The 125,755-nt window shown below is 39.7% G+C and overlaps 3 protein-coding genes and 1 long non-coding RNA gene across 7 annotated transcripts; 1 reads left to right on the top strand and 3 right to left on the bottom strand.

The window, feature by feature from the left end:
- Positions 1-5,595: 5,595 nt before the first annotated feature.
- On the bottom strand, positions 5,596-51,817 carry slc38a4 (solute carrier family 38 member 4). The gene is made up of 16 exons (XM_034674079.1): positions 51,512-51,817; positions 30,507-30,722; positions 28,297-28,393; positions 27,459-27,574; positions 25,371-25,444; positions 24,806-24,898; positions 24,576-24,657; positions 24,410-24,492; positions 23,606-23,664; positions 21,869-22,129; positions 20,882-20,961; positions 19,453-19,553; positions 19,168-19,292; positions 10,917-11,061; positions 9,551-9,648; positions 5,596-9,347 (listed from the first exon to the last, which is right to left on the bottom strand). Exons 2-16 carry the CDS (start codon positions 30,629-30,631, stop codon positions 9,243-9,245), a joined length of 1,644 nt encoding a protein of 547 aa, XP_034529970.1. The 5' UTR covers positions 30,632-30,722; positions 51,512-51,817; the 3' UTR covers positions 5,596-9,242.
- Positions 51,818-85,640: 33,823 nt separating this feature from the next.
- Positions 85,641-95,183, top strand: LOC117805321 (CMP-N-acetylneuraminate-beta-galactosamide-alpha-2,3-sialyltransferase 1-like). Its single transcript, XM_034674004.1, has 6 exons — positions 85,641-85,971; positions 90,011-90,207; positions 90,314-90,481; positions 91,383-91,419; positions 91,517-91,636; positions 92,969-95,183. Exons 1-6 carry the CDS (start codon positions 85,741-85,743, stop codon positions 93,134-93,136), a joined length of 921 nt encoding a protein of 306 aa, XP_034529895.1. The 5' UTR covers positions 85,641-85,740; the 3' UTR covers positions 93,137-95,183.
- Positions 95,184-95,256: 73 nt separating this feature from the next.
- On the bottom strand, positions 95,257-118,000 carry LOC117805319 (NXPE family member 3-like). 4 transcript variants are annotated; one of them, XM_034674002.1, is made up of 9 exons: positions 117,739-118,000; positions 114,976-115,084; positions 113,825-113,958; positions 103,350-103,472; positions 100,684-101,118; positions 98,335-98,630; positions 97,992-98,062; positions 97,244-97,450; positions 95,257-97,160 (listed from the first exon to the last, which is right to left on the bottom strand). In XM_034674002.1, exons 4-9 carry the CDS (start codon positions 103,461-103,463, stop codon positions 96,613-96,615), a joined length of 1,671 nt encoding a protein of 556 aa, XP_034529893.1. In that variant the 5' UTR covers positions 103,464-103,472; positions 113,825-113,958; positions 114,976-115,084; positions 117,739-118,000; the 3' UTR covers positions 95,257-96,612. The 4 variants fall into 4 exon arrangements, with proteins under 4 accessions (XP_034529893.1, XP_034529892.1, XP_034529891.1 ...); XM_034674001.1 differs by lacking the exons at positions 113,825-113,958; positions 114,976-115,084; positions 117,739-118,000 and adding an exon at positions 109,596-110,335 and having other exon boundaries at positions 96,520-97,160; XM_034674000.1 differs by lacking the exons at positions 113,825-113,958; positions 114,976-115,084; positions 117,739-118,000 and having other exon boundaries at positions 96,520-97,160; positions 103,350-103,952.
- Positions 118,001-121,546: 3,546 nt separating this feature from the next.
- LOC117805322 lies at positions 121,547-122,182 on the bottom strand. Its single transcript, XR_004629403.1, has 2 exons — positions 122,045-122,182; positions 121,547-121,668 (listed from the first exon to the last, which is right to left on the bottom strand). It is a non-coding gene; the product is annotated as an uncharacterized LOC117805322 (long non-coding RNA).
- Between the last annotated feature and the right edge of the window lie 3,573 nt (positions 122,183-125,755).

The following is a 125,755-nucleotide window of genomic DNA, read 5'->3' as shown; positions in this document are numbered from 1 at the left end:
TTTTAATGTAAAGCACATTGAGTTGCCCTCGTGTATGAAATGCGCTATACAAATAAAGCTGCCTTGCCTTGCCTTACTGTTGTGTGAAGAATTAGGTTAGAAAATTGATGTCACTTACATCTATGCAGTAAAAAATTTGGACACATCTTCTCATTCAATGGTTTTTATTTATTTTAATTATTTTCAACATTGTAGATTAATACTGAAGACATCAAAACTATGAAATAATCTGGTTTTACCATAATCTTGATTACAACAGTAGTTAAATAGGGCTATCCATTGTGTACTAACCCTACCTCTGAACAACAGGACTGATGGTCTCAAACACATTAAGAAGGCAAGTCATTCTACAAATGAACTCTTGACAAGGCTCATGTTAATTAGAAACCATTCCAGGAGACCACTTCATGAAGCAGACTGAGAGAATACCAAGAGTGTGCAAAGCTGTCCTGAAGGAAAAAGGGGGCTACTTTACAGAATCTAAAATATAAAACATATTCTGCTTTGTTTAACACTTTTTTGTTCATTCAATAACTCCATATATGTCCTTTCATAGTTTTGATGTCTTTGGTATTAATCTACAGTGTTTACAATAATTACAATAAATACAAACCCTTAAATGAGAACGTGTTTCCAAACTTTTGACTGGTAGTGTATATCTCTGCAGTAAAAATAAAGCTACTAGCAGCTAGTGGGATAGCTTAACCCAGCTGTGTTAAATTCTTGATTCTGATCAAGACCCAAACAAAGGTAGTTAATTCCCAACCGCACAAACAACGCTGGTGACAACTTGATCAAACACGTCATATCAGATCAATCCACGGAAAGAAGTCCTTCACATTTCACCTCTGCCTGCTGACACTGGCTGTCTCAGACTGGACTTGAGAGTGGGTAAATAATGACGGTTAATGCGAACAGATGTGAGAGGCGGTACTGATAATAGCAGCAGCTCATTTATGTTTAAATGTGTGTCAACTGCAAAGCCCTGAGTGGAAGGATAGCTGAGTGAGGACAAAAATTACATAATAAATATTCTGGCAGATGTCCCGCTCACCTTGTCTAAATTTATCCTCAGTGGAAATGTTCAGCTTAATATGAAGTATAATTATAATAATTATCTAACCTGATCATGAGTTACTGTATACATCTCTTGTAAGAAGCACATATTTCCCAGTGGGGGATCAAGTGAGTATATATTTTCAAACTGACCTTTAAGTAAACCGTTCCTACCGTTCCAAAGCTCTCTTTATTAAATCAACCTTGTAACACGTGACTGACTACATCTGCAGAGTGGTGCTGCTGAGGCTTTTTCCCACACAGATAGTTGGTTATTAACAGAGACCCTATTCCAGGAATTTACTCCACTGTACGGGACAGGACACTTAATCCTCATAAGATGATGATGAAGGGAGGGAAACCGCACAGAGAGGAGGAGGAGGAGGTCGGACAGTTGTAGAGGTAAAAAAAAAGGAAAGTCAGGGAATTTGATGAAGGGGAAAAGTGGAGAGAAGAGCATGTCGACTGAGGGAAAAACAGCAGAGGATTGGGGAACATCAATAATTGAAACAGAAGAAGAAGAGTGCAGGGATGAGGGTTGGTGAGATTTAGTTCCTGCCTTTATACAGTTAACTCAAAAACAAGAAGCAGGTTGGTGTGGACTATTTGGAATGTGACGAGTCCTGAATCATTGTTTTGTGGTTATATTATGGGATTATTTCCTGATTCTGTAGCTCAAAGCTTTATTTTGGGACGTTCAGAAGCAATGAACCTGCTTTCCTGGCCATTTAACCGTGACATGGCCCATTGTTCTCTTACAGAGATTAATTTAATAGCTGCTCTCATTATATTGCAGTTATGTAGCTGGTTTATGCACAGTGAGTAACACCTGGGCTGAACACTTTGGCTTCTGGTGTTATGTTCTTTTGAGTCTATGCTACTGATGAAAGTAAATACCAGACTTCTGGGAAATTAAATCATTAAATGAACTTCTATCAGACTGAGCCACAGATTCTGGTTAGATATTAGACGCTTACATATGCCAGGATAGCGAGAGAGGGAGGCTGTATAAATATGATGATGATGTCCCGGGCACAGAGGAGAGCACGACAGTACCGTGAGGTTAAGTGAGGTTACAGAGCAGGTTTTCATCCCGAGGGCAGAGATACACGGCGTTGTGTAACAAGATTACCAATAAAACTGTGTGGTAGAATGTGGCCTGCATCCTGATATGGTGATGATGCTCTCTCTCTCTTGCGCTTTATGTCCTTCACCCTTGCAAACACACAAACATCAATAAAACAGTTCCACCTGCAGCCTCAGCCATACAAACATCGATATCTAACCATAGTTACACAACACATTTTTGCGTGGTGTGCAAGCGGCAACCTTTGATGTTGTAAAATGACGCCAGTGTGGACGTGACAAAAGCTGCAGTTCCTCGAGTGTCCACTTGAGACTGGATCCAAAAGCTGAGGACTCCCCAACAACACCCTAGTTAAAATGCCTATATTCACAGCAACATTTCATACGTTTACAGCCGGGTTCAGGACATCTGTTTGGGGAAGGAAGCTCATTTATTTATTCCTACACACTGCACAGGGTTTGACCTTTTTTTAAAACACATCTATTATGATATTACAAAGGCTACAAGTTATTCATGAATTTGCATATTTAGGGTCAGCAGATTTATAGCAGGTGGTTGCATCATATGACACAATACGATACGATGTCCCAGCTGAACTTAATATCTAGATGGGCACCTAAATATTTGTAGGAGCCGACCTGACAGATGTTTTTGTTGTGAATATGGACTGAAGTGTGCTCACCCACAGAGCGAGGGTCATACACCATCTCCTGTGTCTTCTTCAAATGTATTAAAATGTGGTTATCATTGCACCACTGAACAAATGTCTGAACTTCTGTGAAGTAGGATGAGAGACCCGAGTCCTGGTACAGCAGCAGCAATCAGATTACCAGGGAGGCTGCTGCTACGTTCATTAGTGTAGAGTGTAAAAAGGACAGGGGAACTCACACAGCCTTGAGGTGCTCCTGTACTAGTAGATCTAATTGTTAGAAAAGAATAAAACCATTAAATAATAAAGGTATTTACAGTCATCTGAGACAACAGATGAGGCTGCGAGGTATTTAAAGCCAAACTAAAATCAGTAAATCAGTAAAAGACATGCATAGGCTTTAGAGTCCTCAATGTGCTTTAAAGTTAAACAAGTGATGCTACTGATTGCATCATCAGTGCCTCATCCTTGTCGGTAAGCAAACTGAAATGGATCAAGTAGACAATTAACCTCAGATTTCAGTATCGACACAATATACTTCTCAAAACATATAATTGAAGTCAAAGCCACCGGTGTGTAATCATTATTCTCAGAGGGACAGTTTTTTAGGCACAGGTATGATTGTGGATTTTTTTCCAGAGGTCAGGTACAGTGTGTGTATCCACAGACAGCTGAAAAATAAACACATGGTTCCTAAAAGCTATTTTTTTTCTGTATATGCAGTCTTTAATCTCCCTGGTGATGTAGGGCTTTTTTTACAGGGGGGTAAAGCCCATCTCAGTCCTAATATTTTAACTGTTTAGTTGGTCGAACATTTCCATCACGACGCCCAACATTGCTCCAAATCCATCTCTCAGAGAACTCTCACAGATTAACTCCATGCTTTATACAATCTATGGTGGCGGGTTTATTTGTATCTGTCTTTATTTAAAATTAGAAGTCACTCAAAAACCATCCTACAAGCTGAAAGTAACACGATAGGGATCATCAGTATTATTATGGAACACTGAATGTTCCTGAACAGATCTTGCTCTCTGAGTCCTGTATCAATGTTTTATTTGGATGCAAATTTTACTCAAGCATCCAAAACACATATGACCTAGTTTCAGATATTATACAACAGTGGGTATCATGTCTGTACTTTTAAAAACCTTGGATAGTCACCTGGTTTAAGTTTTAAATTTCTCCTCTGTCCTGTTTTTTACTCATTATGTCTGCCAAAAGTCTGCCAAAAGATGCACTTGAATAGAGTACTTAAACCTTTACTTACTAGAGCAAAAGATCACCTCAGACCTCTTCTTGAAACAAACATAATCCCAAAAGGAAAGACAAATTAACTTAGGAAATAATACACAGATCCTGTACTACATTTAGTAAGTAAATGGTAAAGAAGTTCTTGATTTGTTCTTTGTATATTTTGGTTTGCAGCCCAGTAAAAATCTGAGACATATAAATCTCTGCCAGGGGAGAGAGAGCGTTTAGATCCCATGACAAGATATCACATGAATCCCACCACTTCAGCAAATGCTTTAGTCGTTATTAGGGCCCCTGCAAGTCATGGGCCCTTGGAGTGTCCTAGTTTTTCTCCCCTATATGGTGCCCCTGATCTAAGTTGACGTGTACACACCTATTTATGTCTTGACTCTTCCATCACTCACGGTCTGTTTCTTTTATAATGATAATGATGGGGCGCTAGTTTGCCTAGCAAATTAAAAAACATGCCCCACGTACTTGAGCCTAGAATCTGTCACTGGCCTCGACCCTTTGCTGCATGTCTTCCCTGATTTTTACCCCTCACATTTCCTCTCTCTTTCTCCAGTTTTTCTTTACAAATGTGCCCCAAAAATATTTGTTTTGCCCAAGACGTAACCTAGAAATAAAACAATAACTTAAAACCCCACAATGATTATGATTTTCTCTACCCTTGTCCAAAAATGTTCAGTGCAAATCACCAAAAGCCAAACATTGACCACTGTGATGGTAAATTAGAAGAGCTCATTCTTGCTCTGGTTTTGTGCATTTGTCTTCAACCTCGGGGAGCAGCTTGATTGAACCCATCAAACTTTATACTACTCATTTTACAATAGATCTGGAGGATGTGAATCACTTTTTTTTCCCACTGATGAATTGATGAACAACAGAAAAACAATTTTGAGTTATTTCTTGCCGCTGATTCAACTTCACTGTTGTTTTTTTTTTTTGTCTTCCGTATGTTTTGCTGAGTTATATTGGTGTCAAGGTTACCTTCTGGAGAGAAACAGAAAGGTTACCTAACTCGGTTCCCCTGCCCGTCTTTGATTGTCTGTTAACATTACAAGCTGGTGTTACATGTCAGTGGTAGCTGCTAGCTGGACAGGAACAGAGGACCTGTTTTATTACCAGAGGCCTAATATCATCTGATCATTATGCCAAAAATATGGCTTTAGTTGTTACATCCTGTGATGCCAGCTGGGACAGAGACGGGTTATGTAAGCCTCGGTTTGACTGAAGAGGGAATTTTGCAGTGTTTGCAGATACACACACACACACACACACACACACACACACACACACACACACACACACCTACACACACACACACACACACACACACACCTACACCTACACACACACACACACACACACACACACACACACACACACACACACACACTCATTATGGGATTTTTTATAAAAGCCCTCCAATTCCTACAGGGTACTTTTACTTTTCTTGGACTTGAAAATGTAATCCCTATTATTAATCAGGCTCAGAGCTTTTAGTAAAGTGCCATGCTTTTAAAATAAATGCAGTTGCAAAAAAATGCAAAATTGCAAGTCTTTTTATTTCACATTTATTGTTCATCATAATGAAACAGCATCACTGATACATACAAAAATCCCCTTTGTTTGGGTACAATTTCAAATCTGAATGTTCAGCCCGATCCACAGGAAGCAGAGACACTGAACAGCAGTAACATTGAGCAAGTGTTATTCCACGGCTGAGGCTCCATAGAAAAATAAGGCAGGTGATTCTGCACAATTCCTTTAAAAAAATACTGTTAAAAAATTTGCTGGTGACAAATCCACAAGATGACTTCTAATGTTGGCCAGCACAATACACAACAGCATTGTATGTTTAGGCTCAATCATGCAAAATGTGAAGATGTGTGAACCAACAGTGAGAAGAGAAATCCATCCACACTGAATACCTGAGAAACTAAAGGTAGAGAAAGTGTGGTTTCGGGAGCATCAGGAGGCTGCGTAAGTGATAGACAAAACATTTGTGAAGAAACTTTAGTAGAGTAAGCCAGACTGAAAACAATAACTTTTTCAACATTCATAGTAAGTATTTCAGAGACCCTTCTTAAGAAGCTCTGTCATGCCGTGGAAAACTTCAGTTCAAGTAACGTCATGTAAGTAAAACCTCAACAAAACCGTGTTTAAAAGGTTTCTCTATGACAGCAGTGATATACATTATGAGCCACAGTAAGGTATGAACTACAACGGTATACGATTGTCCTTGTACAGCTTCAGACCCGGTAAACTCGGAAGGTTCTCGATCATGTCGTTATCCGGTTGTAGAGGTATACAGCTATACGTTAGCACAGGTGTACTACTACATGCTAGTGATTTTCCATGCAATATACAGCAGAAGAACCAAGCTCTGAGAACAGATTCTCATGGAGGTCTGTCCGGAAACCTTCCTGTAGTGTGGTTATGACATATTTCGTATGACCTTGTCCTTACTTTATTCGTTAACTTTTTTTGGAAAATACATTCAAACCAATACAGCTAACTTGTGGTTTTGATTCAGCCCAGTTTTTACCACCATGAACGAAAGTAAGCTAATGAAACTTTTGCCTTGTTGCTGAGACTTTTAAGAACACCTTATAAGGAAGTATGCCGCTGACGAATTCAACCTAATGTGACAAGATAACACTAAAACGCAGGAACAAGTTGAGATATAGAGATAAAAATTTCTACAAATGTACAAGCATCAAGTAACGACACAACTGTCATACAGCAAGAGAAAAAACTAATACACCTAATATATTTATATATACTATAACAAACGCTGGATTGATGAAGATTTGTAAAGCAGAATCCCCCAAACAACCCACTCACAGACGATGAGTGTCAGTGTACCATAACATAAAGATTATTTACATAGCATATACAAATGTCCAAAAAGACCATGTTTGTAATCCAAAAACATGCACATAATACACTATTTCATTTGAAATATCTATTTGTTTCATGTACTGAGATCCGCAAAGGATCTATTAATGTTGTCCACTTTGGCTGGATGTGTCCGCGACACGTAACGGCATCAGAGGAGAGGTGACATGAGGTTTTGATGTTGTCGATTTTACCAAAGGCACCGGTACAACAAGCCAGTTATGATGTTATTAAATCCAAAAGGCACAATTCATAAGGATAATCTTGTTTAAGGTCCATTTGATGATTAATTGAGTGAAAAACAGGGTAAACACTGAGGTTATGTGACTACCTGATGAGTATTGGTCAAGTCAATTAAAGACTGATAAAACTAATTGTCTAAAAATCATGTCAAGATGTTTAAAGATAAAAACCAAATCATTTAGTTCATTAACTCAGTTTCTGAGTTCAGTTTACAACTAGCACTTTAAATCAGCTCCAATCATCTGCGTCTTAATATAGACATGGTTATCAAAGCTAGGTCCTATTCTTGGACAAATGTCATAATTCGTTTGATCACCTCTATAAAGATTATTCAACAATTTTAAGCAATACTTTGATATTTTAATGTTGAATAGAGCTCTCTTGTGTTGCTTAGATTACAGAGAAAGATTGATACCACTGTCAAGTCTGAGGACTGAGGATTAAGTAACGCCCCAAAACCGTTAGCTAGCTTGGCATATGAACTGAGAGTGAAAAAAAGAGAAGTCCTGGTTGGCTCCAAAGTTAAATCAACCAAACAGCACAGAGGTTAAAACATAAAATCTTCATAGTTTAAATTCCATTACAGCTGAAATGTGTGATGTTCAGTATGTTTGTCCAGGATTTAGCTATTTCCTTATGCTAGTTTTTATGCCAAGCTAACTGCTAACACGCCTTGTTTTTGACGTTAAGATTTGGAAAGGTATGAATCTTCTTGTGCTTACTAAAGCATCAAAATATGTCTTTTACTGACGGCTTATGATTACATTCTTTTTTTAATACCATTGAGAGGGAGAGGTCTTTGTTTCAGTGGTGATGGGACTCATGTGGCACATAAAGCATCATTCAAAGGCGCGTCTCACCTTTGGCTCCAACGATTGACTGAAACTCTTTTTCTAAATTGTTAATTGTTTCTAAACTGCACTTACATATTTCATGCATATTTTTAACAACTATTAAGAGAAATAACCTGTGACAGCTGTGTGACCCTTTATCAGGTAGCTAATAAATTATTCAAGGTGAAGATGTGTGGGGAATTCAACTTCATTCAACCTGAAGGTTGGTTCAAGGCCTAGAAGGATATTATGTACAACAACTTCTTTTTAGTACACACACTGCTCTATATACATTTATACCTTGTATGTTTCAATCCCTCTGTAACAGAAATACTGAAGCGTCCCCATGCTTTGTGCACACGGTCAGAATGAACAAACAGCCAGGAAGGAAGCTCTACCTCTCTATTAACCAAATCCCCTTAACTTGTATGCGCATGCAAACTTTGGCAAAGCTCCTGATTGTTAAAGTGAAGCAGAGAGGCAAAATAAACCAAACTTTCCTGCCTTCAAATCCCACATGACTGAATTGTTTTGCTGATTAACCATTGTTTTGAGCCGAAGCAAGATTATTTTTAGGAATTAGTTATGGCTAACAGCTTGAAAATGCTGGTGTAAGTGTGTTTGTGTCTTTGTGGTTTGTGTGTGTGTTAGTTCTACACACAAAATGAAACATAATGCTAGAAGTGCTCCTTGTCTCATGGAGGTTTATACACCCCCAAATGTCTCCTTCAAGTGCACAGAGGACTGGGGGACTTACATTGTCTTTCCAGCCCTGCTCACAGCAGCTCATAGATATGCCTCAAGCTGCATAGTTTGTGTTTGTTCTGTCTCTTCATGGCTGGGAAAAATAATGATAATGATGGTGATTTCAGGTCGTCTTGGCTGCACCTTGAGCCGGAGTCTGTTTCCCCTCATCTCAGGGTTTTGAATCTCTTGTTTCTGTTGTGTCACATCCAAAACTTTAGAGCAAAAACTTTAAAACCGGCAAAAAGCCTTCCATTTTGAGGAAAAACTGAAGATATCTCAACCCTGTGCAGACCATTATGTCCATGTGATGATATTTTACGATCAATGTTGTGGTTTGATGAAGAAGGGAATCGCTGATGGATAGTGTTCCCAGATGTCTGACCAGCTGAGTAATAACAGAAGAGACATTGCAGGGTGGAGGCTGAAGAGGGTTAGCTGCACCCTTGAATCTGAGGGGGGCAGAGGGGACTTAGTGTTCCCCGCCGGAGCCTGGAGGGTTGTGGATCCAGTCCAGGACGATGAGTGACAAGCTGCCAATCATAAAGACGACTCCCACGACCAGAAAAATGAATGCCTGTAGAGAGAGACACAAACCAAGAGACAGTGAAGGGATTAAATGTAGTTGGAGGTGTGATGGTGCACGGTGGGGGTCTGTTGAAATTTGTAATGTGTCACGTTTTGAAAGTTATGCCCCCCCGTATGAAGACAGAGAAAAATGATACAGTGGGAACGATGTTGATAGTGAATGTGTAAGTGAGTGAGTCTCTGCACACTTACCCCGATCTTCTGAGGGGAGCGGAGCGGCACAGATTTGACCAGCCGGAGGTAAAAGGCAGCAGGGAGGATGAAGATGAGCATGGTGGCTGCAGAAGAACCTGCAATAGAAACAAATGGTTGTAGTTTTTAGATATTTAGGACTTTAAATATTTGCATAAATTATCAAAATATGACTGGACTCAATCCTTGCACTTAGTTTTTGTTGCTGCTGCATTTTAAATGAAGACAAATATACTGGCAGGCTGTAAACCTGTAAACAAGGCCTCATGCAAAACAATCTTGTAAAGTATCTGATTTTGTCTCCCACTATATCCTTTACTTCCTCTTCTATTCTGTGCAGAGCAGACCATAATATCCTTTCTACACATGACACGTTACATTCATGCAACCTCATTATTGAATGAAAATCAAACCCCATCATTGCCACAGTTTCTGCTAACCCTCAAAGAGAAGGAGTTGTTTCTAAAGATTAGAAAGTTCATTAAACACTTTTAGCATTGAGGCTCATTTATGCTCTATGCCTGATAAGCATACGGATACAGATTCTGCCTGACTATACATTGTGTCCTGAAAGATTGTGCCAGTTGGTTTGCAACAATAAACATATTCATGACATATGATGTACTTCGCCTGAGCACAAGGACAGACAACTACATCAGTACAGCCGGGCGGAGATCGAACAGGAACTAAATGCCAGGTGGAAGGCAGCGAAGGAGAAACGGAGCTCTGTTTGATAAAGGCTGGTTTGTTCGAGTGCCCTCAAGTGGATGCAGTATTTAATGTACGTCTCAATGTGAAGGACACATGGGAGTGACAGTAATGTTTAAACCGACGTGTCTACTTTCATACACAGTAGGAGCATATATGAGCATTAACTTGTTAACTGGGCCTTGTTTTCACTTCTGTGGGTTCAGTGGTTTTTAGGGTCAATGAAAAAGTCATCACTCATTTTACATTTTGTGTTACGTAAGAAATTTGAATACTTTGTGCTTTGAGATCTTGTGTGTGAAAAACAATCAACAGCAGTGAAATGTCAGGAACATGCTTGTATGCATGTGCTTTGGTTGTGCTTGCAGCAGGAACATGAGTGTTGAGGTCCAGTGGTCAAAGAGAGTTCACGCGACTGCACAGCTGACTCACCTCAACAGCATAAGCTTCTGTGCTACGCACGTCTTTACTTAATAAAATGACCTCTGAACCAGAGGTGTTAATCAGCCTGAGACTGCAGCTCTCCCTGGTTTATTAACTCGTATCTGACCGTGTTGTAGGTCTGTCCATGTTTTTTACAAAACTGGCTTAAATTAAAAAAACAAAGGCTCAGTCTTACATGAGTTATTTCCTTTAAGCATACAGAGACAGGACTCACCAATGAAGCCAAAGATATCTCTGATGGTGGGCACAAAGATGACCAGCATGTTGTTGAAGGCCAGGATGGTGGCGGCGATAAGCATGTGGCGAGTCCAGCTGAACTCTCGCCTGCTGAACAGCAGAGTGTTGATCGAGGAACGGATCTGGAAAAAAAACACAAAGCAGTGAAAAATAAATCTTTTGGATTGATCTGGATTTAGAAAATTAAGCTCATTAATATTCTAAAGAAAACTTGTATAGTATAAAGTTCAATATTCAGTGAGTGAGAAAGGGAGGAATATGTGACAGTCACTGTATGTTGTGTAACTTGTGACTACAAAGATATTCTAAGGTTTTACAAATGAAAAACACCCTAAGGTCACACCCAGACAGTAATCCTTTACTCACTTCTTATGAGCATGCATGTTAATAGCAAAATTATAATGTATTAGTCATTAAAGAATTATAGATGACATATGTTATAAAACCTCTGGGTTGGCTTGTTTAATATGCGCATTATAAAGAGGTAGTACTGTAACACTGAACAAGTAACTCAAGTACAGACGCTCCCAAACAGTTTTTTCTTCCTGTCACAATTCACCTGTTACTTAACGACTTGAGTATTGGCCAACACGCAATATCCCAACTATCGGAGAAACTATGACTATTGATGGATAGATACTGATTAATGAGATCTTGTCAGCTCTGATTAACATTAAACTCAATTTAATGCATATGATAAAATATTATAATATAATAAAAATCTTATATAATATTTTGTTTCATTAAGAAATTATCATTTATCTGATAACAGATAATCTTTTGATATTTTGTCTGATAAATCATGCTATTGGATCTGTGCATTGACAGGCAATTTCCCCTTGAAATACATCTGAACAAAGTGTGTCATTTGTCTCAAATTGTCTCATATTTTGGGTATAGTAATCAAATGCCAATATTCTGTCATTCTGTCCTTAAAGTGATACACCCCCAATGACTGAAGCCAGCCGTTATTCACAACTACACAACCAGTGGAATGAAAGATGGAGCGACACAGAGATCATCAAGAATTAAGTGATTTAAAAGTAGGCCAGTTTTTCATAATCTGAGGCAGAGGTATGATGATAACTTTAATATAATGGTTATCGCTGCTGCAGAGACATCAGTCGGTCACAATACTTTGGAGAGGCCAAGACATATCCGAAGATGATGAGCATAAAAGACTGTTTGCAATGTGTTTAGAGTGCCTGCGTGTTCATGTTGTGATTCTGATGAAAATGAGGTTTATCGTGCCGCTCTAATAGTCAAGCAGAGAAAGATATACGTGATGACTGATGAAGAGCAGATATGCTACTTAAATGCACGCTTATAGGAAACCAATAAATGTTGAATCTATGAACTTTAATATGAAGTGATACCAGATAATAATTTAGAGAAAATGTTAAAGAAACTCATTATGAACATCAGCAGGCTGTACGTCTGCCGGCTTCTTTCTGAGAGTGATTCCCACACTTGGCTGCCGACTGAAGTGTGTCAAGTACTATGAGGCCACTGTGTGTGTATTTGAGAGACTGTGTGTGTGTGTGTGTGTGTGTGTGGAAGAGAGAGAGAGAGGCAGGAGATCCCAGCTAAGACGCCCCGAGCTCCTGAGCCACAGGCAGTCCGTTCAAGCCTCCAGTGGGTGAAAGGTCGTGGCTGTCAGGTGAAACCTGAGGCACCGATAGCTCTCAGGGCCACATAGGGAAAAGGTTACAAGGAGGCGGAGCTCATGGTGTCCATTCAAAACGGCTTTGGATTATCTCCTGCAGAGCAATGCAACCATGGGATTGCATCAGCCGGTAGTGAGAAGAGGGCGGGCTCGCCTGCAGGGGATGGATGTGTCTTAACGTGTAGCTTCTATTGTCACTTTTTTCCTGCCTGTCTTCCTTCCTCTTTTAGTAGCAAGCGCCTCAGTAAGACCTGTCATGGCCACCAGGCGCCATTGGCACATTTCAACACTACTTGTTTTATCGACAGCCTTCTTGGTGAATGAAAGAAAAATCCAAAATTAGAATCAGAGAAAGAAAGTTCTTTGTTCGCTTTAGCCTAAAAACAGATGAAGACTGTGCAAACCTGTACTCTCTTTCAGAGTCACCGTTGGGCCTTCTTTGCATCCTTTCAAGTTGGACTTCAAATTGGCACAAGATTTGTGTCCAGTAAGCATGGCTCAGTGGAAAACAAAGTCATATTAACTGGATTTTCTGCACTGTCAAACTGAACCAAGTGACCTCCATCATGCCTGTCAGGAGGCAAAGGGATGAGTTCTGCGCTTCACTGCCCACTGCCAAGAAAGTGTCTCCCTTAAAGCCAGGACTCTCTTCCACTGGGAGATAATGACAGTAACTTTTAAGAATCCATCCTAAAGTGTACTAGCTTGCCCCCCACCTCCCCCTCCCACCAGCTGTTGCATAATTAGGCCAAGTTGGAAAACTCGAGCCTAGACGCCGCATTTCTCTCCAAGGCTCAAAACTATTCAGCGCCCGGCTGTTACCTGGCGTGAAGCCTTTGGAGTTCACTGTGTGATATTTGCACACTCCTCCTCCTACCTGTCATACACACAAACACACACACACAAAGTATTTGGGTGGTGTAGTTTGAGGCAGCCGGATTAAACCAGCTATATCTGGGTTCAGCCAGGTGGCAACAAACAAAGAAGCAAGATCTTAACTAAAATTATGTAGCTCTTAAAAACTGGACCGAAATATATGTATATATAAAGAGACAATGTGTATAAAGGGTTAAAGTGAAAATTAATGCCCATGCAAAAGTACAAGCATATCCATAAGCTAGAGACAAAGTAAATGACACTGTCTTTAACTGTCAATGTGTTTTTCTTTTTAACATTCACATTTTGACATGAAAACACATTTAAATTTCAACAGCTGCCTTCTGATGGTGAACTGAAACTACATGAAGCAGGGTGAAGTCCCCATAGAGGGTAAAAACATCAACAACAAAGCCACAATCATATTTTGACTGTAGGTGTTGAAGGATGACTTGAACCTACAGCCATTTGAGGGGAAAGAGAAATAAGTTTCACAAACCCTTCAACGAAACCAAAACTCAACAAGATCGTATCCACAAGAACTCTCGCTGTGACAGAGATGATCTGCAGCATTTCTAGTCCCCTCTGTACTCAAAAACAGAGCCAGTGGGTTGCCAGTTTCTGAAAAATAAAAGTGTGACTCCTCCAATATGACACCTTATCTGTCTTTTTGGCACTTTGATGCAACTCTTTTGAGGTCTCAAAAAATGAAGTGCTTTATGGCCCAGAGAAATGACAAGCAATTTATGAACACAGGCAATGCTGCTTCGATTGATTGCAAAAAAGAAAATATTGAGCAAGTTGTTATATTGCAATCTTGTTGGAAAGTCTTAAACCACATCAGTCTTTTAGATAGTAATTGTCATTTCAGAATAGCTGCTTTGAAAAACGTTCCTATTCTTTATAAGGAGGAGTAATAGGGTAAAAAAAATCATTCTGCACGACCCGGCAAACCAAAGCTCTCAGCGTTTCTTTTAAAAATTTTCTTTTTATTAAGTGGATAGGACCAAGCGGCAACCTCCGGTCTAAAAATATGAGTCCAATGCGGAAGTGTTAAAAACTGCAGTTCATTGAGTGTCCACTTGAGGCTGGCTCCGGAAGTAACGGAAACCACATACACACCAATTCAAGAAATCCATTCTTTAAAGCAGAAATAAACATGTTTACAGCCTGGTTCAAAAAACAAGTGTAGTCTGGATAGCTCATTTCTTGATCGGCACACACTGTAGGGGGGTGAATTTTTTTCTGACTTAGCAATTTTGAAGATATTGAGATTACGAGTCTTCTAATGAGAGTCACAGCTGACTTGACTGACAGGCGGAATACTGTAGCTGTTGGCTAGGAGGCTCAAAGCCCGCCTCTTTACGTCACAATTGCTCGACAGCAGCTATATGGCTGCTCCCGCCGATTGGCCTCAAAACAGCACTTCAGAAACAGATGGGTAACGTCACGGATACTACGTCCATATTTTATACAGTCTATGGTTAGGACAGAGGATAGAGGAGGAAAAGGAAGAGAGAGTGGGGAATGATATGTAACAAAGGGCTGACAGTGCGAGTTGCAACTCTCAGCGTGTCTTTAGCATAAACCTGCAACAAATCTGGTCTACTTGTAACATTGCAGAGGCTAATGGATAGAAGTGATTTATGAGTTGTCAGTTAAAGTTGAAACTAATGTTCATCTCTTCTGAAACCACTCCTAAATGTAGTTGTAGCATTAGGGACATCCCTTCAGGCAAAATGCTATTAAGATATTTTTAATTTGACCTACATCTGTCACAAATTTAAAAATGCTTCAGAAGTTAAAGATAATAAGAGAGATAACAAACACATCATACAAAGGGTGAAATAACATCTCAGAAAATTTGCATTTCAAGCTAACAAACTTGTAAAACGTAAATAACTTCTAGCTCAACTTACAATTACAACTGCTGTGAATACATTTGTGTTGAAACCTACAAAAAGTCCACTTTTTATTTAGCAGGATAAGCTAACGCCAAATACTCATGTCTCGAGAACAGTCGCTTAGTCACTTTTATTTCAGCAAAGCAAAAGCAGCTGATTTTGCCTTTGATACAGTTGGACTAAAACAACTGACCTACTTTAAGTAAGCCTGAACTTGAAATATACAAGACTTTGGAGGTAGGTGCTCCAGCTTGTGCGATAGAAATAAAGGTCTTGATGAAGAGAGAGATTTTACTACTGGATAGTGAGACATTAAAGTGATATTAGTGCTGTACATCAGCTCGGTGGCGTCCTGCTCCCATGCTTTCAATCTGCCGCTGGAGCCTGAGAACTGGGGCATGTTTGACTCCCCATAAAGCCTTTTCATTATGTACTGGATCCTGGCAAAGCCCTGTGTGATCTGGCCTCTGTTCGCATCTATCCTTCACGTGACTGCACACCCACACACACACACTACACACGCGTTTTCACGTCTAAACACATGTCTGCCGGCGCACACTCCCACACATACATTCTCTGTTCTCTCATACACTAGCATTTCCCCAGTGGAGCCAAGGACAGTGGCAGACAAAGCTAATGGTAATCTCTGGCTGAAGGTCTGCGGCGTGTCACAAAATGAAGGTCAGGAGGATTCAAGGCAAGATTCTCAAATGTCAACTGGAAACTTGGCTGAGTGAAGAAGCACTTCTTTTAATCTGATGTCTTACATGCATCCAAGTTCGTCAATCTTTCAACCATTTCACAGCGTCCCTGCTTTAATTACAGCAAATTTAGCTAATTAAAACATTCCCTACATACCAAGTAAATCAACCGAGCCATGGCGCCCCAGTTCTGTCTCTCAGGAACTGGTGAAATCAGCATAACTGACTCATGAGAGCAGGTTATGACTCACACTTTTCATAGGTAACCATGCAGGTACATGCAGGCCAAACCCAGTCTTTCACATAACCTCACACAATGAATTTACCGAACATCTATAAAACCTTTGTGGCTCATTCAAAGACTATATGTGCACGCTGTATGATGACTGTGGTTATGTTTTTGTAGCACGTGCCTGCAGTGGAATCCGAACCCCTTACCCCGACTGTGTTACTGCCTTTCACTGAGCTACAAGTCTCCACAGCTGCTTATTGGCATCCCGTTTCAGTCTTGTGTTTTTCCTTTGTAATCTTAGTCTCCCCTTCACTCTCACTCTTTATCAGCATTTATTATTCAAACAGCCCTTTTTTCCGCATGCCAATTACATCCAATGCAACAGTTGTGTTTGTCATAACTGATAAACACGGTTGAAACATGACGGCCGTAAATTATTTTGGTGAGAACAAAAAGTGGTAGATCATTTGCATGAATAGAAATGCATGTTTGTAGTTTGCCAGATCAGATTAGCAGATTTATTTTTTTGGGGTATGAAAATCTACATACAGTAGCTTACCCTGTGGGGCAGAGGACTAATATGACTCAGCTGTTAGTCCTCTGCCCCACAGAGGTAGACAGCAGGAACTACAGAAATAATGCACACAGCATCTTATGCCTCTGTTTACCTTTGTTTAAATCATCAGTGTTGTTAAACATAAAAAATGTAGTATTCCTTATATATTTACAGAATGGGAAATGCATGAACAAACGTTTTATTTTTACAAGTTAAAAAAATTCTGGTCTTATCCCAGTGGCAACCTCTGATGTTAGCAAAGGACACAAACTAAGCTAAGAAACCCCCCTTAGATCCCATGTCAAAATGCCTTTTTGCCCCATTTTGTAGATACCATGTGTTGTGAATTGAGCCTACAGAAATAAAGACTGATACGGATTGATTGATTGACAATAGCTCTTCACAAGCCAGCGGGTGATGTCATTTAGACCATATCCATGTTTTGTAAAGTCTATGATCTTATTAGCTTTCTTGTTATTTGCGATCATTGTGCTCCAGATTAAGAATAGCCTGCATGACTGAACCAGGCACTGATTCATCTTAATGCTCATATTGATGAATCAAATGTTATCTATTCTAATAAGATATACAGATATATGACTCAATATGACACATTTTTCAGTGGCCAGTACAAGACAGTCATTGACTGTTTCCCACTGTTTGATGATGCAGGTTTAAAACCATTTCCTATCATTAACTCAGAACAATACAATGTGCATACAATGTCTATCCGTCTGTCCTCTCTACAAGCCCACCCCCTTTGTCTTACTGACTCCGCCCCTTTATCTCCCTGAAGCTGGCAGTCAGGGTGAGGGTTTTTCCACTGTCCACTGTGAAGCTGTAAACTTCCACTGCAGAGAGAGAGAAAGAGAGCGAGAGAGAGAGAGGGGGATCCTCTCTCACATTCCCCCAGACAGAAAAAACGGCAGTGTCTGCTGAGGGGTGTCAGTGTGTGTGTGTGTGTGTGTGTGTGTGTGTGTGTGTGTGTGTGTGTGTGTGTGTGTGTGTGTGTGTGTTTGTGTGTGTGTTCTTATGTGTGTTGGTTAGAGGTTTTCGAGGGAGAATGTGTGAGCGTGCAGGCATCTACTGAAATACGATGATGCCTGAACATGTTTGTAAAAAAGCAAACAGTCAATAAATAACTGAATTGACAAATATGTTTATTTCTGAATCTATGTACAGAGAGAGTGTGTGTATGTGTTTGTGAGTGCGTATTTCCTTGGTGTGCAGTCACTGCTGCATCATTCTCTGTCAGCACTTTCCTGCTACAAACTGCTGCCCCCTGGTGGCTGACTGCTGTACCTGCAGCCTCTTTGGACATGACTCACAAATTGGCAGTTCCTTTTCTTAACATAAATTGTGTGTGTGTATGTGTGTGTGTGTGTGTGTGTGTGTGTGTGTGCGTTTGTGTGTGTGTGTATGCTTGTGTGTCTGTGTGTCTGTGTGTTAGAGTCCGCATTAAAGTTTAACCGGAGCATGGAACTTCCTCTGGCTAGCAGCCATTTTTGTTCTCCTCATGCCCACTTAGGCAACACTAAAATTAGCTCATGGACATATATGGGGCGGGTAGGCTGGAGAGAGAGTATACGTACGGCTGAATGAATGCGTCTCAGATAAGTTTTGGTTACTGGACGTCAATCAGGGGCTTAACCTTTGACCCCAATTTTGAGAGAGGAAAAGGAAGAGGAAGAGAGGCTTTGCTGTTGAGATCTTTAAGTGTGTGTGTGTGTGTGTGTGTGTGTGTGTGTGTGTGTGTGTGTGTGTGTGTGTGTGTGTGTGTGTGTGTTTGTGTGTGTGTGTGTGTGTATGTGTGTGCCAGCGTAACCAAGAGGTGTGGCACTTTTACAACCTGCGTCTGTGTGCGCTGAGATTTCAGATGACGACACTAGCACAGTACCAAACTGCACACTGTGTTCTTTTTTCCACAAACTGCATCCAAAAACAACAAAAAATTCTGACTCTGCGCAAACACAACACATGGTCTGTATGCAGAGTGACACAAAGTGGCGGCACTGCTCGGCTGAATAAATGGTTTTACAGGCAGCAGGCTGGCGTCAGCAGCGGTACTTTTTGGGAGGTGTTTGTTTGTGTTTGCCTGAAGAGTGTTTGTGTGCTCTGATGTGGTATGTAATATGATGTGTGTCTCTTAACATTACTGCTCCATCATTATAATAATAGAAGCCCTCGAGTGAAGGCTTACAATGAAAAAACATTCAAAACATAACGATTAAACGAGAAAGACAGGGAACAGTTTTAAATAGACAGGCTGTGTTTGTATGTAGGATGTACTTACAGGGAACAGTACGATGGGCACAGTCAGAGTGACGGCGGTGAGCACAGCCAAACGCACCAGCAGCAACATGGTGTCGAACTTATAGACCTTGGTGAAGGTGTGGAGCAACTCTGCCTCCACGTTGTCTGTGATGGAGGAGAAATGTAGAAAAAAATGTTTGAACAAAACTGTAAAAAGTGATAAAGGTGTGAAAGAAATTTGACATTTCAAAGAGAGGAATTTAAACATCAAGTTTATATTTTGATATCTCACAAACGTGTTGCTTTTGTGTGTTTATGTTCTTACTGTAGAAGGTGAGGTAGCCGAACAGCGCCGACAGCATGTACATGACGAGCATCATCAGGATGGACAGGTTGGAGACGTTCTGCATCTTTTTCCTGTTGCGACTGAGAAACAAACAAACATTCACTTTAAGACAGGCCTGGTTGCTTCTTACGGATTAAGTGCTACTCTTGAGACTTGCTGTAAATGCAGTGTTCCTCTGAGCAGATTCAAGCCCCTACACATCCTCTGCACTGCTGGACATGTCCAGTCAACACTCAGAGGAGCAGGGCTAAAAGCTTTTCTGAATCACTGACTCATCTCAACTGGACAGAGACTTTTCCCGAAAATGTTCCCGTACTGACAAGACAAGTGCGGATTCTCCGATGGGAACGTTAAGCAATACAAATAAATTGTGTTCCCCTTAATGTGTTTGGATAGCAGCAGAAGTTAAAGGCTGTCCCAAAATATTTGCATATAAAAAAGATTATCTGCATGATCAGAGTTTAACCCTCCTGTTATGTTGCGGGTCAAATTGACCTTTTTTAAAGTCTATTTTAAGTAATATATGCCTTCAAACCAATTAAATGCAGCATAAAAATCTGGGCAGCATGTGACAGAAGAGGTGTCTCGTGTTAATTTATCAGCATCACTTCATAAAAAGAAAAAAATTCCAAATGTAAAATTAAATAAACAAAAATCTGTCATGTAAAACTATTGTATTTATATTTAGGTATTTCCAATGTTCATTGAAAAAAAATTAACATGAATTTTCATGAAAAACAAGTGAGTTATTCTCATTGAACTATGATCTGTGAGAATTAAAGATCACCAATGCACTAAATATTGATTTAAATGATTAGTAATAGAGGTAAAAATTTGATTAAAAAAAGGTTATTGGGATTTTTTGGGGGTTCTGACGCTTTTGGACAATTGAATATGCTTCGGGTCAAATTGACCCAGGAACATTATTGCTGTAACTGAGAAACGAACATAACAGGAGGGTTAAAAAAAGTTTCAATAAGAATTTTAATGAAAAACGAGTGAGTTATCCCCGTCGAACCATGATCTGTGAGAATTAAAGAATACCAATGGACTAAATCTTGATTTAAATGGTTAGTATTGGAGTTAAAAATTAGATTAAAAAAATTGTACTAGGATTTTTTTGGATTCTGACTCTTTTGGATAATTGAATATGGGTCAAGTTGACCCAGAAACATTATTGCTGTTCCAGAGAAACGAACATAACAGGAGGGTTAAGCAGGTTAGATGACTTTTTGTATCAGGAGTGCGAATGGTATTGTATAGTTACTGTCAGATCAGTTGGTGCCAATTTAGTGGTTGGTATTAATTTTGTGATTTATTGCATACTGCATATCTTTCCCATGCCCTGCAGATGCAGTGTTGATGGGGCTTTATTGCATGATGAACATGAAGGAAGAGAAGAACTTACTCTTTCAGCTCACTGTAGATGGGCAGAATTTCAGGGTGGCACACAAAAGCAAAAGCCAGGATGGGCACGGTGTAGGCGGTCTGCAGAAGAAAGGAACATAACAAGGTAAGAATTTACACATCAATATGACAGTTGGCCATGACACCTGTTGAGCCATCTAATCCAAAACGGTTGCTTTTGATCACAGCCGCTGGCACGCTTTCTTACAGTGACTTATACCAAAAACATTGCCCAACACGTTGATTTACTCTCTTGTTGTGCGTCAGTGTTTATTCCTTGTTGTCAGCAGGCCGCAGGCATTCACAAACTTTCACTGCAGATGTCTTTTTGACACTTGCAGGGTTTTTACTCATTTTTAAACTTTCATTTTCAAAACAACCTTTCCACTGCACCAAAATCCTCGAAGTAAAACTGGCATGTGAAATTAAAAATCAACATAGCAAAAAAAGGGGAAATGCGCAGTGAGGCTTTTTAGATAAAAGTAGCTTTTTGGAAATGCTTCTTTGCGACGGGTCGTAGAGTAATCTTTCTTTCAGGCCCACACACAAAGACCTAAGCACACCCTGAAAACCCCACCCTGATCAAACATGTCATGGCGAATACCTGGCATTCTTTTCTGTTGGACTTATAGTTTCTAGGATACCACGTGTACAAAAGGCAACCCTACATTAATGTGCAAACGTAGCCATTTTTCAGTAAGAGGAAACATCATAGCTCTGTTTTCTGCATTTAACAGTTGAGCTAAGCAAACGGATACTTTCTCATACACTCTTATTTTTATTTATTCGGCCACTGATTGAAATCTTAACTAATGGGACTTAGAGTAAACGACACACCTTTGCAGTCGTAACTGCATCACACCCTTTCCACAGAACCTTTGTTTACAAGTGACACTGAGCTCTGCTAGTGGGACAAAGGCTCAGAGTAAACAGAAGTTTGCACCCTACTGAAAGCCAATGATATAAGCTACCATTCACTCAGTCATACCTGTGAGTTGAAGACAAAGTATTTGGGTGTGCACATCTCCTCGTCATCAGGATGAGGCTCATAGTGGACGCTGGTGGAGTGGTGAGCGTCGTTGTTGGTGGGGACAGCCGGGGTAACGTCGGCCCGAGAGAAATCCATCTGTGCCGAGTTGTTCAGCGGTTGGTACAATCCCGACATGTCCGAGGCGTTCATGCTAAGGTTGGCAGAGTGGTGGTTAAGGAACGGGAGAGGGCAGGGCAGCTGGGTCTTTTTGTAGATCACCTAAAAATAAAGAGTATTACTTGAAATTACATTCCTTCAATTTTATCACATTAAAGTCAGAGCCCCAACCAATGAATAGGTAAACCAAAATATTTACTCAATATCAGCCAAGAGACAGAGATAGAGTTGAGACAGGCCTTCAGCCTCTTTGCTAACAGTGAGCTTGTATCACATTCAAGTCAGCCATGCTTCTAATTATATAAAACATGCACCATTCATATTTCCAAAACTCCTAATTCATGAAAAAGTTCAAACCCTGTACAGTGTGTGCAGATCATGTTATGAGCTGTTATGACCAAAATAGTTTTTTGAAGCAGGCTGTAAACATGTTTATTTCTGCTGTAAAGATGGGCTTGTTAAAATGGGTGTGTTTGAGGCTTCCAGGGCTTTTGCAGGCAGCCTCAAGGGGACACTTGGAGAACTGCATTTTTTGCACTTCTGTATTGGCTTCTTTTCTCAAGATCCGAGGCTACCAGAAACGACTATGTCATGAAGTAAGCACCATTGTATTCACCTATTGCTAAAAACTTGTTTAGCTTAATGGAAGAAAGAGAAGATCTCATTTTATTCTCGACCATATTCTGTAAAGCTGCCTCAATGTAAGCTGAGAATGTTTCCAGTCTGTGGTTGGCTCTCAAATATCCAATATTGGCTAGGCTGTAATAAAACTGCAAAACTCTGAAAGCAACAGAGGACAACAATGTGCAGTTCTTTAGAGATTCACTGTCCAATAAGATATATGTTTCATCTTCACTCTCTGCATGATGTAATCTCTACATGAGTGGAGTGCAGTCACATGCTTCTAAACAGGGCGCTCAGTGTAAGACACACTGTGCAGACCTGAGTGGAGGTCCTGAACTTTTATGCAACATAGGGCAGGATCAAATACCACGCTTATTAGTCAGCTAGACGGCATGTAAACGATCTACTTAGCTGAGCAGCACTGCTATGTGCAAGTGAAACTAGTGATGTTTTTGCCACATGGGGGCAGAAGAGAGAAATACAACTTTGACATATAAGATGTCATGTTTGTTTTCACATCAAACAGACATGCAGCATCATGAGCATTAATTTGAAGATTATGGACAAAGAGTTTAAGCCCAATATTTAAGCTCTCTTTAGCTCTTAAGCTTCTTGAGCTCTATTTCTCTTACTTCTTCTTCCCTAATGTTTCTTTCTGATCTTCAGTGTAAGGCAGACATTGTTTTACTAAATGATCACGCTTTATTGAGGAAGACTTGACACTTCGAGCTTACTGAAGTAACAAATCGACCAATAAGTATGCACGTATTCTCATCTTCTGCCATGAAATCAGACTTAGGTTTTATGATCTTCTGCTGCCCATCAGCAAAAATGCATTTTCAGGGCACTTCCTCATTGGCTTCAGATTTTTAAGCAAAGAAGTTTCATCCACCCCATATTTACAGTCTCTGACCAGTGTTGCATGTTTTTAAGCTGTAAGAAAAGTGAACTTACCACTCCCAGGAAGAAGACCATGCAGGTAAGGGAAAAGCCGCTGGTGTAGCCCAGGTAGCCTGAAGAGAGAAAGTCAGTGATGACATGAGATACTTATGCAATGCTATGTTATAGTTGCTATTCTTACTGTGCAACCCCACACTCTGTTCTGTCTTTTTAATGTTGGGATCATCTCCATCTCCATCTCTATTTGGTGTTTATTCTTAGATGTGGATCACATCGTGTTACAGGTTATGATGACCCAGGTCCTTAAATAGACCAAAGAAATTGAGTAGGGGCAGGAGTTCAGACTCTAGATGAAGAAAGCCTCTTATGTTTGGAAGGAACACTGACCCAATTTAGTACCCATCAAAAAAAAAGGATGACAAATCAAAACTTCTGCTTCATTTATTCAATGAAACTCAGACAGATATTTAAATCTATGTGCTTCTTTGTGTTATTGTCTTAATTACATAATATGAGCAGTGTGTTCGGTGTGCAGCTTTACTGGAGTGAAATCACATGAGGGGGGTCTGACTCATGCCCTCATAAATGGAGTGTTGGAACAGACTAAAGGCCTCATAGCAGTGTTGTGTTACGGTAACTCTTAAGTGCTGGGGCTGACTAAGGGCTTGCCTAGCTTCACATTTCTCTTGGTTTGGTGGAATTCATTAAAGACAGCTGCGAGCGCATGGGAGTAAAACACTGATGCAAAATGCCTTGAGACTGCTAGAACTGGCGTAAACTGGAGAAGTCAGAGGCAATTTCTGAAGCGTGACAGTAAAAACATTGGAGCTATTATCTGAGAAAAAGTCGAGCTCTTACCGAGATTCTTAAGGAGAGACAAAGGCAGAATGATTCCAACAGACACAAACACCACCAGGTAGTTTCCATCCATGTACCATTCACTGCAGAGAGGTTAAACCAAAGTTAGAATCTATACTTTACACACTACATGTAAACATGTACTTTATGAAGCAAAAACACTCACCCGGTGATTTCCTCCAAACCCAAGAAGGCTCTGATTACTTCAGGAAGCTCATACTTGACAATAAAGAGGTAGCTAGACATAGCTGCAAAACAGTAAGAACATGACAGAGAACGCTTTCAATCTCCTGACATTCAAAGAGCTGCTACATTTCATGCACACGTCTTTTCAGGAATCACAATAAACTATATAAACCACTGTGTTTCCAAACCGAGTCAGAGTTTGATGCCTACCTCCAATATTCTGCATGATAATGGATCCGAATGCTGCAATTTTTCCAGGCCAACCAAATGCTCTCTCTCCCAGCTTTTCATAGATGAGGGATCCTGCACGAGAAGACCATGATGGAGTTAGCAAATTAAACAAGTAAGGCATCACAACAAATGCTTAAAAAACAGAGACAATGCAGGGTATTACGGTGTATGAACAGTTTGAAGAAAGATTTATTCCTTCAGTTTCTTCTGTGAATGTTTTTGTCCCTTTCAAATCATGCATTCATTCAGGAGACTCATGGTTACTGTTAAAACTTTTACCAACTGACAACTCAGTACATACAACCTGCTTGGAACAATAACACCAATGACCACAAGATGGAGTTACATTTTTGGGGTATAATTTAGTGCTGTGGTCTTCAACCCCTTTATTGAGAACAATTTCTCATCGAGACCTATACACCATTAATCGTGTACTACTTTAAAGGCCCAAATAGGTCAAATCGGTTAACTTGAAACTCATTCCATAAAAGAAGTAAAGATGGGAGGAGAGGTTTATCCTGCAATCAAATGATTGAACACTCACCTCCTTCTTTGGCTGTCACAAGCAGTAGATGTACTGAATATAAGGAGAGGATGGCCACACCAAATAGGAGGATTCTGCAAAGAGAGAGAAAGCAGAGGTCAATACAAAGATCAATACATGACAGCATTGTTATCAGATACATTAAACAAACCACGTCGTGGACGTCAGCTTTTGTATTTACTAATCCTTTGACCTTAAGCCGAGGAAAGGATGCACAGATGTTAGAGGAAAGATGTCTCTGTGGACATGCACCTTTCATCTAAAACATGTCATCCCAATAACTCTGACATGCTTCCTTTGAATTATTTATATTTCAAAAAGCAGCGACACACTGCAGCTGTCGGACGTGTGCGTCAGAAAAGCTGTTTGTAGTTTTGTAGGGGGGTGTCTGGAGAGATGTGTGACTGTTCTATGGTTCAAGCATGACAAGTACCCTGGCACATCAATGCTTCGTCAATGCATGCGTCCCCTGCATGCTTAAGATAGCCAAGCGTATGTCAACAAAACACTGATACTGAAAGGGAGTTTACAGAGTTTACAGCATGCAGATTTAATTTCATGGTACTCTGTTTTCTTAAAAGAAGTAGAAAATAAAAGTTTTGGGGCTGGGTGTGTTTTAGAGCAAATGTATGTTACTTAGTCTTTCTAATTAAAATGTTCATAAAGTTCCGTTCTAAATTCAGCCTCAGACAAGTGACACCCTGTCATTTTCTTTAACCTCATGAGGTGTCACACAGCATCACAAGTGGACAGCAGGGGGTTGCATGAGGTGGGACTGAAGGGTGTAGGGTGACAGTGGGGGTGCTGGGTGTTGCAAGTTGGCTATGAATGCTGATAATGCCTAAGCAGTGGACACACAGAGCTGGGTGATAGATGCCAGAGGAACTGAGGGCACAGGGGGGAGAGGGTCAAACATTTCCATGAGCTGCTATGTTCCAGGTGGTAATGTGACTATTTCATGAAATGACATTCATGCTGCTGCCTCCGCTTTTAAGCCATGACTTTCAACACTGGGTCAACACTAAGTCCAAATTCTAAGTTGTCATATTCATGACATTTCTGTCAGTCTTTGATGGTCTTCACCTTGTTGAGTGCCAATTATCAAGTTAGCATGCTCTCACACTAAATTCACATGGTTAACATTGTGAACATTTACTCTCTCAGTAAGCAATGTCATTGTAGAAGCATAATGCTAACTTTAGCTTTTAGCTCCGAGCAGTTTTTAGCCAAGAGATGTTTGTGTTTTAGGATCTACTCTTAACACCACAATGAAAATTGAAGGCTGAAAATTTGCACGGTAGCTCTGTCAGTTAGATAAGCATATGGCCTGAAGCGTGTGCAAACTAATGTCCACAGCATGCTGTAGGTTCATATTTGACATGAGATGTAATACTGTGATCAATGCATTTATCAAGACTTAACAGAAGACGTCTCTCTCTCTCTGATCTACTGAGTATGCAGATACTCTTTAGCTAATGAGAGGGGTGCAGAGAAAGTGCACACGATAATTGTAGATAAACTTGGCCCAGCCGCCCAGGTGTTCTCTATGTGTGGGAAATACCGTAGCTGATAAACCTTTAGGGAACACCTAGCAGCCTTTGTTGTGGTAAAGGCTGTCACTCATCACTCACTCTACCTAGTTTACATGTCATGGCATCTTTTCTCACAAATTCCACCTAATATGATTTAACTGTGCCCAGCCTAGTTTTCCATCTGCAGGTATTGTTTGCAGAAAATGTGCTTGCCTCATTTTGACAGCTCATTCTGCTTAACTGTTCTAAATTTAAGATTTGGATAAACAATCATTTGTGGATGATTGCACAAGTGGAACTTGAGTAGAGGTGACAATGCCATTAGTGATGATAGCATGTTAAAAAACCCTTTGAACAAAAAACTGTCTTAATTTTGTTTCCAAAAACAACAAGCGTAAATCAACTTCTGCATCCAAACTTTTCCTCTGTGTCTTAAGTAAAACTGTTGTAGCAGCTCCGTACGTGTCCTGTCACGTCCTGTCCTGCCTGTCTTTCACACACTCCGACATGCATATGGTGTATGTTTGTCTCCTTGTTCTCCTGCAGCTGTACTTACGTAAAGAGAATGATGCCAGTGTTAGCCATGGCGTAGGACAGGCCCAGGATGCCGCTGCCCATTATGGCATTGCTCAAGTTGAAGACGGACATCCCGAAGGAGGTGTGGCCGGGATGCTGCAGGGAGGGAGGAAGGGAGGGAAAGGTAAACGGATGAACAAAGTCTGCTGTTAAAACTGGGAGCTGATCCATATTTCACTATTTAATAGTTTAATCTGCAAAGCAAACATTTGGTAGTGTGCAGCAAACCACAAAAAAACAACGTCAATTCTATTGGTTGATGTTTTATCTCTGAAAAGCTGTTATCAAAGGGTAAACACACCTGACTCCAAACAAAGCATTTGTTTACTGAAAAGTTTTATTTACAAAATCAAGCGGTGCACTGAACCGTTTTAGTTTGACTGAGTGCGTCTATCCTACCTTCTGTTGTCTGTTGTTAACAAGCTCCCTCTGCAGGACTGTCCATAAATGCACACACTTGTAAGTGCTGGGAGTAAAGTAGTGTAACATTTCCCTACAGGGTCTGATTAGAGTCAGAGAGCTCAACAAATCAACTCTTATCAAACAAGAAAGTTGTTCTTTTAACATCTGAGTGTCTTTCAAAGCCTGGATATGATGTGTTATTTCTATCATAAATGATAAGCTTGCACAAGTTGCCACACATCACAGAGTGACCTTTCATAATTCCATCATTTTCTGATTAATTAAATATTGAAAGTATAATCTTAAATTAGTTCCATGCAGCAATTGAGTAAAACTGTTTGAGTATCAGGCTTTAAAACCCTTTCCTCTGACTCACAGGAAAAAAAAATCAGCCCTGTGACTTTAAATCCTCTTACATATTCCTCATGGTATCCCTCGTATTTCTTCTTCTTCATCATCCCGTTTGCCAGGAACTTCTGGCTTTCTCCGTCTTCGTTGTCGTCCAAAAACTGACTGTAAAAACAGGAAAGATAACAATCAACTGTAAAATATATTCAAAGGACAAACACAGTAAAGAGCTGGGACAGTTCACGGTTATAACCAGAAGGGAGAAGGGGTTTGTGAAAAGTGATTTGACTCATAAAGGGTTTCTGCTCTAGACTTAAAAGAAAAGAACAAAAAACCTATTCATGTCTAGTTTAAGATCGTATGAAACATGGCACACTCATTGGCACTATTCAAGCTGAAGGCTCAACCTCCAATTCAACAAAGCAAGTCCATAGGTGAACTGTGTATTAAATGAATCTAGGAGGACTGAGCAGAAAAGGGGCTTTGTCAAGAAATGGGTGAACCTTTGTAGCAACTGGCTACAATTGTTGATGATACACTGCTTGAGCTGAGGCTTGTTTTAAATGCAGACAAGACTAAGCTTATGTTGTTTACCAACTCTAAGGCTGGATCACAAAGTGTCACTGCAGAGGGACAGGAGTAGAGGTTGTTACCTCTTTCAAATACCTCGGTATTCTAATTGATGAGTCCCTAAATTTGAAACAGCATGTGCTGTACCTTGTGAGAAAGCTGAGGCTGAAACTGAGTTTTTACTTTTGAAACAAATCGTGTTTCTCTTTTAATGTAAAAAAGCGTCTTGTTGCTGCAACTTTTATTCCGGTTCTTGACTATGGTGATCTTTTGTACATGCACACCACTGCTCAGTGTCTTCACAAGACTGATGCAGCTCACCATGCTTCCTTGAGGTTCATTACCAACTTTAAAGCTCTGATTCACCATTGTGAGTTGTACTCGCGGGTTGATTGGCCGTCTCTGGCGATCCGTAGGTTGGTACATTGGTACATTTTTATTTATAAGGTAATTCTTGGTCTACTGCCACACTACCTCTGTGTCTTTATCACACAGAACAGTGATGGACTACTCACTGCGTTCCCAGGACTTCTTAATGCTTTCTGTCCCAAAAGCTTGTACAGAAACTGGGAAACGGGCTTTTAGGTATTCTGCAGCCTGGAATGTATTGCAGAATGGCTTGAAACTCAAGGAGCTGGTGTCACTGAATGTTTTTAAATCTAAAATGAAAGACGTTAAGTTGAATCTTGAGGAGGTTGTTTTTTTTAGTGTATGCCTCCGAGGTAACTGCTCTTTCTGTGACAAACGTTGTGCTTGTAAAGTGTACTTCGGTTCTCTGTGTGTCTATGTCTGTAACTTTGTGTTTTTGCAGCTGACTGTCTTGGCCAGGTCTCCCTTGAAAAAGAGATCTTTGATCTCCATGGGACCAACCTGATTGGATAAAAAATAAAAAATAAACTTGCAAAATATGCTGTTTGCTTACAGCAAAGTCTGAGTAAAGTTGTTTCAGTGTGCGGCAGTCTATTTGTTATTTTCCATAATATGATCCTGTGACTGACCGGCACCTGAGTTCACAAGTTGGATGTGGACAAAGAGCCTTGTTTACAAACTGTCTTTTGGTCTTTGCACTAAAAGCATTTCACTACACCTTGTGTTCTGTATAACTCTCTATGTGACCAATAAATGCTAAATTTATGTTCCAGGACAGGATTGATTCACAGTGGGGAACTCTACTTCACTCCAGACCTGTGGATCCCATGTGTTTTGTAAACTTTATTTATGCTGGTTGCTTCTCCTAAATATACTCTATGTTGCTCTCAAGACCAAATATGTAACAGAGGATGGTGATGCCCTGATGCAAACAGTTCCGATCTGCTGACCTGTTGCTGCTTATCTAAGGTCACCTGGGCGTGTCTGTGTCTGAAATGTACCAAGCAAATGCTAAAAGTTTCACCTTGTCAGCTCACATAAGTCAACAGCTCCATGTGAATCAACACAGTTGGATTTATTCCAATATATCTGCTGCTGTGAAGTTTCTCAGTACAGATAAAACCTGATTTGTCCTTTAGACTTACTTGAATTAAGGCTTGGATTAGTTGGATGTCTCTTGTACCATTCATTCACACTTTAATTCTAAGGGATGTCTGATAATGGACGGCACACACAGGGCACACACTTGCAGAAATATGTTTGAAAAGTCCCTGAAACATGAAATGCCTGGCAGAAACAGCTCTTTCTGGGAGAAGTAGTTAAAAAACTTGATCCCTACCTGTCGATGGTGGCCTTCTCAGAGTCAATGGGCTCTGTGAAGCGGTCATCCAGGCTGTCCATGCTGTCGTCGTCAGCCTCTGTGGAGACTTTGCTCAGCTCCATACGATCCACGACTCCTGGCATGGTGATGCACTGCAGAGAAGTCTAGTTCTCGAGATCTCAGGTTTTTATACCTCACAATTAGAGACAACTTCTTCCTTAACGTCTAGAAGACCTGGAAGAGATGGAAACAAAGGAAACATTTAACGATTTCAGTGACTAATCATTTTAAAGGTGCCTATTTCTAATCCTCATAGACCGTGGAAGCTGCTTTCCAAAGTCTTTAATTTCCCTTACAGTAAAGTTTACCACAGGAATGCAACATTCCAGGCAGATACATGTATTGTCTGGCTTTATCGCTGACAAAGGAGCCTTTTGGCCTTGATGGAGAACACTTGGGAGAGAAATGGGGCCCTGTAGCCTGCAAACCAGTCCATCCCATTTCCTGGAACTGAGGAACTATTTGTCATGTTGCCTTGAAGAGGAAAGCTGGGATGTGATGCAACACTGGCGCCCCATGCAGCCTCACCAGCACTGGCAGGGACTTGTTACCTTTATTGCTCTATTTATTTTGACCTAGCTTTGTTCTTTTGTACTAACATCATCTATCCTTTACTATAACTGTTACTTACATACAATATATGATAAACCTATATCTCATTTAAGACAGTTTTATTACCTTTTAAGCCTACATTGACGCACATGGAGGTAACTGACTGTAGTTAAGTCAACAAACCTCGAAACCAGGTCAAGGATGCAATGAGTTCATGGGGCCACCTGATCGCCTCCATCAACAGGCCGCCTTGTTCATGTGCCCCTTCGTTTACTCAGCCTCACCCAGTGACATTAAAGAGAAAACCAGCAGCGCTGCACAGGGACACACTTAGAAATTCCTTCAGTAGCATTCATCATGGAGTTATTTAAGGACAAGAACTAAGACAATGGACAAAGTCAGTAAATGCTACTAACATCCGACTTTAATTGTGTGAAGGAAAAGAGCTCTGAGTAACTCACCGGCAACTCTGGGAAAACACAAACCACACGTAATAAAACCACAACAACACCGTGCTGCACACAAAAAGAGACGTGGAGGAGAAGTGTAGTGCTACACTTGGGCTGAATTATGTCTATGGGTTAAAGCAGGGCTTCCCAAACGTTTAAGCCCAAGACCCGTGATCCCCACTGTCCCTCAAAGTGATTTAATGTGGCTTCATTTAGCTGGTCTACAGAAACTTAGCCTACCTATATGAGCATGTGGCTGTGTTTCCTGTGCTGTTATGAATTAACCAACTGCTACTGATGCTTTTGATAATTAACTGTTCACTAACCCTAAAGTTAGGAGTCATCTGACAAAAAGAAAGGCAGAAAACTCATTACACTTTCTACTTTCAAGGTTTTATTTCAAGTTTAGCTAATATTTCTGTTGATATTGTTTACTATAATTGGTAAAATGTACTAGTTTTAGATAATAAAATAAAAAAACATTCTGGAAGACATCTCACAACCCCCCATTTGTGTCTTGCGACCCCCCAGGGGGTCCCGACCCACACTTTGGGAACCCCTGGGTAAAAGGAAAGTATTTGTGAAAAGATTCCAAAGTTTGTGACAACACCCACAAAACCACTGCCTGATCTACACACAGTGAACAAAATGATTACGTCTTGTTGTGTTTGGGGTTGAGGGTAACAGACAAGTGTGAAGAAGTGTTTGAGTGTTAATTGAAGTTCACTTGATGTAGAGGCACAATCATTTTATCATTAGTTTGTCAGGTTTGAAAGTATTGCATCAGGTATGTTAGCTGATCACGTTGAGATGCTAAAGATGATATGTCAGTAAGAAAGAGGCGACCTGGAGATGTTCCTGTTGGGCAGTTTTGATTTGCCAAACATGTAAGCAAAGACGCAGACTGCGAAACATGAGACATCCAATCCGAATGTCTCTACTCATACTTCTTGGAAAGTAAGGCTGAGAATATTAGACTAAAGCATTTACACAATCTCCACCAAGATTTACTAATCTCATATCCATCAATCAAACAGTCATCAAGCAAGCAAAAGAAAAGGAAATATGGAGAAATAGCGAGCCAAAGATTTGAAAGGGGTTGTGGATACTGGTACATTTGCAGAGCAGGACTAGCTTTTCTCCCGGTTTGCAGTCTTAGCTTTGCTCAGATATGCAGCTACTGGCTGTAGCTTCTTATTTTGCCTGTAGACATGTCAGTTGTCTCAATTTGCTCTTTGAACAAAGCAAGAAATGTTGTTTTATTAATTTGAGTAGTCATGACTTAGGACTGAAACTGTAACATATCCCTTTGCTGATTGTCAGTAGATGTATGTACCTATGTGTCTATATTTGTGTGCGTAATCAGGGATTAAATATGGGCCTGTTAACTGAGCATGTTGGATTTTAATTTCAAAGAATAGAAAAGGAGAACCAAAGTATATTGGGTATGTCTGTATGAAATCAATAAAGTGAAGACTTACATCTGTGTCTTAATTCCATGAATAAGAATTCAAGAAGGAAAAAGCAGAATGACCTACTGTGTGTGGCAAAGAAACCAAAACACAGGGCTGCAAAAATCAAACATGCCCCTAGCATTGTTGTCTATTTACACATCCAACAGTTATGGAGCAGCGATATCTTTTCGCTTGGAGTTGTGTTGAATATTTGCAGTATTTTAGGATCCCTTTTGGTACCTTGGGGTCACATCTGGCTCTAAATGCTTATATATGCTAAGCAGCTAATTGCTAGCCCTTTGTCTGTCACATGTTAGTGTGTTTTATTTAGAAAAGAACTCTATGCTTCCGTGAAGATGTGTTGAGAACAACCGACCCATTGCAGTCTGGAAAAATCCAGAATCAAGACCTTCTTTAACACATGAATTCCTGACATTTTCTAGATGATTTCAGGGAACTCAGGCCAGGATAATTTGAAGGAACTATTTGACACACATTGTTAGGTTTGAGAGGGAAAGTTGGGGAGCACATACAGGATGCGGAGGAGGTATAATGGGGACTGCTTAATCACATCCATAATTCATAAGGAAGTTTCTGCAGGACAAACTACTATGTTACTGACAACAAATGCAATTGGTATGAAGTAAAGAAAATCTGATGTCTTAACTCAGTCCTTTCCCCAAACTTTGCTTACCCTGACCTCCTGTGGAAACTGTACTAGACGCTGGCACGGAAAACATGGGATGAAAAAGTTGGCCATTTGCCCTCAGACATGCTGCCCACATGGATAATGTCAGCAAACATTCAGGAATTTTGTGCATTAGTCAAATGAGCTTGAACTGGACTAAGTAAAACGCCTACACTGAACTATACTGCAAAATAACAAATAAATTCAGAGGGGTAAAATATACATTTCTACAATAATGTAGTGAAGTAAAGGTGCTAGAAAGTAGTATAAACATGATCACAGAAAGGTGATAAAAGGACAATCTGTAAAAAGTGTTTACAGTGAACATGCCACTATCCAGTTACACAAAACTTTTCATCTGCAGCAGTGTTTCAGCAACAAACTCTGTCTAAGGCGTTGAAACTCTCCACCTACGATACTAGTCATCAACAGGCTGCTGTTTTTCAGTATGATCCAGGTCTTCGGAAGTGGTCTCCCCAAAAGCCAGACTTCTTTGAGCCAACAAAGATTAAGCAGCTACGCTACCGTTAACAACGACATCACACACACCAGTACACCCCAGTCTGTCTGTGTCGCTGTCTGCTCTGTGGCGAGAGTGAAATGAAGAACGGTTTTCACTTTCATTGCCAAGGGGATTAACCTGTCTGACTTTGTTAACTTCACGAGCTCCCTGGTTTAATGCTGCAGTTGATACAGCCATAGCACTGAAGCACACGCGTATGGCTGTGTGCCACACAGCACACACACACACCTCTGATGTGGTGTCGAACTTGAAGTGCAGAAACCGACTGTGGCTATAACTTTGGTTTAAACACGATGAGTAGAAAAGCATCTTGAGGACCACATTTGGATGGGATCTCAAAGCTGAGCAAGAAGCCTGCTGAGAGCATATTGACTAATTGCAATGCTAACGAATGCTAATGAAACGGCTTAAAACCAACATCAAAACTCTTTTGAGACATGCATTAATGTGAATACTGTACTCAGATGAATACAGTCCTGACTTAAGTGGCCAGGGCATCTCTGTGCTATTGTGTCCTCAGGGTGTCCCCAGATGTCTTCACGCCTGAGTTTACAGCTTTCTATTTTGATGCTAAGTGTGAGTCAGACCCCAAAGAGGCCAACTTACACAACTCCAAGCTTCCGCGGCTTCTTTATGGTCACACATGTTCTTACCTGTCTCTATCTTCTCTTTCTCTAAGCAACCGTTTGACTTTAAGTGATAGCCAAAAAGCTGCTCTTTAGCAATCCCAAAAAAGTTTGTGTTTGCTGTGTGTTGCCATAAGAACCGGTACCATTCAGGTCTGGAATATACTGTGATTCAACTAAACAAACAACTATAGTGAACAAATATTGACCAGTGGATTAATTGTAGCGCCCTAAATGTTATACATTAATAATTAATTAATCACATAGAGTCATGGTGACTTCATCATTTAGTGAAAGTGAGCACCAGGAATTCAAGTTTCTTCCCACATGAAGTCATGCATCAGAAACTCTTGAGTCATGCTTTGGTTTAAGAATCACTGAGAGGGAAAGTGAGACACTCTTATTTTGTGATGATGGTGACAACCCCCTGTAAACAAAGCTGTGTGTCTGATCCTGTGTTTGTATTCTTGTGTGGTATCTTTAAACACAAAAATGTAGTCATGCTTCTTTCCAACATGCCAACGTAATGCTGGATGGAAACTTTGAAGTGGACAATATCAACAAAAAATATTTTATTTAGCATGCTGGAAATGTCTTCATCGAATACCAACAGCATAGCAACATCGACAGGTTATTAAAATACTTATTTTAGAAATACTATTTGTTCTCAGTAATGATCTGTTAACAGACACCACTATACAATGAAGTCTGTTGCATGACCAGATATAAACGTATTGTTGTATGCTCAAGTCTTTAATTTTTACCCTAATGGTAAAGTTTGCAGCTACATGCAGAGTCTCTTGTTAAATCAGGAACAACAAAGTCCAAACAAATTAGCAAAACTCTTACTCAAAAAATCTAAAATCACAGGACCTGCTGGTTATAGTTTCACTCAGATATCTACAAAAGCATGCAAAATCCTCAGAACTTTGTCATGGTCGAAAAATTATGGACAGAAAGACCAAACATGTCGAAGTTGGTCATGGAAAAAAAAGGGCTTTGCATGCATGTCTCTCTTTGCAAAACACATTTACAGTTAAAATGTTTAACTTTGTATGTACACCGCAATGAAATGACAAAAGAAAGGCTCTTATTTCTCCCAACATCTGCATATTTTCGAAATTCAAGACCCCTTAAAGTATGCTTTCCAACAGATCAGTCCTAAAACTCTCATGTCTCCATTCTACGAAACCCTCCCAACTACTTCCCACATCCTTCATCCAAACAAACTCTTGCATCAGCCACCTGAGAGTGAAATTCCTCTCAGCAAGGCGAAGAGAAAAAAAACTCACTCTACTTGACTTGTGGCTGAATAAGAACCGGTGTGTTCCTCGAACACACCCCTGCAGCAGCAGCAGCAGCTAGAAAAGTAAAGGCAAGGACAAGACTGTTGCTTCAAAAGAAAAAATAAAGAACCTTCAAAAAGGACTTTGCGACATTGCCTATTGCATATTTCTTTTTTTTTTCTGAATGAGCGTCTTATTTTCTTGCATATTACTGCATTTCTTTTTAACTTAGAGAATGCATACTTACTTTATCCAAAGCTCCTCAAACGTGTTCCAGGATTGATCCTTTTTTTATCTCTTTAAATGATTGAATATTAATAGCAAGAGTCAGAAGAAGTAACGTGAGAGGGTGAGAGGCTTCAGCTCTTTTGTAACTCAGGTGAGAAAGCAAGCTTTTAAAAGGGAGGAGGGAGGGCCTCTGTTGACCAATGAGGATGGCTGGAGTTCACTCACACCACACCTTCTTTGAGCTCGGTCGTAAGCACCCTTGAAACTCCCCCAATACACACACACACACACGAATATGCGTCTGAAGCAACACAAATGACCATGAAGGTGAGGAACAGAGGCGATGTAATGTGGAACATTTACAAAAGCAAGAATATCTAAACTCATGAACACTTTGATGACAGAGTTTAACGTTAAACATGTACAGAAATGAGACATAGGTTATCAAATGTGTGGAAATGAATTAAAAAGAAACCAGCAATCCAAACGTCTCCAACATCAGACTGACCACCAAGAGTGCCCGATGCCGTTAAATACCCCTGGTTGCTTTAAGACATGATCACATGACCCGCCACGTGACCATCCATGTCCAATTTTATGCCAATGGAAAACTATACAAGGCAAACTCATGTGGACTAATGAGAGGTCAAGGGTCACATGAGGCTCCTGTGTGACCCTGTGTGCACCAGCGGCCTGATAGCACACACATCTCCCACGTTTATAACAACAAATTCCATTGTCACTGACTGTGCTAACTTGTCTGTACCAACAAAGACACATGCACCATTGTTTGCGCACGCTGCTCTGCACATGCAGATGCCCAGGAGTGTCCGTGGGCAACTGTCAGTGGTTTCAGGGTGGGCTGTGCCACGGGACAACCAATCAAAGGACAGCGCTGGGGATGTCGCTGTGCCCAGGGTCATGCTCACATTAGGGATGGGGTTTAATCTTTGTCTACTTTGTAGTGCGGGAGGAACGCACACTTACAAACACATGCAGCATGTGAGGAACAAAACGCCTTGCCGCCTTAAATTAGCTCAATTAGACAAAGTACTTTGACAGCACATTGTGCAGGTTTTTACTTTCAGACACGACAATATGGCTGGAAGGATTTTTTGGTTTAAATTCTATTGAAATATTTTGAGAACATGTATTTAAATTTCTATGAAACAACAAGATACTTAGGGTCCTTGAGGGCCCTTAGAAGGAACATCATTATCTGCAGTCTTCTCAGTTTTGTCTCAAGATAGGAATGAGTAACAGTTAATCAAAGGATTTTTGCTATAGGTGTACATTTTATCATCTCAACTTATTCCAAATTGGCTAACAACAATAAAAAAAATGTTTTAACTGATTTTGTACTCCACATGTATACAGTCTGTTTACAGTACGACTGCGGGAAACAGCAAAGCCTCCTGAAGCAGAAAAAGCCATACAATTCCCAGAATCCTAAACCTGTAACCATGATCTTCTCTTCAGCTGCAGGGACATTCCCTAAATGGCATCACAGTCATTAAAGTTTGTGCGGGGGCTTAACGCACATACTTGGCCAATAACCTGCGACTTAAAAGCTGTGACTGAGCCAATCCGGCCACACACCGAAAAAGGACAGGGGTTAGCTTGGGGGGATGGGGTTCATAGGGTCACTAACTTTTGAGCAGAGCAGCAGAAGATTTAGAGGAGAGAGAGCTCTCTCTTTGAGGTCAAAGATAACACACACACACAAAAAGAAAGAGAGTCAGTGTCCAGCTGAGGGAAGGAAACACGTCAAACTGATATATCCTTAAACTGCCTTTAAGCTGGAATTAAATCTTGAATGAGTCAAACCAGATTTTAAGCCAAGTCTGTTTTTAGGGCTACTTGAGAGAAAAAATATTCAGCTTTGCTCCTGCATTAAGACTTCCACTGCATTCAGTAATGTGCAGTTTCTAAGCTGATGTGTAGCGCTTTCTAGTATTATTCATACTATCTCCAACCTGTCAAATCCCTGTATGGTAGTAGAGCACAGCCCATGGTAGGGTTGATGGAGAGATACGGCATCCCTCCGCTGGTCACTTCCGTTAAATTCAGAAGCCTCTTCAATCAAACGAGCACTTCACAAGGTTTATTTACTTAATAGTTACCACCGTTTTCTTTAAATGCATTACAATAACCATATTTAAAACAGCAGCAGGTAGGTATCAACTGTTTGTCCAATATACTAAATGTTACGGTGAACATTAGTTATGCTTCATTCCATTTAAAAATGTTTGTAAATCTCTTCTGTTACCATGTAAGCAGCAGCTGCAGAAATTTCCCCAACTGTCTTTTTAACTTCCCATCTTTATATCCAATGACAATGAAACTAACAAAGTGGACAGTCCGTTTGCAAAATCATGGTCTTTTGTTTTTCTTTGCACAAGAAAGAAAGAAAGAACTCCATCTACTTACTTACTACTTACACTAAGTGATAACTGCCTGACAGCAGTTACTTTAGTGTTACAATAATTGCTGTTAGGTAGTTATCATTGAATCAGTGTTCATGTGATGGACAAGTTTGTGCTTGTGCTGGCTATTCCACAGGTTTATATTCTCTTGCCATGTAGGTGGGAGGTTAAAAATAGTAGTCAAAGAGTTGCAGTATGTGCCTTCATGAAAAAAGAAGGATATCATTCAATAAACAGATGACATTTAATTAAATAAGAAGCCCCTGACATCACTTTTTGTGTATAAAGTAACTTAAAATGTGAAGATTTGCTCATATCTTTTGATATGAGTGATAGCTTACTTTGTATGTCTGTCTGTTCATTAGGTTTGGGCTCTAGAAAAGTATTTTTCTAACATTTTCTTCCTTTCCAATACGAAGATTTAGTTTGGCTGAATTTGGGACATGATACCTTGTCAAGCTTCCACCTGTACATATGTGTATAGTCAATGTAAACGTGTATGTAAAGAGTCTTTCTTAAAGATGACTTAAAAACACAACGTTACTAAAAAGTTGGTCAAACTTTTTAAGGTTTGCTTCATTTTCAATGTTCTTCTGAAACGTTCCCGTGGATCATGTTTTCCCTCGTCGTCTGCTCGGTACCCACCTTCTCAGAAAAGTGTTTTGGTAAAACTTTGTCATGTTACTAGCAGAGTCCACATACTGCAGGCGCTTGCCAGGACAGTTGGACTGTTTGTGTGAAGTTCACTTATTGCTTAGCTCAGTCTTCCAAAGTCTGTTTCTTTTAAGTGGAAACTTGCCTGACTTTTTGATTCTGTTTTGACACAGTACGGATAATCAGGGATGATGTAATACAGCTTGCTTATTTCCCATTAACTCAGTGTGCAGCTCCTGATCACCTGATCACTGAACTGGTTCACTGGATCTCTGTGAATGTTTGTTTGAACTTGAATTTGTTTAAATTCTAAAAAAGCGTTGGAGTCGAACATTTTTTAAAAACAGAATACCTCACAAGTTCCTCTGAAGGTGTGTGAATGTGTATTTTTCTGCAGCGGCAGAAAAACACGGTGTTGACATCAGCTTGGTTAGCAGGTCAGGGGGAGTGTTAACGTCACAGATCAAGAGGGTATTAACCTTTTTTTGACCAAAACACCTATCATGTGACATCATCACCTGAGCCTGTACTATTACCCATTCAAGAAGATATAGAGATCCTCCCACATGCCCTTTTCATCCAAAACTGCACTACCTGAAACAGCTGTTTTTGCCTGTATACTGTTTCTTTATGAAAGCAACTTCTGCTATGTTTACACATCGATCCACACTACTCCAGCATGTTACAGCCACTGAAACAGAGAGTTTAAAAAACTCAAGGTATGCATTTTATTGCGAACAGAAACTGGAATGTGCGATATGCTGAGACTAACTAAGAATGCTACCTCGGTCCTGGGTCAACCATGACATCCCCAGCCTTGATTTGTAGCTGTAAACTTTACATGAATTCCTCACAAGGAGGGTGTTGAACTTGTACTTTTGGTTAGCTGCTGTTGTGTTGTTTCATTCAGATTTAATTACGGCTACAGCTATCGTCCAAATGTTGGGGTAATTGGCTTCCATCAAGTTTGTGTCGATGTTGGCGCCCCCTGAGGATAAAGTGATACCTCTTATATCTTCGCTGATCTTGACCAAGCGGCAACCTCCAGTCTAAGAATGAGTCCAATGCGGAAGTGCTAAAAACTGCAGTTCATCGAGTGTCGCTTGAGGCTGGCTCCGTAAGTAACGGAAACCACATACACACCAATCCAAAAAAGACGATCTTTACAGCAGAAACAAACATGTTTACAGCCTGGTTCAAAAGGCGAGTGTAGACTGGATAGCTCAATTCTCTATCGGCACACTCTGTACGGGGGTGAATTTTTTTCTAACGCTCTAATTTTGAAGATATCAAGATTAAGAGTCTTCCAATGAGAGGCACAGCTGACTTGATTGACAGGTGCGAACACTGTTGCTTGACAGCAGCAATATGGCTCCCTCCGAAGATTGGCCTCAAAACAGCTCTTCAGAAACAGATGGGTGACGTCACGGATACTAGGTCCATATTTTATACAGTCTATGATCTTTAACTGGTGTATAAAAGTAGTGTATATGTAACTTGTTTCTTTGTTGTGAAGGCACAGCGGTCGAACAGTCTCTGTGATCATTATGAGCTGGAATATGAAACCTCTAATTTAAGCCTTTACCTTTCAACCCCATGTGACTGACTGCAAATACCACACGGGGTGAGCTGCTGAACGATTGGCCAGATGGCATCCAATATCTGCTCAAAAATCAAGTAAAGTACAAATTATCATCAGACCATTTTAAAACGATAAAGAAAAAGGAGGGTGGTGAAGAAGAACTGCATAGCTGGAATTACTTTTGGAGTTTGTTGAACTCTTTGAAAGTCGTGGCCTCTGAAAGAATTTCACAAGTCCAAGCGAGCAGATATTTCTGTCCTCTGTATGTAAAAGCTACAAGCGCTTTGCATGCAGGCGATTGTTAGATGATATGACATACACCATGTGACGCTTAGTCATTGTTATTTGTAGAAACATGTCAGATGCTTGTTTTTCCTCTGTTTATAGTGAAGCCTCAAGCATTTTCAAAGGACTCTCTAAAAAATTATAAAGACACCAAACACTTAACCTATTCTACAAACATCTAATACATTTGACTTCAGAAAGTTTTGACTTCTGGAGTTGGATGGTCATTTCAGAATTTATTGTGCAATGTCATGAATCAGAAAGTTCTGGAAAGCTCTACAGGCGTGCTGTCTTCATGCTGGCTCAGTTAAAGAAATTTGCACACGTCATGGGAGCAACAATTTGCAGCCCCAGTCTTCCACTAGAGGCCAGAAAGCAAATGTAATGAAGCAGTTCAGAGGCAGTGATGTAACTGCTCGAGGGAGAGTGAAGTCTTGTGATCTATTCTTTAGCATAAAATCAGCCTGCTTTTTAGAAGGACAGATTAAATTTCTGAGTCACAGATAAGATGGAATAAATCAGACTGAAGTAAAAGCAAAAGAAGTCAAAGCACAATGATTTCCATTCATTGCTACACAGACACGGAAAAAGCAAAACAAAGCATTGGAAATGTGTTTATCCGGTTAGTAAAGGAGGCCAGCACAGCTTTGTATGGATGGTGAAGTATCCTTAAAGGTTGTTTTGCTCACTGAATGTGACTCTACTGAGGCTGATTGTACTGTAAGTGGTCCAACCTAACACAACCAATCACAGCTCTAAATAGAGCATGTCGTGTAGGACAGATTTACAGCTGCTGGTTACATTCAGTACTTTGAGTTAAATGGCTTCTGTGCTCGGTCATAATATGTAGCAGTTGAAACCTTTGGGGGGCAAATGTTGGCGCTGCAGTGATACGACCACATCATACAAAGCAGAGAGTCACACACATCTGGTTTAAAGTGAGTGCACGCGCTCCAACAGATGATCTGTCTGTGGATCCACATGGCAGCAGTTTATGACGGCAAAAGAAGATGAAACAGTTTCACTTCCAAAAGATAAATAGGTCAACGATGTACTTCGGTTGGAGGTGAAAAGCGACAACTAATCCTCAAATTTTTATAGTCCTGTTGTATTTGGCAGAACTTTTGACCTAGAAACTTCCAGATATTTGTACAAACCCTGATTTAACAGGAGGCGTCTGATGTTTCTGAAGATGGAAATCACAAAATGGAAATGCCTAAAAACTGAGGTCTACTATTGACTAATATTCAGCTCAGCATATTTCTGATTTTCCAGCTGAACACTTGCACACGTGGAATGTATGCGAATGTTTCAGCCAGGGTCATGATTTTTCTGCTGACAGGTCCTGAAGGCGAGTTTTAACACCTGATACACCATTTTGTGCGACTACTCTGCAGTCACATTATGAAGCCCGGTTTTAATGTAGAGAAAAGTTTGAACTTCACTTTGAGGTCTCTTTATCCCAATGCACCCTTATTTTAAAGAATCCGAAATCTGTCCCATGGACTCTCAAGCCGTCATAGCTGGCTAGGGTCTCTGAGGGTTTGATCCTCAGAGCAGTAATTTGAGCTTATGTCAGCATGCTAAGTGATGACAATGCCAACATCCTGATTAAGCATTTAACTTTAACATTTTCTTCATTTTAGTTTGGTAAGTTAGCATGCTTATGTTAGCCAACTGGCAAATCGTTAGGAGCAGACATATTGGCAAGTCATTAGGATTCCTCCTCTTGGGACCATGAATTGCTGAACTCTGCAGCCAGCTTGGCTGAAAACACAAGGAGGTAGCAGATTAAGAAAGGCAGTCTTGGCTAGACTTGACACATGGAAGTATGAAATAATCATATTAAAGCAACAAACCCACATCCATAAGTACTGTAGCATGTGAACTCTTCTGCACTAGTCTGCACCTTAAGTTGAGCTGATGTCCTAAAAGCTGGACTGATTCAAAGTTTTTCACTATAAGACACTTAAAAGGAGCTCAATGATCCAACACATGCTTTTAGGTTGAACTAGGACAGCTATGATTTATGGAGGTATGAAACATGAGCACAAGTGATAAGACTGCAGAGAAATCCCTCCCAGGACAAACACAAGTTCCAGTTTCTCTCCCACCACAGTTCTGTTAGGATAACTTCTGCAAATGCAGTGTTTCTGACTGTATGTGTCTCAGTGTACTGATTGCCACACTTTGTTTTTCTATAAGAATAATCCATCAATCCTTTCAAGCAGCAGAGCATGAAGTATTTCATTTCAAGTATTAAAACTTTAACTGCACAAATGTATGACCTACAACTTCCACCAGATCCGTGTCAGGTCCGTGTCCGATCCACTGCAGTCCTGCTCCGTACTCTCTCGTCCGTCAACACCCACCAGTTGTGTTTTCGTAACGCAGCACGGAGCAGGACTTCCGCACAGCTCAAGTCATGTGACCAAGTTTCCTCTTACTGAATCAAGGATTCTCCTCCTCTTCTCATCCATGTTGTCTTTCTGGCTCCGTTCATCATGACGGTTTGTTGTTGTAGTTAAGTGAAATACGATCTGGTGATAACACAGAGTGTTTTATTCTGAAAATTAACCGGATGTTTTCATTTTGTTTTGGTGCCTGACTTCCTGTCCCACTCCATCTGCTCTGTTGAGATTGATGCATCGTCCTCTGGCATCCGGCAAAAATAGAAGTCTTGTGTATCTGATCCGTTGCATTCCGACCTGTCTGATCAGAGACGCAGCCGGAACGCAACCGAGTGGATCCAGTGGAAGTTAACACATTGACTAGAATAGAAACCTATCAGATCCGGTGCCGTGATGGATTGGAGACGGATCGGACACGGATCTGGTGGAATTTGGCCAGCGTACCAACATCAGCATCATAAGCTCCATCTGTTTGGTAAATGCAGATCACTAGCTGGTTTCTCCAAGTCAAATGAATAACAGCCCTCCAGCGCAGAGAGGAGTAAGTGAGGGCAAAATGAAATGAAATAATCATACTAAACTTTTATCTCCTGCATTGAGTCACACAATGACAATGAATAGATTATCTGCATAATTGTAGGATGTTTTTTCCCCTTTTTGTGTTTTGTTTTAAGATGTAACCTCTTTATTCATGCTAACAGCACAACCTCACATCAAGGACTATAGGGAATTTCTCAGAATCCATTCACAACCTCATGACTTCTTTACGCACAATTTCAGCACAGTTTTATTTACATAGGCTGTCTGTAACATTTACTTAACCAGTATAAATACAGTTTTGTATGCATAACTTGAATTATTTAGCTTCAATATGTGCAATGAAGGCTATTCGAGCCTGTTCAAGAACTCAGTTTTATTTCAATCATACTTTAAAGCTTGAGCGCAGCTAATTCGTGACCATATGATGGTGACTGATTCAAAACCGGTCCTCAGCACATCGTTTGTGTTTTGCACTACGTCAACTCATGTCTCATTCAGCGGTAAGAAAACACCAAAACATTCTCGAAGTGAAAGTTAAAAACACAAACAAACATGAAATGTACGCTTTGCAGGAGGCGGGCAGAACGGCAGGACAGGATTTGATTGGTTTCATCATTTGGCTCCTGATGGCAGGGATTGGTTGGTGTTTTCCCAGGTTTACAGCAGCTTTTTTTTACCTCTTTTTTAAGAACACATTATGTATTGATTACCATCGGGACATAAAAATCATTTTAACCAGTATAACAAAAAGTGGATCTAAATCTGATTACCAACCCCAGCTTTAACAGGAGTTCCAGATAAATCTGAATACTAGGTTTGCATGGGTTTGGTTATTGATTAATTTTAAAGGCTAATGAAAATACATTTAGAATAAAAACATACTACAGTTGGAACCAAAGACAAACAACATACAGACTAAAACTCTTTGTTGTCATGTGACATAAAGGCCAGTTGGCCTTTGGTAAATATAGTGTTGGCCTCTTGTACATCAGCCTGGTGTCCTAACCTTGTTTGTGAACTTGCTCTGGCAGTCCCTCAGCTTATCGGGGAGTATTGATAAGCCTATTCATGTAAACTAAAGATGGCATCACCATCACACTTTGTAACATTGAATTTTTTCAGGCTAGCATTGGCTCGATGTAGTGAGGTCACCTCCAACTTGACAACCATGAAACTAAAACTGTACAAATACACAATATAATTTACAGTCAAGCTTTAATAGAAACAGAATAATCAGCTGATTTACATAACACATTTCAAACTTATTACTAAGGGGGGGAATGTGGAGATTCATGGAACTGATCAAATTAGATTATTGGTTAGATAGATAAGATATTTAAGGATATCATATGACTGTCATTTTGTCCCAGAGTGAACATGCCCTACTTTGTAATGAGCCTTTATTTCTGAAATAAGCTTTTCCCTTTCAGCAGACAGTAAATTAAATCGTCTCTGTTCATGAAAGTTCAAAACTCGTCCTTCTATTATGTAAGTGTGAATACTTCATTTTAATCAGTGAAATTATGTAAAATAGATGATAAGAACACATTGTGTTCACACAAATGTTTTTCTCTTCTGTTCGGGTGTGTTGACAGGACAGTGTGGGTATAAACACATTCCTGTTGCATCAGTGACCATGAAGCTCTGATCATTCAGAGGCCCGTTTTGGGACATGTTGGCACTGGTCAGGCTTGGCGTGCTCCCATGTTGAAGGAGGACAACGACACATTATAACGACATTATCTTTCCTAATGGATTAGATTTACAGTTTAATGATGGCTCACTTTTCAGTTCTGATTCTTATTAAAGTCTTGCTCAGATTATTGGATGGTAGTAGATAGCAGACATGTTGAAAGCAAAAGCTTGTTTCTGCGTACATTTAGGTCTGCCAAAATTCACAGTGGATTAAAAGCAAATTGAAACCCTTTTTAAAAATAAAACCTTGAATGTTGCCATGCATGTTTCTTTTCGTTTCGTTTTCTTTGATTAACATGGGAGGGAGGGGATCTCAGATGGCAGTATATGATGTAAAAAGACACTGCAGAAGTCACAGAAGTTTACAACAAATGATACGGTAGGCGAAACTGACTCTTGACACTATGAGGCAGTTTATTTTTTTGATATTAATGCTTTGTTTCATTTGACATATTCACAGAAAACAACAGGATTGATTTGACGAAAGAGTTGTGAGCAGAAAAGAGTGTGAAGCAGCTTCATCATGTGCACATAGAGCACATCAGTCATGATATGAGCTTCAAGACCCCCGTCCCCTTGCTTGTAGGGAATTTCCCAACACCCATGCAGCTCACCCTTCAAATTTGCACAAGTTTTTAGGAGTGTAATGTTAAGTATAAATACAGAATTAGTTACCCTTTTGTGGTGAAACTAAAGATGCATTTCAACCAAGAGTTTCGGGGACTTTTAGCCCCCAGAACTACTTTACCCTGAACTAAAAGGTCCCTGTGCCCCCCATTGTTGTCTGCGTTTCGACCGCGGGCTGAAGTCCCGGGTAGATTGTGCAAATCAGACCAGTAATGTATGGAGGGGAAATAAGTAATTGCACTACACCACCAGACCAGTAGAGGGCAGTAAGACAAAGGCGAATGCCATTCATCACAGATGACACCATAGAAGCAGACGGACAGGCAGGTATCATTATGAGCAACACAACAGTTAGCCTGTTAGCATGAAGAGACTCAGCTGGCGCTGTTTTAGATGGTGCTATATTTCATCACAGATGGATTCACTGAATCAACACGTGAGAGGAGATAAGCGCGAGTAGCAAAGACGTTTCAACACGGCTTTAAAATCCTTTTGAACTCAAAAAGCTTTGGCAGAGCTCGGCCGGTGTTTTGGTTTAAACAGCGACCCTGTTGACTGGAGACTTTCAGCCAGATGCATCCCTCATAAACGTCTTTAGACAATCATGAAATATCTGATGAGGATATAACTAGTTTGAATTCCAAGGAACTCCCTCTGTGTTTCAACAGCTGTGTAAACTCCACAAACACTGACACGTTCAGCTGAAGGTCTCCAGTTTAAAGGGTCACTTTTAAAACCGTAACCCCGGGAGAGACACATTCACAGTGGGCTGAGAGAAGACTACTGTTACAAGCTGCTAAATCAAGAGAATCACAACTTCTTCTTTTGAAAAGTACACACACATACAAAAAAGTTAGAACAAATAAAAACAAATGAAAGAAAGAGAAATTAAGTGAATCACAGATATGTGTGATGTTATTGTGGACGGCGGGCGGAATAAAAACACTGCGGTTAATCCACCAATCAGACACATTCAGCATTGCAGGCCCTGCCCCCCAAAAGCCCCAGGACCTTTGAAAAGTACTAGCCCCAGGGGCTTTTTAGGGAGGAGATTATCTACCCCTGAACTAAATATAGACCCTGGGTAACGCACATAGTTCTGGTGTGAAGTCCCTAGTTCCGTGGTAAAGTTCCTCTGGTCGAAAAATGCCTTTAAAAAAGGATACGTTTATATAGAAGTTGACTATTTGACAACTAGTTCCTCTCATTACTAGAAACACTAGCTTTGGTTTTGTACACTTTGGGTTTCTGAGGGGACAGGGAGATCAAAAGTGATTCTAAAAGCAGAAGTTTGACAAATTAGGAAAGATGGTTTCCTTATTTGGGTGTCACATACTTCCACTATGTCTGTAACATAAAAATGAGTCTTTAAATAGGGAACAGTGAGCCTGGTTCTGTGCACAGCTGACAAATGCTGTCTTCCTGGCTCTAAAAGAGACTTTAAGTTCACTTAACAAAATGTATGCTTTTTAAATGCAATTCATCTTACTGAATCAAAATCCTACTGCAACTTAGAGCTCAGGAGGCCTCCAAAGAAATTACTGTTCTTTAAATGTAAGATGTGTTGGACAGCAGTGTTACCTCATGTTTTCTGCAGCAACAACAAGTTGTAAAAAAGTTCAGTATAATGCACAAAGTGGTAAGGCAGCTGTGTCTGCAAACATCCCTCCATGTTTATAGGATCTACAGCAGGACACTGAACCCCTGAGGGGGACCTCTGACCTCTGACCAACATGAGACAAATAAAGGGACTTTCCCCATGAGGACTGACAGTCCACTTCACAAAGTTCCAGTGAATGAGGTGTCCTCCTTTTACATTCCATGTTGTTATATCATGTTATGCTGCAGGTAAAAAATAGTCCTGTAATTAGATTGTACAATTTACTACCTTCTCAGATTTCAGGTGACTGTTTTGACAGCGTTTTGGAAAACTTCCCACAGCGTCTCTCCTTTGTGGTTGAGCCTCACTTTATCTTTGTGTTAGCAATATCCACTCCTTTGAAACTGACTCTGCATCTGTCTTACAGCTCGTTGGCTCATTCGCACTCCAAGTTACATCAGCCGGCTCCCGCAGCGCTCTAACCCTGCAGCTGGTCAGCAGGGTTTGACCTACATGTGTCATTCAGTCTCCTGACAGCCAATGAGGAGTGAGATCCCGCAGCCAAGCCTGGCCCTGCTGACAGGTGTTTCAACCTTTGCTGATGTCGCCTCTCTCCTGCAGCCTCAGAGGGCTACTTTAAAATCTCTGATGGGGAGTAAAAGACGTCCAGGTCAAAAAACGACAGTGTTTTAGTTTTAGACATGACGCGGTAAAAGTAATGGATGGATGGAAGACAACAATCCCTCATCTGGATGATTAAAATACAATGTGTCCATTAAGTCTGTCTATAACACCTTTACGATGTTATAGACAGATCAGGGTGTGTGTGGCTCCATCTCGACACATTCAAGCTGTCCTGTTATGCAGGACAGGAAGTAAGCCGGACATAAAGTGTGAAACTTGTGTCGTATCTCTCATGAATCATCTCCCTCTCCAATGTGAGGAGTTTCCTTCTTCTTCAGCTCATTATATATGCAATTAGGATTTAGTGTTGTACGGATGAGGGTGCACAGTGCTGCTCTGCACAGCAGAGAGTGAAGATGCCAACACCTCATCACAAATCAGATGCAAAGCTTGAGCAAACTGCCCAGAGCTGCAAAACTTGGTGCTAGGGCTTTTCTGTGCCTGAATATCATCTGTGCAATTTGCTTTGTAAAACAGACCTTGAGGAGAAGATAGCAGCTGCAAATGATGCACAATTCTTGGTGCTATTAGCTTCAGCAGTCTGTTCTTAGAGAATTCCCCCTGAGCGGTAATGTAGAAAATATTTCAGTGTCACGTTTTCTATAATAAGGTTAAAGCAGCTGTCTGAGTTATTTTTTAAACCCTTCAACAGTTACTGTATGTAAGTAGGTTCTTTTTTTCATTCCAGCTAAAAAAAAATCATGATTCAATCATCATATCAGGAATCTGGGACTTTTTTTAAGTTCTAAAAATGTTCAATCTTAAAGTTTCACATCAGCTGAGCTCTTCCAATTTACTAACCTTAAATATAATTGCGCATTCCCATCTAACCTGAATTTGCCTGACAGACAAAACCAACTACTGATTCCAAAAAGAGTACAATCAAATTCAAAACACTGCACTGTTGATGGTTGCGTTCGCCTTGTGACACTATCTGAAATCAGTCTCTAGTTTAAAAACAGTATTTCGTTGTGCAATAAGAGCTCCTCCTTAAATAGGCTGTTGCAGTCAAGCAACACACAAGTTCATTGTTTGTTTCTTATGAAGTATATTTCTTAAAGAAAACACAGTTTCTCTGTGTATGTGCAGCGTTTAGTCTTTACTATCACTGAGGTTGACAGACACAGCTGGTTGTTATTACCACTGCAGATACTTAAAAAAAACATTTGCCTGAGATGTAGGCGGAGCTACATTAAGGGAGGACATTACATCAATTTTGACTGTTACATAAGTTAGGTGCAAAGGGGACCCGAGGGGGGGAGGGGTGGGGGCGTTGAAAGTGTTAATGCACAGTCTCTGTGTGGCAACTGGGTATTTTTAGCAGTCAGAAGAGCTCTGGTAGAAACTGAACTCATCGTCTGAATATGCCAAAACTGAGATTTTCTCTGCTGAACCTAGGCTTTGTTTTAGTCGCCCTGCTGTGCATCATTAGGATCAAGGTGTGTTGCCTTTAATGCCAAAGTAAAAGTGGAGTTATGTCAAGGAGGAACATAAAGCATTAGTGCAATGAAAGTGACAACTGAGCAGATGCATGAAAAACATCCAGGCACATATTTGTACATTCCCCATCAAGACTGACTGATACTGTGCTGTACTGTCAAATTCCTCAGATTTTCTTTTTCTAATAGATAACCAAGCACTAACAGAAAGAAAGAGAACAAAAAGTCTGGATTAAATGATAACATGAAACAAAAAAGACACAGCATGGTGTTACAAAGACAAAAGCGTAAAGGTAAAACTGAGAGGAACTACTCAGGGCGTCTTTCAGCTTTAACTACAAGTTTCTGTGAATCAGATCAAGTTTTAAAAAAACAAACATTTGTTTTACATTATTATCTACCCGTCCATGACAACAGTTGGAGCTTGTGATTGCAGTCATAACATATTTATTAGTCCTCCCTGAGCTGTGCAGGCCACCCATTGACGCTGTCTGCTGTTACATAAACCCACGATCTACATTAACCATAGTCCCATCACTGACGTCTTCTTTATAATAAACCCGATTTATTTCTTTCTACTTTCAAGTTGCACACACTTTAAGATGCACATTACCAGGCGGTAAAAATGATGCAACTGGAGGCTTCAACAGTCGCCTTTGTGTTTTCTCTCAGTTAAGGCGGAAAAGCAGCACAGCACAGAAAGTAAGCAAAAAACACAACATGCAAAAGAGTACTTTCAGCACATATGATCAACTGGTGCCTTCAGGGGGAATGTGTATTTTTAAAGCGACAGCCAGACACTTAATTATCACCTTGCACCAAAATAAGCGTAATTCACTTGGATAAATAAAGACGCGTGTTTGGCGCTTTACGCTGCTTCCTATTGACTGCAGGCAACACCCTCCACACACGGCTACTGTTGCTCCATATCTTCAATGTACGAGTTAGTGAATGCAATAAAAAAAAAAAGCAAGCTAATTAAAACCAGAGGCAAGCCTTCAAAACGTACCAAACTCATGCACAAAGTGTGTCTGCTTTATGTTTTGTAAAATGTTGTAAATCGGCTCAAAAACCTCAAAGCAGCTTCATCCAGAAGCATTTTATTAGTCACAATTAAAGTACCCGCTTCCAGAGAGTCAGATATGGTGGTCTGGATTAACCACATAAGCACATGTAGGTAGAGTAGAAATGAAAAGTACATGTAGGGGTCTTACCGGCTGTTGGAGCGTGGTGGACAGCTGCAGCAGGCGGAGGAGGAGACGGACTAGTGAAGACAAGAGTTGGAGACCCTTCCCATTTAACAAGCAAGGACTCAGTGGAAATTTCCATCTGCCATGTGATGATTGCAACTCCACGGGCGTCGTGTTACAACGCTGAGCACTGCTGGGGGGCTCCCAATTCTCTCAATCACTCCACTCCTCCTTTTTTAGTAACCCATTGACAAAATGCTTAAACGTGAGCTTGGAATAAAAAACATTTATTGCCTCTAATTGAGGATTGAAGTGATTCAATTTGTTCGATTTGATTCCATTCCCTCATCTTAGATATATTGTTTCAGTAAATAATAATCAGTGTGCATGTGTATTCGGGCTACATGGTGTTTGTGCAGCGTTTCGGGTAAAAAGGAGGGTTTATTTAATGATTACGCGCGTGTACTGACGGGATCCTTTGTTTACATTCCGCCTGGCCACGTTGTAGGGAAAGAAAGGAGGCTCCACACTCCGCATGCACTTCAATTACTATGTTTTAAAGGGGAAGTGTGGAGGAAAAGCAGCAGTATTTAAAACAGAAGAATTTGTCTCAAAATGCAGACATTCAATAGGAAAATAAATTTAGAGAGGAGATCTCAAAAGTGTTTCATTTATGTCTCCTAGACAACAATGAGATCTGTTTGAAAGCAAAATGAGACTATAGCTTATGTCTCCTGTTTCTCATTCTTGCTCCAGAAAAAGGTTTAAAAATGCCTCAGCTTGGTCTCCCCTTTCAGTTGAAAAGGAGATCTCGTCAAAATCTGAAATGATTCTCAGGTATTTCTCAAGTTTTGTGACTCCTTTTGAGCTCAGTTGGAGAAATCAGGGAGCTCTCTCAATTGTCTCAATCTAACCTCATCCATTTGTTTTTGTCAGACTCAGTTTTTGTGTCTCAAGCTGAGCTCAGATGGAGCAAAGAAAGAGCCTGAGCTCATCTTTTCACGAACATTTATAGTGCCCTGCAAATTACAATTCTCATTAAAACATTTGAACCACTTGCAAGATCAGCTATTTAGATGTCAAATGATCTCTTCTTTGACTTCATAATATGGTCCTTCCTTTACAAGTCTGTTTGAGAACAAAACAACTTCACAAAGATTTAGTGTATTTCAGAGAAATTGCAAAAGATAGCGATTTCATACCAGGTTTGACAGATGATTTATTTAAAATATAGGCTGCAAAAGGGCTGACCAGATTTACACAAATTATTACAATTAAAGGGGTGGATTCTTTTGGGCGCTGGTGGCCTAGCGGTCTAAGTGCACCCACATACAGAGGCTACAGTCCTCGTCACAGGGGTCGCCACTTCAATTCCCGTCCAGTCGACCATTTCCTGCATGTCTTCCCCTGCTCACTACCCCCCATACATTTCCTGTCTCTCTTCAGCTGTCCTGTCAAATAAAGGCAAAAAGGCCAAAAATATATTTTTAAAAAGAGAAGAAAATTAGCCATTAATGAGATCTCTCATTTAAGTCTCAAATAAGACTCATATCATGGTCTAAACTCTTTCTCTTAGTGAATTTTAGGAGAAACTAATGAGAAACCAATGAGAACAATTTGAAACTTGAGTGAGGCTGAAGTGAGAATCTCAATTTTGTCTCCGGAGACTTAGAAGAGAAAGCCTTGAGCAGTAAAATTTTCTTCTAGGATAATACCTCATTAATGATCAGTGTATGTCAGTGACATTTTAACAACGTAAAGTCCTGTGAGGACAAGTATAAGACAATGATAAGGTAAATGTTTTATGTCTGTAACTGCTGTCATTGGGTTGGCAACAAACTGTGAAATCCTTTCTTGATTTTGTAAAGAAAAGAGTAAGCAATGCGTTTGACTGTTAAAAGATAGCAGAAAGAGATTTTTTTATATGTATACAGAACAAGAATAGTAACTTAAATAAACATTTTTTCCCACAGCTGTCACTCATATTGACTAAAACATTAAAGGGATATTTCAGTTTAATAATTCTTAGAATAATCTAATTTTCCCATCCCACCAAAAGAAGAATCTCTTATAAAAGGTTTCCAGTGATCAGAGCATTATTTAATAATTTCCACATCAGCACAATGACAACCAAACGGCACGCCTGTCTTCCTTCTTGTGTTTTTACTCTGCATAAAATGTCCTCTGATATTTCCTCCTCCTGTTTTCAAAGGTGGAAAGAGGAAGCTGATGTTGGCCTGACAACATCCATCCACAGTTTTCACCTCTTTCAATGCCAGCAGGCATCTGGCTGCTACAGTCCCCATATCCTGTTGGATGTATAATAAGATGATACACAGTGCTCTCCACTTCCTACCTTCACAGATTGCAGGGTGAACACACTGCTCAGCAGGCTCTTAATGTGCTTAAACAGCCTCACTCCATTCATCCATTATTTAAACCCACATCATGTGAAGGCTCACTGGCTGGAACACACCCCAGCATGTACGGTGACAGACACACAAGTCAATCTAATACACATCTGCTGAGTTCACTTTGCCTGCAAGTCATTTCTGAGTGTGTGTGGTCCCATGAAAACCACTCCTGTCCATGAGTTTCCTAAAGCTTACTGCTGCTTATCAACAGCTCGTCTCATGTCTTATAAACTAGAACAACCTTTGCATCACCTGTTTCACTGCGTGGCAGCACCTGGCTCAGATCCCAACCGAAGAGGTTTGAGGTACTTCTAATGTTGTCTCCCTCCTGTCTACTCTTTGTTAGTGTTGTACACACTCTCAGATGTATGTCGCTTTGGACAAAAGCATCCGCTAAATGAAAATGTAACATTGTAATGTCTTGTTGCTTCATGAACGCAACAGGAGATGTCTCGTGTTTTGGATAACAGTTCGGAAAACTCAGTAAAGCGTGTCACATGAGGGTGTGCCTCTTTCAGCTGACACTTATTAAAAACTCCAACACTGTGGGCAATCAGGTTTGGTTTAGGGCAGAAGGTAAATAAATAGATCCTGAGAGCAAGTAAGTCCAACATAATGAGTCACCAGTCCTCAGACGGAGGACTGTTGACCACATGAACTCAACATGTGATGATGTGTCTGCACCATGGCAACATTTCTGTTTCATTTATCTGTCATTGTATTTACATATCTGACACTTAAAATTAAAACCCTGAGATGGAAGAAGGAAATGAAATCAGAATGTGTAAAACCGTCCCACCCAAAGTAAATTTGTGAACCAAAATATTTCAAATCAAAGTAACATGTTACACGACAACCAAAGCTTTTCAGAGAGTACGTGACAAATCTTGTGAAGCCTGAAAGTCTGCTGTGGTGGTAGTTTGAGGCGTTTGATTGGTCTAAGAAACAGGACCTGCACCCATGAGACATGAGTGTGAGTCCTGTGTCAGAGCAAAAATCAAATTGTGATCATTTAAAAAAACTTTAAGTTCAGTCTGGCACCTGATGTTGTGTTGGTTGAAACTTTTATTGCAGTATCAGACAATGTTTAAATGTGGTGTCTGGGCTCCAGCCTCACCACTGCTTGCAGATTTATTTTACTTGCAGAGATTGAGTAGTGATGAGATCATACCTAAAAATCCTGAGCTGCAGCCTCCAGGTGGATGCTCGGGTAGTGGTGGAGCGTAAAGTTGAAGTGTTGCACAGGTGCAGGGCAGCGGAGTGATCGGAAATCCTGCAGCTTAAGTAGAACACCAGTTTGGAGGGTAAGTTTGAAAGGTGATTGTGAGAAGGTCATATGTTGTACGGCTGTTGTATTAGTGTAGGCAGCGGACGGGGGAATTTTTTGAACGTTTGGTATGATGCAACCAAGCAGACCAATTGCAGGGCTGTCTGTCTGCGTTATTTCGCAACAGAATTAAATTTTTTAGGAGGTGCACAAAAGCGGCAACCTCCGGTCTGAAAATATGAAGCCCATACAAAGTGTTATAAACTGCAATTCATCGAACATCCACTTGAGGCTGACTGCAGAAACACCGGAAACCACATACACACCCATTCAAAGAAGACAACCTTTGCAGCAGAAATAAAAATGTTTACAGACTGGTTCAAAAAACTGCTTGGGTCCACGTAGCTAATTTTTCTATCGGCACACACTGTACGGGGGGTGATTTTTTTTTCTAACGTGACAGTTCAGAAGATATTAAGATTACGAGTTTTGCCCAAATAAGGACATGACTTACTTGACTGACAGGCGGGAACACATAGCTGTTGACTAGGAGGCTCAAACCCCGCCTCTTTACCTCACACTAAGTTTGGTTGAGTTCAGCATTTCCAATATGGCCCCCACCGACGATTGGCTTCAAAACAGCGCACAGGAACAAATGGGTGACGTTACTGATACTACGTCCATTATTTATACAGTCTATGGGTGCACATCAGGCTACATACTTAGGCTTTGTGTAGGTATAAGGCTATGCAAACCTACAGTGAATGCTGCAGTGCAGATTTGATGCAGAGGTATAAATCCGGCTGGCACAGCATTTGGACCACTTTTTTTCCCATCATCGCACCTTTGGGACATTTGTTACAGTCCATGATGTCAGTCCAGTGACTCTCATTTGGCAGAGGTAAGGCAATTAAAAATGTGTCTAACATAGTTGTGTGATAAAAGTTAGGATTATCTTATTGATTTCATTTTATAATTGGTATCCAGTGCTTCAGATGAGTAATGCTGGACATGGTGTTTAGCAAAGTTTGTATGATGACTTCAGAGTCAGAAAACAGACAGTTCTGTTGTTCGTAGAGGATTGGCCGTTTTTGAATGGCTCTACTAATAATGTTTTTATTTTTTCACAGAACTGATAACCTAGTGACCTTTAACATTTTACTCACAGTAAACCTGAAAAGCTCTTCTTTTGTTAATTACTTCAATTTCAAGGTTATAACTTGAACACATGTTTACAGTTCTCACAGCTCAAAATGCCCTTTTCCCTAACAGCATGGAAAAGTTTCCGATCTGTTGTGTATAAATCTGGACATTTTAATTTAATTGTCTGAATGTAGCTGTATCTGATTACTGACAGAGACATCCTTCAACTGTTTCTCTTCACCCTCCTCACTGATATTATTATTATTATTATTATTATTATTTTCATTTAAAAGGACCATGTATATTAATTTACATTTTTGTAAATACGCCAGAATTAGCCAAAAGGCTAGTTTACATCCATAGACCCTTGCCAGATGTTAAAAAGGCTCCCTAAAAAGATCAAGATTAAAGAACAAAATAAGATAAAGTAAAATTAAAATAAAATAAAAAAGGGAGATGAGAAACCAAAATACCATAAAAAGAAAAGAAAAGAAGAAAAGAAAAAAAAGTAGAAATAACACCATATGATTAAAAATTACTAAAAGCTACACAAGGAGATTACATGACAGTTTTTGAGAAAGTGTCCATGGACACAAAATACACGGAGCAAGACAATCAGGAAGCAGCAACAAGGAAATGTTAAAGAAGACACATGCAGACACAACTTGACAACATTTAACAGTGCTGTTCACATTTGCATCAGACAGTGAATATCAATCATTAAACTAGTGGCATACAATTCAAATGAAGCAACATATTGAGCAACAGATGCACACAACGAATACAACTCAAGCATATGACCTGCAGCCAGTGAGATAGTGACCTCTTAAGTCCTCACGTGCATCACAATCAGCCTTTTCAAGTGTCAGTCTCCTCACTTCAGCCCTCTAACCTCAATAAAGATAATGAAATCAGTAAACTGACAGAAATTAAATTTGACCTACATGACGACAGAAGCATCAGAGGAGGCTAACGGCCACGGGACAGTGGATTATATTGCTGCTTCTTTTTCTTATAGTCACATTTTATATTTTCATCTATGTGTTGCAAAACTCATTTTATTCAGCTTATTTCTACTTTACTTTGTACCAGGCAATTAGAGGCTTGTCATCTTGAACATTATTTAATCCATGGTTGACAAATTTGATAGAAGAGGGAGTCAGGAGACTTTTGATTTAACTTCCAGGGAAACATGAGAACTTGGCACAGAGGTTACTGCTGTTTCTTCACATGATAAGGGGCCTGTGCCTGTCTTTTTTTGTGCTGGCAGTGCCCATGACTTAAATTTCAAAGTGCTTCCTACTGACACTTATTGTTGTGAGGTAATGAGAGTTGACCTGCTTCCCTTGGTAAGTACAATTAAGTGTTTTAAATTCTTTATCTACTTCATATTTGCTTTGATTCTCTTGTATTTTACAAAGAAAATGCAAAAAACGTTGATGGAAATTGTATATTTGCAATATAAGCAAATCTATACCAGGTTATTGTACCCTAAAAAAGCAAGTGCGGTCAGCTTGTCCTCCGTAGAAACCTCTGCCATGTATCTACAAGGTAGATATCAGAAGTCCCAGTGACGAGCACAGCAGTGTTCAAAAATGGGACCATTTTCAACAAAGACCGCTGTGAGTGCAGCAATATAAAACAGCTGACGCTGAGGTTTTTTTTTTTTCCAGATGCCAAAAAGCAGCACTGCGTTGGTTTTCCACAGAAGATAGGTGCTCCCAACTTAAAACGCTGCTAATGGTCATAGGCCCTAAGAATTGAACTCACACAGTGACATACAGCCAAACCAGCGGCAGCTATCCTGCCCACTCTGATCAAACTCTGTTGAACTTGATGGTTTGGACATGAGCAGACACTGCCAAACAGAGATTACATAAACTTCAGACTGGGGAGTACCTGTTACCGGGTGATGACTCCCATTGAGCAAACTAGTCAAACAAAAGCTCTGGTTATGTAAGCAGCACAGAAATGACACAAAAATGCATTGAGAAATCTCTTCTCTAGTTTGAGTGATCACTGAGTAAACTTAAAGTTGATGGACAGGATTCAAACTGAAATTACGCAAGAAACTGAACCTCTTTTTTCGCATTCTATAGCTCACAGTCTGAGAGAAATGCTCTGTGCAATCACCCACTGTTTCCCAGACAATAACCACATCTGTGTTTTTCTGTGGTTTGACGGACAAACGGCACAGGGGGGTAAATGTACAGACGCTGTGTACATGTTTTTGTTCAATCCAACATCTGTCTGCTTGATTTGGAGTATAAAGAAGTTCTCATCGGTCAGAGGGAGAGAACACAGACCCTGAAAAAGACCCTTCACCTCTCACAAATGAATGTTTATCCAGATGGGTGTTATTTTGACCATGAGAGCACAAACAAGCTAAGAATAGCCTGCAGTCTCAAAGACTAATAACAGTACCAACTCAGAGTGAAGTCAAAACAAATTGTAATGAAAGCTTGAATTAAACCAACACGTCAACACAACATGGAAAAAAAACATCATCACAAGAGTCACTTTGGAGTAACTAATCTGGCTGCAGGTATTTCTGGTTCAACAACGTAGTGGTCGAGCGAATGTAATAAGAACATGTGCCATGTTATGATGCATCATTTTGCTTCATGCTAACATCCATGCTATAAAGGCCCTAATGACTGCACATGTCATCGATGCATGAAGTCGACAAGGACTTACTGAGACTTGGGTATGTAAATAACATAACGTATTTAGTTAACATCTTGTACAGTAGGTAATCTCACTTATTTATTATAAAGCTCCTTTAAGTTCTTTTTATTTTGCTGGTTATAAAACAGACTGAGATTATTATTGATGCCTCTACATGTCCAATGAAATCAAACAAGACCATCAGCAAGAAGACTAACTTTTTCAGTCCTGAATTTTGTTTCCCCTTGAGTTTTTATTTGAAGATATTCTGAGTAAATCGATTTGCATCATTAGGGTTATATCTGTGTTAACTGACAGGTGATGTAGCTGTTTGTCAGGAGGCTTGAGGCCTGTCTCAACCAAGCGGCAACCTCCGGACATGAGAATTGAAGCCAATGCAGAAGTGTTAAAAATTGCAGTTCATCGAATGTCTGCTTGAGGCTGGCTCCGGAAGTACTGGAAACAACATACACACCAATTCAAAGAAGACGATCTTTACAGCAGAAATAAACATGTTTACAGCCGGGTACAAAAAACATGTGTAGTCTTGATAACTAATATCTCAATCGGCACACACTGTACGGGGGGTGAATTTAGTCAGAACTGACTTGATTTACAGGCGGGAACACTGTAGTTGTTGGCTAGGAGACTCAAAGCCCGTCACTTTACATTACACTCACTTGACAGCAGTTATGTTGAGTTCAACATTTCCAATATGGCTGCCGCCAACGATTGGCTTCAAAACAGTGCTTCAGAAACAGATGGGTAACATCACGGATACTACGTCCATTATTTATACAGTCTATGGTCTCAACTCCACCTCTTTGTCACTTTTCAGGTTGATTGAAAGATAGGTTGGATCATCTCCAGTATGGTGACCACCATCATTTGACTTCAAAATGCCTCGTCAAAGACCAGTGGGTTACGTCACTGAGGCTATACTTCAATGTTTTGCAGTCTTTGAGGATAACTCAGCATAGCCAGTCTTTGGGAATACCACCTGTACTACCATTTTTATCAACTCAAGGAGGGTTTTTTGTAAATAATGTTGCAAATTGTTTCTTTAGATTGTGTCTGCAAAACATTAATTCCATCTCATGTTATTTATCATTCATAGGAAGGAGTCTGCACTGGGTTTAATATTCAAAACCTGAATTCCTAACACTTACTCAAGAGGTAAGGTTGCGTAAATTGAACTTGAGTGCCTGCTTTATAGGCCAACCATCCACCCTGGCAAATACCATATACTATAGCCCATATATAGCACATTCATTTATGGACTTGACTGCATGTAGAGATTACGTTTGTCACAGCAATCTAGTAACATACAGAAGTCTTTTGTACAATGCAGAGCTGATAGAGAAGTACCCAGGGTTAGTGGAAGAGACAGCATCAACTTGAACATTCCAACAAGTAGGTCAAGAGGTCAGCTGAGGGCCCGACCCTTTTTTGTTACGCAGTTATCTAAGAGTTGTTTCTTCTGTCAATTCCATGTCAGTAACATTTCTTGGAAAGATATATCACCAAAGTCTAAATCAAAATGACCTAAAACAAAGTTATTTCACATGACAGATAGGAGCCTCAGCTACTGCGTATAGTAGGACCTATTTACAAAGCTGACAATCACAGAAATGCAACTATGTTCCAAGCTGTATCTTGGCAGTTCATCAGTTTATCACATCAGCAGCATATGCACATAGTGCCCTGCTTCAGTCTTCTTTCTTTCCCATCCAATCTCTTTGCCTGTGACTCACAGATGTGGAAAGAAATTAGAATATCTTCACTTTTGATGTGTGGCTTATAGCGGATTTATGATTTGACCATTGTCTTCTCCCTTTTTGTTGTGAGCCAAAGCAGCAGCTGTACTTCTCAGAGTGTTGATATCAGGAGTCAGAAATTTAAATTGATTTCACCTGAGCATGAATGTGCAGCACAACATGAGGAAAAACCTGTGGCTTCCTTATCAGAAACAATCACTGACTTCTGTCAGTGTGCAGAAATGTCATTGCCCTTCAACAATGTGAAGAGCATTGGTGGCCTAGCGCCCTATATACAGAGGCTATAGTCCTCGTCGCAGAGGTCTCCGGTCTGACTCCTGGCCGCGAGCATTTTCTCCATGTCTTCCCCCACTCACTACTCCCCATATTTCCTGTCTCTCTTCGGCTGTCCTATAAATAAAGGCAAAAAAAGCCCCGAAATATAGCTTAAAAACAAACAATGTGAAGACTTACACAAAGAAACTGCCATGATCCTGTTTATCTCACAGCACTGATTAACGGGTGATTGAAAACACAGCTTCATGATATATTTTACCCAAGATGCATTGCAAACAGGTGTGGTTTGCTGCAAAACTGACAGGAGACAGCAAACAATTACAGCTCCTATTGGTTTTCTACCAAACTGTGATCTGTGAACTCACAGGTGATTCCTAAAGTACAAATTAATCAGAATATAAGTTGCATTGATATATTTTGGGTTTTTTTAGGCGGGAAAAGGATTCACAATTTCAATTGTGTTCAGCGAAGTCCACATTGTGCAGTTTCTGAGCAGATGATGTGTAGCTCTTTCTAGTACCCCCTGTTGTCTCTATGTGGAGCTGGCAATCCTGCTGACATACTGGCACAGAATTTGAGCTTAACCTATGTTAATATTTGTGAGATACAGACCCAATGTCTCCAACCAATTCACTTGGAGTCTCATCCCCCAACCTCTGCTTGTCACTCGCTGTCTATTCAAGTAAACCAGCCTCCATAAGATGTACATACTCAACAGCATACAGCCCTTTTCTTTAAAGGCAGGATTATGACTTAATGACGGAGAAAAGCTGCCACTCTCAGCCTGTTCCACATCCCTATTTATTATTATTTTTGCCTCATTTTGGAGCATTGTCCACGGCAGAACAACGTCTTGTGTCTTGTGTCAGTTTGAAGTAGACTCGCAGTTATTAAAGGTTCAATGACTCTTGTGTTCAACCTCTACTCTGCTGATCTGGCGCACACAGGAGCTGCATTTCTCAACACAGTTGTCAATAATGACGTCATACCCTACTTTGAAGCATGTAGAAGCTAATGAAAGCAACTTCTCAGAAAAATGAACACTGAAGGCAGAAATCAGCACAATGACTTATTAAAACAGGAGGTTTTTATTTCACATTTTTTGACTCATGTTTAATCTGATCAGTTTGAGGGGAGGGGCTTTGTGACCTTTACTACAGCCCGTCAGTATTAGGGAACTCCCCACATTTTGGCCTTACCTTTGTGGGACAGTCTTGTCATCCATCTTCCTATACAGTCTATGGTCCATTCTGGTATTGGCTAACTTTTTGCAGAATAAAATTTCAACAATCACTTCACAACAACTTTTTTTTTTCATTGACATTATGTTATGATCATGTAGATGTAATAACAACATCAGTAAAGACAGCCTGAGTTGCAAAAAGAAAAAGAAAACACGGATATTCATTCTCACCGGGTATGAATACCTCAGATTTATCGAAAGAAGCCCTTTGGGTTGATTCATGTCTGATTCAGGAAGCTTTGCCACAGTGAATATGAACTCTTCAGTACTTGTTTTTATGACACGTCATAACGTCATCGCAACATTGAACAATACTGCCACACAATGCAAGTTTCCCTCTCACGTGCGCCTCTAATTGCTTCCATCATTGAATATCCATGCCAATCATGTTAGTGTTAAAGTGTTAAGGGATCCTAATCTGGCTCATTCTGTTCAGAGGCTGTTAGCAAATAATCATGCATCATTTTTAAAGGACAGTTGATGCATGCTGTTAGGTTTTAACTGAAGCTGACTAGCTGTAATAAGCAGTTAAGATTCCTGTGAACCTCTGAGCCCTCCTGTGTGCCCCTCATGCCAGGACAACAACACAATACTGAGAGGCCACGACATAATTTCCTGATTCTTCTGCTTCTCTGCCTCAGCTATTAATTTCAGAGGCTCGTTACATAATGTATTATGCAATGTGTTTTTCCGATGTCTAATTTTTCTGGCCCCTGCTCACTAATGGGATTGAGGGCAGGTTTGTTGGTGGCTAAGGCTGCTGTTGACATGCACATGCTCATGAAAGGAGCCCCCCCTCCGCGGCTCTCCTGCTGTCAGGGTCGAGCTGCAACAAACCCAAACAGTCCAACGGTCGGCAGGGTTGGTGGGACCACCGCCATGACGTGCACGTGTCCCAAAAGGTTTGCAGAAAACAGGGAACACGTGCTGTTAGTCAGTTACTGCACAGCTTGGGTCATCTGCATGGTCAATATTATCTTTGTTATTATTTTTTGGGAACAAAGGTAAATATTTATGGGACATCTGGTGTGGTATATTTCAGTCTGGATTCAAGATGTGTTTTAAAATTAAAATGTTCAAACAAAGTGAAAATTGTAATTGTGTCACTGTAACGAGGGAGGGGAAATAGAGGGACTTAGTTTATGTGTGCATAAATTTGTGTGTTCTGTGTTAAAATTTCATTATTTTGCATTTCAAAAGTTTGTAAGTCCATGTTAACAATGTAAATGAATTCTTACCAGTGTGTTGATTTGTGAATCAAATGAATGCAATGAAATATGATCTTGACTTTTAGATTTAGTGCATGCACAAATGTCCAATGACTCAATATGGTCTACAGTCATTCAAAGATTATTTTGATTACTCATTGATGTCCAGTGATCCCAAGTTAAGGCAACTACATTTGCACTTTTCAGGAGTTCCAGTTTGCTTTGCTTTCTCTGAGGAAGTCCCTCAGTCATCCACAACTCATTTAACAAGCGCTGTTTATCAAATTCTTTGATTTAGTTTTACCCACAGGTCTGCAATGATTCACATGCTCCAAAATGAAACTCTCACAGCTTTTGAGACGCGGTTTCTCACTGACATCAATCTGATTATCTGCATCTGCTTGCTTAGCTTATATGGTTGCACAAACTCACAGTATATCAGTGATATTTAAATTCTGTTTGGCACAGAGTGCATATTCATTTTGACTGGTGAATTGAGCTGTCAGGAGTTTTTTCAAATAAAATGTATCATTCAAAAGCATGGCAGTGGTTTTATTTCCATCAAAGCAGCAGCATGAGCACGAGGGCTGGTAATGGGAAATAAAAATGCAAACAATTAAATAGAAGTTAAGTGTTTATTTTGGACCGTAATGACATCATCTTTAACACATAACAGCCCTAATCAACACCGACACATTATCTTTGGAAACAGAATCCAAACAAAACTCTTAAAGTCCATTCATGGGTGCTGTCACTGATGTTGTCAATCAGATCCGAGTGTGAACATGCGTAGAGATCACATCATACAGGGAGGCATACGTCTGCAGTGATCTGGACACTGTTCTAATACATGCCATGAGCTGGTGAAATGGTCTTCCCTCAGGGAGAAAGGCTGTTCATCAAGTGCCGTTGACTCCTACTTTAGCTTTGGGTTACCCCTGAAAGACTTTGAAGTTCTCAAATCTACACTATGACATTCCTTTTTTTTTTTGGTGCCAATGCAATCCCCAATACATCTCTTCCGTGGTGATGAATTATGCAACGATAGAGAAATTAAGATTACGAGTCTTCCAATGAGAGGCACAGCTGACTTGACTGACAGGCGGGAACACTGTAGTTGTTGGCTAGGAGGCTCAAAGCCCGCCTCTTTATGTCACAATCGCGTGACAGCAGGAATATGTCTCCCACCGACAATGTGCTCCAATACGGCACTTCAGAAACCGATGGGTGACGTTACGGATACTACATCCATATTCATACAGTATTTGGTTAAAACTTGAGGACTTTTTTTTCATCCTTTTTGGTCTCTCTCACCAGCAGTTTGTTCTTCTCGGTATGAATAGCTGCTCGCATATCACCACCTTAAATATTTGCATCTTTTATTGGTTTCTATTTATTTGATGAAACTGTATTATCTGAATAGTAAACAATCATAACATATCCCATTATCTGCCAATTATCTCCTGGGACGATTTATATTGTGCATTTGGAAAAACATCAGCCTATACTGCTGCTTCAGATGAATCCTGCAGGAAATCAGTGAGTCAAGAAACCAAAGCAGTTTCCAGAAATGGATATCAAATAAGCTAATGTGGTTAAGATGTTTACATCTTGAACTAATTCTTAGCCTGGGCTTATTCCTTGTAAATTAAATTGCAATTGATCTTTTATTTATTTGATTAGGGCAATGCATGAGATACAACATCTGTTACTTTTTATACTTTTACATTATACTGTCATGATATTGCAATATAACAAAATACACTCACCACATGACCCCATAATACAAACAGTTACACATTATAGCTTTAACTTCTCTTTCTAACAGCTGATCCAGCATGTGATGTTAGTGAAATGAGTTTCCTTTCCTTTAGAGCTCAGAAATAATCAATGTCATGTCGCTGAAATCTCCCGGACTTCCATCCCACAGATCAAACAGTGCTCTGGTTTACTGAATACGCTGATATTATCTATCTCACGAGCCTAGAACATTCTGCAATAACCCTAACCAGTTGAGTTCATCTTCTAATAATATACAGTAACACATTTATAACCATCCTAGGTATAAATAAATACTGGTGGAACTCGAACCTTGCAACGTAAGCCTCTGACATGAGACCCAACAGCCAAGCATCCCACTTTCAACCCCCAAAATAGTTAACAGCTATCTTTGTCCCCGTGTGACCGACAAAGGTAGACTCCATACCTCCTCTGGTCGCATTAGCTAATCATATTTGTCCTCCTGTCGTCCCGGAGCCAGGAGGGGATCAATATCTCCTTCAAAATCACATCAGCAGAGTAGATTTGTGAAGATCTGACCTTATCTGACTCCAGTTCCTTTAATTCCAACTCAATATGTTTGTGGTGAGAATTATTTATGCTTGCAAAGGAAGCATCGAAATGCACTATATCTGTCATAGGGGTTTGCTGGCAAGACCACCCTGGCTCTAGATAAGCTACCAGCAGTGGATTGACAGTAACAAAGTCAATTTACTCAAGTACTGTACTTAAGTACAGTTTTTGAGTATCTGTACTTTACTTGAGTATTATTTTTTTTGGGGTACTTATTACTTTTACTACATTTGAAAGATAAATATCATACTTTTTACTTCACTACTTTTCTATCAGTGCTGTAGTTACTCACTACTTTCACTTTAAAGTCAGCTGATGAAGTTTCTTTTGCTTCTGAAATCAGATCCCAAAGACCGTAAACTGTTGGTGTACTTATGTTTGGTTTGTCTCAGTGGTGTACCCGTACCTCGGTTGAGCATAGATCAAACGATATTCAGATCAGTGCGTTCATTTAGTCATGGTGATGATGGCTATGACTGAGAAGGATGATGATTCTATACCTGAGCATTACGGCCATATTTGAAACCCACGTTTGAGGTTTTTGAAATAAAGAATGAGAAAGCATGTGGAGGTCTGTAGCTAACACTCTGGTTTGATTACAGAGAACATTGTAAACTTGTCTGTGCTTGCAGTAACTTAGTTTATATTTCATGGTATACTTTTTAGATATGAAATCATGTTTTCTATATAAACAGAACAGAGCAGAATGTACACCCATGCATTCTTGACTGCACTCATACTTTGTGAAAATACTTTTAGAGATATTTTAAAAAGCACTTTGAATACTTTAGTATTTTTAAAAGCAAGTTCTCCAGGACTTTAACTCAAGTAATAATCTTACTGAGCTACTTTCACTTGTATTGGAGTAATGTTTGACCAAGAGGAGCTATACTTTGTATACTTTAAGTAATGAAGATGTGTACTTTGTCCACCACTGGCTATCAGTTTACAGCCAACACTCCCTGTCCATCAAACTTCAATCAGTGAGAAGACATTGAGCTGTGTCAAAGCCAATAGACAGTGTCTTGACTTGACTTCATGGCAAATACTTGCTTATTTGCACATCCAAGTTACAGAGAGAATTTTTTTTTGCATCTGTTTAGAATCACTTCCAAGGCAGCTGAATGTCCAATGAACTTAGTTTTTCTTTGTTTGGTCTTGAACAACTAATGTGAGAAATACGTCTTTCTGCATTCACATGGAGTCAGGGGAGAGGTAGACAGCAAACCTAAAGTCATTTTCATGGATGTAAGCAGGATTGTAAAACTAGTTATGGTTGGCGGAGAAGTCCTGTGCACGGTGGATGATACTGCTGAAGAGTTCAAATGTTTTAAGACAAATCGTAGAAGTGCTGCGCTGGGTCTTTGCAGTAAACAGCTCTGTGGATAGTCAGGATTGCTGAGCTCAGTTCATCTTATAAAAGGGTAAGTGGAAATGAACTCAATCAAAGATGCTAAATAAATTACATAGCAATAATATATTTATTGCTGATGGCCCTGATAAAGACCTAAGTTGGTGGCAATATGTAGACTATCATAAATATATGTTTCCATGTTAATAAAGGCCTTTAATTTTAAATGAATCCTGCATTGTGACTTAAAATCTTTAAAAGGAAAGTGGCGGCTTGCATTTCTGATCGTTCATTTTTTCTCATTCAAATACCCTTTAACAAAATGAGTTCAATCATTTTATGACCCGGCTTTCTTACTAATCTGTGTGAAATACTTGATTGTGATTGGTCAAAACCTCAAACAGTAGTAATTAATTTTTAGAAGCAAATGCAACCCCAGAGACAACCTGGGCCTGTGTGGACGTTCTGCCATTACACAAACCGGACCTTTAGTCTTAACCTACCGTTATGGAACGGCCCATTTGGCCTTCGTGTTAGCCGCATGCACGACAGCAAATAATTGGCCAATTAACTAATTGCGCCGTGAAAGCGAGGCTGGTGCAAAACGTCAAATGTCCAGGGAACCTCCTGGAAAACCCCTATCCAGCTAATTCAAATTGTGCATGCCTACTGCGCATAAACAACCATAAACATTGCAAGCGGCACCGGTGTGACTGAAAGAAGATCAAGAAAAAAACAACATTTCAGCAGAAGGAGAAATGGACATTTTATTACAAGAATATAGAATGAACAAACAGCTATTATCAGCAAGTCAATCGTCAAAGTTAACATACGAGGAGTAACGCATAAGCACGATGTCCTCCATCCTTTAAACAGACTAACAGGTGTGGTAATCCTGCCGTTAGCACCTGTAATGGTGGGGTCTTCAATGTAATGCTTTGTTGGGGGTTAACCTGGCTCATGCATACCGCTAATCCATTTTTTTCTACCATTAGTACAAACGGCCCGGTTTCATCGCTAATGGCTGGACGTGCATACGTGCCCTGATCACACACATCATATGAAGTCAATCCATGGAAAAGAATCCTGCATATTTCACTTCAGCTTGTTGACATTTTGGCAAAAACGTTAGTTCCCATTTGGATTCTAATTCAGTAGGCTGAACAACATGTAGGATACTTTAATATTGGATTCTTCCTTACAATCCAGTCAACAGCAGCAAAGCCAATGAGAGCATCTCTAAGCTTCTGATCTCTACAAAGACACTTTAACCATAAAAGGTAGTGATAATAGCAACTGTGTTAAAAGTTGTGGCATTTGCCTTATTTATGTTTAAAGGTGTGTCAAAGCTCTGAGAAGGAGAGCTAAATGAGGACTGCAAACAACAACATAAATATTCCTGCAGCAGTCCTGTTCACCTCGTCTAATGTTACCTCCAATTGAAATGTTCATATTAATGAGAATTATGACAAATAAGCAGACTCACGTCACTTTAAAAATATTTCACCTTGATATAGACACATTTTTGATTATAGACTATTTCTTTACTGTAAAACTGACCTTATTCCTTTAGAGATTAGCTGTTTTGGTTAGCGATTGTTAGAAGAAACAACACATTATTTTGGAATCTACACAATGCGGCTCACAGCGGTAGTGTCTTTGCAATGTACTCCTACTATTGATGAGTATACCTCTTAAAACCCCACATAAAAAAACCTGAATTATCCATTTAAAGCAGCATTAGCAAGGGGCTAACTTTGTCCATCAGGTGTGTGGTGCAGGCATACACTCAGTTCTCAGGCCCAAAATTCAAAGGAAAGCCATAACTTTGAACTCAGATTTTCATTTCTTTTTTACCATGAAACAAACAAAATCCAACTTTGAATATTTTTAAGTTCAGTAAACCAAAAATGAGAGCAGAGCTGGTTGATAACATTATGCGGCGTCTTCACTACAAGCAACAATTTTAAGAAATTCAGGGCAGAAAACGTTGATACAAATCTGTTTTGTTGTGATATTTCAGAATCCTTCTACATTTTTTTTGCTGAGTCATCCCTCATGATGAGAAGTTGTCCCTTGTGAGCTTTTGCAAAAACAAGGATTCATCTGATGGAACGTCATGCGCCAGCTGTTTTCACAAATTGAGTTGTGCTAATTCTACACACAGAGCTGCAGCTCAGGAGGATGAAATGCCCCTGTACGGGCCGGTGAGTGGGTGGCGGGCCAAAGCCTGGTACTTTTCCATCAGGCAGCTGAACAAATGGACAGGGCCTCTGGAAGTTTCTAAGCGGCCGTCCTTATCAAGAGGAATCTTTTTTTTCCTTCCCTCCTACTTCTCCTTGAGCTTTTGTCCGTGTGATTAAAGGAGGGGCCATCGGGGACCAAAAGAAGTCTGAGTAAAAGAATGTTATTGTTTCCGGAGCAGCAGATGACACGCTTCTTAGCAAGTGAGGGAGGATCTGCCGAACACTTTGTCTGATCGACCGCCACCTGCATGGGCCCTGCCACCTTCCTGTCAAGGTTATATTTCTGGGTTTGACCTTTCACCTTTTAAACCTATCAAACATTGAAGTGGCTGAGCAGGAAAGTGATGAGAGAATAAAAGCAGCTGCTCTAAACAAAGCAACATTTTTCATGTGAGAAAAGAAGGTGGTGCAAACAAACAGCAGACATATAACCAAAGCTGTTCCTGCAGCTGACAGTGTTGTTGGAGTTTCATTCAAGGGCAGGACTCATGTTCTCTATCTGTGGAATGTGAACTCTCTAACCTCCACCTAACTACACCTTTCCCCTGTGTGTGTGCGTGTGTGTGTCTTAAAAGGGATTGTCTTAACATACGTGCAGTGATGATAGCATGACATATGACGTGCACAGCCCTTTTCACCTCCCACAGTTGTCACTGTGAGCACACGTGTGTCAACATAGCAGCCCAAAAGATCCCTGACAGGAAGGGCCACACACACACTTTGACAAACAAGCTCAAAACACACACCTACATATACAGAGCATACAGCTACACAAATACAAAACCCATGCAAACACACACTGACTGACATTCGAAAAGTAGAGCATGGTGTTTTGAAGATAAATTGCTGTGTCAGTGGGTAAACATTTTGAAAAATGCTTTCTGAAATTCAAACTGAACACTTAATCCTGACTTTAAGGAGTTAAATAATCATTGTCATTTATTTCTTAGAGGAAACCATTGATGAGCAGAACAGCAACCTGTGGAGTTGGTCTTTTTACCCGAATGTAACTTTTTTTTTTTTTGCTCTCTTCCATATTTGCCTCCAGGGGGCAGAGTTGCATGAATAAAATGTGTGTTTGAAGATGAGATTATACCAAGATCAAATTGGATTTCTGAGTGCCGTTGTATTTCTGTGGTTACCTGCTGATCACTTCTGATAAACTTTGTGAAAAGTCAATGAGACTGTTTATTATATTCTGTATTAATGCTTGAACTTTAATAAAACTTCAGCTTTTTGCTTAAAAAGCATTTTTCTTCCTTTCCAAGACCAAGTTTAATAAACTTTTTCCCTCTGTCTCTTCCACCTGAGATAAGTGCAAGTTTGGTCATGTTTTCTGGTCATGTCCTAAACTTCTAGGTTTCTGGGATATATAACACACAACTTGTTCCCGATATGGTTTCCTGTCTATTCCTGAAGAAATCCAGCATCTTTAGTTTCTTAAGAAATAGGGACATTTTAAAGAGTTTTCGAAGACTGAAATGCAGCTATCTGGGGGTAACTGACTGCTCTAGATTGTCTTGTAATGCACTGGATGAAACAATGTTGTACTGTCTCGAATCACATTGGTCCTCATTCACTGACAATGCGTACGCACAAATATGTGCTTAAACCGTGCGTATGAACGTTTGAAGCACAAATCTGGGATTCATCAATATATTCGTACTTGAATTTATTCTTACACTGCAAACAAAAATAGAACTTCCTCAAACCATGCGTACGCACAAATGATGACGACTAACTTTCTCAGAAAACGTAAACACATACACTTTTAACTATATGCATGACATATTTAAAGCACTTTCAGTAAAAGAAAAAAGCCTTTAATAGAATTCAATAATTAAAACTGTGAATTGATTTAATGTATTAAATAACCATGAATTTGACGCCTTTCCACCCTTAGCATACTTAAAATATTGAATCTTAATTAAATACTCTTTTTACAACAAAAAATCTAACAATGTACACGTTAAAATGTCACATTTTTATGTTAATTAAATCGTCGACCACTCCCACCAACAGTGCCATGAATTAGCGCATCTGTTGCCAAAACCAGTTGATTAGTTGGAGCCTATTTAAGGTCGTGCAGTGAACAAAACTGATTACCGTTTATGCCCAAGAAAGTAAACGATGGCAGATCTAGCCCTGCTTGAAGACATTGCAGCCCATGCATTAAGAAGAGAGTGCCATGGCATGTTTTCTTTCTGATTTATTTGCGCTTGTCTATTACAAAAACAGCCAATGCAAATATCGACAATCATTACATGAATGACCATTAGACGAGGGTTGAATATCATCACTTTCACCCTCATTTTGGGAACGTATTTCTGATATGGAGGTGTCTGCAATAATCGCAGACATTCTTTCACCCTGAGCTGGCTGACCAGGAGGTCCTTGCCCTCCTCCAGTTTCCTTCCTTTTTTTCTGTTCTGCTCGTCTTTTTTTTCTTAACCTGAGCCATGGTGTGAACCTCGGACACAGCATTAACAGCCTCAGTAATTGAAACCCAGGCTTAATTTATGTCATGGTGACTCCTGCTGACACGCTTCAGAAAAGTGTTGATTTTCTTGCCTCAACCTCTGAAACAATCACCTCTATTTCTGCCGAGGTTAAATTCTTTGGTTATTTTCCTTTTGGGGCCATCTTTAGCAACCTTATATTGATGAATTTGGGTGTGGTAGTATGTGGATTGCATGTTGCAGGCACATGCTTGTTAATTTAGAATTATTCTGATTTACAAATAAACACCAGGTGGTCAGAAAAAATTGGCTGGTACGCACGTGTCATGAAGCCGACGGTGATTTTGCGTACGCACTTACTTTATGCGCAGAGTAAGAACATTTCTACGCATTTATTAGTGAATGAGGCCCATTGTGTTTGGGATCATGCATATCCCAGTTCTTCAACCTTTGCTTGACCCTCTCCTACGGACTCTATCTCAAGTGTGACTCTGTATTGATCATTTTGACTGACATGCACATTTGTATTTTATTCATCCTTTTTTTTTATCTTTATCTCTTATATGTCTGTCTCTTTTTCATTGTTGTGTTTGTTTGTAAATGATAGAAGGACTTGTACTTACAGTGGGGCAAAAAAGTATTTAGTCAGCCACTGATTTTGTAAGTTCTCTCACTTAGAAAGATGAGAGAGGTCTGTAATTTTCATCAGAGGTACACTTCAACTATGAGAGACAAAATGAGAAAAAAAATCCAGGAAATCACATTGTAGGATTTTTAAAGAATTTATTCGTAAATTATGGTGGAAGTTAACTATTTGGTCAATAACAAAAGTTCAATTAAATACTTTGTTGTCAGTTCAATTAAATACTTTGTTGTCAATGACAGAGGTCAAACGTTTCCTGTAAGTCTTCACCAGGTCTGCACACACTGTGGTATTTTGGACCATTCCTCCATGCAGATCTCCTCTAGAGCAGTGATGTTTTGGGGCTGTCGCTGGGCAACACGGACTTTCAACTCCCTCCACAAATTTTCTATGGGGTTGAGGTCTGGAGATTGGCTAGGCCACTCCAGGACCTTGAAATGCTTTTTACAGAGCCACTCCTTCGTTGCCCGAGTGGTGTGTTTGGGATCACTGTCATGCTGGAAGACACAGCCACGTTCCATCTTCAATGCTCTCACTGATGGAAGGAGGTTTTGGCTTAAAATCTCACGATACATGGCCCTGTTCATTCTTCCCTTAACACGGATCAGTCGTCCTTTCCCCTTTGCAGAAAAACAGCCCCAAAGCATGAGGTTTCCACCCCCATGCTTCACAGTAGGTATGGTGTTCTTGGGATGCAACTCAGCATTCTTCTTCCTCCAAACACGGCGAGTTGAGTTTTTACCAAAAAGTTCTATTTTGGTTTCATCTGACCACATGATACTCTCCCAATCCTCTTCTGGATCATCCATGTGCTCTCTGGCAAACTTCAGACGGGCCTGGACATGTACTGGCTTAAGCAGGGGGACACGCCTGGAGCTGCAGGATTTGAGTCCCTCTCAGCGTAGTGTGTTACTGATGGTAGCCTTTGTTACTTTGGTCCCAGCTCTCTGCAGGTCATTCATCAGGTCCCTCCGTGTAGTTCTGGGATTTGTGCTCACCGTTCACATCATCATTTTGACCCCACGGGATGAGATCTTGCATGGGGCCCCAGATCGAGGGAGATTATCAATGGTCTTGTATGTTTTCCATTTTCTTACAATTGCTCCCACAGTTGATTTATTCGCACCAACCTGCTTGCCTATTGTAGATTCACTCTTCCCAGCCTGGTGCAGGTCCACAATTCTCTTCCTGGTGTCCTTGGACAGCTCTGTGGTCTTGGCCATGGTTGAGTTTGGAGTCTGACTGTTTGAGGCTGTGGACAGGTGTCTTTTATACAGATAACCAGTTCAAACAGGTGCCATTAATACAGGTAACGAGTGGAGGACAGAAGAGCTTCTTAAAGAAGAAGTTACAGGTCTGTGAGAGCCAGAACTCTTGCTTGTTTGTTGGTGACCAAATACTTATTTTCCACCATCATTTACAAATAAATTCTTTAAAAATCCTACAATGTGATTTCCTGGATTTTTTTTCTCATTTTGTCTCTCATAGTTGAAGTGTACCTCTGATGAAAATTACAGACCTCTCTCATTTTTTTAAGTAGGAGAACTTGCAAAATCAGTGGCTGACTAAATACTTTTTTGCCCCACTGTATATAGCATTTTTCTAGTCTTTCTGACCACTCAAAGTGCTTTTACATTACTCAACGCATTCACCCATTTACACAACATTCGCACACTGATGGTAGAGGTTGCTATAAGGGACCATCAGTATTAGTTAACCTCATTCATACACATCACACACCGCTGAACAACAGCGGGAGCAATTAGGGGTTCAGGATCTTGCCCAAGGACATGTAGGGATATGACTGCCGGAGCTGGGATCGAACCGCCAACCTTCCGACTCTGCCCACTGAGCCCCAGTTGCCCTCGGCTTTGTATGTGACCCTTTTGGGATTATTGTGATGTTAAGAACAACAACGTTTTTTTCGTCCTATCCCAATAAGCCATTTAGCCCCCAAAAACTGACAAAATGTAAGCTAATTCAGCTGTGTTGACAACTCTTGGCACATGAGCTAATGAGCTGAGGACCTATGGATAAAAATTATTTCATTTCCAATATCATGTGTAACATATTCTGTAGCAGCTCTGTGTAAACTATTGCAACTCCAGCTTAATTCATAGACCGCAGAGGAAGATGGACAGAACAACTGTTCCCTGACAGCCGGACTTCCACCACTAATGCTTATGAATCTTCAAAGTATTGCGCTTAATAAATAAAAAGGAAGATCACCAAACATTAGGAGACAGATATTTTATATTATATATTCTAATTTCATGGTACGCCTGACAATGACAAATAAAGGCTATTCTATTCTATTCTATTCTATTCTATTCTATTCTATTCTATTCTATGTTTACTGGTCTATTCAAAGTTTCTTCACTGAGCAGATTAGTAAAAACTTGTTTGTCCACCAGAGTGCAGTATTTCTCTAAAATTAGTATAGAGGATGCAGAGGTAGTGATATTACAGTATTTCTCAGTTGCTAAAACACTAAACCCTATTGTCTGAACCAAATTCTTAGTGTCTGAACCCTTGTATTTAATCAGTCACTCTTTTGGTAAAACCAGAAGCACTTTTCACCTGTTAGACACAACTTCAAACCCATTCTCACTCACTAAAACACATGTTGCACTGTGATGCACTTGTGCTGCATAATGGTAAGCACAGGTAGTAAAAGTTACACACATTTGAAGCACAGGTATCACAGCTTAAACACAACCACTCAAAAATGATCACACTTGTGGCTAATGATGTGAGGAAACCAATATAAGCGTGGATCCGGCACACCAGGGTTTCTTTTCCCCCTGTTGCCTGGCCAGGGAGAATGTGGCCTCTGGTGTGAATGAAGTCCTGTGGCCTGACAGCACGTAGACCTGATTCTGTGGCTGAATGATTGTAGATACTGTAAGCACTTCTGTTTGATTTTGTGATTACACTGGAATGTGCTTCTCATTTATATTTGTCTTTATTTTTACTGGATACAAGTGCTAAATTCATTTAGCATACTGTGAACAATAAACATGATTTCTACAGCTTCATGTCCTGAGCATTGTGTTTTCAGTTTTCTATGTAGTGTGTAATGACTGCAATTCATCGCGAATCTCTTGAGGCTGGCAGGCGGGGACGCATAGCTGTTGGCTAGGAGGCTCAAACCCCACCTCTTTACCTCGCACTAAGTTAGGTTGAGTTCAACATGTCCAATATGGCTCCCGCCGACGATTGGCTTCAAAACAGTGCTCAGGAACAGATGGGTGACATCACGGATACCACGTCCATTATTTATACAGTCTTTGGTCACAGACAGATGTAAAACTTAAGAGAACTGCACAGAGCTGCTGAAGTGTTTGAGTGTTTTTTAGCCTGAATCCCATGGGAGCAATTTGTTTTGTGAATTGAACCTTGAGACAGGGCAGAAAGTGGGGGCAAGTGATGCAAAATCCTGGTGCTATTAGCAGCTGCAATCCATTCTCTGTATCCATTCTTATCTATTCTGATAAATAGAAACATTTTCTCTATATAAAAATATTACAGAGTATTGTGTGGCGCACACATAACATGGCTTAATTACTTTAGTCAAAGTATCGAGACTCCTATTCAAACATTACTCCAATACAAGTGAAAGTGTCCCAGTCAAATTATTACTTGAGTTAAAATACAGGAGTATTTGATTTTAAAATACTTAGGTATTCAAAGTAGTTTTAAAAAGATGTCAAAATGTATTTTCCCAATGCTTGGTTGCAGTCTGTTAATTATGTTTATTCAGAAAATATTATATCAAATCTATAAAAAGTATACTATGAATAAAAACACCAAATAAGTTATTAGAAGCACATACAGCTTGCTTAAAAATGTCCACCTGGAATAAAACATCCGTTTGCTATATACCTGGACCTGCTTTTCAGGTTAGACGATGAATTTGTGTAGGCTGTGATGAAGTTTGTGTGTGGTGAGCAAACATTTACAATGGCATAAATCGTTCTTCATCAAGTACTGTACTTAAGTCAGTGTACTTTGTTACTGTGTGGTTCTGTGTTTCCTCAGCGCTCTAGACTCAATGGGTGGTGTCTAAAGTAAACGTACGTACGGTCTCTTTGCCAGTTTTCCAAAGGGGTCCTCATCATGGGGATTACACACAGAAGAAGTGAAGATAGCTCCTGGCCTTACCAAGCCCAAGGACAAATTCCTTGATGCGAGCTGTTTTATGTAGAGGGTTTACTGCCTGGAATACGCTTCCCATCGCAAATAGAAAACTCAAGGACAAAATATCTGTGAAAAAAAGTCATCAAAAGATTTGTTTTAAGCTTGAGGTAGATTCAATTATTATCTGTTTTGATCTTCTGACTGTTTTATAATAATAATAATAATAAATTTTATTTAAAGGCGCCTTTCTCGGCACTCAAGGACACCGCACAGATAGAAATATATATATACACGAATTCACATTAAAGGAAACAAAATCAGAGTCAGAAATGAAAACAATATAAACTAACAAGGGGTAAGAAAAAAAAAAAAGAAAAAATCTTTGTATTATTTTCCATTTATCTTTAGATTATTTTTTCACAGGGTTGCTATGGCCTATTTCATGTTCAGCAATATTTTATTATATCTTTTAAGATGTTTTGAATTGTGATTGTAAATTACTGTTTTTTATTACACATGCTGTGTGTATGAATGTGTACTATTTATTGTATTTTTCTTATTTATTTATGTGTGTTCTTGTGTCATTGTGGTGAGCAGGGAGCATGTGCAGCACTGATGTCGAAAACAAATTTCCCTACGGGGACAATAAAGTACATCGTATCGTATCGTATCATCGTTATGTCTGGACCCCAAGAAGACTAGCGACCACATTGTGGAAGCTAATGGGGATCCGAATAAAGATAAAAGATAAAGGGTGAGATCTTGAAATCAAAGCAAAGCTCTTATGTCTGTATGCTGATTATGACTAAGTAAAAAAAGAAAATAATTGTACAAAAGTTAGAAACAGCAGGCAGTTATGCTGCTTTTGTTTGTGAAGAGGGCTTGTCATTTAATTGAACTCTTAGATAAATATCATTAAGTACATGCTGGATGTGACTGACTGAGCTGTTTGTTCATGGTCAATTATGTCTGTTTAAGTAAACAACAGGTGACAGTCACCTTCAAAAAGGTGCGGTCTCAAGTATCATATACCAGCGCTGTCTACAATCTACACCCCGGTGACCTGGGTAAATGTGCCTAATTGAAAGGATTCAGAATCCTTACATGACAATATGTTGTGTTTTACAGTTGTGTTCATAAGTTTACATTTTCTGGCAGAATTTGTGATTTTTTTGCCCATTTTTCAGAGAATATGAATGATAAGAGAAAAGCATATTTTTCACTCATGGTTAGTGGTTGGGTGAAGCCATTTATTGTCAAACAACTGTGTTTACTCTTTTATATCATAATGACAACAGAAACTGCTCAAGAAATCATAAATTCTGCCAGGGTATGTAAACTTATGAGCACAACTGTATGCCAGTACAATCCAATGTGTACCCACTAATTATACTGTGTACTGAATACAAATATATTCACATCTACCCGTAAAAATGATTCAGGTAGAGTAAACGATATCTGACAGCTAAGATTTAAACACAGAAATCTTTTAAAGCTCCTGTGAGGAACTTTTAGTGTGTGTTGAATTTGGCGCCCCCTGTGGACACAGTATTACATTTTCCCTATTTGCTGATCTTGTTGCTTAAGAAGACATTTTTGGTGGAAGAAAAAGTGGACAGGGTTTATATAGGTCTTTAGTGGAAGTATTAGCTTCCACTGCATTATTTGTACTTACCTACTGTATATCTGAAATCAGGTACCAATGACAGTTCAGTGTTAGGGACTTATCACTTATGACCTCCATTTGTCCAGTTTTTATTAGGGGTATAAAAGTACGGCACTAAAGGTAATCCAAATCCAAAGTTCCCACACTTACTGAAAACTGAAGTACCACACACACATGCTGAGTGCACGATTTAATTTCCTGTGAGCTCAAACTGTGTTTATCTGTGATCATTGGTGTGTGTGTCAGTGAGGAGTAGGAGGGGATGCACAGAGTGTGCACTCAGTACAGGGTATATCGCTTTATCTTGTGGAGAAAAAAAAATCAAGCCTCTTGTGAGTTCATAGAAAGCAAAATTAAAATGAGCCTCAGCTACTCGCTCTCTCATAAAGTCTTGATCCTTAAACCCGGTTTCAGCGGCGTAGCTTGACGTTCAGAGTAGTAAACAGTGGTGCATGGTGTTCCTGTCTTTGTGTTTGTGTGCCTATGTTTGTGTGTGTCAGCCCAACCTCATGGAGCACCTGCAGACAGCAGAGCAGCTGGACACAGAGGCTGCAGCAACACAAAAAACATCAAACAAATTCAGCATATTTGTCAGGTAAAACATTAGTGGGCCTGACGTGGCCCATTTGTGTTTATTGCAATAGAATCAGAGGGATTATAAACTACGAAGCAAGTTCAACATATCCCAGATATCTTCCCCTGATCCAGCTTCACTGAACCTGACAAAGGAGATCGCGCTAAACTGTCACATGAAGCTGGCTATGAACATGTTGAGTCAATCCAGAATTACCCTGAACAGGCGGAGAAGGCAACACGTGACCAATCACAGACACGAACAGCCTGTCGTCAACACATCCACATATTTGTCAAACACTGCACTGATATTAGATATATTATAAAAATATGAAGAAGTTAAACACATAATCCAGATTAACTTCAACACAGCTGTGTTTGAAACATGAAGGAAGAACTGAGGGATCAGACAAAAGCTGTTTGAATGACGTCTTATTTCTCATCATTAGAGCTTATAGTCAGATAGATCTGACTATAATAAGTCTGTTTGTCCCCTGATGGTGTGTTGAGTGCAACAGTTTTAGACATTATATTTCAGCTGCAGCCCTGACTGTATCAACTGAGTGCTTCATAAAAATGAGAACATGATTCAAAGTGAGTTTTCACCTCACTAGATACTGATATAGGTAAAGACTTAGGGTGGGGGGTGGGGGTGTGGGTTGGGTGGACGGGTCTTACTCAGGGGGGGCAGATTGTGGTGCAGTAGTTCACTACGGCTCTCCCCCCTCTCTCCCGCCTCCCTTCCATCCCCCCTATTTTAATGCACCTCACTAGCAAACATGCATACAACAAAAAAACAAAAACAAAATTCAAATCATATGACACAAACACAGATCAGGTTTGGCGGGGCCTTAGTGTTTGGCTCGGCCCTACTCGTTGGGGGTCCATCGGGGCTGGGTAGGTGGCTGGTGTCCCTGTCACCCTCCGTCCCCCTGCTGTCCCCTCCCCTGCGGGGGCCTGGTCCGCGGCCGCCCTCGGAGCTGGGTTTCCTGGGGGTTCCCTCGCGGTCCTCTTTGGGGGGTGGGGTGGCGCGCAGCTGGGGGGGTGTTACTACGGCAGCCATTGGGGTGTCCCTCCATGCCCCCGCGGCCTGGTCCATCAGTCGAAGGGCGCGGGTGGGGGGCGTGGTTGGGGGGAGTGGTCGGGGGGGATTGGCCCTGCCGCCTCCGCCCTCCCCCGCTCCGGCGCTGGTTGGCGGGCTCTGGTCCTGGTCCTGCCTGGCTGCCTGGCTGTCTGCTCCTGGTGCCGGGCCCCCTCGGCCCTAGTGGCTCCTTTGGCTCTGTCTTGGGGGGCTGTGGGGGCGGTGTTGTGAAGGTGTTCCTTGGGGGGGCTGCGGGATCTCTCCCCCCTCGCCCCCCTTTCCTCCTGCTGGGTGACCTGGGGGTCGCCCTGGGTGCTCCGGCGGTACCTGTTTGCTTCCGGTCTGGGTCCTTGGCTTGTCCCCTGGCCTGGGTCTCCCGCAGCGGGTTGGGTCCTTCGGTCTGACTGCTCTCGCGGCCCGGGTGCTGGGCCGAACCGCTCGGCTGATCTGACCTAAGTGGTTTCATCTGCACCAGTGGTGGTCTTGTTACACAAATAGAACACAGCACGGCGGCAACCCTCTGCGACCCAAGCTTCAGTAATGATTGTGGACACTAAGGGTTGCTTAATCATTAGTATCACCGGAAAAAAAAATTTTTTGACGTCATGGTGATGTAGTAGGTTGGAAATGCTGCATCCTAAGTTTTTATTAAACAGACACCCCCTCCATTTTTTGTTTATATTTGAACCTATTTTAACACTTTTTGTACAATCCTTTCATTATGGTAATACACTACCACGTCAGTAGATGGTGCTCTGGTGCTGCTGTGGATTCACTAGGGAGACTTTAGCTACACGCTCTGCTCATGCGCAGCTCAGAAATAAACCAGCTCCAGCCTGAGCAAGACGCTCCTTATCAATCCACAGGTACTGCAAAACTCGGTTCTCTATCCTTGACTTTAGTCGGGAACTAATGTGAATGTTGTTGTAAGAGTAAGTGTACTGTTTGAATATGGTTTTGAGACCTCTAGTAAGTGTAATGAGTTTCATTGTTGAGCTAAGTGTTACGACGAGTTCGAGGCATGCTAGTAGTTCCGTCCATGAACTTCAGTAGTACACAGTAGTTTTATAAGTGTATTTAACTGACATTAGCAACCTGTAGCGTTACTGAATGTGTTTGAAATATTGTTAAGAGTAATTGCCAGGTAGCAGTGAGTAGAAGGTGACCGTATTCATACTAGTTTGTACATTTCCGGTCAGTTTGCTAACAATAGCGTTGTCGCGCCATGTTGTGTGTGTGTGTGCGCGCGTATGTGTGCGTATGTGTTAAAATGTGACTGACTGTAGGCATAAGAGTAGAGTGAATGTGTATTTTGGGTTATTTTATTTTGGTACAGATGCACATTTTCAGTTAAGCCATGTTTTGTTTATATGGAATTTGTTATATTGATTGGATGCTTGTGTTTTTATTTTACTTTAGACTGAATGCTTGATATTATTTATTGTCATTTAAGTTACACTTTTTATTATTTTCTTTGTGAGACTGTTTAGTATGAAGTATGGAGTATGAATTTAATGCACTGTAGTCAGAGAGATAACAGATGTACTGTGACTGAATGATTTGCAATTGTGTCAGAAATAAACCAGCTCCAGCCTGAGCAAGACGCTAACTTTCGTCCTCTCCTTATCAATCCACAGAGCGGTTTATGTTTTGGCTACACAGTGTTCCCTAGCCTGTGTAACCCTTGCTGCCGGTCCAGATTTCCCCTAGGTCTGGTGCCGGTAACAGTGAGATGGTCCCTCTCCATCTAAGTGTCTTAGGTCTCTCTGTCCTTCTTTTTCCCTGTCCCTTTGTATATCCTTATGTAATCTTTCTTTTACTTTCTCTTATTTTTTTTTGGCCCACCTGGGTGTGCACGCCCTCTTTTACAGAACATGATATTAGCTGTCAATAAAAGATAGGCCAGAGTTCTAAGAGGGAAGGTGATGGTCGCATGCACACAGTCACAAGCACAGAAGAAAAATGTTAATAGAATAGAATAAATTGCATTAATATTTGACAGTTTGTGACAAACATGACACAAACCAGAAATATATATGCAGACAAGAGTAAAGAGAAAAAAAGAAGAAGAAAAAAGAAAAGAAGAGAAGAAAGAAAAAAAAACAAAAAAAAAAAAACATAAAGTGAGTTTTATATTTAATGCAGTAAAACAATTTCATCTGAATAATCGGACTAGAGACTCTGTTTAAGTTTTATTTCCGGAAAGATAATCAAAAACTGTCATCAGTATTTTATATGTAAAATCATACAGGTAGACAAAGTGTCCTGCCAGTCTCTCCACCCTCGCAGAAGACGAGAGAATTTATCAGCATTTTTGAAATGCTTAAACATGATATTCAGGGTTGATGTAAATACTTGAGTTATACAATTTGACTTAGCTGCAGTTGTTTAATGGAAAAAAATAAGCGGTGAAATGTCCACTGTCCCCTGCTTAAAATATAAAAAAATAGTGTCTAGTTTGTGTGTGTGCATGTACATTGATACATAGTGTATATTCAACTGCCTTTTCTTTTGGTAATTACATTCCTTTTTTAAACAAGCAGTGAAACCCTAAAACAGTAAGGCACAGACATTCAACAGGCTGATGTTTGGCAGAAATGAATAGAATGGTCACCATCTAAACAAACTTTCTGACACATCTTGATATTTCTCAAATATGGGTTTGCTGTTCAACAGATTAGATAAAAAATTGAACATAAAATAGCACACAACTCTAAGCGAGACTGTCTATGACTGTCTCTCTACTATTTGTTTAGAATGCAGAAGGATACCCAACCCTTTGGATCCACAAGTGATGCTGGCTTGCCCTTTTTATTACCTGTTGTGTATAAAAAAAAGTAAGTTAGTACAAAACAAACAAAATGTGCTAAAACTAAATGCTCCAGAAGAAATTTGAATACATTAAAGAATACATATTTATATATTTGCATTTATCAATTTAAACACTTTTAACTGCAGGGAACCCATAGATGGTTTGTTATTCAGGCACTTAAGCCTGAACTGTTGATGCTGCACTTTTGACAGTGCGTAATGATGTGGACAAACTGGTGATCGGATGATTCGCAGCAAACAACTGAAGCAACTGTGTTAGGTAATCTTCCCAGTAACCTTTCTGTTGGCATTTTCCTCAAACATGTAACTCAAAGCTCACACTGTTGAGTGGATTGTTTGCTTTGTGTCTGTTTTCTTTGTCAACTATTCCCAGCTCCTTGGGTATTTGAACAACCCTACTATATTTTGCTATCATTATACCACTTGATGTCCTCTTTTCTCGGCTGGTGTCTGGTCTGACATTAACCACCAATCTTGTGATCCAGTAAAAAAACACGGACACAAGGCGTTCCTTTTCTTTTATGGGCATTTATTTGGCACATCTGTGCCTTTGAGCATGCCGTGCGAACTCATTGGCCGCATTAACTGAAAGGGAGTAATATTAATTTCTGGCTTCCCAGGCCTTTCAATAGCTTCCTCCTCTCTGCCACTGGACAGTCTAGAGTCAGTGGCTGAGAGGAGGTTGATGGACAAACCGTGAGCCATCCTGGACAACCCCTCTCACCCTCTCCATGAGGAGCTGTGGCTGATGGGGAGCTCGTTCAGTCAACGCATCATCCCACCACGGTGCAAGACTGAACGCTTCAGGCGCTCCTTTGTGCCCACCGCCATCAGACTGTTAAACAGTAACAGAGGCCACTTGATTGTACCTATGTCTGGGTTGCTGCAACAAATTAATTTCCTCCCCGGGGATCAATAAAGTAATATCTTATCTTGTCTTAACCTTGCTGCATGGCAAGCATGAGCTGCATCTCACTAAGATTCGCCCCTTTCTCATGTTCTGGAACCTTCCCTCAGCTATGGATTATTTCACACTTTAACAAATTCTTAACAATTTATATACTAAACAGCTAAATATTTTAACCTTAAATTAATCTACTTTTTACCTTAAATTATTATATGAGTTGAAATTAATTCGATTAATAAACTTAAATGACTGGCAGCTATAAATCTAAAGTTTTGTGCTCTCCAAATAAATTAAGATTAATATTATGAATGTTGTCTACCAATGCTATTAGAAATGAATGATTTTTGTCAAATTGGCAACAGGAAGAAGTTAAGTTGTAAACAGTCCACCAGATTGACTTGATGTGTGATCTGGTTAGAATCATTTCAGGCATTTTTATTGACATGGACTTTTTTGTCCACTAACAATTTCAAATACACTTTTTGTTGCTGAAGCACAAGGAATTCAGAAACTGAAGAAGTTCACATTGGTAATGATTACACACAAGGGGCAGGCTGCCAGCCCTCCTACAGGTGTTGCACCTACTGTTGGTGTCACTGTGGAACAGGATCACTGAGAGTCGAGTCGTGTTCGTCTTTCCTTGCAAGTCTGTTTGAAATTGAATCTCCTTTCAGGTAAGAAAAAAGTCTTTCTTTTGAAAAAATCTACAGAATAATACTGTAATTCTATTGACTTATAACAAATATTGACATAGCCTGGTGTACAGTTTTTAAAAACTGGTGTACAGTTTTTACAGAGTAAGTCCTGACTCAGTCTTACCAGTAAATGTGAACATTGTTGTTATTACTAAGCTGTTGATCACTTTAAAAAACACCTTGTCAATTGATATTACAGAATAAGAAATCATGACATAATAAATATGACAATAAAAAAAATAGACATGTTATTCATACAATAAAAGTGACATCTTATGCTTTCTGTAAGTTTGTTGAATATTACACTCTGATTCACTGAAGGATTGGCAGCCTTTTTGACACTAAACAAGCGCAAATGAGACAAATAGACGCTGCAGAGCAAATAGCGTCTCTGTGTGTCAGTGTTGTTTGGATAATTTTTTGAAATCCATCATGCATTTATTAAGAAGTCATTATCTGTTGTATGCTTCCCTGGTACTTTCACCATGATGAACTTAGTTATCAGTCTAAATGTGTCTGATGTTTCACCAAACTGGAATAAATCAAGTTCTAAACGCAGAGCTTTTTACGGTAATAGCAGCAAAGACGTCAAACATCAAATATTAAACAGACATCCCCCGGTTGTGTCTTTGTCACTAACGCACACCGGGGTAAAAATCCTCAATGAAGATGAGACAGATGCATGGAGGCAGGGAGAGCTGGTTCATAAAGCACACCTGCTGCAGGTAGAGACCAAGCAAACACTGAGCCCCTCAAATAATAACTCAGCCTGTCACAGGAATGAATCACTTTTATTTCTAAGGATTAGACGCACAGCAGGGAAAACATGGATTCTTAATGTCCGACGGTCCGCTACTAAAGTTTTCGTCTTGTCATAGTCTCGTCAACAAAATAAAAACATATGATCTATAGCTTATTAATACTACAAGGCTATTTGAGTATCTATAAATAACAACGTTGTCATAGTCACTTGTCCTGCCTGCTGTCCTTGCTTTTCACCCGTTCTCTCTGCGTGTTTTGCTGTTGAAAAGTGCCGATCAAGTGAGGACTTAGGTTTCTGTTTCAAGGAAGTGAAATTGATCACAAAACCGATGACGTACAGGGGCTGAGATTAAGGTTATTGGTCAAATTTGCGGGAAAGTTGTGGTAATTGTATAAAATTGCAAGGCCGTGCAGAAATCGCGCTGATTGGTTGAATTTGCGCTGATAGTTGCGATCGCGAAATCGCAACTTCCTGGAGGGACTGAGTTATGTTACATCTTGTAACCACAGATCTCCTCTGTTCTTCCTACAGGAGCTTTGTGATGCAAAGATGCCCATCAGACTGACACGAATCACATCCAGACCTGTGTTTTACCAGCTATGTACCCTTTGCATTGGTATGCTGTCTCTATACTCATTGACGATTACTTACCATTCCTCCTTCAGTGGCGGATGTTTGAAAGAGGTCGATTCAGTGTTTGGGGAGATGGTCAGTACTTCTCCTAAACCCTTTTTGTCAAAAAACGACACAGTGACCGAGGACGTTTTCAAGTGGTGGAAGGTAAATGCAACATATCTTTACAGACACAGCACCAATATTCCTTTCCTGTTTACTGTGGATTGTTAGATATCCTCACCATCTCTGAAAACTCTATTTTGTTTAATTTATTCCATTTTATTTATTCTATTTCGTTTTGCAGGTTGCAAACTTTGGCCTATGTCCCACTATTAAAAGTCTTTTAGTAGTGCTACCTGATCAGTTGCTAAATGTGTTCAAATTATGCTGTAGGTACCACCATCATGAGAAGACACTGTCCCACATCTGGTGGTGGACAGTAACAAAGTACATTTACTAAAGTACATTTTTGAGTATCTGTTCTTTAATTGAGTACTTAATTTTCGGGAATATCTATAGCGGCCCCTGCTGGCCAAGGTGGTCATCTTTGTTGTTTTGCTGCAGTCACTAGGATATGTATTTGAAAGAGACCAGCCTGCAATTTGTCTCTGATCACAGTTCTACAATGCTCAGTAAAATGTACACACGTTGAAGATGCAAAGCAATCAGAGGAAAATCGTGTATTCGGAAATTGTGGGCGTGGCAGACGTTCAAAGCTGGACTTTTTTTTTTAGCTACATGCACATAATTGTATATGCACATTAATGCCTCTTGCACCCATTTCCTTAACCCAACAGGAAGAGCGCCACCTTCAGTTTAATGTAAAAATTCACCCTCTTTACAGGGTACCTATTAAAGAGAACCCAGCCTCCAATTTTTGTCCCAATAAAGTTCTACGATGCCCAGTAGATAGTAGACACATTCAAGAGTCAAAGGGTAATAGAAGTATACATCCCACGTCAACAAAATCTTGTGGGCCTGGGAGTGTGATTCATCATGGCTTTCACTGTTTTTGGCACTGTGCAAAATCCTTTAGTATATTTAAACCTTAATATCTCTCACATGCAATGTTGGATCAGGACCAAAACTTACATGTATGATAAGTGTCCCAGGCTGAACGCATCTGTATGCAAATATTCACCTATATATTATAGGGCCCCCTACTGGCAACAGGAATTCACATGTGTTACTTTGTCATATAAAGCTTCTCCTCTTTTGAACATTTCTTTTTCAAATGTGCTCAGAAATGACCTTCACACCTTCATGAAGCATCACAGGTCAGACTTTGACATGTGATTGAAGGGTGTCTCTGGCGACGCCTAAAACTTTGATGTCTCGCCATAAAACAGGAATCATTTATAGCTCCTTCATACAATGTTTAATCTGTTTCAACATACTCATGATCAGGGTCCACCCCTCAACACATCTATGGGCTCATTTCTATACTACAGCCATAGTGCCACCTTATGGAAATATATGGTGCTGACCTAAGCATATAATCTCCTATCTATTTCAAATTTTACATATTTCGTCATGTTCCAAGCCTGACTTGTCTGCATAAAGATTTTGCTCATAGGAATAGTGCCACCTACTAGACATGAATGGTATATACTCTCATAAAGTGTTTTAAACATGCTTCTGATCACAATTGCTTTTATAACGATCCGTGACAAACAATCCTGCAGATAATTACTTCCTTCAATTCATAACCCCACCTACTGGTGAAAGTACTGCAATGCTTAAAGCTACAGTTGTATGCCCACTAGGGCTGTAAAAGCACATGTATTCGTACCAAACCGTTTCGGTACGGCCCTGCAGACGTGTACCGAAACAGTACAGCGCAGTCCTAAAGGTAATGCAAATCCAAGGTCCCCATAAGTGCCAAGCCCATCAGGTACGCTACAGACAACTTTCAGTTTCAGTTCAGTGACTTTCTCAATAAATACCTCAAAACAAGTTGTATTACCTGAGGTCAGTGAAATGCTGTAAGCTCAAACAGTGGTTACCTGTGATCATTGGTGTGTGTTAATGAGGAACGGTGTGTGTAAAGGTTGACTTATACTTCTGCGTCTCCCCTATGCAGCAGGGGCTAACGCGGACATGAGCCCCACATACTTGTGTGTTGATATGTCCATGTCACGCAGCACTTCTCCGCTGAAACGCATGAGGGCAGTGTGGTCTCTCTGATAGTCGGTCGCCTGCTTCCGGCCCCGCTACGATCTCTGTTTACTTTTCCACAGAGATTCAGAGCGTGTGATGTTAATCTACAGCTGATACATGTTGCTGTTTATCATACAGACATGATTACATGAAGAATAGAGAGGAGAAGATGAAATACACGGCCGATGTGCGGCCGATATCCGGGATCCCGGAAGTGCTGTGAATGCGGGAAAGACAATGCCGCCGAGCAGACCAAGCACAGCGCTTGCGGTCCGCGTCGATTCTACTTGTAGTTATATTTTGGAGGAGGTGCACGTCAGCTACGTGCTTAGGCCTCGGCGTAGGTACGGGAGCTACGAGGACCCCAGGGGTAGGGTACGCCGTTGATTCAACGCAGAAGTATAAATCAGCCTTTAATGTTAGTGAGGAGCTGTGTGTGTGTGTGTGTGTTTATGTGTGTGTATGTGTGTGTGTAGGTGTGTGTATGTGTGTGTGTGTCTGTGGCTGTATGGAGCAGAGAACGCACTGAGTACTCAGTAGATCGCTTCTTGCGAAAAAAAAAAAAATATCAAGCCTCTTGCAGGTTAGTGGAAAACAAAACTAGAATGAGCATCTAGGTAATAGATCTGTCATAAAGTCTTAATCCCCAAACCCGGTTTTAGCGGATAGGCTGGACGTTCCTGTCTGTGCATTTGTGTGCATATGTTTGTGTGTCATCCCAACTTCTCAGAGCACTAACATACAGCAGAAGCAGCAGGAGAGCCGGGCTGCATGTACACCAAAACGCTGTAAATTATGAGCTTAATTTGCTAAAAGCATGGTTTAAACTACAAGCTAACCCTAACCGACATTCAATGTCAGTTAACTACAACTGACAAAATCTACAAACTACAGCTGGAAAACTCTAATGAACTTCCTAAAAACACTATAAAGCTACAACTCTAAAATATTCATATATATACGTAATGTAATAACAATGTAACATACAATATTACCTATGCTAATGATTAAATCCAAATACTCACACAGTCACAACAGTTATCCTCAATCCGCACAATCTCTGAATCCAATTCACTCCCACAGTTTGTGGAATGTGGTGAGGTAGTTTATATAGGGTACAATGTCAGACGCACGGATGAAATACGTCACCATGAACTCAGCCAACCATCAGAAAAACTCTGTTGCAGTAGTCAGGTTTCAACCTGCAGATGGCAGTCTCTAAACACATTTTCAACACAATTTGAGGAATTTTAATACTTATGCTCAACGGCTGGGATCAAGACCCACATTGATTAACAGCACTACTAAATCCCTATATAAATATGTTTTCAGCTAGCAAAAAGTGGTTTGAGGTTTAGTTACACTTTAAGCGTAGTATTTATTATAAAGTGACTATTCTGGTATAGATATTGAACTGCTATGTGGTGAATAGACCTCTGACATTTACTCACCGAACTAAAAATCTGCTTGCATTTGGTGCTTGGAGGGGGTTCTCCATGATTCTGTTTAATCAATATTTTTTGCATAATACTTTTTAAGATTATATTTCATTTTAAATGTAAAAAAGTCTAAAAAATCTGAGCATGCTTACAAGCCACAACTGATAATGCTCCACTTTAGACAGTGTGTAAAAGTTCTTTAAGTTCCTAATAAGGGAAAACAAATTCTATGTGTTACTTATTTTCCCCTTACCGTACCGAAAACAGCTGAACTGAAGCTTCAAAATATGGTACTGAACCAAACTGATATTTTGGTGTACCGTTCCCCCCTAATGACCACGGTTTGAGCATAGGCCTAATTCACAGCAACACCTGCTGAATATCAGGCAGATCCTGCTTCATATCAAGCGGTTGCGAAAGATGTGCGAGGACCCGTTCATCGCCACTTGCGGCTTTATTTTATTATTGACCTCTACACTGACATCATGTGACATTGTGAATTACAGCTGTAAAGTAGTTCAATGGTCATGAGGCATGAATACTTGTAGTTGGTTGTTAAGTGTAGGATCAATAAAAATGCAATTAATATTCCTCCCTCTGTTTAGCCCATACAGGGTTCTAGGGAGAACTTTACTTACTTCAAGATGACAGTTGAGAAGACGTTTCAGATGATCCCCCCCTCTCTGGAAGTTATGAAACCCAGTCCTGGACGCTGCAGGACTTGTGCTGTGGTTGGTAATTCTGGTAACTTGAAAGGATCACATTATGGATCTCTGATCGACCATCATGATTTTGTGATAAGGTAATTCATCCATATGGCATTAAATAGGAAGATTGCTGTTACCTGTAAACAAATGCAGTAACATTAGTTTTTTACTTCATGATAAGTTTTCCCTTGTTTCATTTAGAATCAACAGAGGCGTTACCAAAGGCTTTGAAGAGGATGTTGGGACCAAAACAACTCATCGTGTATTGTATCCAGAAAGTGCACCTCGTGTGGAAAACACCACCTGTGTTTTGTTTTTTCCATTCAAAATACATGATTATGAGTGGCTTCGTACAGCTATGAGTCCAGAGTAAGTGTTCATTAACGCTGTTGTCTGTCAATCAATAAACAATGCCTGTAGACAAACCATTAACGGAAATAGTAAATTATAGTGGGCCCAAAACTGAACCTTGTGGTACCACCTTATGGATTTGTAACACATCTGAGGTAGCACCCTCTAACTGAACAGCTTTGGTTCTGCTTGTTAAACAGTTAGCAAACCACCCAACTTAGTCATGGATTATTGTTAAACTCTGGGATAGTGAAATACAGAGTGACGATCAGGTGGTCACCACAGAGGCTGAGATACGAGCTCAATCTGCTGAGTCACTCATTTATATTTTTTGAGCATACAGTGCCTTTGAGGTTATTGAGGAGAGTTTTCTGAACGGTCTTCGTGATTGTTTGGTAAATATCCCTATCAGCTACTTTTACAGCAGATAAAAAAGGTGCAATTAATATGTGATTAATCACGATTTCACTATGGACAATCATGCGATTGATCTTGCTTTGAAAATCAAGCGTTTGGCAGCCCTACTCTAAATTGAATCTAGCCATGTATAACAAAATAGCACATCCTAGCCCATCGTATTGATGGACACATGCTATACACTTGTTGGTATACACTTTTTCAGCTATGGAAACTGCACAAACACAAGTTATGTGTAATATGACAGCTGCAGTAACTCCTAAAAAAACAATCTGATGTTTATCAGGCCAAAATACAGACCAGAATTACCCAGCTAGCAGCAGGTGTCTACTGTTGAATAAGACTAATGGCATATTTGTTTAGGATAAGTTTCCAATCATGTGTGTTTACTTTTGTAAACTTTTGTTTTTTTTGCAATGACATATTTTTACCTGACAGACTTACATTACATACTACCATGTCACTTTATGCTGCATTTAATGTTTGATATCACCTCCATCAGGAATGTGAAGTCACCCAGAAGAATATACAAGGACAAGGTGGGTGTTTTAATCCTCAAAGCATCATGGTGTTGTGCATTCACTGCAGAACACATTTTTCAAGCGGCAGTTTAAGAGTAACTGTGACTTCCAACAGGTGATGATCCTCAGTCCAGCTTTCATGAAATATGTTTATGACGTGTGGCTGTACAAGAAGGACGGGTACGGGTCGACTGGCTTCATGACTGTGGTTCTCAGCTTGGTACTTTGTGATGAGGTAGGTCTAAATCACACATCAGTTTTTGCATGCTACCGACAGTTATTGGCAGTAAAAGAGCAACAAATCATGATTCTCCAGCAGAGGCATGGTCAGTGAAGATTGCCTGGCGATAAATACAAATTGCAAGATTAGAGTCGTACAATAAAATAGTAAAATCTTTTATATTGTAATTTAGCATTCTCACTAATATGTTAGTTGCACTGTGGCACAGCAAGTGCTTACGATTTACATATACCTTACCATTTGGGGAAAGCCTATGTTTCTTAATGAGTGTTACAAAAGAAGATACCTAAACCTAGCACAGAAAGTAAATTTGTGTTTGGTAGATAATTTGAAGCTGCATGAAGAACAGCTAAGCCTCTCTGAAATACTCAGGGGGTTTCAAAGACAGGTAAAAAAGTCAGAGCATTCTGAGCAATAAATCAAGTATGCACATGACAAACAGCCTCACAATTTACTGTTTCATATGAACATCATTGTCAACTGCCTAGCAAGTTTTTTTATGGCTGCAACCCACATACTCAGCTCTGCTGCTCATTCCACAAATGCATGTTCCATACACATTTTGCTCTATTTCAATAGTATAAACTTTATTGCCAGGAAGCATTGTTACATCAAAGAAATAATCTGATGTCCTTACTTTTTGTGCTGTGTTTAGTAATTTTAATGAGTATCTCGACGAGCTTACTCTGAATTAGCAAGAAAACTGGAAAAGGGAAACTGTTTTGCTGAAAAACAACACCTACCTTCTTAGTGTTATATTCACAAGTTAAAATGCTGGTATGTTACCTTGCTACTTTTTCTTCTCTAAAATACTGGAGGCAGTATCTTTTTGAAAGCTCTAATGCTTGAGTATCAGTAAACTTTTGTTTAATCCCTGTCATAGTTGTACTATAGTGACCTCTGCCCTTCACAATCTCTATACTGTTGGGTCTATTGAACTCAAAGCCAACCATCCCCATGACCTCATAGGGTTATGGTGGTGCAAGATATCACTTTTATTAATAAAATGTTCGTAATGGTGAAAATCTAGCTGATGAAATGGGTTTGGTGTTTGTTTCTTTTACATAAAGAAATAAAAAAAAGAAGTACATCTGTACTGATGCAAATAACAAGATAAAGAATGATATGTCATGTTCACACACTCACACTACACTCTACGCTGATAGGGTTAGGTTTCTTGCGCAAGAAAACATTGGCTTGTGGACAGCAGAACCAGGCCCTGACTTTCTGATTGTGAGACGAGTGACTCCACAGCTGAGCCACAGTTACCCCACGAGCAGATAACAAAAAGATGTTACTAATTATATTCTCTGTATGTGTTCCCAGGTCAGTGTGTTTGGGTTTGGAATAGACAACGATGGAAACTGGAGTCATTACTTTGAACGGTTCAAATATAATGGTCTAGGAACTGGACTTCATTCAGGAAAGGTTGAATATAGTATTTATCAACGACTACACGAGGAGAAGAAAATACAATTTTTCAAAGGACTGTAATTTTTGATTTCTTTCTTAGTCCGGTCTTTAATCTATCTGTCATTTCCATTGTTATAAATGCATTGTATATATATGAGTGTGTGCTTGTTTGAAGGACTTCTTTAACTTTCTGTTATTATTGTGTACACTCAAGTTAAACAACCTTTGCCACGCCCTTCCCCCTTCATCTTATTAGATTTGTGATAAGCAAAGTTCAATATTATGATAGTTGTTATGCAGGTGTGGCTGAAAGTAAAAGCAGTTTATTACTTGGGTATGTCTGTATAATTATGGTGTTGTGTAAGGTCGCTCTCTGACTGTCTTAAGAACAACTGTCCAGTTGTTCCTGTTAATGTGACGTACAGTTTTGCTTTTGTTCAGAAGTGAATAAGTGCTGAGAAAAACACGGACAGAATCTAGGCTCTCTTGACATGAACAGGAGCACGGTAGTGGTTCACAGTAAACTGTGAGGACACACGAAGAACTTTACACATTTTAGCTGGCTTCAAAATTATTAAAATGATACTTTTTTCAGACATTATAGGACCTTTACAGAAAGTTCCACACGCTAGCAAGACAGTGAACCTCTAAAATTATTCTTGTATTCATTCCTACAGATTTCTGATATTACCATCTAGATTAAATTACTTTTAAGCAAAGTATGGAAAGCGATAGGGGTGTAAATTCTAGATATACTATATTTGGGTTTTTAGTTAGTTTTGAATTCATGTGACAAACACAGCTTATAATTTGAGAGTGATGATGGGCAAAGAACACTGTCCACTTTATTTTACATTACATGGGGCAGATTGGCCAAGTGGGCATTTTGGAGAATCCCAGAATGCCCGGTGGTTCTGGGCAGCTGGCGGCCGCCATGCATGCCTCTCATTGTCAGTTTATTTTCTAGTTTGTGGATTTTGGGTTCCTACCTGTTATTTTTAAGGTGGAACAACTTAACTGTCATAAAGTGTTCCCCAAGACATAACTTAGGCAAAGTGCTGAATATGTGCTCATAAGTGTAGTTACATCATTAATTATAAAAACATGTATTTCAAATTAGGAGGAGTGTTTAAGAAATGAACCTCTCTCAAGTAACCAGCAGCTTACATCACACATTAGAACCAAGCTTTTTTCTGTATGGTTCAAATGTTTGCTACCTAGCCTTGCTGTATGTCAAATAGCCTGCAGAGAATGACTCCATTGATATGTAAATTAACAGAAGAATGTTGCAAGAAGGAAATCTTATTTTTGCCGTATTCAAGTACATAAGCTTCATTATCTGTATGTAAAGTTTATAATTAGGCTTTAAGTTATGGGTGAGAAAATACGTTTTCAAATCTTTCTACAGATGTGCAGAAGCAGCCAGGCTTTGGTGAGAAAATAAAACCATTATGATGTTACCTGACTGCACTGATAACACAATATTAGATTAAATAATGCCTCAAACTGACAGGGATCAACTTATACTTCCTAATAGATTATAAATTACACGAGTGATACAGGAAAGGAGACTGTGTCATAATAAAATAAATACTAACCTTGATGTGGAATTTGACTCAAATCATAACTTTCTTTCTATCTATCTCTATCATCTCAAAAAGCGCAACTTTTTCTCTCTGCGACACACTGAGACACAAATGCATGCTTTTATAACTTATCAGCTGAATTACTGTGAAGCACATGATAACAGTGTATGAACCAATACAGCTGTAAGGACAGTGTGTAGTGCTGAAATCTTTAAACAGAAGATGAAGACCTCTTCAGCATGGTTTATTTCATAAACTTAGTTTATTGAATTTATGTTGTAAAAATGTTTTCTATTTTATATGCGTCTTCATAACATCATATTTTTCTTTCCCTCTTCACAGTTATTTGTCTTTGTTTTATTATTAAATATTTGATCTCTGATCCGTATTTTGTCCAGATTTTATTTACCTCTGTTTATTTCACTGTATTTTATGTTGTATGTTGTCATTTATGTCAGTAGCATATAGCCCCGATGATAAATTGGGACAATAAAGTTTCTTTAATAACAACAATAAGAATAAGAATAAGAATAAGAATATTACAACTTTGATGGTGATCATTAGTATTAGTATTATTGTTTGTTACGGCTGTGTAAAGGAGAGCCAGAACCCAGATGCCGAGTCGAACAAAAAATGTTTATTTTTCCAAAAGATAACAAACAGAAAATCACCTTGACGGGAAACGAGTACAAAAGGTCAAAAAACTAACTAAGGGTGTCCAGGAGGGAAAAAACTCACTACAAACAAAAACTAGAGAAACAACGCTGAGCACAATACTAGACAGAAGATCTTTACGGGAGCGAGGACACACGAGACACAAGCATGAGCGACAATCTTCTGGCACTGAGGAGAATTTGGAGCAGGCTTAAGAAGCCGGGCTGATTGCGGGATGAGAGGCAGGTGTGTCTAGTGAGCCTCGCTCCCGTGGAGATCGGCCCCGCCCCTCTGCATGTACCTGCTGAGGGAGAAAGAAAAAGGATCAGGAGGGAGGGCAAAACACACACAAAAAACCAGACCCTGACAATTGTTATTAGAACTAGTATTACAGCTTTTATTTGTTTTTGTATTTCATTGTCATCATTTTAATTTGTTTTGCCTTTAAATCAATTTAATCTACTTTTTACTTAACTCTTATTTACTACCACCATTGTTTTAGCCCATAAATCTGTTGTATTTAATTTTATTATTTTTATTTTTAGACATTGGTCTCAATAATTTTTCCTTTTTCCCCCTTGTTATATTCATTGTCTTATTAATGCCTTGTCAATGATCTGTGGAGCTCTTAAAACTGTTCTAACCTGTGTGAAAGGTGCCCAGTTGATTGATTGACTGTTCAGGTCTCGGATCATCTGTCGGTTGTTGGTGTCATATGATGCCTGGTGTGAGTGTTAGCATACCAATAACTCTTAGAGGGATCTAATGTGTCATTGGAAGTTGTAAGAAATTGATTAGAAAAGTGTTTTCCGGTAGAAAACCGGAAGTTTGGTTGGTTGGTTTTTTTTTTTTTTTAAAGTTTTCTAAAAATAGTACATTTTACCCATCATAGTAAAAAATGTGGAAAATAATGAAGCAATAAAACTTTGAAAATAGAAAATGTAATGAGTTTTCTGCCTTTCTTTTTACCAGATGACTCCTAAGTTTAGGGTTAGTGAACAGTTAATTATCAAAAGCATCAGTAGCAGCAGGTTAATTCATAATGGCACAGGAAACACAAATTTTAGGTAGACAAATTTTCTGCAGACCAGCTAAGTGAAGCCACATTAAATCACTTTGAGGGACAGTGGGGGTTGCGAGTCTTTGGCACCTATATTTTGCGGGCTGAAAACTTTGGGAACCCCTGTGCTAAAGGACAAATGAATCACTTGATGAAAATAGAAATAATATAAACTATTCTTTATGTTGTTTCTATTTTATTACAAAGAGCTGCTTTTCCATTGCATTGTTAAATTTCCTTGAACTGCACTGCTAGCTTCACTTTTTGGGGCATATGTAGGACAAGAGAACATTAATCATATTCTTGATGATGGGAGGTTGTGGGTGGAGGTTGTGTGGCAGGTCGTGGTCCAGAACCATCTCCCAGGCGTCTACCATTCGAACATTGAGTCCTTTGAACATGGCTCTGAGCACCTTGTCCACCTGAACGGAAAACCAGTCCCCGTTGCCCATCACGTTATAAACAGTCATATATTGCAGGTTTGCAGTCCTGATGACCACCAGCGTGCCTGGAGCCCTTTCCAACAGACGGACCACCGCCCTGCGGATGCTCTGCAAGCGTCTGATGTAGAACTCAATTGGGAACGTGCTGAAGTGGGCCCAGATGCCCAGAACTACAACAGTGTTTTTACCACCAACTAACCCATCCAGTTCATTGGCAATATAACTCTCCTTACTGGCTGGAATTATGTGAATACGAAGAGGAAGACCATGGATGCGGTACGTCACCAAGAGCTTGTTTACATTGTCCCATATCATGAAAGGTCCTGCTTGATCTGGACTGTTGAGGTTTACCTCCTTAGCATCTGAAAGAATGACAGACAGAACAGATTAAACTGTGATGTGAATAAATTCAAAGAGCTGCCTGAAGTCTCTGTGGATCAGCTACCTGGTAGTGAAGCATCAAGGTACTCAAACCACTGTCTCATGGTGGAGTCTCCATACATGTAGACCATCTTTCCATTCAGACACTGACTGATGTCAGAGGAGCTGTTGAACTGTTGAACTCTGGTGCCATCTAGAGCTCTCCACACACCCTGATAGTAATACCCAGAGTGTTCAGACTTCCCTCTGTCCTCACTGACCCTGGTTTGCCCTAAAAAAGTAGAGATAGGGTTATTTTATGTGTCACTTATCATCAACAGATCCCATAATAAAACCACAACCAGGGTCCCCCTTTGACCTCCCTCAATGCACTGGATACTATTGAAGATATAAAATGTATACACAGGCCACAAAAGCATTCCTTCATTTTTTAAAGGTTCAGTTCTAACTTTACTCCACTGGTAGTAGACTGTTTTTATTGGACTGTTTAAAGAAGAAGATAATTGAACATCATGTTACACATAAGTGCAGCTGTACTACATGTAACTCTGATGCACAAGTTCATTGTGATTAAAGAATGTTTAGGAGCATTTAGGTTTAGCTTCAGAGCTGAAATCAAGGGCTTGCAGCTCCTCAGTAGTTTTAGTAGTTTTTACTACAACATTTTCCCAACACCATACTATGGCTTGTTTATAGATGCATATTGTGTGCATCTTCCCAAAGCATCGTTTACTTCTAAGGTCTTGAGCACATTCAGCTTTGAATCTTTATTATATGAAAAGGTTGAATTTACAAAAAAAAACATGCTTTACCTTCCGTTTGTGGCAAAACAGTGACACTGTCAGGTCCTGATGCCTTAATGTAGACTTTCATGTTGACATCCCTGAAGAAAGAAATACACAATATGGTATCTTTATTGTGTTGAACTTCTCATGCCTCCATGGAGATGAATGTCCGTTTTTGTTGGTGAAAGTCAGCTAAAATGATTCAGTCCGAGAGTTTTGATTGGAATTATCTCTCATGCTGTAAACATCATCAGACACAACCTTCACAGCCCGTAGTTACACGCTGGATGTATTTCAACAGGAGATACATAGTGAGCTTTACTTTATGCATGTACAGTACTCACTACATGTGAAACTAGTGCTCCCTCACCTTTGGAAGAGCTTCTCCTCTTCGGTCTTGATTGCTTTCTTGTATCCTGTTTTCAAGTGGCTTATACGGGCATCACAGCTCAGTTTCTGCGGCTTGTAGCAGAACCAAGGCTCACCTGTGCGCAGGTCAGTGTAGTTGCACTGTGGCTGACTGGTTTGGTGTAAACAAACATTACAGGTGGTTCTTTCAGAGAGTAAAACTGAGCGGAAGTTGCCCTCGAAGATAATTCTATCTGGCAGGTCTTTGTTCAGCCTGCGCAAAACTGTGACAGCCTCACTTGGGTGAACAAGTGTCACCTGAAAGAAAAGAGAAGTAGAGTTTTCAATCAGTGATGTCCAGTCATGTCAGTAAAACTACAGTTCAAAGCTGACAAAACAACACCTAGAAACATCTGCCCAGGAATGGGAAGCTTGATCCTGTTGTTTCTGAAAACATTAAAGATGCTTTTCGGCAGCAGGAACTCTCCTCAGGAACAAGGGACCTTTAGAGCAACTCTGCGTTTTGGTGGAGGAACGAGGGTCAGAATTTAGTTGTGAGGTAGTTGAAATCCCCACTGAAAAGCCCCTGCTTGGAGGGTAGTACTTTGCAAGGTAGGAACTTTGGGGGGCAGGGCCTGTACTGCTCAGCATTACTGATCAGTACAGTACCTACTGTGTTTTTATTTCACCCACTGTCCAACATAATATTAATCAACTTTGATTCACTAACTCCTTAGTCTAAATATATTGAATGCAAGTCTGAATATATTAAATGAAAGTCTGAATATACTGAAAGAAAGTCTGAATATATTAAATGAAAGTCTGAATATATTGAATAAAAGTCTGAATATATTGAATGAAAGTCTGAATATATTAAATGAAAGTCTGAATATACTGAAAGAAAGTCTGAATATATTAAATGAAAGTCTGAATATATTGAATGAAAGTCTGAATATATTGAATAAAAGTCTGAATATATTGAATGAAAGTCTAAATATATTGAATTAAAGTCTGAATATACTGAAAGAAAGTCTGAATATAAGGAATGAAAGTCTGAATATTGAATGAAAGTCTGAACATATGGAATGAAAGTCTGAATATATTGAAAGAAAGTCTGAATATATTGAATGAAAGTCTGAACATATGGAATGAAAGTCTGAATATATTGAAAGAAAGTCTGAATATATTGAATGAAAGTCTGAACATATGGAATGAAAGACTGAATACATTGAATGAAAGTCTAAATATATTGAAAGAAAGTCTAAATATATTGAAGGAAAGTCTGAATATATTGAATTAATATATATGGAATGAAAGTCTGAATATATCGAATGAAACTCTGAATATATTGAATTAATATATATGGAATGAAAGTGTCGATATATGGAATGAAGTCTGAATATATGGAATGAAAGTCTGAATATATGGAAAGAAGGGAATGAAGACTTTCATTCCATATATTCAGACTCTCATTCCATATATTTTAATTCCATATATTCAGACTTCATTCAATATATTCAGGCTTTCATTCCATATTACTTTCCTGATCAGCTTACCATAATGTGTGTGTATATATATATATATATATATATATATATATATATATATATATATATAAATAAATACAGTATATAGTTTAAAAGGTAAAATGTTGAGCATGGCAAAATTGCCAGTGGCTCATGGAACTGGTTGAATTGTTGCTAAAGACAGCTGTTTTCTCTGTTGGGTTAAGCAAACAACATTACTGTCACCAAGGTCCATCCCCCACTATGCAAATAAAAAGAGCTAATTTATATTTATAAACAGACTTGTGGACTTTCTGTACCAAATTTCCCCAAGTCTTTTACTTGTTTCGCTGTAACAGACATTTTGTATTGTAAAGGCAACAACGACAAAAGCCTGATGAGTGTCTTGTATTAGGTGACACCAAGCAAACAGCTGGTGTTGTAATCCTTTGTTTGTCCAACTGTAAATTTACCCATTGTGGGACATATAAAGGAATATCATATCACATCTGATCATCTTTTAATTTAAACAGCCACAGCCTTAAGCTTTCTGAATGCCTTTGTAAATTAAGGTTAGAAAAGACCCTTCCCTGATAATTCATAAATTGGGAAACATCTATGTAGTCAAAATACATATGTAGAACAAAGTTTTGAAATGGCCTTCAGAGAAACTGCAGTTTTTGAAACCCTCGGGATGATTTCCTTATTTTTTGCTTTGACAATTGCTGCTTGTTAACAACAGTGAGTCAGGAGGGAGAAGTTTGGACTATGTAGAATAAAACACCCACATAGAATAGTATTTGATATATTAGCCTATAGCGTCACCATGGTACAACAACTGTAATGCAGAGAGCTTTCAGCTTTACCTCAACCTGTGCGCTTCCTTCCCAGAGTAAAGGGAACACAGCAGAGTAGGAGCCATTAAGGTGATCCACCACTCGTCCAGCCACACCGGCAGTGAGTGTCTTGCTGTGTAACCGGGAGACTAAGAAATCTCCTCCAGTCTTCTTGGCATTACCTCGGAAGTCATATATTTTTATCAACACCTCCAGCTGATCTCCAACATGCCTCTCTCCTCCTCCCCTCCCTGGGAGAATGGTGAAGGTGCTGTGGGCAGGATCACTCGTCTGCTCCAATGACAGAGGAGATGGCAAAATTGGAGTTTCAGGCCAAGCAATGGAGTCTAACAAGAGGCGTTCCTCTTTAGCTTCTGCAGCAGGCAGTGGCTTGAAGGTGCAGAAGTCATGAGGCATGGAAGGATCAGTTTTCAAGTTGTTGGCAGAGTTTTCTTGAGGTGACCACTGGTAGGGGTTTGAGAGAGATAGGATGGTAAAAAAAGATGTGTCAAAATAATTTATAAATATAATAAATAATAAAGAGCAAGATGGAAGATTTGTCCTGCTCAGAAAGACAAAATGAATAAATATTCATCAATGAAAGCTGTTGATCTTTAAGCTGCCGGGATTCACCCATGAATGTATCTTTAACCGCACCTATGGACAGGGGGGGAGCCAAACTTGCTCCTGAGGTGACTCAGCTGTGGCACTCACTTATGCAGTAGGGGGATGAAGTATGTCTGAGTTGTCTCTCCCACCCTGCCATTACATGGCACTGTGCCAACTTTAAGTTGTGCCGGATTACTGGGCGGTGCCGAGCGAACCGTTATACACAGGTGTGTGTGTGTGTGTGTGTGTGTGTGTGTGTGTGTGTGTGTGTGCCCGTGCGTGTTTGTGTGTGTGTGTGTGTGTGTGTGTGTGTGTGTGTGCATACGCGTGCATAAGGTGCGCAGTGTTAACGCTGTCATTCATTGTAGCTCAGCTGATTGCTGGAGCAATGGTGGCGGTTTACTCGGCTGGAGACTTGTCTAGGTCTGACCATGTGTTTCCTCAGTAAGTCAGCGTTGTCTGCCTTTTTTAAATTAAGTTCATCCACTCTTCCATTTTGAGCTGATTAATGTGGCTTTTAATGTGGTTTTAAGTGTTTGAATGGCGGCCGTTGCGGCCCTCCGTCTGACACTCTGAGGCTGTGAGGCAGTGGTAAGTACAATTTAAATCATCGCACAGCCTCAGTATTATTAGTGTTATTAATTTCTCTTTTATATGTGTCCTGCAGTGAGGCCCTGGTTGTGGCCTGCTATCCTTCTCCGACTGCTGTTTTGGCTCTGTTATGAGGTTTTGGATCTCTGTCAAAGGAGTTTGGCACTTCAAAAGAAGTTTGGGTTTAAACTAATTCCGGTCCTCAATAAAGTCCCAGGACCTTATGTAACCCACTCCAGAGCCCAAGAGTCCTAACCTTTTAGTAATGTGATGTCTTTGGCACTAGTTCATTTTCAGTGATTTTGTGTTAATTTGTTGTTTATTTATGTTTCTTGAGATTTTAGTTTCTTTGGTTTTTCTTTTGATTTATTTTCTATCACATTGTCTGAGCACTCCATGGCCTATTTTTAACTTCTCTCTTTGTGTGTGACAGGTGCACAGGACTCATTCAGTCCAGTTCCTGGTGGTGGGGTTCTTCTTCTTTTGTTTTTATGGCGGTTGGAATCAGTATTTCTGGTGGGGGAGTTTTCTTCACAAGTTCCCTTTTTTTGGTGTGCAGTGTCACGGTTGTTAGTTTAAGGAGCCCCTCCCTTTTATCTGGTTCCTGCACATTGGTAAGTCTCTGCCCTGTCTACCTCCCCTCCCTGTGCCTAACTGCTCATTTATTTTATTAATTGAATGAATTTCAGTGCAGACATTTTAGCTTTCTGTTCTTTGAATTATTTGAATATTTTGAAATTGTTTCCTCCTTTTGTAAACAAAATTATTTTCTTTAATTCAAAAGCGTCTCTGGTCCAGTGGTATACTACGAACCTGAGTGACCTTTCGTTATTTTAGAATTTCCTGGGGGTGAAATTCCTCTCGGTGCTTTTCCGTTTGTTTATCTAATTTATAGCACTCCTGCTACATCTGCACACACATGATAGCAGTGTAGAGCCCACTAGTGCCTCCGTACATTTGACCTTATTTAGGTGTTGAATGCAGCATGGCCCCTCGTCCACCAACTACGTAAACCCTACCCACCAACCCTAAGCAGGCAAGGAAGCATAAGGCACAAGGGCCTCTCTGAGTCTACTCTGCTCCTGCTTTGCATTCTGGTGGCTGTGGTTATTAGTGTTTTCTAATAAACACATTTTCTCTGCTGTTTGACTAAACCAACTGCACTGCTTTTCATAAGTTATAGCTTGTGGTTCCTCCACCAAATGTAATATCCTTTAGGCCTCGAAGCGGTGAGTATGGCTTGCTGGCAATTTTAATTCTCTTGTTTTTTTCTGAGATATGAATTTGTTTTTTCTAATTGTAGGTTCATCTGCAGTTAACTTGCTGCTGCTTCTGCTTTGTTCATCTTTTTTTGTCTTTATACCCCCTTCTGGAGTGACAGCAAGGAAATGAAGGCCCCTTTGACCTTGCCCCATCATCAACTCCACTTGCCAGCCAATCTCACATCAAACATTTCACACAAGATCAAGCTTTTAAGTTTACAACCAAGGTCTTACCTCCAGAACGCACATGTTTCGTAGGGTAAAGAAAACCACAGCCAAAAGAAGAAGAACTGCAAAGATCTTCACTTGATTCATGCTGACTTTTAGTCTTTCAAATTCTTGTGGCATTTGGTCCTCCTTTGTTTGTAGAAAGAACATAAAGACGGTAATATACTCTTTGTTAAGGTCAAGATAAGAATTCTTCTTGATAAAACTTGAACTTGTTCAGAATGAGGAGGACTAAGAAAGGAGCGCTGAGAAGACTACATTCGAATGTCTTGTCCTATAAAATATGTGAGCGATAGAAAGAGAAAGCAAGCTGCAGCGTGAGACAGGCAGGAAGCGCATAAGAATAAGAGGGTGTATGTGTTTGTGCAATAGATGGTGTTCTCTGGCAGCGAAAATTCAAGTCAAAGCAGAGGTGTAAAACAACTCGAGAGGTCGTTCGTGACTGGCTCAAGAAGTACAACCTTTACAGTGAAAATAAACATGTTCAAAGCCAAAAAGATTGTAAACAAGATGATTTGGTTTATGAAGTTTTCCATAATGTAGCAATTTAGAAGATATTAAGATTACAAGTTTTGCACAGGTGACTTGACTGACATGCGGGAGCACTGTAGCTGTTATCGTGGAGGCTCAAAGCCTGTCTCTTTCCCTCACTCTAGCTCAAGAGAAGTTGGGTTGAGTTCAGCATTTCCAAATCACATCACCTGACAACTGGCTTCGAAACAGGATTTCAGAAACAAATGGATGAAGTCACAGATACTAGGTTCATTTATTTTACAGTCTATGGTGCAGATGTGTTTACATGCAGTGCGACTCATTTTTAGCCAGGCAGTTTCAGGAATAATATGTTGACTATTTATATCATAATTATGACTTGACATAGGTATTTTTATATCAAGGATAGGTCTTATTTTATTTCATTTTCATTGATTTGCTTATTGAGTTCGGACAATGCACATTAATCAACATTAATGCATTGAGCATCGATGCAAATGCGCCGGACTTAGCAGAGATGCAAAATTTCATCCATAGTGCCAAGGCAGGTGGCTACACAACACAGACACAGTAAGACTTTAAAATCTCACAGCTTCAGATCATTCACACATTAACAATATTTCAAAAAACGCTTTCTTCCACCTCAAAAACATCGCCTGTCTCCGCCCCTCCCTTTCCTTCACTGCAGCTGAAACTCTCATCCACGCCTTCATCACCTCAAGACTCGATTATTGCAAAAGCATCCTATATAGTTCACCCAACACCCTCCTCAACAAATTACAATACATACAAAACTCAGCTGCACGCCTCCTCACTCACTCCCGCTCCAGAGACCACATCACCACAGTCCTCCAGAACCTCCATTGGCTTCCCATCACCTCAAGAATACAGTGCAAGATCCTCCTCATCACCTACAAAGCCCTCCATAATCTGGTTCCCTCCTACCTCACCAACCTTCTGCAGCCATATAATCCCTCCCGCAACCTCCGCTCCACCAATGCCAACCTCCTCACACCTCTCACCAAACCCAAGCACCAAACCTGGGGGGACAGGGCCTTCTCTGTCGCTGCCCCCACCCTCTGGAACTCTTTTTTTTAATTTTGCTGCCTTGCTTTTCTTTGCTTTTTTGCACTGTTTTCCTTTACTTTCCTATTGTATGATTTATTTTCCTATAAAGTGTATTAGAGAATCTTTTGAAAAGCTTTTATCAATAAAAATTATTATTATTATTATTATTATTATTATTATTATTATTATTATTATTATTATTATTATTATTATACGATAAACAATTACAAAACAAATCACAGGCAGACAAAATCAAGACTAACAAAACACAGGCAGACAATGTCAAGACTAACAAAACACAGGCAGACAATGTCAAGACTAACAGAACACAGGCAGACAATATCAAGACTAACAATACACAGGCAGACAAATTCAAGACTAACAAAACACAGGCAGACAATGTCAAGACTAACAAAACACAGGCAGACAATATCAAGACTAACAAAACACAGGCAGACAATGTCAAGACTAACAGAACACAGGCAGACAATATCAAGACTAACAATACACAGGCAGACAAATTCAAGACTAACAAAACACAGGCAGACAATGTCAAGACTAACAAAACACAGGCAGACAATATCAAGACTAACAAAACACAGGCAGACAATGTCAAGACTAACAAAACACAGGCAGACAATATCAAGACTAACAATACACAGGCAGACAATATCAAGACTAACAAATCACAGGCAGACAAAATCAAGACTAACAAAGCACAGGCAGACAATGTCAAGACTAAAAAAACACAGGCAGACAAATAAAGACTAACAAAGCACAGGCAGACAATTCAAGACCAACAAAACACAGGCAGACAATATCAAGACTAACAAAACACAGGCAGACAAATTCAAGACTAACAAAACAGGCAGACAAATAAACACTAACAAAGCACAGGCAGACAATTCAAGACCAACACAACACAGGCAGACAATATCAAGACTAACAAAACACAGGCAGACAATATCAAGACTAACAAAAAACAGGCAGACAATATCAAGACTAACAAAACACAGGCAGACAAATTCAAGACTAACAAAACAGGCAGACAAATAAACACTAACAAAGCACAGGCAGACAATTCAAGACCAACACAACACAGGCAGACAATATCAAGACTAACAAAACACAGGCAGACAATATCAAGACTAACAAAAAACAGGCAGACAAATCAAGACTAACAAAGCACAGGCAGACAATATCAAGACTAACAAAACACAGGCAGACAATATCAAGACTAACAAAACACAGGCAGACAAATCAAGACTAACAAAAAACAGGCAGACAAATCAAGACTAACAAAGCACAGGCAGACAATGTCAAGACTAACAAAGCACAGGCAGACAATATCAAGACTAACAAAACACAGGCAGACAAATCAAGACTAGCAAAACACAGGCAGACAATATCAAGACTAACAAAACACAGGCAGACAAATCAAGACTAACAAAACACAGGCAGACAATATCAAGACTAACAAAACACAGGCAGACAATATCAAGACTAACAAAACACAGGCAGACAATATCAAGACTAACAAAAAACAGGCAGACAAATCAAGACTAACAAAGCACAGGCAGACAATATCAAGACTAACAAAACACAGGCAGACAATATCAAGACTAACAAAACACAGGCAGACAAATCAAGACTAACAAAAAACAGGCAGACAAATCAAGACTAACAAAGCACAGGCAGACAATGTCAAGACTAACAAAGCACAGGCAGACAATATCAAGACTAACAAAACACAGGCAGACAAATCAAGACTAGCAAAACACAGGCAGACAATATCAAGACTAACAAAACACAGGCAGACAAATCAAGACTAACAAAACACAGGCAGACAATATCAAGACTAACAAAACACAGGCAGACAATATCAAGACTAACAAAACACAGGCAGACGATATCAAGACTAAAAAAACACAGGCAGTCTAATCAAGACTAACAAAACACAGGCAGACTATATCAAGACTAACAAAACACAGGCAGACTATATCAAGACTAACAAAACACAGGCAGACAAATCAAGACTAACAAAACACAGGCAGACAATATCAAGACTAACAAAACACAGGCAGACAATGTCAAGACTAACAAAACACAGGCAGACAAATCAAGACTAACAAAACACAGGCAGACAATGTCAAGACTAACAAAACACAGGCAGACAATATCAAGACTAACAAAACACAGGCAGACTAATCAAGACTAACAAAACACAGGCAGGCAATATCGAGACTAACAAAACAGGCAGACAAATCAAGACCAACAAAACACAGGCAGACAATATCAATAATCCCTTCCAGATCCATGAACAAAAAGCCCCGGGGAACAGGTATGAGATTAAGGATCAGTATTCAGGTATGGGTACATGTCTGATTTGTTTTTAACCAATGTTTGAGGGTTTTTAAGGAGTGAGTAGTTGTTACTATTTCTGATGTGTGATGATAACTTGTTTCAGGAATGTATTCCTCTTATAGATACCACCATCTTACTGAATTTAGTCATGTGCCTAGGTACACTACAGTCCCCTCTGGTTAGAGCTCTAGTTCTCTTTCCTTCATTGTTTTTTTTCTGGATGAAGTCACACAGTGGCGGGGGAGCTAGACTGTTTCAAAGTTTAAAAATGAGACAAATGTCCATGAAAATTTGGTAATTATCCAGGTCAGGAATATAACACATTTTTAAAATATTACAATAATGAAAATGAAAGGTGATCAGCGTGTATCCGTGCTCATGCAGCGGAAGAACACCGGTCTACGAGGTGCGTCTGAAAATAGTGCCAAAACAAAGGGGGTTTCTTACAGCACACTGAATAGCTCCAATCTTTTCTACTGGTGCATGCATTTGCACCGTGATGAGTTCCTGGACCATATTTTCTCAACTTTAGCAAAATTAGGCGAAACAGGATGCCCCATCCGCAGAGAAAATAGCCTGGCTTGCCGGCCGGTCCTCTGGGAATTTTCTCATTAATGGGGAAGAGCTCATACGACCCCACTTCAAAAAAACTGAAATATCCCTTTAAAACAGTCACAAAGGGTGCCGTGAGACAGACCTTAAAACAGTCACTAAGGGTGCCCTGAAACAGACCTTAAAACAGTCACTAAGGGTACCCTGAAACAGACCTTAAAACAGTCACTAAGGGTGCCCTGAAACATACCTTAAAACAGTCACTAAGGGTACCCTGAAACATACCTTAAAACAGTCACTAAGGGTGCCCTGAAACAGACCTTAAAACAGTCACTAAGGGTGCCCTGAAACAGACCTTAAAACAGTCACTAAGGGTACCCTGAAACATACCTTAAAACAGTAACTAAGGGTGCCCTGAAACACATCATAAACATATGTCTGTTTCTAAGCAGTCTGTATTTGATAAACTGAGATTAAAAAGTGTTTGATGTGAGATTGAAAAACAAAATTCTGAACATAAAAGCAAAATAATAAAAGCAAAATATCAGGATCACTCCTGAGTTTATATCTGATTGTTTATTTCAGATTAACTTCCTAACCAAATAGAGTCATAACATATAATAGATTTAGAGTTGCATGATTCATATTTTCCCTTCCAGTAATAGATAATTTAATAACGAGGCATTTTACTGATGAATCAATCCGTGATGCTTCAGGACAGAATAAAAAGAGAGCAGATTCTCTTCATGTGCAGGTGTTTGTTAAACAGATAAACACAGAGACAGAGCTCTGTTACTGTTTATATTTATCAGAGTTATTACACTGAACATGTGTGCAGACACAAACAGCTGTTTAAGCCACCATCACAAACCGACGTCGCTTCACGTGACGCTCTGGAGGAAAGGACGTCTCATTTCTCTAAATACAAATCTCCTCGTTTCCTCTCTCCTCTGATTTCATTTCCTCTCTGGTGGGGGGGACTAAGACGCAAGTGAACAACGCTTGGATGGAAGTTAAGATCTTTGAGACACACCCAGAGTGTAAGTGATGAACTGAGAAATTGGGTTATGCCTTCCTAGAACAGAGCTTAGCTTGTCATTGGGTGTGGTCTGTGTGATGCTGTGTGAATAGTTGTGCTGCTTATCTTAGATCTGCATGTAGTACATTAGAGTAAGTCATTTATTTGAATTACTCTCATCTTTACTCTTGTGATGCATTATGTTCTTAGCGTATGTTTGACATAACTGATCTGCCATTTCCAAGAATTTAAGTGGTTAGTAATTTAGAATAGTATTACCATCATATTGTATAGCATTGGATAAGTCCCTTTTTGATTGGATGGTCAAACTGTGCAATTGTAATGCTGTGTTTGTAGCTGAGCACAACACAAGCAAGACATTGTCCGCAAGGGCTTTATTGAATGTATGAATAATGTAGAAAATGAATGTATGAAGACTTGACTGGGAGTAATAAAGAATATATACCAACTTTTTCCAACCCAGAACATTAATGTAGTGTTTTTTACAAGTAATAAAAAAATCACACCTTCAAATTAAAGCTAACAGGGCTTTAATCTGACCAAGCCTTATTAAGAGCTAAGTTCAAGGTTTGTAAGACAGTGGTAGAGTGATTGTATGCAAGTTAATTTAGAGATAAGGAAGGTGAAGAAGGAAGTGTAGTGAGCTGAAGCAGAAGTCTTAGTGTGCCGTATAGAGCAGGAGCAGACAGATTGCATGGAATGTGGAGCTGGTAAAGGCTGACTGAAAAAGTACTTACTAGTGGTGACATCAAGGCTCTTCGGACCCAAATACTGGGAATGTCAACACTGAAAACATTTTACACATTAGTGGACAAAGCTGGAAGATTAATCAAGAAGAAGATGGCACTGAATTCATCCTGCATAGATCAGACTTGAGGTTTTTCTGCTGAATTCAAAAGAGCAGAGACAGAGCATGCATAGACAAGTTCTCACTCGTTCTGAGCAACATGCTGCACACGCGTCACCAAGTGAAACGCTGATAGAGACTGAGAGAGAAGCTTTGAGCAGTCTGATCTATCACACTACCCAGCACTTACAGCTGAGATCAGATCAGTGGCACTATCAAGGGGGGCGGGGGCACGGCCACTCTGACACCATTTGCTTGCCCCCCCCACTGGCCCAAGCTCCTGCCGGTTGTATATGCATAATATTCTTCTAACTGATACTCAGGGATCATTACAGAGATATGCAATGAGACAGAGCAGACAGATGAACAGAAGCGGAGAGCTTTTGAGGATGACGAGGAGGAGGAGGAAGAGGAGGAGGAGGAGGAGGAGGAGGAACACACAGGGGGTGTGTCTCAAAGCCCTTAACTTCCATCTTTGTGTCGTTCACTCGCATCTTAGTCCCGCCTGCCAGAAATGCGAGGAAATGAAAGGAGAGGAGAGAGGAAACAAGGAGATTTGTATTAAGAGAAATGAGACGTCCTTTCGACCAGAGCGTCACGTGAAGCGATGTCAGTTTGTCCCCACCCCACACAAATCCTTCATGTGTTAGCCATTGTAAGCCGGTTATTTTCAGTAGTATAGAAAACTCTGACGCTCCTGAACACACCATCCGTATGCTACCAAGAGATGCAAAGAGACAGAGCAGACATGAACAGAAGCAGATAATTTTTTAAGGAGGAGGAGGAGGAGGTGGAGGAGCATATATGGATGTCCGAGCTCCTGACCCTAAGGCTGAGCCAAGACACCCTTCAGAGGAAATTCATTTCAGCCGCTTGTATCCGCAATCTTATCCTTTCAGTCAAGACCCACAGCTCATGACCATAGATAGATAGATAGATAGATAGATAGATAGATAGATAGATAGATAGATAGATAGATAGATAGATAGATAGATAGATAGATAGATAGATAGATAGATAGATAGATAGATAGATAGATAGATAGATAGATAGATAGATAGATAGATAGATAGATCTTTATTTGTCCTTAATTAGGAGATTTGTTGCCACCGGCTGTACAGGAATACATGTATGAACACAATAACCATAAACATCCACCCAGCCTCACAGCAATGGTGCACCACATCCCACAAATATACACACCGGACACATATGCACACACTGGACACATATAAAACACACCGAACACATATGAACACACTGGACACATATATGCACACTGGACACATATAAACACACCGACACATTACAGTGGCATTCTGTTTAGCAGTGCTATGGCCGATGGGACGAAGCTTCTGCCAAACCGGGCTCGCCTACAGTAAGGGGATCTGTATCTGCGACCGGAGCAGAGTAGTGTGAAGACTGAGTAGAGGGGGTGTTGGGGGTCCAGTGTTATAGTGCGTGCTCTGCTTATGATGGCTCTGTTGTTGAGGTCAGGCAGGTTGGGTGTGGGGAGGCGGATGATTTTGGTGGCAGTGTTTGTGGTGCGTATGAGTTTGTTTTTGTTGGAGACAGTTAGCATGTTGTAGTAGCAGGGGGAACAGTAGAGGAGAATGGGTTGGATGATGCTTTGGTACAGTAACAGTAGAAGGTTGGGGGCGACAGAAAGTGCTTTGAGTTTGCAGATGGCAAAGAGTCTTTGTCGGCAGCGTTTGTGAATGTCAGTGGTGTGTTGATCAAAGTTGAGTTTATTGTCCAGGGTGAGTCCGAGATATTTGAAGTGATCCACTATTTCGACTGCTTGATTGTTGATGTGGATGGGGATAGGTGAGGGTTGGAACGTAGACCGACTGGTAAATCAAAAGCTTTGCATTCCGGCTCAGCTCCCTCTTCACCACGACGGTCCGGTAGAACGCCCGTATAACTGCTGACGCTGCACCAATCCGCCTGTGGATCTCACACTCCATTTTACCCCCACTTGTGAACAAGACCCTGAGATACTTAAACTCCCCCACTTGGGACAAAGTCTTGCTGCCCATCGAGAGATGGCAATCCACCGTTTTCCGGCAGTCATGAAAAATGGAACATGGACAGAGAAAGAGTTGAAGACATGATTGGTGGACATGAAGCCAAAGCTTTCGGTCCCTGCACCAGATCCTGATTTTGATTTAGTTGGCATTTTTTGTCAGATGTTGGGCCTTGTAGATGTTTTGCCACCAGTTTATCTGGTGGCCTTTCCACTCTTCATTATTATACTGTACTTGTTCTTTCTTATACGTTTTTTGTACAGATATGGTTACAGACTCTTTGCCTCCCCATGATTTCTGTTTGGAGTAGCCAAAGAAGAGATAAACACTAAACTGAGGATGAGGACTGAATGTTGTTGTTGAAGTTTTCAATAAATATTGCAATACTATCATTTTCATTGAATCTTTTTGGCCGTGAATGTTGTTGTACTATTAATAAAATGTTAAATAACACATCTTCTATTAGCAGTGATGCAACCTACAAAACTTCCAATATGCATGATAAACATAAAGAAAAGTCAGCATAACTCAAAACAAAGAGCTAAATGGTTATATAAACATTACTAATATAAGAGACAGTTAACAGCCCAGGACCATTTGCATGCAAAAGAGGCTTAGTGTATGCACAGCATCTCACAGCAGAGGAGGACATTAAATACACAGGAAGAGACTGGAACTGCCACAATTAGTTTGTTGAGTCTATCTGTAGTTCAGGGTTATTTCTTGCATGCAGAGTAAAGATAACAGTGCAGAGGAGGGAATGACGGAGGAGGGAGAGTAAGTTAAAAATTGAATAAGGGTAATGAAATTTAAAAACTATGAATAAAAGACAATGATCAAAAGAAAATAAGATAAACAAAAATTGTAGTCCGATATCAGAATAAACTTAATAGATTCAATCTTACAAGATTAATAATCAAAACAAAGACACAGCTTGACATTTGTGACCAACACTATGTAAGAAGAGAAATAATAATTCCAGTAGATTACATACAGTATCAGTTCCAGAAGGACCAATCAAACATCCTATCATAGACTATACTATTATTATTATAATAAGCACAAATCATTTATAACTGATAGAGTCAGCTGCTGACTGGATCAACATTGTTGTGGAAACCATCTTTAAAACTGTTGACGCCTATGAAAATGTAATTTAATTAAATCAAAATGTATTTAACCAGGAAAACCACCTTGAGGTTAAGAATCTCTTTTACAAGTGTGTCCTGGCCAAGATCGGCAGCAGCACGTTCCAGAAAAGTTACAGACAAACAACACAGAATACCAAAACATATCATGAATTGCAAAACAAAAGTCATCAGTCAAAGCATCTGCACGCTGATCTTACTCAAATGCCTTCAGTCTGCTTTTAAATACATTTAAAGAGACAAGCTCCCTCAAACCCAGGAAAATAAATCATTCAGCTATAACTTAGTATAAGTCTTAAAGCTACAGTAGGTAGTCAGGGAAAACTATCGTGAATTTGAATGTAGCATTTCCTCAGGACTTTGTTTCCGTCCCTGGCTTTTTATCTGTCTTTTTTAAGAGCACATTATGTATTGATTGCCATCAGAACAGAAAGATCATTTTAACCAGTATAACAAATAGTGTATCTAAATCTGACTACCAACCCCAGCTTTAAGCCTTAATGTTTAGGTTTAATTAAGCTATATTGTGTTTTAGTGTTGAGGTTTCATTGATGATGTTTTATGACTTGCATGAATAAACCATGCAGACAAACTAACAACTTAGAGGCACCTCCTGGGGACCTTAGCTTGAGAAATGACTAACTCCTTACCATACATAATGTCATTAATTTATTTACAGAAAGAACAGGGTTCTTGAAGATGATGAGAGGGCAAGGAGTCTAGTGGTGCCAGGGGACCTAGACTACATAATGGTTGTTTGAAGGAGGTGTCACGAGCAGAGAGCTGGGACAAGATGGTTTGATTCAGTTGGTCTGGATGAAGCCTGGTAGAAAATGCTACATTGTGTCTCCTGAACAAGCATCATGGCGCAGAAAGGGCCAAACTGGGAAGCCAGCTGCCAAAGGGTGATGATAAAGATGATAAACATAGCATTGTTGACTTACCTGTTGAATTATCTGATGTGCTTGTCACCAGGAAATCAAGCACAGGAGAGACAATGACTGAAGAGGCCATGCAGAGGACTAAGGACCCATACGGAGCGTCGCAGACACTGACCTCTGCCATCTCTGAGTGATGCCTAAAGACATGAGGCAGATGAGTATTGATGCAACTACACACCCATCAAACATGACTTCTAACACAAATTCTAACCCATTACTTAGAAAAGAGAGACTGAAGATTATTAACATTAATGACAATTAAAAGAAAAGTAATATTCAGATAAAATGTAGAATATTTTCTGACTGTCACACAAAGATGAGTTCCAGAATTACTTTAAAATAGTTTATTAGACCATATTTCTCAAGCTTACTCATCCAAAGGATAAACGCGTATTTAGAGTGTACTCAGAGTACACATCAGCTGTCTTCCTCACACACAAGTTAATGTTACAGAGAAATGAAGAGTTGGCTATGACATGCAGAGTTTTTTTTATTTACTCGTTTTTTTAAGGAAAGTTATATATTGTGTAAACTAGGATCACAAAGTATAAATGTGTATGAATAAAGAGGATTGTTGATTCAAGCATAAATACAATCTTTATAGAAGTGTTTCCATTTTTTGTGTTACACGTAAGATACTCAAATCATCTGTGATACATATTGCTGTTATATTGTTTTTATGGATATTTTTATGTTCCTTTTTTACAGATTTAGTTCTACTCCTCTTATATTTCTAGTTTAATATTTGACCTATATATAGACTTAAATTGATCTATGTAATTCAGCCTAATTTATGGAAATATTCTTGTTATTGTTTACATGTGGAAAGAGCTCTAAAACCAGTCAATCATTAAGACTCCACCACTGAAAGCGTTAAAAACGTATTTTCCTGCATGCTTGTTTATGTGCCCTCACTTGCACTTGCCTATTTTTAAATAGTTACAGATGGTTTGGGGTTTGTTAACTCCCAGAGGAGGGAGTATGTTCAGTTAAAGTCATATGTCTTCATCTTTATCCACACAGTTTTACTTATTTATAGGCTGCGTGACTTGGAGAATTTTGTCACTGTGTTCCATGAAGACATACTTTGTATGTTTAGGCATGGTAAACTTAATTGTTTGAGGTTTGAACTTCAGTAGGAAGTCTGTACTGACCTGATAAGACACTTCCTGTTCTAGTGAGAACAGTGCCCAAAGGATGGGCGGGTATGTTCACGCTTTGAACATTAGAATAACATCAGAACTTTTCTTATCTTGACCAAACCTGGAAAACAAACAAAATGGCTCAAATACATAAATGTCAGGTTGGTAGGGGAGGACCTGTAAAAGTAAGGAGATCTAGGTCAGCTCGGCCCCTTTGTTGAGAAACAGGATGGAAACCAGAATGGAAGCATTCATCAACGGCTGAAGACAGGGTCAAGGAGGGGACCAAAGTGCAGACTAAAATAAAAGTTTAAATAAACAAAAGAAATAAACCAAAAAAAAGGGAGACACTTAGAACACAAAGAACACAGACATACTCATGCTGGGAAAGTCAATGGGCCTCATTCACTAACAGTGCGTATGCACAAATATGAGCTTAAACCGTGCGTACAAACGTTTGAAGCATAAATCTGGGATTCATCAATGTATTCGTACTTCAATTTATTCTTACACTGCGAACAAAAATAGAACTTCCTCAAACCATGTGTATGCACAAATGATGACGACCAACTTTCTCAGAAAATATAAACACGTACTCTATTAACTAAATGCATGACATATTTAAACTACTTTCAGTAAGTGAAAAAAGCCTTTAATAGAATTCAATAATAAAAAACTGTGAATTGACTAAATGTATTAAATAACCATGAAATTGACACCTTTTCACCCTTATCTTACTTAAAATATTGAATCTTAAATGAAATACTTATTTTACAGTTAAAAATGTGACAAAGTCTTTTCTTTCTTAACCTGAGCCACGAAGCGAACCTCAGCATCAACAGCCTCAGTAATTTCATCCTAGGCTTATATTTTTTTTGTCATGCTGACTCCTGCTGACACGCTTCAGAAAGTGTTGGCTTTCTTGCCTCAACCTCCACAACAATCTACTGAGTCCCTAAAGAGACAAGGGAAGAAAATAAATATTTGATATGTTCCCGTGCACACCAGGAACTAACCCGTGCTCACGCAAGAAATGTATTGAGATCACAAGATATTATTGCATGCTCGTGAAAGTTTTCTGTGCTCACGACAAAGTGTCCCATGTGCACAAGTAACCAAGTGCGCACTGGAGATCAACCGGTGCATCACTGTCCTCCAGTTTCGATCTAAAAATGACAGTAAGGCAGTTTATCCTTATAATGGGCTTCATTATAAGGATATTACAGCTTTGCTTGCACATCGTCACCGCTTTGTCTCAGAACGGCACCAAAAACGTACATTCTGCCTCGCTGAAGTGTGTTTCGCCTAACGGGATATGCAGTTTATTTTACATGCGCACGGAACACCTTTTCGTACTCATGGGAAATTATGAGAAACTTTCTTGTGCACACGGGAAACTTCCTCATGAGCACGCAATAATATTTTGTGATCTCAAAAAATGTTGTCATGAGCATGATGCATTTCTACGCATTTATTAGTGAATGAGGCCCAGGAGAGAGAACACAGAGAAACTAAATACACAGGATGATAAGCAACAGGCGTAGAACACAGGATCTATGAAGGTAAATATGTTGGAAAACGCAAGAGCTTGTAGACTTAATGTGAGAACCTGCAGAATGGTATTTGAGAACTTGTGGATCAAAAATGTTAACTTGTATGTTTCATTCTTCACTTGTAAAAAAAATTCCACTCATATGAGCTGAATTTGAAGTTACAGAAAAAAATAATTACATTGTAGTTTGTGGAAAAAATGTGAACTTGTATTTTGAAAATTTTCACTTTTAAAAAATATTCATACAACTGTTTTCTGAATGTGAAGTCACACAATAAACATTCACACATATGTGACCAATCTGCGTGCTTGATTTTTGCAACACTTCTCGTGATAATGTGTTGCAAAACAAATTTGCACCTGTAGCTGTGGTTGGTGGTGGCAGCGGCGGCGTTGGCAGTGGAAGGGGGGTGAGGGGTTAACCAATCAGAAATCAGAAGACAAAGCATTGTTCTGCTCTGCTGTCCTCCAATTTAGCAGCAGGAGGAGGATATCTAAATATCAATCTACATGTGTTAATATTTTTTGTGTGACTACAAATTCAGAACACAGTTGTATGAATGTTTTTTACAAGCGGACATTTTCAAAATACAAGTTCGCATTTTTTCCACAAGCTCCCACGTAGTTATTTTTTTTCTGTAACTTCAAATTCAGCTCACGTGTGTGGATTTGTTTTTAGAAGTGAAGAACGAAACATACAAGTTCACATTTTTGATCCAGAAGTTCTTAAATGGTATTCTGCAGTTTCTCACATCAAGTCTACAAGCTTTCGCATTTTTCAACATATTTACTTTCATAAGGACACAGGTGAAACAAACAAGTCCAATCAAAATGGAGGGAAACACACAAGAGCGGGAAGTAGAAGTAAACCAGACACACGGGTATCAAGAACTATAAAATAAAACAGGAAACGATTGGACAAGAAAATACATAAGGAATACAACACAAGACAAGGTATCATAGGACACAAAGGGGACCTTGGAAACTTACGAAATAAACTAGAAACCAAACAACAAAGAAATTCAATACAAAAACACAGGCAACTCACGACTCATTTAAACATACTCTAGCCTAATCTATATTTAGAATTGTGTAGCTGTTTTTCGTCAGACCCCCCCCCCCCCACACACGCACACACACACACTATTTTAAGAAACAAAGTTCAGTCTTCCCTCCAACAGCTGACAGTGTATTTTTAGAAGGTGTACGAGCGGAAAACTTACTCAGTTGACAAATTGTTATACAGCTTTTCTGGATTTCTGATTGATCTTCTGAGAACTGAAGAAAGTCTGAAAAAATCTGCGCTCAGTAAGGCAGGGAACTCTGGATGGTGAGCGTTGCAGTCCGTAGCTGTATGTGTGCTGGTATCCTCTGATTCAAAAAGGTCTTGAAGCAATGTTCCCCTTGTAGCTCTCAGGGTATGTGGGTGTGGGCTCACAGTTTACATATCTGCACCACCAGGCCTCTTGGGATCTCCAATGATTTCCGGGTAGTACAGAAGTTTGTCTGTAATTTTTGAGTCTCCTTCTTTCTCACTCTACTCAGTTTAAAGGGATACATAGAAGCATATAAATGTTCTTGAGATGCCGTTCTATTTCTAAATAGATTGTGTCTTTTTTTCTCTGGTATTTTTCAGAGTCTATTTGCAACACATGACTTTAAATCATTCACTGTTTTTCCTGGAACAAAACACAAATACCTCACAGTGTGATTACACAGAATCCTATTGATGTTTATTCAATACGAAACCTTTAAAACAAATCTGAGATGAGAGTAGAGTGGCAGAAAACTATACTTTTTTATGAAAGGCTTTTTTTCATTTATATCCTGTCTCATGAAATAATCAGCTGGCTCTCCAGCCAAGTTAGAAATGTGCAGTAAAGTGACAATTTAATTTTCAACATGCACTTCCCCATCAGAGCACAGCTTTACTTTTGACAGCAGAGGTCAGGCTTCAGAATCAGAATCAGAAATACTTTATTTATCTCGTGGAGGGAAATTTTTCTCATCGCAGAGCTCTTATAAACAGTATGTAAGAAAGTCAAAATATTGATAGAAGAAGGGATAAAATAAGATACAAATAAGAATAAAGTGAAATAAGATAAAGATCAAATAAAATAGAAAAAAAATAACAATAACAATAATAAAGTATATACAGAAACACAGAATAGTTAGACCAAAGCGCTGGAAATGAAGGAGATATACACTACCAGTCAAAAGTTTGGACACACCTTCTCATCAAGAGTTTGTTTTTATTTAAATTATTGTAAACACTGTAGATTAATACTGAAGGCATCAAAACTATGAAAGAACATATATGGAATTATTTAATTTAAAAGAAGAGTGTTAAACAAAGCAGAATATGTTTTATATTTTAGATTCTGTAAAGTAGCCCCCTTTTTCCTTCATGACAGCTTTGCACACTCTTGGTATTCTCTCAGTCTGCTTCATGAAGTGGTCTCCTGGAATGGTTTCTAATTAACATGAGCCTTGTCAAGAGTTCATTTGTAGAATGTCTTGCCTTCTTAATGTGTTTGAGACCATCAGTTGTGTTGTTCAGAGGTAGGGTTAGTACACAATGGAAAGTCCTACTTGACTACTGTTGTAATCCAGATTATGGCAAAACCAGATTATTTCATAGTTTTGATGTCTTCAGTATTAATCTACAATGTTGAAAATAATTAAAATAAATAAAAATCATTGAATGAGAGGGTGTGTCCAAACTTTTGACTGGTAGTGTGTATATACAGGATGTTAAAGTGGCAGGGATATTGCACAATGTATCGCACGGTTATTGTACGGTTATTGCACAGAGTACAGGATATTGTGCAGTCATCAGAGGGAGGAGTTGTTCAGTCTGATGGCCAAAGGCAGGACTGACTTCCTGTGGTGTTCTGTGGTGCATTTAGGGGGAATGAGTCTCGCATTGAATGTGCTCCTGTGTTTAACCAGCACATTGTAGAGAGGATGGTGGATGTTGTCCATGATGGAATATAGCAGGGGCTTTTTAGGGGGGAGATTATCTACTCATGAACTAAATTTAGACCCTGGGTCCACATGTCGAAACGTACATAGTTCCGGGGTAAAGTCCCTCCAGTCGACCGACCGACCGACCGACCGACCGACCGACCGACCGACCGTCCGACCGACCGACCGACCGACCGACAGACAGAGTATAAGACAATTTTCCCTAACAAATGTAGTGAAAAGCACTGAGTTCCTCCATCTCTTTTTGCAACATTATAGATATTTTTTTCATCGTTTTGTGTCCCTGTCCCACCTATTTTGGAACATGTTGCCAGCATCACATCTATTTATTTATTCTTATTTTTTAAAATAAACAACAGGTGTACACTTGGTCTACAGTTTCAAGGTCTCCAGAAGAAGTTGTCCTATACTGACTACATCAATCAGTCAATTCTCATTTAAAGATCACCAAATCACCACAAAACAATGTATCTCATGACACTTTACATACAGCATGGGTTTGTACTGTTCTTGTTCTTTCATTTGGATAGATCCACCACATTAATCCTTTGTCAGTAGGCATTCAGCAACAGTGGCTCATCCGTGTGATCTCTGTGTACATTTGTAAATCCCATTAAGCGGTACTAACCTCATTTAACCCTATAACGCCAAGCGTCTCATATTTGATGCATCAGTTTTTGAGACCTCTACATCATCAGTGTGATATATTATTTTAGAAAAAAACTGATGTATACAATCAGATACATGCAGTGCACGGATAATCCACCAAGTGTGAGTCATTCATGCACAAGAAGGCTGTCACTTTTGACATCCAATAAGGCAGATGTGGATCAGTGACTCACTCAAGATTTTTCAGGGATATTTTTACCACTTTTTTAAAAGTTTGGATGAAAAAACTTTCAGATTGTTGCTGAAACTTCAAGAGGAATATTTACTTGATTGATGCAATTTAAAACTGATTAATATTTTATGACTTCATTTATAGTCAAATCATGTTGAAAATGTGTGTATCAATATTAATGCAGCAGGTCTTTATTTGGAGATCTGTCAATCAAAGTTGTATTACATTTCATACATTTTGCATTCCATAAAGCAAAATATTCTTTTCATTATTTAAGAACATGTTTACATGACATGATTAGGTATATTTAGAGAATACACTGAGATATTTACAACATATAACTTTATATATGAAACCTGCTGTATCATGATGATTGATGACTGGTTGAATGTTACAGTGGCTCCCTAGTAAATAATTATCTTTTGCTCATTGATTTCCACTAAAAAATAAACAATTCAGAGAAGAAATATACAATAAATTAGTTTTTTTTGTGTAGCAGATACAGACTATGTATGTCATTGTCATGCAAGATGGAAAAGAATAATTTCTAGGTTTGAAATTACTTTGGGGAAAGTTTGAAGGACACTCAAAGTTTGAAAGGCTAAAAATTGTGTTATAATATGTTTTAGTTTGTTTAAAAAATAAGAAACTTTGAGAAAAAATGTACACAAAAATGCCTGATGTATCAAATATGATACAAATTAAAACTCTTATATGAAAATTACTATTTAATTTCTTTTTTTTTTTGTCAGAAGGTCCAATAAAAACTAAATTTTCAAAGAATTAGAATTTTCTGACAATTATTTGATGTTTCAGGCTTAAAAAGGCTAAAAAAACGTCCTGTCATGAAGAGACCGGTTCCCCTCTGGATCAGATTGGTAACCTTGTTTCCATGCGCATATAGCAATGTGTTGTACTTTGTAGAATATAAACCCATCTTAGATTATCTAATCATGTTAATTAAACATTAAACATACTTTGCACTAGCTCGAGATAATAGCCATTCAGGTGGTTAACCCACTGACTCGCTTACTTAAGTACATTTGTAAAAGAGGTGGTGGTGTACTAGATGCCACACTTGAGACCTCAGGGAGATTAACTGTTTGCTGGTGATTTTATCTGTAGGGTTGCAATTGTCACAGTTTGTCCGGTCAGAACATGGATGTTGTAGATGAAAAGATATTCGATGGTGACACACTCTCTTTCGTTTCCACTCCTTTTATTTCCTTTGACATTGATTTTTACTTATGATGGTGAACATGAAAGTGAAGGTGTGTGGTGAAGGTGTGTGGTGAAGCTGTGTGGTGAAGCTGTGTGGTGGTTTCTGAAGAAAAGAATAAAATATATATAAACATAAAGTCTGTACAAATGATAACAACTGAATTAGATACTCTATATGATTATAATCTATGAAATACAATGAACAAAGCTAAAATACACTCTAACTTTCTAGGGACAATCAACAAATTATCATAATGACAGCCACTACCTCTATCTCACATACACACACACAGACATAGAACACAAGAAAATGCTGTCGGTCCCTAAGTGGACCCTGCATGCTCATGCTGCATGTTAGACATAGTGGCACCAATCAATTAACTATAAACTTTCTCTATACAACACAATATATGAACATAAATGATGATATAGTACTACTACTGCAAACTTATGACTAAACTATGACTAAAACTACTCACAATCTTATGGACGCACTCAAAAACTGTGAAAAGGGATGGGAAGAGAAAAGGATGAAGGTGAGGAGAAAGGGAGACGTCTCCTCCGATCGGCTGCATCACTGACTGAGGGGATGTGCAGGTGGGCCTCTGTGGATCCTGTTTTTGTCCCTTCAAAATAAAAGTAATCTGCAGATATAACATTGAACATCCTTTTGATCCTTCAAAATAAAGGGTTGCAGATGCTATACAGTGAGACCTTTTGCACAACATTGTTAGACTTTTAATGGTATTCAGTTTAATGTTTGATTCACATCATATGTCTCCTATGGTAGGCTATAAGAAGGTATCAGTATTAATCAGTATTCCTTGTAGGAGTTTTAATATATCGGCATATTAAGAAATCTGTTTTACAAAGCTTGTGCATCTCAATACAAACTGTAAACCAGGCTTTTGTCCATTTTGACCCAGAAGGAGAAAGTATTTCTCTTCTCTTCTCTACTGAGGGAATAATACTAATGCCAACACTGCTCATGCTCAGCTCAAAAAAACAAACCACAGTTAGATACTCCGGCTATCAACATTTGAAAGTAATTTATAATAATTATTTATTTATCTCTAAAACCAAATATCAGGAAATATATACCAGCCTGTGCACTAAATCATCAGAGTAGTAATGCCTGGTGCGTCCACCAGAGGGTGCTATTTCTCTATAATACGGATAGAGACTGCAGAGGTTGTTCAGATACTGAGGGAGAATGCACTTTATATACTGATATATATTTTTAGGATAACCTGGGCTGGAATTGTGGTCTTGAACACTGAAAAGCCCTAAACACTCTGATGCAATTACCTCCAACTCTCAGCAGAGGGTCAAAATTTCACTCTAACCGTGCAGGCTGTTTGCATTAATGTTTGTGAATTAACTTGTTTGCATAGGAAGAGTCATATTATGCTCCAAAAGTAGTAATGTATAATGGCTCATTTGGATGTACGCAAACAACACCGGCTCACAGTGAAGCTTTTGCTCTGCAGTGCAGTTTGAGCTCCATTACTTTGTGAATTAGACTGTCTGTCTTTTTGGCTGCACAGTCCTTTAGTGAATCAGGAACCAAGTTCACTTACATTTGGATGCTTTACCTCTGACGAAATCCACCTCTAAAAGACTCTATTGCACATGTAATCAGTATTGAGTATCCACATTATTTGACATCTTTTAGGATTTTAGGATATTGCATAAAGACACAATTTGGATTGAAATAAATTCACTCCTGTGAGATTGAAAAGGATTAAAAATCCTCTCCAATCCCACCTCATAAAACCAAAGTGCATTGTCATCATAGATGACAAAGCTCCTCTTAACTTTTGGACTTTTTTTAGCTGCTAAATGGAAATAAAATTCTGCTGGCTCAAGATATGACATAAATCTCTCTCTCTCTCTCTCTCTCTCTCTCTCTCTCTCTCTCTCTCTCTCTCTCTCTCTCTCTCTCTCTCTCTCTCTCTCTCTCTCTCTCTCTCTCTCTGTCTGTTTTAATTGGTACTGAAGGAGAGGATAAGGCTATGCGTTATTCCCTGTGAAATACTGCTCACATGTCATTGTTTGCTGCCATCACAAAGGACTAAATCTGTGAAATGCATTAACATACACAGCGGGCACAGAACAAAGACATGAGCAGTTTATGCTCATCCTGTTCACCCAATTTCTGTGTCATACTTCATTAGCTGAAAGTATCAACTTGGATTTCTTTTGCTGATGTTTTGATGTGGAAATGTTCTCTCATCTCTCTATTTGAATAAAAAAAAGATTGAGATGATGGCTAAACGATGAACGAATAAAACTTAATCTCTAGGATTCTTTCATTTTGTCTAATCTTTGTTGCGTCTGTGATGAGCGCCATCTGCTTCTTACATCATCTGCAGTTGTACCAGCACTTTTCTAATCTGCATCACTCTTCTTCTGCCTTTCCAAAATAAAGAACCGCCATGATACATCCATCCAACCATCCATCTTCCTCCGCTTATCCGGGTCGTGGGGGCAGCAGTCTCAGCAGGTAAGCCCAGACACTCCTCTCCCCGGCCACTTCCACCACCTCTTCTGGGAGGATACCGAGGCATGATACAAATGACACAAAAAGCCACATTATTTCACTCCACTTTCTTTGATGAAATGTGGTTTATCTTACGTGTGTAAGTCGTCCTTCACAAAACAAATAATTTAACAAATGAAATATTGAACATGATGATGTCTCTTGAAGAAGAGGCAGCGTCAGTGTTTCTTGTGTTTGACCGTTTAGTGTCAGTCCAGTGATGAGCATTTTATATATTGTTTATGGTGATATATTCAACTTCCCTGTATACAAGATTATTCTTGTTTTTCCTTGGATGAGTTTGTGGAAGAGAAGTCTTCCTTTATAAGTGTGTTTCTTTTGTGACTCAAATAATGCAGCAATGATCTCTCAATGTGAGAGACTCTTAGTCAGCCTGTAACCAGCTGTATGATGTTCTCTTCTGAAGGGAGCCCTTAGAGTCTAAGATAACCGCCCTGATGATGAAGGAAACTTGAAAGTTGAAGACAAAATAAAGTGATCAAATGTGTCAGTCACCACCTGAAACCAAAGTCTTGGGGCTGTGAGGACATCATCAAGTTGCATTTTAAAGTATTTCATTACTTGGCTGTCACTTGCTTCTGATTGGTTGATACTCCGTTACAGCATGTGTTTTCATTCTCAACAGTTTAGTGATGCTGTCGACAACTTCATCCCACACATCAGATTTGGGGGCGGCAGTATTTTAGTCCATAGGGACTTGGCTATGTCCTGGAAGTTCTGAAGTTGGGCAGGTAGCTGGAAAGGTGCTAGTTAATTTCCTGGGCACCACCGAGATGCCCTTGAGCAAGACTTCAAACCCCCAACTGCTCGGTGCACCCAACTGATGGCAGCCACTCTCCACATCTCTCCATCAGTGCATGCTCATGGATCCTGTTTGTGCATGTGTGTGTATACCAGCCTATGTGCAAGTGGAAAAATTGAATTAATAAAGTATATCTTCTTCTTCTTCTTCTTCTTCTTCTTCTTCTTCTTCTTCTTCTTCTTCTTCTTCTGCTTCTTCTTCACAAGGCTCCAACGCATTTTTGTCCGTCATCAATCCTGTTCTTTTAAATGTGTTTCCTTTCTGTGGTTTGTCTGAGAACGTGTTCCATGTATTTACTGAGTGCAGGAGACTTACTGATTTATTTTTTTAGCTTTTTAACCAGTGTTTTTAACCTTTTTGGTGTTGTTGTAACTGTCCCTGGTCTCATCCGTGGTTTCAGGTACAGCAAAACATGTAAAGCCAAGTGTCAAATTTTTAACTTTTTAAATGGAGAAGCAAAATGGCCATCTATCTGACCCAAAGAGACAGGATGCAAGCGGGGCCTGAGCTGGACGTGGTGGCCCTGTGGAATGCGAACATTAAAGCCAGACTGAGGCCGGAGTTCTGCTTCCACAGGGCCACAGGGAACATGGGGGACTTCCTGGAGCTGTGGGGGTTTGATAATATTCTTTGTGAGGTGTCTTACCAAAGAAAACTGCAATTTGCTGACTGCATTCAATGAATTACTTGTTTGTCAGTAAGATTCTGTTTCAACATAAAATGTTTGCCTGTTTAATTTTATTATGTAAATAAAGAATTTTCTAAAAATCTAAAAATCTTCTTTTTCTTTTTCTTTTTTTTCTTCTTCTTCTTCTTCTTCTTCTT

Source organism: Notolabrus celidotus, chromosome 21 (genome assembly GCF_009762535.1).
Source record: "Notolabrus celidotus isolate fNotCel1 chromosome 21, fNotCel1.pri, whole genome shotgun sequence".
NCBI classification, from domain to species: Eukaryota; Metazoa; Chordata; class Actinopteri; order Labriformes; family Labridae; genus Notolabrus; species Notolabrus celidotus.
The sequence above is the reverse complement of the archived record's forward strand: the minus strand, read 5'-3'. Positions and strand labels throughout refer to the sequence as shown.

What these genes read in the sequence shown, in the direction of transcription:
- slc38a4 (XM_034674079.1), bottom strand. Translation starts at nt 30,631, where the DNA reads ATGCCAGGAGTCGTGGATCGTATGGAGCTGAGCAAAGTCTCCACAGAG. An exon ending in GAGAAGGCCACCATCGACAG is followed by an intron (nt 28,394 to 30,506) that starts GTAGGGATCAAG and finishes CTGTTTTTACAG; the next exon opens with TCAGTTTTTGGACGACAACG. An exon ending in GTCTCTCCTTAAGAATCTCG is followed by an intron (nt 23,665 to 24,409) that starts GTAAGAGCTCGA and finishes TTCTCTCTTCAG; the next exon opens with GCTACCTGGGCTACACCAGC.
- LOC117805321 (XM_034674004.1), top strand. Translation starts at nt 85,741, where the DNA reads ATGCCCATCAGACTGACACGAATCACATCCAGACCTGTGTTTTACCAG. An exon ending in ACGTTTTCAAGTGGTGGAAG is followed by an intron (nt 85,972 to 90,010) that starts GTAAATGCAACA and finishes CCCTCTGTTTAG; the next exon opens with CCCATACAGGGTTCTAGGGA. An exon ending in CATCATGATTTTGTGATAAG is followed by an intron (nt 90,208 to 90,313) that starts GTAATTCATCCA and finishes TGTTTCATTTAG; the next exon opens with AATCAACAGAGGCGTTACCA.
- LOC117805319 (XM_034674000.1), bottom strand. Translation starts at nt 103,493, where the DNA reads ATGTTCTTTCTACAAACAAAGGAGGACCAAATGCCACAAGAATTTGAA. An exon ending in GAAACATGTGCGTTCTGGAG is followed by an intron (nt 101,119 to 103,349) that starts GTAAGACCTTGG and finishes AACCCCTACCAG; the next exon opens with TGGTCACCTCAAGAAAACTC. An exon ending in AAGGAAGCGCACAGGTTGAG is followed by an intron (nt 98,631 to 100,683) that starts GTAAAGCTGAAA and finishes CTTTTCTTTCAG; the next exon opens with GTGACACTTGTTCACCCAAG.